The sequence below is a fragment of the Marmota monax genome, unplaced genomic scaffold (assembly GCF_021218885.2).
Source record: "Marmota monax isolate L192 unplaced genomic scaffold, Marmota_monax_Labrador192_F-V1.1 WCK01_AAM20220418_F8-fsc00231, whole genome shotgun sequence".
NCBI classification, from domain to species: domain Eukaryota; kingdom Metazoa; phylum Chordata; class Mammalia; order Rodentia; family Sciuridae; genus Marmota; species Marmota monax.
In genome coordinates, this window is record NW_026693458.1 from 421533 (window position 1) to 543428 (window position 121896).

The window sequence follows — 121896 nt, forward strand, 5'->3', positions numbered from 1 at the left end:
GGGCCACCTCTACTCCCAGCAGCCTCCCAGCTCCAAAGGCAGCAGGAATTGACAGGGGCATCAGTCAGGGAAACCAAGGCCCGGAGAGGAGCTGGATCCAATCATTGAAGCAACTGGCCCACGAGATGTGGAGCAGTGGCCTTGACATGCAGAGGGCATTGGGAACACTATTTTCTCTCTTGGGAACCCTTCTGGGGTAAGTGATCTATAGGGCTTTCATGAAGAAATAATGATGATAATTCTAATAATAAGCACTCCTGTACCCTGATTCTGTTCTGTTTCCAATACCCTGTGATGCCCTCCTCCAGGCTGGGCATAGCTGTTTGGCACATGGTAGACACTTAATAATCAGGAGAACATCTCCTTTTCCCCCTGCGGTGATCATTGGCTCGGAACTGCTTCCCAACCACCAGCCCAGCCTCACCCATTCTGTGATGTCTTTCAGGAGGCTGTTGCCCAAATAAGAGTGGTCCTTGTCACTGCTCCAAATCTCCTGGTGTCCTTAAAGCACAGTCGGGACCGTCACCACACACTTTCCTCTTTGGAACCCAGGTAGGTCCATCAGAAAGCTGGTACCAGTACAAAGAACATGACTTTAGGAACAGGTATGTGTTTTTTAAATATGCCCACAAACTATCTAATATTGCACAACTGAGAGCCCCCTTTGAGTCTGGGTGGGCTGTACTTACTTTGACCAATGAGAAGGAGAAATGACACTATAAATTATAAAGGTCCCAGAAGATAGTGCAGCTTTCACACTGCTCACTGGAAAACACACTTGGAGCTCTGGCTCTATGTAAAAAGTTCCACTGGTCTGGGGCCACCATGATGTAAGGAAGCCCAGTCCATTCTGAGAGGCATCAGTAGACACTCCAATCAATAGTTACCACCAGCCTTTCCCTTGGCCACCCCAGCCCTGCTGACAGAGTCAAAATGCCACTTTAAAGTAGACCTGCTTGCTTAGCAATTCCAGCTCCCAACTGTTGGGGTCACACACAATCCTTTGGTGTAGAATAAACATAAGCTGTCTCTATTGTGCCCTTTCCAATTTCTTATACACAGACTCTATGAGAAAAATTAAATTATTGTTATTTTAAGCTTCTAAGTTTGGGTGTTGTTTGCTATGCAGCAATAGATAATCACAATATAGGATCAGTGGGTGTTGAATTCTGGTTCCAAGACCCAACTCTCTGGTGGACCGGTTTTATGAATCTCTCTGAGTTTTGATTTTCTTACATTTAAAGATCAAAGGTGGTCCTAGAACTTGGATGTGTGTGTGTGTCAAATGAGAAAGAAATTCCTGAAAATAGAGCAAATCACTATCAAAATATTAACTGAATATGAACTAAAGGAACAGAGGCTTAAGTGATCACACATGACAAGGAATAGTCTTAACTATTTGGAAAAACATCAAAACAAAAATTCGATAGCCATCAACAATAAAAGCAAAACAAAACAGGAAACACTGGGAAAGAAAGAGAATATTATTTCCAAAATTATCATTATAGTAGTAAAATGCCCATTTTTCAAAACAAAAACCAAAAAAAATCACAAAATATGCAAAGAAACAGGAAATATGGCCCAGTTAAAGGAAAAAATTAAGCCAATAGAAACCAAATATAATTTGAGCTCAGAAGTTAGACTTACTAGGTGAAGACTTTAAAACAATTGTTTTAAATATGCATCAATAGCTAAAGAAAAGCAGGGAAAAAAATGACTAGAGGAAATCAGGAACAGACAGATGAATAAAATAAGAAAATAAATAAAGAGAAATTATAAAAGGGAACTAAACAGAAACCCTATAAAAATAATAACCAAAATTTGAAAAATCCACTAGAGGGTTCAATGGCAAATTTGAACATGCAAAACAAAGAATTAGTGAGCTTGAATATAGAGCAACTGAAATTATTGAATATGAGGAACAGAAAGAAAAACAATGAAGAAAATAAACAGACCCTGAGTAACATGTGAGATACTATCAAGCAGATCAACAGTTTCATTGTAAGGATTCCAAACAGGAAAACTCAAAGGAACCCACACCAAGACTCATTATAATTAAAGCATCAAAACCCAAAGACAAAGAATCTTCAAAGCAGGAAGAGAGAACAACATGTCAAATGTTATAAGGAATTCATAATATGATTATAAATCAACTTCTCACCATACAGCTTAGAGACCAGAACACAATGGAATGCTTATATTTAAGTGCTGGATAAAAACCACTGTCAACCAAGAATTCTATAATCAGAAAAACGGTTCTTCAAAATTAGACAATTAAAAAAAAAACAGGTAGAGAGAGTCTGTTATCACTAGACCTTGTGTAAGAAATGCTAAAGGGAGTCCTCAGGCTGAAATAAAAAGATCCAGTGACCTAACTTCTTCCCACTAGACTCCTCCTAAAGGTTCTACAACCTCCCAATAGCATTGCAGGCTGGGAGCCAAGCCTTTAGCATATGAACCTTTGAGGACAATTATCCAAACTATAGCAATGTACAAATATCAATAACTTAAAAGGGTAGACAAAGCGGTATAGAAGCACAGAGTGGTATACTATGGAAATTAAATTCGCATCAAATTGAATTATATTGTTACAATGTTAGGATGTTAAAGATAAACCCCATGTAGAGTAATCGCAAAGTAAATATCTATAGAATATACTAAAAACAAACAGGGAATTAAAATATTTCACTGTAAAAGAAAAAAAGTTACCTAAACACAAAATAAAGTAGGAATGACGGCATGAGAAACACAAAGCTGTAAGCTGTACAGAAAACAGAAAACAAAATGGCAAGAGCAAGTCCTTCCTCATCAGTAATTACTTAGACATAAGTGGATTAAATTCTCTAATCAAAAGGAAGATTGAAACTGGGCCCACTGGCACACACCTGTAATCCCAGTTACTTCGGCAACTGAGGCAAAAGGATCACAAGTTCACAGCCAACCTAGGCAATATAGTGAGACCTGTCTCCAAAAAAAAGGCAGATTGACAGAATGAATAAAAATGATTCAACTATATACTGTCTATAGGAGTCTCACTTTAGATCTAAAGAGATAAATAGATCAAAATAGATCCTATGAAAAAAATACTCCATGCAAATAGTGAGAAAAGGATAGCTATGTTTGACCTTATCTTTTTTGTAATCAGTTGACATTTCACTAGCTGTCCATACTGACCTTATTTTACATACAAATATTAACTCAAAATGAATCAAAGGCCTCAACTTAAGAGCTAAAACTGTAAAACTCTTAGAAAGGAAACAAGGAATAATCTTCATGACATTGGATTTAATGATGCTTTTTATAACATCAAAAGCCCAGGCAACAAAAATAAAAATAGAAACATTTGTAGTATACAAAACTTTTAAAAACTTTGTGTATGAACCAGCATTATCAAAAGAATGAAAAGACAACACACATAATGGAAGAAAATATTTGTAAATCATATATCTAATAAAGAATTAACATCCAAAATACATTAAAAATCTACTTGCACTTAAGAACACAAAATCAAACAAGTCAATTAAAAAATGAGCAAAGGGTTGAATAGATATTTTGTCCAAAGAATATACATAAATGGTCAATGAACACAAGAAAAGATGCCCCAACTGTTAATCATTAAGGAAATGTAAATCAAAACTACAATGAGATGCCACTTCACATCTATTAGGACAGATATTATTTTAAAACATGGGAAATAACAAGTGTTGGCCAAGATGGAGAGAAATTGAATACTCTGTGCATTGCTGTTAGAAATATAAACAGGAAAGCTGGTAAAGAATACAGCAGGTGGTTCCTCAAAAAGTTAAAGGCTGAATTACCATCTGACCCCGCAAATCCACTTCTGGTCCTATCCCCCAAAGATTTGAAAACAGAAATTTGAAGAGATCTTTCATAGCAACATTATTCTTAAGAGTCAAGAAGTAGAAGCAAACCCAAGAATCCACACACACTTAAGTAAATGGATCGATTAAACATGGTATTACGGTTTAGATATGAGGTGTCCTTCAAAGGCTTATGTGTGAGACAAGGCAAGAATTTTCAGAGGAGAGGTGATTAGGTTAATGAGAGTCATAACCTAGTCAGTGGATCAATCCATTGATACGGATTAACTGGGTGGTAAGTAGACAGCTAGGGTATGGCTGGGGGAAGTGGGTCACAGAGGACATGCCTTTGGGGTTTATATTTTGTCCCTTGTGAGTGTAGAGAGTAGAGGTTCATTCATATTCTCTCTCTCTCTCTCTCTCTCTCTCTCCCTCCCTCTCTCTCCCCCTCTCCCCCTCCCTCTCCCTCTCCCTCTCCCCCTCCCCCTCTCCACACCTCCCCCTCCCTCCCTCTCTCTCTCCCTCTCTCTCTCTCTCTCTCTCTCTCTCTCTCTCTCTCTATCTCTCTCTCTCCATCCTGATTGCCATGTTCTGAGCTGCTTTCCTCCACCATGCCGTCCTGCCATGATGTTCTGCCCCACCTCAGACTGATCCTCTGAAACTATGAGAGAAAATAAACTTCTCCTCCTCTACATATTCTTTTCAAGTATTTTGGTCACAGTGATAAAAAGCTATCTAAAACATGGTATAGATATAGAATGTAATATTATTCAGCATAAAAAGGAAGGAAATTCTGACACCTGCTACCACAGGGATGAACTTTGAAGGCATTAAGCTAAGTGAAACAAGCCAGGCACAAAAGGCCCAATCCCAAAGGCACGGCCCTCTGTGACCTACCTCCTCTAGTCACACACTACCTGCCTACAGTCACCACCCAGTTAATCCATATCAGTGGATTAATCCACTGATTCGGTTACGACTCTCACAACCTAAATGTCTCATCTGAAAATCCTTACCTGGTCTCACACACGAGCTTTTGGGGGACACTCCATATGTATGCTATAGGATTTTAGTTATATGAAGTAGCTTAAGTAGATGAATTCACAGACAGAGAGGAGAGTGGTGGTTACCAGGGACTGGGGAGTAGTTTCAGTTTGGGACAGTGAAAAAGTTCTGGGGATGGAGGGTGGCAGTGGTCACACACAACATTGTGAAGTGCTTCATGGCACTGGCCTATGCACTTAAAAATGGTTAAGATGGTAAATTCTGTCATGCATATTTGGACACACACACACACACACACACACACAGGGGACAGAGGGACAAACTAAAGAAAGAAATGAGAGAAGAAGAGGAAGCGCGGGCCAGGCCAGCCTGACAGCCGACCAGTGCCAGGTGACTGGGTTTTTGCCTTTCCGGACACAGGTTCCACACAAATGGTGCTCTCAGACCAGGCATTTATTCACTTCCAAAGTAAACAGAAGGATATTTTAATTCCCGAAGAAGGAAAAGGCAGAGGGGAAAGTTTCTTCAATTCTCACCATCTTAATTCTTCAAGTGCATGGAAAACCCTCTTTCTGCTTCCGGATGGGAATCCTAGGGTTTCACCCAGGGAAAACCCACTCTGAGTCGAGTAGCTCCAGGAATCACCTGGGTGGTGAGTGGGTAGCACAACCAACCTTCTCTGCATGAGCCTCACACAGTCTTAATTAACTAGCTCCCAGGCACCGTGAGAGGGGTGCGCTTGCCCCACATCACCAAGAACCCACGTTCTGGGACACCTGGACTTGCTCATGATTACAAGACAAGGCACAGTCTAGCGCGGAATCCAGATCTGCCTGAGGATTCCCTACCGACTTTCAGGCACAGCAAAGAAGCTTCTCCAGGCACAGAAATACTGGATTTGGAAGCAGAAGGTTTGCTCCAACCTTTGCCCCAGCTCACAGCTCACCTTAGACCCAGTCGTCCTTCTCAGCCTGGTTTTCCTCATTGGTAAAAGGAAGGTCCAGCTCTTCTCACAGACCATGTCACTGACTCTGCTCCAGGCACTTCTTTTGAGGTGAGTACCCTGAGAGAGGTCACTTCTCTTGGTCTGTGTTTTCCCTCCAAAAATGTGTGACGGAAGTGTAATGAAGGGGCCTCCCGCCCCCACTCTGACCCAAGGTGAAGTGACCACCCTATGGAAAGTGTGACACCAGCAGCCAGCCGGTGGCAGTGTACAGAGGAGATTGCTCTTCTCGAAAGGGGTCAGATTGATTATCCTTTGAAAACCTTAGAAAGTCTGATGACCTTCAAGGGGAGCAAGAGAAGCAGGAGCACTTTGAGGTGCCCCGGGGAACCCACATGAAGGAGACCCCCGTGAGCATTTGCTTTGGGCCTGTCACATTCTTCTCTTCCCTAGCTATGTGACCGCCTCCTGTCTCTGGGTCTCACTGTCCTTTTACTCCAAAAGCCTGCTACCTTCTCCTGAATACTTAGAATAAAATCTTCCTGATCTGAAAGACGTGGAGTACACGGCTGTGAGTGTAGTCAGACCTCTCCACCCACCACCGTGGCTAGGAATTCCACTCTTGGAGTGTTTTTCTTCAGTGTAAGGGTTTGTCATGCACAAGTGTTTTTGCACACCTCCGATGCCCCAAGCTCATCCCTAAGCATTGGACACAAACATCCTGAGGACATAACAGTATTCAGGCACCAGGAGTCCCGTATATATCAGGGTGACTGAGTTTGGGCATAGGAGTTCTCAGGAGTGAGATGACTCGGAGTGGCATAGCCCTGGGGGAAGCCAAACAAGGACAGTAATGTGCCAACTTTGCTGGAGTGGTAGCTGAGTGAGTGAATGAGCCAGATGGAGGTTGAGGCAAAGTGGAGACACCTTGCCCCCAAATTAAGCTGTTACTCAGCTCAGACACTTATCGTCATGTGGAACATGGGCTTTTTTCCTACAAAATCCAGAGATCGAAACACTTATGTCCAATGTCCATATCAGTCAGTATCATCTTGGTTCTGCTGCATTAACAAACAACCCCTATGTGGCTTAAAACAACAGAGACTTTTTTGTGTGCTCTGGGTAGGCTGTAGAAACTTCTGACCACCATAATCATTTGCCAAATTTATGTCCTGTGTGATTCGTTTTGGAGGAGGGAAGTTTGGAGGTCTGACCTAGTTCAACTCTGGCTGGAAGAGTGGCCCCCATCTCAAATGCCTTCACATCAAAGTGGGGATTTTCCCCTCGCTGTCAAAAGTTCCATCCCCAAAGGGACACAACACTCTTTCCCACCTTGCCCATTGGTCAGAAAAACAATAACTTACAGTGTCTGTTTGAGTCTCTGCCTTGAATTCTTTGGCTTATATGCCCAGAAGTGGAATTAGTAGATCACATGGTAATTATACACTTATGCTTCTGAGAAACAGAAATATTTTTAAATCAACTTTTTAGTAATTTATATTCATTGCAGAAAAGTGGAAAAACATGATCAAGAAAAAAAATGATTATTTTCTCAACTTCCGGGAAGAAAACCTCTATTAACACGTGTCGAGTTCCCTCCTAAGGCATCCTACAGTCCCCCCACCCCTCAGGCTCCAGGGCCACCTGTGTTCTATTGGATCTGGTGCTGGACTCACCCTGTGCACCCTGGAGGGGCACCCCTGGCTGCAGGGTGCCACACTAGTGACTTGCATGGATGTCACTAGTGTCCCCAGCTCTCTCCATCCACCACCCCAGGCCTGCCTTGCAGCAGCTCCTGAGTCTACTGCAGCATGGACTTGGGCTGTCGTGGGGAGTTGAGTTTCTTTTGGCAAACGCTAGAGACTGACAAAAATATTCACGTCAAAACATTTCTAGTGCAAAATTTATGAAAGCATTTGAATTTGGCCTGGGCATTTTTTCCCTTTTTTCCCTCTCCCCGCCCCCTCCCTGTCCTGACTTGGGGGTGGGGAGAAGAGATAGAGTCCAGATGTTGGTGGGAATTATTCCCTTCTCCCCCTCCCCCCACCCCTCTGGCCAGAAGGGCCTTGGAATCAATGGCCGCTGTGTGCCACTCAGCACAAAGGCCCTGTCCAGAGCCCTGGGCCACTCCGGCCGGTGAGCTCCGAGGAAGTGTGCCTGCCTGCAGCCTGCCCCCTAACCCCAGGGTCTGGGGTAATTGTGTGCAGAGGCGGCCTGAGGCCGGGCAGGCCATAATGATTTAGGCAGGATCGATTTCACTTCAAGCCTTTTCTACTCCGAAGAGGCCTAATCGAAAGTAATCTGAAAATTAGGGAAAATAAAAACCATGCCCACCGTTACATAAATACCCATTTCCTCGCATCGGCTGCTCGAAATCACCTCATTCCAGAGCAGCGTGATGTTTCCCTCATGGGCAAGGCTGGGCCCTGGGGGGGCCGTTTGATCTGCCGCCTGCTGCTCCCTGACAGCGACCAGTGACCAAGGAGGAGAGGGTACAGAGGGAGGGGGAGGCCATGAGACTGGCCTTGGCACTGGCTGGCCCAGCCTGGTCCCTGTGGGAGCCAGGCCCTCCTGGAAGACCTCAGTTTGTGGCCTGGGGGGGAGGGGAGGGGAGAGAACTAGATTTGAGGTGGCTTCCATGAGTCCTTCATGAGTCCTTCTCATGTCCTCTCAAGACCCCCAGGGCCCACAGAACGGCTCCAGGTGTCCTGTCTTCTAACCTAGCCCTGACCTCCTACGTCCTTGCTTTGACTCTCAGACACTCCCACCTCAGTGGATCCCAGGGCCTTTGCACATTCCATGCCCACTGCCTCATAGGCCCCTCCCGAGGTCTGGGGTAGCAACATCCAACTCACAGGCATGGGGGGGAGGGGAGGGGCTCTGGCCCTGTGCCAGCTCCTGAATGGCCGTTGTCATTACTGCTCTTTCTGTTGGTGTGAAATTTGAATGTGGAAGCAGGCTTAATGTCCATCCCCTGGGCCTTGCCTGGGCTTGTGATGGCCCATTCCAGACTTGGAGGAAGCAGCTCCGTGTCTTCCTCCCCAGGCAACAGAAGGAAATTCGCTTTCTCTAGGTTCACTGGAAATGCTCCCGTGGAGCCCCAAGCCTCCTTATAAAAGTCCCACTACCCAGCAGCCACCATGCTGTGGGCAAGCCCAACCCACAGAGAGTCATCTCAGCCCCCAGCCAGACATGTGAGCCAAGAAGCTTCTGGAAGATTCCAGAAGTCCCCAGCTGTCTGCATCCTCCAAGTCTGTTCCCAGCTAAAACATTTGGACTGCCTCTCTGGAAGTGTGATGAGGAACAGATCCCGGGGCTCACCAGGGCCAGCCTGCCACCGTGGCAGAGTTCAGAGGTGAGCTAGGGGATAGTTCAGATGGGGCTGCCAGCACCTGGCCGGCTGTCCTTCCCTTGCCTTTCAAGGTAGACAGAAGGACGCCTTCCCCAAGCCTGATCTAAGGGACGAGATCTTTGGTAGGCAGGGGCTGTGAGCTCAGGGGTATTTCTGGGACCTACCATTGCTATTTTGTGGAGTCTGCAGTGCTAGGGTCAGACCAGGGCCTCGCACAAGCTCGCCAGAGCGCCACCACCGAGCTACCTAGAACCAATGACTCCAGCACTAACTGGTGTGCGTCACATCCCCAGCAGGAGCTGAGTCTCACACCTGTCACCATGCCCACCCCCACTGCAGCCCTGCAGGTTCAAGCACTGTGCCCCCATGAGAAGACGGAGCATAACGAGGTCGAGTGATGGCCAAGGGTCAGCCTCTGGTGGAGTCCGGTTTCAGGCCTCCGTGACTGACCAGAGCTCAGCATCCCACTTCCCCAGCCACTCAGACCTCCCTGAGATGAGGCTTCCCTCCTCTAAGCAGTCTGCTCCATTTCCCCTGCAGCTTGCTGGGACCCCAGAGGAATGTGACATGTAGCAAAGATGCTCGACAGTCCCCAGCCTGGCAGCCCTGACCCACCCCTGGTGTCTCATGAGGACCCCTGGCATCTCTGTGCACAGGATGATGTCTCCCTAGTGAGAGCTCAGCCAGGATGGAGGAGACACTGGGAGGGTTGAGGGCCTGTGGCCAGAGGGTGGCAGAGGAGGCACCCCTGGGCAGAAGGACAGCACCTAGGCTTGGGCCAACCCAGGGCTAGGGCCCTCAAGCCCTCCAAACCCCAGGTTCTATGGGCCTGTGTGCTACAGGGAGGTGGGGTAGATTTAGAGGCCTCCCCCAGCCCCACGCAGCACCACAATCCTGACCATTGTCACAGCCAGTCCTTTGTGTGATGGTTAGGGTCATCAGTGTCCATCCCAGCAGCGTCACCTGGTCCCCTTGCCACTCCCCAGGTCTCAGCCACATGGAAACCTGGGCCAGGGTTCCTCTGGGTGCCACAGCTGACTTCTTTGAGCAGTGCCTGTGCTGGGAACTTTGAAGCATCCATTGCCACGTCCAGTTGTCCAGGCCAGTGCTGCCCAGGCACATGCTCTGGGCCTGACCAACCCTGAGCACTTGGGGATGGAGCAGTTGGGTGTAGGTGGGACCTGGAGAAGATTCAAGAAAGCCCAAAAGCAAGAAAAAGTTCTCCCTGCGGGAGATGTGGGTTGTGGCAGGAGCCTGAGTTCCAAGTTGGAATGCACGTGTCGATTCCCACACAAACTCTCCCCAGGAGAGAGGACGGGAAGGGTTTAAGATGGTGGATGTCCCGGGAGCAGAGGGCCCACGTCAAAGGAGCCAAGAACAGCAGATGTGGCCCAGAAGGAGCAGCCAGGGCCAGCTGGGCAGGAAGAAGTGGGCCAGAGATCAAAAGAGTGGAAGCCACTCAGCCAGAAGCTGGGGTAGGGAGGCTACCTGAGGACCTGGCTTGGAAGACCATAGCAGAAGGGTGACCAGGGGACTCACCATGAAAGACAGGACCCCAAAGACCAGAGGCCTGAGGAAGCTGCGAGTTCCCGTTCCACCAGAGAAAGTCCCTTCCAGAAGGCCTGGCCTCTGTCTGGGGTGGGGGCTCAACTGGCACATTTTAGGCCTTGAAGCTTGGGTACATATTCCATGGGGGCTCCCAAGGCCAAGGCAGCTGTGGCCGCAGTAGTCCGGGCGGGGGTGCCATGCAGAGGCTCCCCAGGCGGAGCTAGTGTTCTGTTGCAATTACCCGTAAGCCTGGTGTTTACACGGGGTTTACAGGGAATTCAAAGCATATCTTCCTGTTGCTTTGGCAATGAAGGCATATCAAGTGAGTGTTCAAAAGGGCTGAGCCGCATTCACAAAAATAAAAACCAAATGGCTGAGTAATTTCCACCAGAGAAGAACTTATTCTCGCAATTGCACGGTCTATTTAGCATGCTTTCATAAAACCTTTTAACGAATCAGCCCTGAACCCCCGACAGCAGGGCCCACCCCACCTGTCAGGCTTGGATTTCCAAACACAGGTATGGCCCTCGCTCGGAAGATTGGATGCAGGTTTCCTTTCCCGCACGGAGCAGAGCAGAGCAGGAACCCCAGTGGGCCGGGCCTCAAGGCTCTGGGCTGGAGATGGAGATCCCTGTCCTGGAGGAAACCCCAGCAAGAGCCAAGTCAGGCTTTCTAGAACCACGAAACACCAGGTCAGCACTGTGACACCCAGGGACTCGAAGGACACACGGGAGGCCCTGCTCAGCCTGGGGAATCCAGGAAAACTTCCTGGAGGGGGAAGTGCCTGGCACAGAAAGGGACGAGGCAGAACCAGAGCACAGGGAAGGGCCTCTGGGTGGACAGCAGCCAACGGCGGGCGGCCAAGGCTCTGCCCAAAGGAGACACAAGGGAGAATGCTTTCATGTCGGATTTTGTTCTGGAAGAGAACGGCCCAGACCATGCCCCCACGCACAGCCATTGCTGCTGATTAACAGACTGAGCTGCAGGCGTGCTAATGAATGCGCAGTGAGTCGGATCTCATCAGGGCTTCAATTTGCATTTCCCCTGATGAATGACCCTAAACACCTCTGCATGTGCAGACTGGCCATTTCCATGTCTTCTTGAAAGGGCTTTCAGATGTTTTATTGGATTTTATTGTATGTCTTCTTGTTGAGTTCTGAGGGTTCCTTTTATATTCTGAGTCTATACATCCTGTTTAGTTTTGTTTTCCTCCCAAATATGGATTGCCTTTAAAAAAAAATTTTTTTTTGAATACTGATAGAGTCAAAGCAATTTGCAAAAACAAAATGTCCAGGAGGTCCAACATCACCCTTCATGTTGCATAATGATGGTAAGATATTAAAATGAGAAGATTGGCATTGGTCGATGTATCCAGTTAAACATGTATTCATTTGTGCATGTGTGTGTGTGTGTGTGTGTATGCACACACAGCTCTATGCAGTGTTACCATGGATAGATCAACATCACCACCCCTGGAATCAAAATCCTTAACTGTACCATCTCCAAAGACCACCTCGTGCTCTCCTTTTCTTAGCCATTCCTAACCCCACCTCTAACCCCCAGCAACCTTGAATCTGTTCTCCATCTCTGTAATTATATAACTTGATAAATGTTATATGACAGGAATCCCACAGGACATGTCCTATAGAAACTGGCTTTTGTCATTAGCATAGTTCCCTGGGTTCCTGCACATTTTGGGGTGTGTCAATACTCATTCCTTTTTATCTCTGAGTAGCATCCATGCTGAGAGTATACCACAGTGCATTTTGACATTCACTTGTTGAAGGTCACCTGGATCGTTTCCAGACTATGATTATTACAAAGAAAGTTGATAAAATATTCCTGCACAATTTTGGGGGGATGTGTTCTGGAGATTGAACTCAAGGCCTCAGGCAGGACAAACCAGTGCTTGACTACTGAGCTATTATCTGTAGCCCTTCCTACACAAATTTTGACATGCAAATAAATGTTCATTTCCCTGTGATAAATGCCCAGGAGCTCGATCTCTGGATCTCCTGATGATTCCATTCTTAGGTTTAAATGGAACTGCCAAAATTTTTCCCAGAGTAGCAATATCACTATACACTCCTGCCTGTGAGTGGCCCAGTTTCTCTGCATCCTCACAGTATTTAATGTGGTTGCTATTTCTCATTCTAGCTGTTCTGACAGGTGTGTAGTAGTGTTACTGTATTAATCAGGGTTCTCTAGAGGAACAGAATCAACAGGACACGTGATTATAAAAAAGGAATTTATTAGACTGGCCTATGCGACCAGAAGCTGGATAGTCCACAGTGGCCGTCTGCAGGCTGGAGAGCTGGAGGAACCAGCAGCCCCGCAGTCCAAGAGGCTGAAGCCCCAGAACAAGAGGGATTAGCGGTGCTACCCTAGTCCAAGACAGAAGACTTCTGGAAACTCCCTGGAGAATCAATGGCAGAGTCCACTTTGGAAGAATGAAGAAGCAAGAGTCCCATATCCTCAGATGATCACAGCAGCAATCAAACATCCAATCAAGAATCTAGCTTGCATCTGCGGCTGCTTCCTTGTCCTTCCAACTTTTATTCCATCCAAACCACCATCCAATTGGATGGTGCTGCCCACACTTAGGGAGGGTCTCCACTTCAGGTGGCTATCCCACATGCCAATCATTCCTAGACACACCCTCATTAACACACCCAGAAGCCTCTTAGTCTTAGGCATCTCTTAATCCAGTCAAGAAGTTGACAATTCAAATTAACCATTACAGTCACAGTCTGGGCTTTATTTGCATTTCTCCAATGGCAGGGATGCTGGACACTCTATCATATGGTTATCGGCCATTTGCTTATCATCTTCAGCAAAGCGTCTGTTCATGGATGGGAGTGTTGCTCCGTGGTAGAGTCCTTGCCTCACATTTCTGGGGTGGCCCTGGGTTCTATTTCCCACACACACACCTAACACACAAGCACAGTTCGTGCATGAATTTTGCCTGTTTTCTAATGGAACTGGTTTTTACTGCTGGACTTTAAGAGGTCATGATATATTCTCGATACTTGTCCTTCATCAGCTCTTTGCAAACTGTCTCCCAGGCTGTAGATTGTTTTTCATCCTTTTAATACCATCTTTCACAGAGAAGCAAAAGTATTTATTTTTGATCAATTTTCATTTTATGGATCCTTCTTTTGACACCAAGTGTAAGAACTCTTTGACTACTCTAAAACCTGAAGATTTCCATCTGCATCTTTTTTCCTGAAAGTAATTGTTGATTTTTGTGTGAGGTTTGGATTGAGTTCATTGGTTTGCAGAGGAACAACATCAATTGTTGAAATAACCTACCCTTCCTCCATTGAACTGCTTTTGCATTTTTTTCCCCCAAAACCAGTTGGCCATACTTGTGTGGGTCTCTTTTTTGGGTTCTCTATTGTAACATCCCTAAAGCAAAATGAGACAGTAAAATACCCTGAACACCCCCTTTCTCTTCCCAGAAACATGGTTAAGGGCACGATGAGAGCAAGCCTGGGTGGGAGCATCCAGATGCTACCTTACAGGACGCTGGCTCTCTCTTATGCACACTGGGAACCAGGGCAAGTTGGTGGCACCTTTGAAAAGCTTCTCTCTTGCATGTACACCTGGACAGGTGCTCCTTGGGATCCTGGTCAGAAAAGCAAATTAAGTAAGCAAATGCTGAGGATGTCACTGTCTCTGTAGTCTCACTATGAAACCCCTCTCTGAATAGGGACAAGTGTGGGATTGAAGGCACCGGGGAAAGGCTGCTTGTCACTCATCCAGCCAGCCACCCCCAGACAAAGCACCATGTGGAAGAGGAGGCGCTGTCTGCCTGTCACCTCTGAACTCTTCTTGGAGCAGTCACTGGTCTCGCCCATAAACCATACATCTTCCATGTCGTCTCTGGGCATTCTCTTTGGCCTGTCTGCAACCCACCCCAGTGCCCTGGCACTAGTGGGCTGGATGAGTCCTGTGTTCTGTGCTATCCATCTGAGTGTCCATGCCCCCAGCAGGACCTCCTGTCTTTTCCTCACAGTAGCTGTGGAATGAACTTGCATATGGAGTCCAGTGACTCCCCCCACAATGTTCTTCTTTTTCAAAATTGTTTTAACTAATTGTATTAGTTTTCTAGGACCACCATCACAAAGCACCTCAATCACGGTGACTTAAAAGACCGAGATTTTTGTCTCCCAGTTCTGCAGACTAAGTTCTAAGTCAAGGTGTGGGCAGGGTTCCTTCTGAGGGCTGTGAGGGAGGGATCCGTTCCAGGCCTCTCTCCCTGGTGTATAGATGGCAGCCTTCACGTTCACAAGGTATTCTCCCTGTGCCTATGTACCTTTCCCCTTTTTATAAGGATATTGGTCATACTGGATGAGGATCCTCCCCAATCACCTCTTTTTAACTTGATTACCTCTGTAAAGACCATACTTCCTAATAAGTTTCCATTCCAAGGTCACTGGGGGTTAAGATGTCAACATATGAATTTGACACAATTCTGCCCATAACACTAACTGAAGCCATGTTCTTTTCCACGGACACTTCATAGTGTGCTTTTCTACACCTACTAAAAACCTTGGGATGTTGATAGAAATTGCATTACACCTATAGATCTATTTGGGGAGAACGACATCTTTACTATATTGGATCTTCTAGTTCATGAACATGGTATGGCTCTCCATTTATTCAGGTCTTCTTTGATTTCTTTCATCAATGTTTTATAATTGTCAATATCCTGTACAAGTTTTCTTACACTTAGCACTAAATATTAGTGTTTCATTTTCTTTGGAGTGAGTGTAAGTAATAGTGTTCTTTTAGTTTCAATTTTCAAACGTTTATTTTTAGTTATGTAGAAATCCAATCAAACAGTAGTGTGTTAATCTGCTATCCTTCAACCTTGCTGAACCCACTAATTCCTTTGGATGCAATCATGTCATCTGCAAATGGGACACTTTCATTTTTCCTTTATAAACTGTGTGACTTTTTCCCTTTGTCTCATCACAACAGCTAGACTATCTAGTACTGTGTAGAAATAACCCTGATGCAAACATCTTCTCCTTATTCCCAAACTCAAAGGGAAAGCAAAAGCTGTGGGCTTCTTGTCCACGTTCTTTAGCAAATCAAAGGAATTCCCCCTCCAATCCAAGTTTGCAGAATATTTTTCATGAATGCTTTTTGAATATTGTCAAAATATTTTTCTTTATTGATTGATATAATCATATGTTTTTTTTCACTGACCTATTGATATAGTGGATTGTATTGCTTGACTTTAAAATATTGGTTTGGCCTTGCATTCCTAGAATAAATCCCAGTTGGTCAGTGTATATACTTTTTGTTGTTTAATAACCAACTTTTTGTTGGTTCACATTTTGTTGAGGAATGTAGGATCTAAGTTCATAAGTGATTTTGACCTATAGTTGTACATTGAACTACATTGAACTAATTTTGTCTGGCCTTGGAATCAGGGTAACAAGTCCCCATGAAATGAGTATGAAAATGTTCCTTCTCTTCTGTTTCCTGAAAGAGATTGTGTAGCAATGATGCTAATTCTTTATTAATTGTTTGGTGCATTTTTCCAGTGAAGTTATTTTGGCCTGAGATTTTTTTTAAGAGATGTAAGTGACCAATTCATTTTATTTGGTGGTTATAGGATTGTTCTATTGTCTCATTCATCTTGGTTGAATTTCAGTCACTTGTAGTATTTGAGGAATTAGACCATTATTTTCAGTTGTCAAATTTGTTAACACAAATTTGTTCTGTAGGATAACCTTACTAATTTGAAATGGCTATAGAATCACTCTTGACATTGGTGCTTTGGATCTTCTCTCTTAATTTTGTTAGAAGATTTAGTGATTTTTTTTCATTACTTTTCTAATCTGATTTTTCTCTTCTCAATTTCATAGATTCCTTCCTTCAAATTATTTTGGAGATATTTTGCACTTCTTTTGCTGATTTCTAAAGGTATAAACATTGTCTTAATGTGAAAGGGTTGCTATAACAAAAAAATACCATAGACTGAAATTTATTTCTCAAAGTTCTGGAAGTCCAAGGTCAAGGTGGATTTGTTGTCTAGTGAGGGTTCATTCCCTGATTCTTAGACTGTTGACTTATTATATCTTCTCATGATGCAAAGAGGTGAGACTCCCTGCAGTCTCTTTCATAAGGACTTAGTTCCATTAATGCAGTGTCCACCATTATGACCCAATCACCTCCTATTGTGATTTGGATATGTGGTGTCCCCCCAAAGCTCATGCATGAAACAATGCAAGAATTGCTCAGAGGTGACGTGATTAGATTGTGAGAGTTGTAACTTAATCCATGAATTAACCGGGTGGTAATTTGGTTATGGCTGGAGGAGGTAGGTCACTAGGGGCGTGCCTTTGGGGTTTATATTTTGTCCCTGGTGAGCAGAAGAGTTCTGTCTCTGCTTCCTGATTGCCATGTCCCGAGCTGCTTTCCTCCTCCAGGCCCTTCTGCCATGAAGTTCTGCCTCACTTCGAGTCCATTCTATGAAGTCAGCTGATCAGGGACTGAACCTCTGAAACTACGAAACAAAATGAACTTTTCCTCTTCTCATTGTTCTTGTAGGTCTTTTGTCACAACAATGCAAAACCTGACTAAAACACCTCCCAACCCACCTCCAAATGCATCATATTAGAGTTCAGGATTACAACATACGAATCTGGGAAGAACAGCATTCAGTCCATGACATAGGTATATTATTGACTTAAAAACTAGTCCCACTTCTAATGCAAACGTTTAATGCTATATATTTCCCTCTGAGTGTGGTTTTCACTGAGCCCTAATATTTTGACATGCCACGTTTTAATTTCTACTGTTCTGCTTATTATTTAACTTTCTTTGAGACCTACTTTTTGTTCCATGGATTACATATAAATGTGTTGTTTACTTTCCAAGTGTTTAGGGATGTTCCTTTTGACTTTACATTGTTAATTCCTAAGTTACATCAATATGGTCAGAGGACATTCTTTTCATAATTTCAATTTTTAGAAAATTTGCTAAAATTTGTTAAATGGCCCATGCCTTCTTGAAAAGAATGTGTGTTCTGTTGCTATTCAGTGAAGTGGCTAATGTCCTCTCAGTTGCTGAGAGTCAGGTGTTGAAGTGCCATTCATAACTGTGGATTTGTGTCTTCATTCAACTTGATCAGTCTTTGCTTCATGGACTTGGAAGCTATGATGTTCATTACACTAACACCTAGGGTTGCTATGTTTTTCTGATGGATTTATGCTTCTGTTATTATCTTATGACCCTTTTTGTCCCTAGTAATTTTCTTCACTCTTAATTCATTTTTTAAAATTTTATTTATTTTTTAGGTGTAGATGGACAAAACACAATGCCTTTATTTTTATGTGGTGCTGAGGATCGAACCTGGGTCCCACCCGTGCTAGGCGAGCGCTCTACCGCTGAGCCACAATCCAAGCCCCTTCACTCTTAATTCTACTTTATGTTATATTGACATAGCCACTTATTCTTTTTTAATTAATGCTTGCCACGCATATATCTCTTTGTCCTTTGACTTTCAACCTATCTTTGTCATTGTGTTTGAAATACATTCTTGAGAATCGCATATAGTGGGAAGAACTTTATCCAGACTCTCAATCTTTGTCTATTAATTGATATATTCATGTTATGTACATTTAAAGCAATTATTGACATGTTAGAGCATAAATCTGACATTTTGTTATTTTGTACTGTACTTTTTTTCCTCGTTTCGTTTTTGTTGCCTTGCTTTGGTTACTTAAAATTTTTTGATGGTTTTATTCTTATTTATTATAATTGTATTTATTTTTTATAGTAGCTCTGAATAGTTTGCTTTGTGGTTGCTCTAGGTTATTAGCATGCCCACTTGTTACTTATCCCAGCCTGGTGGTGTGGATGTTTTTCTAGTATGAGTGGTTTAGAGAAACCGTACTTCCACTTAGACTTCCTTCCCAGTCCTAGCTTTCAAATATAATGTTGTTGATTATTTCTTCTATATAACATTGGACACCATATCTGAGGGTGCCATTACTTTCGTTTCAATAACAAACAAAAAAAAAATGATTCTGTTGAGAGCCACAACTGAGTCGGGATGGCGCCTAGCATTTTGCCAGAAGGAGTGGTTGAGAGGTGACGCCATTAAGATGATGATAATTAAGTTAAGCTGTGTATAATTGCTGTGACTGGATGATGCTGGATTGAAACCGGCTGTGTATTCAGTTGTATATAGACCCCTGCTATCTGACAATAGGGCGGCTCCTGCTGCCTCGGGCGCCTACTACTTTGGAGTTCTCTTGGAGTTCCAGTTGAGTTCTCGAGGAGCCAGGTGGAGGGTGGGAGAGTTCCCGGGGAGTGTGAGTGGAGTGCCGGTGGAGTTAGGGCAATAAAGGGGTTCCTGTTTGAACCTACAAGTGCTTCATGGCGGCTTGGTTATTTTGTGCCCAGCCAGACTGCGTGGCATGATTCAACTTTCATGATGGAGAGTTTACTTTTATTTTGACCTATTCCATTTACTCCTATTTTTATCAATTCTATTGTTCTTATTTCTTTTCTGAAGGTCCCTGTCTTCTTATGCTATCATTTTCTTTCTGTCAGAGAGTCTCCTGCAGCTGTTAGATAGGTGTGCTGACAATGAATTCTGTGTTCAGTCATCTGAGAGGGTCTTTATTCCTCCTTCAGTGGTGAAGGATAGTTTCAGTAAATATAGGATTGGGGGATTGACAGTTCTTTTCTTTCAGCACTTGAAAATTGTTGTACCACTTCCTTTTGAACTCCATGGTTTCAGATGAGGAATCTGCTGTCATTTAATTGATCCTTCTTCATAGGTAATGTGCTATCTAGCTCTGACTTCTGAAGATCTTCTCTTTGTCTTTAGCTTTCCAAAGTTTAACTCTGGTGTTTCTTAGTTTTGAACTTTTGGTTATTATCCTATTTGGAATTCATTTAGCTTCCTCAGTCTACAGATTTATGACTTTTGTGTGACTTGTTTTTTTGTTTGTTTTATTTTCTTACTAAAAGCTTACAGGTGTTTTTGTGTGTGTGAATTTTAATGTGTCAATTTTTTTATTTTATATTTTGTTATTTTTATGTTTTGCCTACACAAGTTCATAAATATTTTCTTCTATGTTTTATTCTAGAAAATGTACTGTTTTAACATTTTGTTTAGGTCTCTGATCCACTGGCCTTAATTATTGCATATGAAATGAATTAAGGGTCAAAGTTAACTCCACCCCCTCCCCAAATAGATATCTAGTTCTTCCAGGATCATTTGTTGAAAAGACTTGCCTTTTCTGTATCAAATTGCCTTGTAACTTTGAGAAAATGAATTGACCATAATGGATTAATTCTACATAATTCATTCAGGTCCATTTTTTCTATATCTACTTGTCTTTTTACTTAGCTAACAAGCCTTTATAACTTCATATCAAATCTTGAAATCAACCATTGTAGTTCTTCACTTTTGTTCTTTTTTAAAAAAAATTTTGGATGTTCTAGATCCTTTACATTTCCATGTCAATTTCTACCAAATATATTGCTAAGAATGGAATTTTAATAAATGTAGAGATTGGCTTGGGGAAAATTTACATCTTAAAATATCAACTCTGCTAGGCATGGTGGTGCATGCCTGTAATCCTAACAGCTCAGGAGGCTGAGGCAAGAGGATTGCAAGTTCAAAGCCATCCTCAGCAACTTAGCAAGGCACTAAGCAACTTAATGAGACCCTGTCTCTAAATAAAATACAAAAAAAGGTCTGGGGATATGGCTCCATGGTTAAGTGTGCCTCTATTCAATCACCGTTACAAAAAAAAAAAAAAAAAAAAAAAAAAGATCAACTCTTCCAGTAAATTAATACACTTCTCTTCATTTACTTGAGTCTTCATTAATTTCTCTCACCATTTTTGTTAGTTTTTAGTGTATAGGTCTTGCAAATATTTTTTGTTAAATTTATCCTGAAGTATTTCATGCTTTTTTAAATATAGTTTTTAGTTGTAGATGGACACAATACCTTTATTTCTTTGTTTATTTTTATGTGGTGCTGGGGACCAAACCCAGTGCCTCATACATGCTAGGCAAGCGCTCTACCACTGAGCCACAACCCCAGCCCCAAGTATTTCATGCTTTTTAAGCTACAGCAAAAAGTATTGCTTTACAATTTTATTTTCAAGTTGTTCACTATTATCCTATAGAAATCTAATTAATTTTTGGTACTAATCTTGCATCCTGTACCCTTGATAAACTGACATTTGCTAATCCCTCTGGTCTTCACACTTTTCCCTCCTTATCTCTTCCTTAGGAGATAAAATAACAACAACAACTTGAATTGTGCTCTAGATTTTTGCTCAAAGCAGTTCCAATAACTCTTTTGAAGATTCCCTAGGAATTTCTATGAATGCAATGCCAACTGTGAATGTCATCTAATCCATATGCCTTTTATTTTTTCTTGCTTTAGTGCACTGGCTAAATACAGCATTGAACAGAAGTGCAAGACTATATATTCTTATCTCAGTTCTGCTCTCAAGAACTTTCTCACCAAAAGTATGCATAGATGCCCTTTATCAGGTTGAGCACATTACCTTCTATTCCTAAGTTCCTGAGAATTTTATCTTGAGTAGATGCTCAATTTTGTTAAGAGGTTCTCTTCTTTATTCTCTTAGTGTGGTAAATTACATTGATAGATTTGAGAATGTTAGGCCAACTTTGCCTTCCTGACATCAATTTCACTAAAACATCATGTGTTGTCCTTTTTATATGTTGTTGGATTTTATTTGCTAATATTCTCTGAAGAATCTGTGTCTGTGTACATGAGGAATTTTTCTTGTGGTTGTCTCTGTAACACATCTAATTTTAATGGAAGGGTAATTCTAGCCTTGTAAAATGAGATAAGTATTGCATAATCCTCTATCTTCTGGAAAAGTTTATGTATTAAATCATCATAAAATGTTTGCTAGAGTCCACCAGTGAAGGCATCTGGGTCTGGGAGCCCTCCTAATTATGAACTCAAAAATGTTTACATATGAGGGCTAATCAGATTTTCTCTTCTTCTTGTGTCAGTTTTAGTTATTTGTGTTTTTTTTTAATGAATTTGTTCATAACACTTCAGTTGTCAAACTTATTTGGGTGATTTTGATCATTTTTATTCTTTTGAAGCCTGCTGCAGCTACAGTAATGATCCCAACACTCTTCTCTTTGTGATATTTGTAATTCGCATCTTCTCCAATTTTCCGTATCCCATCTTGCTAAAGGTTTATCAATATTATTGATCTTCTCAAAGTATTGCCTTTTAGTTTCACAGATTTTTCTCTATTGTTTTTCTATCTTCTGTTTCCCTGGATTTTTGGATGGGTATTTGAATTTTAAAATGAAGTAATTAAAATTAAGTAAAATTTAAAATTCAGAACTCAGTCACATTAGCCACATTTCTCATTGTCAACTGAACTGAAGGAACATCTCCATCATTGCCCCCGTGCTATTGGATTGGCCTTACTCTGGGGAGTGGGGGGTCTTTCTTCAGTTTTTCTCTTAGCTAGGCATTTTCTCTAAGCTTCCTGGGGTTCCTAGGAGGACCAGGCAGCTCTCAAATCTTGTCCTTTCCGTGACCCTGGCTTTGGCCCACTCCCCTTCTTCCTGGTCCCTCAAATCATACCATCAGTTCCCACGTCTGCTTCCCGGGGAGCTTCTCCCTCAGCAGCCCACACGCACCTGCTTGACTCTCAATACCCCTGTTAACCGGCTGCCAAAGTTTCCCACAAGCCCCGGCTCTCCCACAAGCCTGAGGCACAGTGGCTTCGAGGTGGGCCAGGAGCACCCACATCACTGGTGATCACTTCCCTGTCAAGCGGGAGGGACCAGGGACAAAAACCAATGGCCCCAGAGCTTCCCTTGGGCCTGGTTTATACCTGAGCCCCAAACTGGCCCAAGGCCCAGGAGGGAGCTTCTCTCCAGGTCCACGTCCAGAGTCACGCAGCAAGACAGGTTCTAGCTCACTGAGTCCAGCCAAGTCCAGGGTGAGGCAGAGTGTCCAGGAGGTCGGGAGCCAGCCCTCAGGGCAGTGTGGGGTGGAAGCCAATGGCCAGGTGCCTGGAATGGGCTGGGGCTGGGGATGTCTGGTTTGCCTGCAGGGCGGCCCAGCCCACCAGGGTGAAAACAGCCTGGACCGCCTCCCTGCTAGCCAGGCCTAGCCGCTGACCACTGGGTCATGGCTCACCCAGGCTTCACAGGAGAAAACAGTGACAACCCCGGTCCCCCTAAGGGCCACCGGGGCCTCTCTGTCCTAATCACCCTGCAACTCCAGCCTCTCACAGCCTGCCCCTGCCTGCCCCAGGGCCCTGTGCAGCTGCGTGTCCTGTCCCTGGCTCCTGCACTCATCCTGGCCAACCCAATCCCTGTCCCTCCATATCTCCACTCCTGCCCTCGGCCGGGGAACCCATGGATCACTCTGCTTGACGCCCCCTCCTCTCAGGTCCTTCCCCACTCAGGCCATGGTCACTTCTTGAAAAAGCTACTTAGGTAGCTCCTCTCTGAAGGTTCCCTCCACTCCCTTCTTTTCCAGGGTCCTGGTCACTCGGGCCCCGTGAACAGGGGTTGAAAGGGAAGGACCGCCGCTGGCTCATTTCCCTGGCCCCGACACCAGCCCGTGAACAGTCAAGTACAGAGACAGGGGCAAAAGGGGTCACGAGGAGCTCCACTTGACCACCCAGAGGAGGCCCTGTCCGCTGGGGTGTGGAAGTTGAGGTAGGAGAGAAGGAAGGGCCCAGAATGCCGGGGTCCTTAGGGCAGTTAATAGGGAGCCACAGAAGGTGGTTGAGCAGGAAAGCAGCCAGACAGGGTGATGTTTCAAAGCTGCATCTGGGGGCAGCCGGGGAGGGAAGCAGACAGACAGGCCTGGGCTGGTGTCGGGGTCCCCGGGAGAGTGTGCAGCGCCCTTCCTGTCTGAGGAGGAAGGGTGGCTGCAATCCCAGGCCCATCAACAGCCTTCACAGCCGCTTTGCACACTCACCACACTTCAGTCCAGAACAAGCAGCAGCTGAGGGATTGCAAACACCTTCACTCAGCCGTGAAAACTTCCGCAGGTGCTGAGTTCAGGGCAGAGCGAGTCCAGGTCAGCACCCAAGGGCAGAAGTCCCCAGAATTCCTCACCTGACTCTTCCTCAAGTCCTCGACTCCCCCTCCTCCTCCCAGAAGCCACCCACGGCCCCCCAGCTCCCCAGCTCCGCGCTGCTCCTGGGCCCCCCAGACATTGATGTTTGACACCAGTGATCACCCACCCGCAGGGACACCGAGTCTAGTGTGAGATTTGTGTGCCACGAACACCTGGATGAGGATGCGGGATAAACTCACACTTGGCCATGATCACAACACAGCCCGGGAAGCCGAGTGAGGCTGGCTGGAGATTCAAAGGTGACGTCGACGGCTTTTTGGAGCAACGATAATGACCCCAGTAAACACTGCGTGGGCCCTTCTGTGAGCTGGCACCCAGCTAATGCGGTCGATCTCTGTAATCCTAGTGGCGCCCGAGGGTAACGTGACTGTCCCCACGTTAAAACCCCATGAGGTCCTCCCCCACTTGAGGGATCAGAGTAGCTGTGACCCCTGGTGCCCCCTGGAGGCAAAGGCATGCAATTTCCTAAGCTGCTAAAGAAAGGGGCCAGAGAAGGAAGCCAGGAAGGAAATAGGGATGCCCTTCCTGGGCCTGCAGCTCACCACAGCGGATTCCGTCACCTACGGGGACTCGGGACGTCTATTTACATAAGATCCCCTTTGACACAGAGGGAAAAGGCATTATTGGCCAACACAGGCTCCATTGGACAACAGTCCTATTAAACTCCCTCTTCTGCATAAAAAGACACACACTTCAAGGTCAAGGTGGCCTTATGCACTTATTAAATTAACTGAAATAAGGGGAATTGAAGAATCAGAGCTGGTCATACAGCCTCCCACGGCGTGTGCAGGATGACACTAGCTCTGAACCCTGAGTCCTCGCTCAGGTAGCCCAAGAGAACTGTCCCAAAGGACACAGCAGGGGGCCGGCAGTGCTCACACCTGGCAGGTATAATCCCCGCAGCCCACGAGGCGCTTGCTGTCCCTCTCAACCAGCTCAGGAGGCCAGGGTTGCCGCCCCAATTTTACAGGGAGGAAGTTGAGTTCCAAGGTCACCCTGTTGGAAGGCACCCCAACACCAGCACCAGAGGCAGGCGCAGGCTCTGCTGGTGCTCCTCCTACCAGCCCCGCCACATCCGCTGTTTGGTAAATACAGTTTGCAGGAGGCAGGGAGGGATTTTGATTTTGAAATTGCACTGGCTGGATCTGGGGGCCCGGGGTCTGAGCAGGCCAGGAGGACGACAATTAATGACTAGGATCCTGCTTCGAGGCCGGGCGAGGGCCCAGCTGGGGCCGGGTGTTTACACGCGTGCTTGTCTGTTTGGGGCCTGCAAATCCGTGTCAGATGTTAATGGAACAGCGTCATTTTTCTGCAGAGGTGGCATCCCCGGGTTGTTTGGATGAGGCGACCGGCTGGACTCAGACTGGGCGGTGGGCGGATCACCAGGGAGGCCAGGGCTTTACTGAAGGCCATTTGTCAGGCCAAAGACAGCCGCCCCGGCTCCCCTCCTGCAGCCCAGCCCCTCCACCCTGCGTCCCCCGCCCCAAGCCTCCCCTCTTCACTGGCTCTGAGGATGAAAGTCTGTGAATTGTGAAAACATCAAAAGGATTCACTCCAAAATAGCAGGAAACTGAAACTGGAAATGAGTAAATGCATAAGGAAGCGCCAGGAGGGGTCCTCTGCCGGGGTTGGGGCCCGCACCCTGGAGACCTGGGGCGCAGCCTCCACCTGCTCCTCACACCTGCTGGGGACACATGCACCACAGAAGCTCCCCGGGGGCCTGGCCGCCTGAGGCAGGCCCGCGTCCTGCACCCTGGACTCCTGTGCAGACAGTTCCCTGGGCCATCAGGACGTAAGAGCTGCAAGGTCAAAGGGAGGGCAGGATGAGGACGCCCTTCCCTCCCGCCCAGGGGCAGAGGTTCCCGCCTCTGGGGCAGGTACAGAGGAGCTGGGCCTGGAGCATCCCTCTGTCAGGTCAAGGCCATCATCCTACTCTTCACAAGAGGAAGTTGAGGCTGCCACTCAGACCACACAGCCAGGCCAGGTGAGGGCCTGTCAAGGGCTCCAGAGGACCAGGCCTCTCACTCTGACCCCACCAGCTCTCAACCCACATTCTACACTCCCACTGCCTCCTGTTACTCCTCAGCAAGCTCGTTCCTGCCCCAGGGCCTTTGCGCAGGCTGTTCCTCCTACCAAACACTCTTCCCTCTAGGGTCTCAGGGTTCTCTCTGCTCAAAGACCACCTCCTGAGACAGTCCTCCCGGTCCAGACAGGCGGACACATGCCCAGCCCCTGTCTCCTCTGTGGATCTGAGTTTGGGGAGCACAGTAAGTGGTCGGAGAGCCATGTGAAAGCTTGTAGTGCCCTTCCCAGGACCCAGTAGGGCTCAGGAATGCGACCGCTGGGACCACAGAAACAGGACACTCAAGAGTCTTTACCGCTGGCGCCCAGGGCTTCACTCTGAACGCTTGTCCCCTCAGGTCCATGGGAATTGGGAGGAAGGAGACTTTGTGCAGGACGGAGGGCACACGGCTGGGATTTGAGAATCAGCACTGTGTCTTCCCTAAGCCTGGGCCGTGAGTGCTCTGTCTCCCTCCCTCACTCCTAGGCAGCCTCCTCTTCTCGGGGACAAGGAGGGCAGAGGCCCCCAGCTGCTGTGAATCCCAGCTGAGCTCTGCCTCAGTGTCTCCATCTGCAATCAGGCTCCTCCTCAGAACTGTGCAGCACCCGGGGCGGGCACCCTGCAGCCTTCCCCAGAGGGCCACGCTTGTCCCCGGATCTGGGTGTCTGCCCTCCTGGCTACCACCTATGGCAGGGTCTCTCTCAAAAGCTGATCCATGTGTACTTAAATCCTGCTCCACCAGCTGTGAGACCCCGTGCCTCAGTTTCCCTGGCAGTAAGCAGAGGTACTCCTGGGCCCTCCCTCAGAGGGCCTGCACGCGAGGCCATACTGGTGCTTAAAAGTTGGTGACTAAACCCAGATGAATTTTGCCGTCTGCTTCCCAGCACTCACGGCATGCTTGTAATTCTGTTTCCTGAGTTACAGTCCCCTGGCTCCCACAAGCCCCCTGAGCCCCGTGGGGCCCCCAGCCCCAGGCACTAAGTAACCTAGGGCCCCGCTCCTCCTGTTCCCGGCCCTGCCCTGCCCCCTGGTGTTCATTCTGGGCATTGCCCCTGACTCCTGCTTTGGACCCTTCCCTCCCCACAGCAGGTTCAGGGACAGGCCCTGGGTCCAGCAGGGACAGGCCCTGGGTCCAGCAGGGCCCACAGACCTGAGCACTGGGACAGGCAGGACGGTGCAGACACACTGAGCTCCCCACGAGGCATGGAGAAGATGGACATATGGCAAATGGACAGGGGAGCCCCTTGCAGTGCCCACCTGCCACTCCATCTTCTCACAAATCGTGGGGTCCCCAGGGCCACTGTACATGTGGGCCCATGGGCCTGCTCTAAGTGGGCTCCAGACCCTCCCTCGATTCCTCCTGTGGGGCTGTCTGACCAACCTGGGGCCTGGCACCTGCCTCGGAGAGCATCTTCACATCCCCCTGGTCTGCTCGGGAGCCTTCCCTGCGGTCCCTTCCTACCCTGCCTGGCCACGCACTCTGCATGGGACAGGGACCAGGGACAGCATAGGTCCAGCTCTGCTCAGGGTAGCTGGCGCCTGCTCTGAGCCTCGGTGGACTCCTCAGCAAAAATGTGCTAGTGAAACCCCTCCCTCCCTGCCCAGTGGACCTGGAGGACCCAGCCGTGCACCCTGTGGCCCCCAACCCAACAGGATGGTCAGAGCCAGCTGCTAGGCCACCCACCATGAAGGGCCTGAGAAATGATGACAATCAGGGTCACTTCCAGAGCACCACAATCCTGCCCGCAGAGGGGCTCCCCGCGTCTCCCTAGTATGCTGTGCTGGGAGGCCTGAGGACAGGCGGGCCGGCTGCGAGGATGGGGGTCTCGGTTCTCTTGCTCAGTGTGCTGTGAACACTCCCTGCTTGAAGACACAGCTCGGGTTTGGATCCTCTGGCCTTGAGGGGCCGTTGCCATCCTGAGCTGTGCCCACTGAGGGCAGGGGGGCAGTCCCCGAGGCAGAACTGGGGCTCCTCATTGTGGCTCATGGAAGCAAATGAGGAGAGTGAGTGAAGGTCTCCTCTGGGGGGTCCCCATCCTCCCCTGTGGAGAGAGGGGCCTGGCTACGGGGTTCCATGTATCCGTCCACCTGTGCCTTGAACCCCCAGCCTTACTGTCAGGGGCCTGTTGTCACCAACCCGGAGGTTGGGGGAGGAGCATCAGGTTCAGGAGGGCCTGTGTCCCCTGCTGCAGGCACAGGCTCAGAGACCCTCCTCCAGGGTCCACGAACACACAGGGCGCCTGGCACAGAGCGAGGGCCAACACATGGCCCAGGCCTCCCAACAGGCCAGGGTAGTGCAAGATGGCACCGGGTCCCCGGGAGATGCTGGGTGGCCTCTGGAAGCTCCTCCCGAGGCCCAGGATCGCCAGATCTCTGACAATCCTGACGGCATTTAGGGTGGTGGTCGGCCAGCACCCAGGCATCTCAGCTGCAAGAACACGGGGCTGGGCCCCAGGTTGGGGGCGTTCAGAACCCCACCTGGAGGAGACGCACAGAGCAGCCCAGGGCTGGGCACTGTCCCCAAGAGCATGGGCACTGCTGAGAGAGCTCCAGGCCAGCCCCTGGCTGGGGTGCGAGGCCACCTCCATCTCATTGGGGGCCAGGCCATTAGCATCCATGAGGATCCCAGGTGCTGGCGGCTCAGCACGGCCCAGGGCACCACCTTGTGACAGCCCAGCCCCTGCCCCACCCTGCAGCCCAGAGGGCCCAAAGACACCCCTGGGGGCTCAGCTCAGGATGGGTCATCTTCCCGGAGCTTCCAGCAGGGACTCACGCCAGGCTGTGGGTTACAGCCGCCAGCCACCTCCTGGGTATGGTTGGGGTCCGCCACAGCAAGACTGTCTGCTGGGGTCTCCCTTGGGGACATCTGCTGTATGTTTGCTTAGGGTGTTAGTAAATAGGGCTCATCTTTGTTCAGTGACCTACAACCTGGTGGCCTTGGGCGACCTTGGCCAATTTCGCGCATCTCCAGCTGCTTATCTGAGGTTGGTGCCTCCCGTCACCGGAGACCCCCGGTGCCCATGTGGCTGGGGCCTGCACAAGGGCTTGCTAGTGGGGCAAGGCTACTCCTCAGCTGTCCCCGGGACCCTTGGGACTGTCTCACCCGTCGTCTTCGGCATGGTCATCGGCCCCCACCCAGGAAACTCGCCCTAAACCAAGCATCACCTACCCCCCGGCAGCCCTGCCCGCCAGTGCCATGGACGGACACCTAGTGCGCATGATGGGCACCCTCCTGTCCTGTCCTGTCAGCAAGCCTGTCACGGACAGGGCCTTTCCGCTGGTTTCTTGTGAATGAGGCCTACTGAGGTGGGTCCTTGCCCCTGTGCTGACCATCTCACACACCCCAGAACCCAGGTGGCACGCGAGGTCCTCCAAGCCCTCAGATTTCAAAGGCCGCCACCCCAGGGTCCTCTAGGATCTCTCCTGTCCTTTCCTGCCAGCGAGCTTGGGGCGCTGTGGCTTGGTGGAACCGTCCAAGGCCTTCCCCGGGGACCACGGACAGCCTCAGGTGGGGCAGTCACTGGAGGACGGGGGGGGGGGGGCGCACGAGGCAGTAATGACACAGACGTGGTTCTGTACAAAACCTGAAATATTTTTACTTTTTTAAAACTTTGGTCTAAGTTGCCTTAGACCTCATGGACTCGATACAAGAGTAATATGAATCGGGAAATAAAACACTTTAATAGCCACGATAAACTTTGTTAGAAATGTACATGTTGCCAAAATAATAATAAAATTAAAAAGAGAGAGAGAGAGAGAGGGAGAGAAGGAGAGAAGGAAAGAGAGAGGAGAGAGAGAGAGAGAGAGAGAGAGAACACAGCTTGATGCCCGGGTTAGATTATATAAATGTTCAACAAGGACAGGGAAAGGAAACTTTAAAAACGCCAGTTCTGAGTAAGCCTGGGGCCCTGTGAGACTTCCCCTCTCCCAGCCTCGGGCCCTGGGGACGGCGTCCCTCGGCGTCCCTCCTAACAGGACAGTGGGGGTGGATAAGGCCTCCGCCAAGCTGCTTCTCCCCGTGGACGAGACATCCAGGTAATGGGTATATAAACAAAGCTCATAAGAAATGTACAAATATAAAAAGCTACAAACATTAATAAATTACAGCGTCACAAAACACAGAAAACACTTCACAAGGTGCTAGTAAAATAACTGTCCCCCGACCCCCTCGTCATACAAGAAGGAAAACAAAGAGCTGGTATGAGAGCTGAGGAGTCGTCTTCAGAATGTGTCTGAAGTCCATCTTTTGTGTACTGTTTGCTTCTGTGAAGACAGAGTGTAAGGCTGCACAGACAGACTTGTTTTTCAGGCAATACCTTAGTTCCTAAAAGAAAAAAGAAGAAGGAGGAGGAGGAGAACAAAAGGAAAGAAGGAAAAAGAATCAAAAAAAAAAAGAAAAAGAAAAAAAGAAAGCACTGGAACCCAACTGTCCATCAGAGTCGGCAAAAAACTCGTATAAAGGTTAATGAAGGACTCTATAGAAAGAAATTCCTAAAGATACTTTTGCTCTTGTAAAAAAGAAGTCGTTTAAAAAGCTATTTACACGCTACATTCTATGAAAAATATGCTTCAGGAAATACATCTAAAATTAAAATACAGGATTGCCTGAGAAACAAATCCAGACCCTCTGCGACGCGGGGCAGCCAGCCATCCGGGGACGGCCGTGCCCGCGACACCCCACGCCAGCCAGCCCGGGAGAACAGAGAAGTGCCATCCCGCGGCCCCCAGCCACCTGGCCGCCCTCCAGCCCGCCAGTCTCGGGGCAGGGGCCTCGGCCGAGAAGTGCTTCTCCCGGGTGCAGCCGGCAGAGTCGGTGGGGCCCCTCCACCAGGCTTAGCCTGGGCCCCCCGGGGCCCCGAGACGTGGGAGACGTGGCCGGGCCCTCGCCCTCCCCTGGGGATCCCACGGTGGCTCCCCCACCCGCTCACACACCAACCCAGCTGCTGGTCCTAGTCGCCCCAGAGAAACGCCCCTGGGCATTTCGGGCGCAACACCCACTATCTAGACTGCCACCTGCCAGCTGGGGCAGACCTCTCCTTGCCGGCCGAGCGCTCTCTGGACTTGTCTGAGAAATCGCTCGGGAAGAGAAGCGAAGGGGGCACGTAAACATCCCGTCTGCTCCTCCTCATTCTCTCTGTGTTCTTTGCCTTTTTTTAAGCCTCTGGAGGCTACCAGCCTGTGGCCAGCTCAGACTCTGGGGCTGGTGAGCATTGGCTCACTCTACCTTCCTCGAAGGACTCGTGCTCCCAGCAGAGCTGCGGAGGCCCCCGCAATCACACCCATGCTCCGGGTGCCTGGAGGCTGTCCTGAAATTGGAATGATCCTCAAACTGGCAGGGCCGCTTTTCAGGAACTGGTCACTCTAAGCAACTTGAGAAAGGATGTCCGGATTCAAAACGAGGGACGGCCATGCTTGGCTCGCTCCGCCTGCTCAAGGGACAGACGCTCGTTTGGGGGTGTGGTGGCTGGGAGGAAGCGAGGCCCTCCCTGGGTGAGGCAGCTCGACCACCCTCCCGGGGGGCGGATGTTCTGGCGGGGCTCCGGGGTCCTGAGCAGAGCAGAAGGATCCTGGCTTCCGAGCTTTAAAGGAGCAACTTGCCGTTCCGATGGATCTTCAGGATCTTTCCGAGCCGCTGCTTGGCGGTGGCCATACCCTTTTTAGTACGTTTTCCTAAGAGGGTGGGGGAGGGGACACAAAACACAAGGGTGAGATGGCAAAGGGGGCGGCGAGCCGGGGCACGGGGCCCCCCGACACTGGGTCAGCTTGCAGCCCCTGAGCCCCCACCTTTCTCTGCAAAAATGGGCCTCTGTGGCCACAGCTCTGAGCTCCGAGTCCAGCCAAGTTACAGCACCCAGCTCAGAGGCCGCTGCGTCCACAGGGGCCATGGTGAGTGGGTGGACTCAGGCTCGGGGACTCGAGGTCACCCTGGGCCTGGTACCATACACACCCAGGTCCCCATAGCCAGCGGGTCCGTGACCAGGGGGCAGCTAGGGAGGCCCGGCAGGAGCAGGAGATGAAGACACAGGGGGTGGCAGGGGACCTGGCTGACACGATGTCCAGCCCACACAGAGGGGCTGGTGACCCTGCAAGCAGCCCGGTGCGTACCAGGTCAGTCCCAGCCCCACCCTTGGCAAATGGCTGACCACACCCCAGCTCTGTCGGACCCCAGAGCTTCAGACTTGAGCCTTATCCACAGGCCCAGAGGCAGTCCTGGCCCCCATCTGATGAGCAGCCCTCTCCCCTGGTCTCCACGGAGGCCAGCTCTTCCCCACATCAATACTGAGCAGGCTGGCTGCAAACTTTTGTGTGCCTTGCCACGGGGGCATGCAGATGCCCAGACGGGAACTAGCTCAGACCCCAGTGTCTGCCGTCCTGAGGCCAGAACCTGCCCTGGCCATGTAGCGTCCTCTATCGAGGGACAGGGGCTGCAAGTCTGGGGCTGCCCCGGGGCCCAGCAGGGGCAGGCAGGACGGGGCTACCTTTGGCAGCAGTGTTGTTGTTGGGGGACGACGCAGAGGGCCGCCTCTGTGTGAGAAAGACTCCAGGGGCCATGGGCTGGGAGGCGCGGCCAGCCGGGGCCCCCGCGAAGGCGCCGGCCGCTGTGTACTCGTGGTCAGCCAGGCTACTGCTGTGTGACTCAGGCGGGGGCTCAGGTGAGCTGCCCTCCTGAGAGGCCTGGCTGCTGGCCGTGCTGGTGGAGGCCGGGGTAGTGGAGGCCGGGGTAGTGGAGGCTGGGGTGGTGGAGGCCGGCGTGGTGGAGGCCGAGGTGGTGCCGGCCGAGGCAGAGGCGGAGGGAGAGGCGGTGCTGGGGGTCAGTTTCCTTTTAGTGCTCTTTTTCTTCCTGCTTTTCTGCTCCTCCTTTGAACAAAATATGCAGGTGTGTTACCCGCAGGGCAGCTTCGGACACACGTCCCGTCAGAACCCAGGGGGCCGGGCCCCGAACATCAGTGCTGGGCCTGGGGAGGGGCCACCACACTCGCCACAGCGTGCTGAGCAGGAAGGGCTCCGGTCCTGAGCCTGGCCCAGCTGGGACATGCGGCCACTGCGGGCCCCCCACACGGTGTGCACTCCCCTGGTGGGTGGGCACAGGGGCCGGGCACTCTGAGCTGCCACGGGCCCCTCAGTTCTGAAGGGACATTCACTTTGATCCTACTGACTTCTGTGGGTGGTACCCGGATGGAGTCAGGCCTGGTGGACTGGGTACCTGGGCTCCAGGACCCTGTCTGGGCTGGGAGAGCAGAGCCCGAGTGGACAGGCCACCATCCGTCTCCACGTGGACAGCTGGAAAAGGCAGGACCCCAGGGGAGCGGAAGGGCCAGGGCCCCAGGGGAGGGGAAGGGCCCCTCCCAGGGGCGCCAAGGGTGAGAGCCATGGAGGTCCCTCCGGGGCACCCCCTGCACCAGAACAGCCCAGCCTCAGCCAGAGGCACCCATCCAGGGCGAGGGGCCCAGGGCGAGGGGCCGAGGCCTTCAACGCTGGCTCCCCCGTCTCCCCCCAGGATCTGGGCTCGGACGGAATGGGCCACCCTGTAAGTAAACGTCCCCAAGCCTGAAACCCCCCAGCCCAGGTGGTCTGTGTGTGGGGACGGAGGATGGGGACATCTGGGGTCGGGGTGTTGGGCCCAGCCTCAGGGAGTCTCCTCTCCCCCAGCCCCTCCTCACCTGCTGGGATAGCTTGGCCGCAGCCGCCGCCAGCCCGGTCTCAATAGAGGCCACTCTCGTCCCCTCCCGCACAGGCCTGTCCTGTCTTGGCACCGATGGGCCGACCCTGGCTGTGGAAGACAAGGGCCGGCCCCTGAGCTTTCAGCCACAGTCCATCCACCCCTCACCCCGGCCCATCCCCGAGTCCACAGGACCCCGAGCACCGGGCCTTGCCAGGGAGGAGACAGAGCACTGGCCTGTCCACAGTGGGCACCACATCAGGTTTCCCGGGCCAAGCCTGTGAGTCAGGCAGGCCAGCGGGGGCCACCTGGGAGGTGGGCAGGGCTGCGCCCACCAGCCACCTCGGCAGGCGTCCCTCCATGAGCAGGCCCCTCACGTGGAAAGAGGGCCCACCCCAGGGGCTTCCCAGTACCTGGCCTGGGGCCTGGGACCCAAAGCAGAGCCCCAGTCATGCTCTTGCAGGCAGCTGACCAGTCCCTCAGGACAGGCCACCCAACCATGGGACAGGACTAGCACAGAGCAAAGCCCACATTCCCAGTGGCCAGAGGGACGGCAGACGAGGACACAGCCGTCCACGTCAGTGTCGCGTGGCCCCCCTCGGCACTACCTGTGGGGCTGTAGGGAGCGTCGTCCGAGCCTTTCCTCTTCTTCGACCGGGACTTGAAGACAGGGTTGTCTTCGTCAGACTCCAGTGAGGGGTAAACTGAGGGAGGCGAAAGGAGGATGGGCCCCTGAGCAGCTGGACGCAGCTGGGCTGCGGCGCAATAGACCTCCCTGACTGGTGCCCCGGAGCCCAGCCCCAGGCCTGCCACACAGTGACCACCCCACGCGTGGGCACAGACGAGAAGGCGCCTGCATCCGCCTGACCAGCCACGTCTGCCCCACCCGGCCTCCTGCTCTCGGGACCGCCGTCCACACAGCTGTCCACAGAGCCCGGGACCTCGGGAGGCCCCACCTTGAGGCTAGCTGTGGCAGAGGTGGGAAGACCAGGGAGGGACGGGCCCCCAGCAGGGCACCCGGCTCTGGGGACAGAATTCTGGGTCTCCAGCTTCCTTGTGAACCGTCCACCATCCAAGGCCAGGAGCTGGGTGGGCTCTGCAGTGAATCTCAGAGGAGGGGCCGTGCATAGCAGTACAGTGGCCTGGGACCCAAAGCAGAGCCACTGGTGGACTGGGTACCTGGGCTCCTGGACTGTGACTTGCCGGGGACCCTTGCACTGTGGGTCATGGTCCCTCAGCCTCCAAGGCCTGCAGAGGAACCCCAGGGCCTGTGACTCGGGAGGCAGCAGCAGGAGCCCACACTCCACACCCCGAAGGAGTGCAGAAAACAGGAGTCGGCCGAGCTGTCAGTCTGCCTGTCAACAGGGCGGGCCCCGCTGCAGGCCCAGATCTGTCCACCAGATGTGGGGCTCGGCCAGCCTGGTGTGTGGGAGCTCTCCAACTCACGGCGGCCCAGCTTGGCAAGGCCCCAGCCTCTGGCCAGTAGTACGCATGTTGGGAGAAAGTTCTGGACTAAGCAAGGCATGTCCGGCCCTGGGAACAGTGGGCCTGCCCCAGCACCCCACACCCAGAACCTTCTCCGAGGCACGCGGACAGGCTCCTTGCTCTCTGGCCCTCTGGACGGGGCTGGAGACAGCGCTATGCAGCCTGACCACGTGTCTGGTGGGAGACGGAGGCTCTGTCACGGCAGGGAGCCAGAGCTACAGCCCATTTCTAACTACCTGCCACACCTCCGATGTGGCCACAGTGCCACCTGGGGTCTCACACAGAGGCAGGGTGGACACAATGATCTCAAAGTCCTGCCACTACAAAATGGTAGAGTTGCATGGGAAGCCCTTGGGCAGGTCCTAGAGAGCTGAGCACAGTGACCTACGACCCCGCCCGCCCTCCTAGGAACGAGGGTAGGGGGCAGGGCGGAGCATGCACAGGCACGTGCAGGAGCCACACAAGGGTCCCCGGATGGACAGACAAACGTGGGCTACATCTGGAGGAAGAGTCAGCCTCAAAGAGGGAAGGAACCCTGGCACAGGCCCCGGCAATAGGGGGATCTTCAGGACACAAAGGTGACGTGCAGGATCCAGGTGTGTGACGAGTCCAGAGCAGGTGGGCCACAGAGCCCCAGAGCACATCAGGGGCTGCCCAGGGCAGGGAAGTGGGAAGGGCGACTGTTAGAAGTCAGGGTTTTCTCCGGGAGATGTGATGAAGGTGGCTGTGGACGCACACACCTCTGAGGACAACAAAGCCCACTGAACTGCCAACCTTTAAGGGTGGCTTTTATGACGTGTAAGTGACATCTCAAAATCAAAAAGGGCTCAGCTCCAGGAAGAGCTCCCGGTGGGCACAGCCCCGGATGCGAGGTTCCTGCCCACCACGGGCACCGGCCCCATCCCTGGCAGCACCACACACCGTAGTCCGAGTCCTTGAAGCAGGCGTCCAGATGGTCCTGCTCCTCCTCGTAGTCGTCCAGGTCCACGCTGTTCTTGGCCGACCTCTTGAGCAGCCGCTTGCCTGAGCTCTTGCTGCCACCTCCGTTTTTCCGGCCACCATGGGCTGCCAGTGAGCTGCCCTTGGCCTGGCCAGCGCCCCACGTGGTCTGCAGGCAGGAGTCAGAGGCCTGCAGGTTGGCCATGGACAGCATTCCCTGAATGGCTTCCTGTGTGCTGGGGGACGCCGGCGGCTGGCTGGGGACACAGAGAGACAGGGACTCAGCCACAGCCCCAGGTCCACAGCCCAGAGCATCAGCCCACAGCTCACTGTACACAGTGGTCCTCAGCCCAGGACACGACCGAGCCTGCAGCCTGCAGCCTGCAGCCCAGGACGCTTGGACTTCCAACAGCCCACAGCCCAGGGGCCACACAGTCACTGGCCTGGGTGACAAGCAGAGGGCATGGGGCGGAGAGGTGGTGTGGCTGATGACTTCCCGTGGACAGAGGTCAGGAAGCCCCTCTGCTCACCCAGCCCCACTCTGGGGAGGGCTGGAGGCCTTGGGTCAGAAATGGGTCACAGAAGGGAGACACACAGGGGGACGGGGTAGGGCCAGGTCCTGCATGATCATGCCCCAGGCTTTGCCACCTCAAGGCTGGCCAGCAGGAGCAGCCCTCCCCCTCCTGCACTCCTGCCAGCCCTGTGCACCCCTCAGGGCACCCTGGGCTGCTCTCCCCACCACAGAGCCCCAACCTCAGCCTCACTGAGGACATTCCTTCCTGGCACCTCCCACTCAGCACGGTACCCGGAAAGAACAGCACTCCCCTCTCAGGCATAGACTCTCCCCACACCTACACCTACATATCTGCTTGCATGTGCACCTGCATCCACACCTGCATCCACACCTGTCCCCCCATCTGTACCTACGCCCACACCTGCATCCACACCTGTCCCCACATCTGCACCTATGCCCACACCTGCATCCATACCTGTCCCCCCATCTGCACCTACGCCCACACCTGCATCCACACCTGTCCCCCCATCTGCACCTACGCCCACACCTGCATCCACACCTGTCCCCACATCTGCACCTATGCCCACACCTGCATCCACACCCCCACCTGCACCTACGCCCACACCTGCATCCACACCCCCACCTGCACCTACGCCCACACCTGCATCCACACCCCCACCTGCACCTTTGCCCATACCTGCATCCACACCTATGCCCACACCTGCATCCACACCCACACCTGCATCAGACATGCTCCTGTTCCTGTGCCCACCTGGAGAGGCACAGCTGCACCTCTGTCCAACCCACACTCCCCGTCTCTGGTAGCTTCCACGCAGACTCCCAGGCTTTCTGGGGGCCCCTTGCTCCCCAGTCCTCTGCTGCCCTCTAGCTCCAGGCCTCGCCGCCCACAGCAGCCAGCTGGCATTCTGGCCAGCTCCTCGTCCCCTGCCCATTCCTGTGCCTGTGCCTTCTTGGCTGCACTGGTGTCCCTCCTTCCAGATGCAGCTTCCAAAGCCAGGCTCAGGGAAAGGTGGGACGGGATGACCATGGTCACTCTGCAGAGCTGGGGCTGGAAGCTGCTGGACGGCAAGGCCCCTTGAGGCCAAGTTCTGGGATTCGTGGGGAGCCTCCCACCATCCGCACCATGGAGCCCAGCCCCAGTGTCCTTGTGGGGCCTTGCCCTGCCCAGGCCACGCCCTGCCCCAACAAGAACCCCCACCTGTGTGCCTCAGAAATGCCTGAGCAGCTTAAAAATGCCAGCGCCCGGCCCCTTCTGGAGACGGTGAGTCAGGCTCAGGCTCCAGACACCACAGGTGGCCGGGACGGAGAGCCTGCATTTCCCCGCAGCTCTATGCGGCCCTCCTGTCCACTGCCCTGCACTCCTCCAACCCAGGGCGGGATGGCCCACTCTAGCCTGCAGAGTAGTCCTGCCACCAGTGGGGGTCCGCCCCGCCCCGACCAGAGGCACACAGTACCCTGCCCCCCTCCCTCCCGAGCCCGCTGCTAAGGAGGCTTGTTCTGCGACAGCATCGTCACTCCAGCCCCGGCCTCCCCTTTCCCCCAGCCCCTGAGATGTGAAGGCAGGACAAGCTGCTGAGAGGGGGGTGAGCAGGGCGCGGAAGGGGTGTCAGGCCCAGGACAGGACTCCTGCGTGGGGGAGAGAGGCTCGTGCACCTCCAGCCCCTCACAGGAGGCAGAGCCCACATGAGAGGAGAGGGGCCAGGGCAGTGGAGGGCCTGCTGCCCAGACACAGGCTGAAGCACCCAGGGACCTGGAGACGTCGCTGCTCAGAAGCAAGTGAGTCCCCAAGAACGGGGTCTGACAGAGGGTGGCGGAGCGATCTGGCCACACCCGCAAAGGCAAACCTGGCAAACCTGCAGGAGACCCCCCTTTAAGGGACGTGTGGGAGGCCCAGGCCCACAGCCCTCTGGGGGTCCTTTCCCTGAGCCACCAGTCTCCACAGCCCTCCATGAGAGCTGCCTCACAGGCCCCCACCACGGCCGTGACACATCAAGTAAGGACGACGGTGCTGAGCTCCCTGGGAGGTGCGCCGGGAGCTGCCCCTCCACTGCCCCCCAGGGCTGCGCTGTCACGCTGCCTGGCTGCGGTGCCAAGGCCAGCAGCTGCCCGTGCTCTGTCACCACTGTACCATCCTCACTGACCTCTCTGAGCAGGGACAGGCCACCACTAGGAGCTATTTGCTCTTGAACCCTCTGCACCAGGCCCTCTCCTGTCCCCGACCTGGGCCACAGGGGGATGCCGAGACACCCACCATGAGGTTCCCCAACACAGGGGGAGGGGCCCCCACTGGAGCCCGTGCAGAAGTGATCTGTCCACCCAGGCCATCTGGGCGACCCCAGAGGGTGGGGACCTCACGCCCAGCCTGTCCGTCCACAGTCACTGGTGAATCAATGAGCAAAGTTTAACCAGTCAGCATGGAAAATAATACTTTAATCCTCCAATTATCATACCCGAATCCTCTCCTTTCTTCCACAGCGATAAACACTAAGCAAACCATCCACAGAAATTAACATATTTTCCTCCAGTTTTCTTTAGCCGTTTTTTTTTTTTTTTCCAAACAGCTAGTACTTACAGCAGAGCAAATGGACCATCAAAAACTGACCTACACTCCAAATGGGGGACTGCAGGAGAGGAACTGCCTGCAGCAGGCTGTGGGGGCCAGCTGGCCCTGGAGGCCCCCGTGGGCACGTGTGCTTGTGCATGCACATGCAGGAGGTCACATGCGGTGTCTTCAGGGCCCATCCCCTAAAGGCACAGGGGCTGGGGCAGCTCTGGGTGCCTCCTTAGCAGATGGGCCTCCCGTCCTGGGCTCAGACACAGAACCTCCCCATCTCTGTCCCCACTCTGCCCTTGAGAGTCCCCTCTATACAGCATCCACAGCAAGGTACCTGGTGACCCAGGCCAAGGCTCTCAGCTCCATCTGACCACACCCTGGGAGACCTCAGTCTCACCCCAGCCCCTGGCCTTTAGTCCTCTCAATGGAGGCCATGGGGGCTCCAGGGTGTCCCCAGGGTCAGTCACGGAGGCTCAGCCAGCACGTACCTCCTCCTGGAAGGCAAGCAGCCCCTGCCAGGCTGCGGGGAGCCCCGCGCAGGGCTGCAGCCTCCACTGGGGAGGGCCAGGCGGCCAGCCTTCACCTCCTGGCTACAATCATCTCTGCAGTAAGGACAGAACAGAAATGACCTCATGCTAAGCAGGAAATCTGTCCCCCAAGGTGCTGTGGACCCCTCTAGTCATGCTTCACTCCCGCTGAAAGACAGGGCCTGCAGCTGGAGGGGTGAATGTGATACTGCACGCAAACAGCCACTTATGAAACAAAACCCAGCCGACTGATTTAGCCAAACCTTCTCAATCAAGCTCTTAATCCGCCTTTCCAGAGCCCCTCCGCCATCTAAGAGCAGGCGGGGCCTTCAGCGTCCACCTGCCCTGGAGCAGCCCCAAGGGCCATGCTGAGCTGTCAGTAGTTTCATCTAAGTGGTCACCTCCAGAAACCAGAGACTAAAACGCAGATCTGGGAAATGGAGCGAGCGCCCAACAGGTCGCAAGGGCCCTGCCTTCCTCAGGCCAAAGTGTGACAAGGGACCAGGGCTCACTCCAGGACAACAGAGCCCAGTACCAGACAATACTTCAGGAACCCCCAAAGCTCTGGTTCTCGAATCAAGCAGACGTGACCCTAGGCCTGTCTGCTACCTTGGAGCTGTAGTCAGGCAAGAGGGTTGAGCTCGCTGAGCCTCCGTTTCCCCAACTGTGAGGGACTCTGCGCTGTCCTGAGACTAGGTACAGCCCAGTTCCCAGAGTCTCTACCCCGTGGCACGCCTCGCTGCCCGAGCCTAGGGTCTGGCCGTGCGCCCGCGAGCGACCGCTGCCCGGATGCTGCAGGACGTGGCCGGGGCCCACCTGTTGGGGTTGTACTCGAGCGCCCCGACCTCCTCACTAGCCTGCAGCAGGTCCAGGATGCCAGCTGCCGAGCCACTCTCCTTCTTGACTTTGGCGTTGCGTCCAGGCTTGGTGTCCGTGTCAATGTGCAGAGAGCCCTCATCCGAGGAGTCGTCACTGTGCTACATGGGGACAAAGGTGCTGGTCAGCACAGGGGCGTGGCAGGAGGGGGGGGGATCACTTTTTCCCTTCAGGGAGAAACATAAGAAAGTTCTTATAGAGCCCTCTCTTTCTAATGAACATTGCCAGGGTCTGCCCAAGGCCCCCGAGCTGAGGGAGGAGCCAGCCAGACACGCGGGGCTGGCAAGGGTGCCGGGCTGTCTCCAGGACCCCAGGGCCACCTACACCATTTCTACAGCAAAGGTCTCACATGAGAGAGCCCAGTGTGAGGCTGCCACGGCAGGAGGAGCAGGGCATGGGGGAGAACCTGCAGTCCCCCAGAGCTCCAGGCCCTGGGCAGCAGCCTCAGCTCCAGATCAGCCCCCGGGCAAGTGGCTCCTGGGGCAGAGACCCCAGATCCTCAGAGAGGGCCTCTGCATGGTGGTCTTGGAGGTCATCTGAGTACAAACCCCCTCCTGACCACAGACCCCTCCCGCACACTTCCACGCCGGGGCATCTTATTGCACCTATCTCCCCAGTGGTGGCTCTGGCTGGGGCGAGGGGGGTGGCTCTTCAGGTGGCCAAGGGCTCAGGCAGGCACTTGTGCCTCCTGTGCCAACCCCACATCTGAGCCCAACCCACAGCCTCTCTGTAAGAGAGGAAAGGGCCGGAGGCCCCTGGTCGCCTCAAGCAGAGACACAAGGACCATCCCACTGAGCCCCCGAGCTGGCCCCAGAAGGGGGCTCACCTTGTACACTGCCGACTCCAGCTTTGGCTTCATGACAGGCGTGGGAAGAACCTCCTTCTTGTCCAACAAGACTGAAAGCAGAGCAGATGTGAGTCCTCCTGCATGGAGCTGGCCAGGTACTGACCTCTCGCCCGGCCAGGATGGGCCGCCCGAGCCCCCGCCCACGCCCACGCTGCACTCACAGGACAAGTCCCTTTTCGGGGCGTTCTTCTTCCTCCTGATGGGAAACTCATCGATCTTAAGCTCCCCGTCATCTGACACGTACTCATACTCATCCCGCACGGGCTTGGCCTTGTCCTCCTTGAAGTTCTGCAGGGCCCCAAACACACCAGGGCTCGTCGGGGGCCTGAGGGCCTTGGAGCTAGGGGGCAGAAGGACGCAGGTCAGCAGGCTATGAGGATCTCCCCTGAAACCCTGGTTCCAGCATCCCTTGGAAGCAGTTGGTGGCAGAAGACAAGACTGCATTGTAGGAGGTCACCTGTCCACAGAGAGGAGATACTCCCCAAGCCCACGGCCACCTCCTCAATGCCCTGTGGCCTGGCGTGTGGTCCTGATATGCAGCTCATGTGGTACAGAGAAAGTCCTTCTGAGAACAGGGCCCCCAAATACACACACAGGCCCTCTGCCAGCCTGCTAGACAATCCCGACACACACTGAATCCGGTCCTAGATGGGCAACTAGCCAACCCTCCTGTCTTTTTCTGCAAGCTGTTTTGGAAAGACACCTTCAGGGCCACAGTGTACGCTCCCTGGCCTAAGAAATATGTGACTCATCTCTGCTGGGGCCAGGAAGGCTGTTCCGGGCAAGACGCACCCACGTGCTCAGCCCTCGCAGCTCCAGACTGGGCCCCGGGGCCTGAGGACTCGACCAATGGCGGGGACAGCAGGGAGAAGCAGAAATGCCTGGAACTTCAAACAGGCACAGCTGAGTTCTAAGTGAAGGGGAGGCTGGTGCGCGGACAGTGCGTGGGGCAGCCGCCGCTTCCAGTGCTCTCGGAGAAGGGCAGCATCCAGACTGCGGCCTTAGAGGGGCGCATCCAACACGCGCTTGCGCACAGGGGCACGCGTAGCCAGAGCCACGCCCACCTTTCTCATCCCATCTCTAAACTCTAGGTGCAATCAAGGAACCAATCCCACTGAAAAGCCTCCCGAGACCTGCAGGCAGTGCACATAAGGGGCAAGCCCGGGGCCATCGGGTCAGGGCACCAAGACCAGACCATGCAAGCTACCACCTGCTGAGCAAGTGTGGGCTCACCCAGGAAAGGACGCTGCCTCTCACCAGGCTCAGCCCTGGCACCTGCCTGTTTCTTCACCACCCCAGGGGGCCTCCTCCCATCTCCTGGGTGAGGAACCTGAGATCCAACCATGTCACTCAGTGGCCACTGCAGAAAAGTGGCCACCACTCCCACCAGGACCTGTCTGATTCAGCAGGCAATGGGGACACCTCGGGGACATGTCTGTGCCCAGGACAGGCAGACCCTGCAGCCGGAGCTTGGAAGTCTACAGCCTGATTCACACCACAGCACCCCTGGCTCCCATCTGAGCTCCGAGGCTGGTGCCCTCCGCCTTCTCTGGAAAGCCCTCCTGGCTCCCACGGAGGACAGGCCTCCACACCTAGGGGCCCGCAAACCCTTCCCCGTGGTGCCCCTCACAGTCACGATTTCAGGTGCACTTAGGAGACTGCCGGGTTCACACTGCCCCATCCCACTGGCCACTGGGCTCCCCCGCTCACCACCTCAGTGCCTTCATGACAGCCAGGCAGTCAACTGGGGCTCCCTCCCTGCCCGCTGCAGGATCCCTCCTCCCAGCTGCCCCACGGGCCCAGCTTGCTGGAAGCAGAGGCTCAGCTTTCCTGAGGCCTGGCCCTGACCAAGGCCTGGCCCTGGCCCTGACCAAGGCCTGGCCCTGGCCCTGACCAAGGCGCGCTATGCACAGAGCTGCAGTGCATAAGGTCAGCAGCTTGGAGGCAGAAGAGCCCAGCTGAGGGTGCATCGGTCAAAGGCTGTGAGTGTGTGTGTGCGTGTGTGCGTGTGGTGTGAAATGCACGTGTGGCGTGTATGTGTACGTGGGTGTGGGTGGGGTTATGATGCAGTGTACACGTGTTGGTAGAGAGTGGGGTCTGTCTGTGCGGGGAGCTGTGTGCACGTGCTGGCCAGGGAGTGTCCACTGGGTTTCCCCAGGTGTGACGGACGTGCTGCAGTGTGCAGAAGTGTGCTGCGTGTGCCTGTGTAGGGTGTGTGAAGCACAGGATGTCTGCACAGCATCTGCACGTGCGTGACGCGGTCCCTGTGTGGCATGTGCGGTGTGTGTGGTGCGGCCTGTGGGGTCACCCCCCGACCTGAGCCCCCTCACATACCCCAGGAGTTTCTTGTTGGAGAAAGAAAAGGAAAACTTGTCCTTGTTCCCAGCCAGGGGCGACTTCTCCAGCTTCTGCTCCTCCTCCATCTTCAGTAGGGAGTCGGGTTTGCTGTTCTGAAAGCAAGAGCGGGGCCGTTGCTGAGCCCCGGGGCGGGGGCAGAGGCACAGGCCTGGAAAGTCACTCACGGCTCCGACGGCTGCTCAGCCCCCAGCCTGCAGGGCCCTCCTGGCTCCCAGGGAGCAGCGACACACACCAGGGCACTGATGGCGAAGACAGTGAAACTCCACCCACCCAGCGTGGCACGTGGGCTCTGCATCCATGCTGCCCCACAGCAGGTGACTCTCAGGGGGGGTTGTGCGCCCTCCAGACCTGCAGAGGTGCCTCAGGGCACCGCCTGTCCGGTACCTCACCACCCTCACGCATGCAGGGAGTCATGGACCGACCTCAGCTCACACTCACTCACACACACACAACCGCACCTTGTACTTCCACTTGGCCTCGGACTTGCTCTTGGTCTGCTCGCGGATCTCTAGCCGCTCCACGTCATTCTGTGTGTGGACCATGTCCTTGTTGGGAACACTCAGGACACTCTTTGGAGCCTAGAAAGCAGGGCATTCATGACTCAGAGGCAGACGTGGAGGATGAGCAGGGCTCCCTTAGTTTATACCATTGAAGCCTGGCCCCCAAGCCCTGGCCTCCCGGCCCCCAAGCCTTGGCCTCCTGGCCCTCAAGCCCTGGCCTCCTGGCTCCACAAGGCCCCGCCTCCTGCTGCCCGCATGTGGCTCAGCCAGCCTCTCCTCCACCTATCTGTCCATCATTCATCTGTTCATCCCTCCATCATCCATTCAACCCTCCTTCATCCATCCATCCATCCCTCCATCCATCCATCCCTCCATCCATCCGTTCATCCACGCTTATCCTGAGAAAGAAACTACCAGTGTGTCCCACTGTGACCCTGGAGGAGGGCCCCCAAGAAGCCGGTGACAGCCTCCCCCTGGAGGTCATTCACCCTCAGTGGTGCCTGGTCTCAGGGCGCAGGTTCCTGAAGCCCAGACCTAAGACCCTGGAGTCAGAGTGGGTGCCCCAGCTGGGTCTGTCCCTCTCCGGGCTCCAGTGCTGTCCACGCTGCTTATGCATGGACGCTTCACGGTCTCAGCCCCAGGAACAGCTCCTCGATTCCCAGCTGGGCCACCCTCCCGGAAGACCACCCCTCTCCCTGTGCTGCTTGGCCCTCCTGAGCGCAGCCCCTGCCCGACACCAACAGTGCCACCTCCCTCTGTGCCACTGCTGGCCGGGGCACCGTCTGGGCCTGACACACAGTCCGAGTGTCAGCAGGAAGACTGCCACAGCATGACCCTGGCACGCTCTGGGACACCACCTCATGGCTGCCCCCTCCCTGCACAGGCACAAGCCCCTGGAGGGCAAGGACACCGCGGCCCCAGCCGGCCCGCCGGCCCGGCACCCAGCAGGCCCACCTTGCCCTTCTTGGGCGGCTCCATCTTGGTCAGCGCCTCCTTGGTGTGGGCCTCGAGCAGGTCCAGGTTGGGGATGGTGGGCGAGGATGACTCCCGGCACTTCTTCCCTTTCTTCTTGCTTCCATCCTTGAGCTTCAGAGTTTTGGGGGGCTTCGGGGGCTTGGGGGGCTTCGGGGGCTTGGGGATTTTGGATGGCTTGGGCATCTTCACAGTCTTGGGAGTCTTTTTTTTGGACACTTTCTCCAAGAGGGACCGAGGTGGGGTGGCCTCGAGGGGAGATGGGGGCTCCTCCTTCTCCTTGTCCCCGTCACAGACCTCATCAGAGGAGGCGACAACATTCACTTCTGGTCGGACGGTTTTGGAGGCATTCTGGGATGGGAAAAAGGACAGGGTCACGCAGGTCCCTAGACCATGGCCAGGAGGGTCCCCACAGGACTCAGGAGAGGCAGAGAGAGGCCCACCCATCCCACACCACCCTATGATCTGCTCATAACACTCCATGCCAACACGTGACAGCCGCCCACCCCACACCACCCTGTGATGAGCTCCACTGTCCTGGGCCATCAAGACACTCAGCCCCCCCACATCCTTCATCGCCATCGGCACCAGATCCTCACCCACTCGGGCTCCTCAGTCCTCCCTGAGCAGGGAGGCTGCCAGGCTCTGCCAGGCTCTGCCAGGCTCACAGGGGCGGGCATCAAGAGGCTGGACGCAGGGGGTTCCCCTGCTGGACGCCCCGCCATGTGGGAGCTGCGAGGCCCCATCCACCTCTCACTCCCTGGGTGCCACCACCAGAGCCCAGCCCAGCTCCAGGCCTGGGAGTGGACCCTCAGGCAGGGGAGCCACCTGGAGGGGCAGCTCCGGTCTAGCTGGCTCACCGACCCGGAGGAGAGGTCAGCCCACCCTCATCCCAGGGGCCAGCGCAGAGCCCCAGGCACGTCCTCACCTCACTGAGCCGGATCTCTCTGGCCAGGTCCTTGATGAGCTGGGAGGGCCTGACGTGCTCAGGGAGCTCATCCTCGTGCTCCGCCAGGGCCTGTGGGACCCGGGGTCAGCGCCAGCTCTGCCGTCTGCGGCTCCTCGCCCCCTGCCCCGTCCCTCCGATCTACTCCCTTCCTTCCCACCCAGACAGGACCAGGACCACCCAACTGTCCTGGGGTGAGAGGCTGCCATGGAGCACTGGGTCCTGGAACCTGCCTGTGCGCCCCACTCCAGAGGCGCTGCACAGGGCCAGGACCCCACCTGAGGCTCCTGTGAGCAGCCGGTGGGGCAGCTGTGGACCTGAGCCTTCTGCCTGGCCAGGCGGCTGGAGTGAGGTGCAGGGGCCCCCGGACTACCCCAGTCATAAGGCCCAAAAGAGATGGTGGCCCCAGGACGGCCCCGGGAGGACACCAGCTGCGCTCTCCCCACTTGCCTCACCCATGAGCAAGTCAGCTGCACTGGGCTCCCTGCGTGGACTCCACCTTGTGAAAGTCCCTGTGGACTTGCTGGCAACCCCAGCCCTGGGAGGCAGCCCTCCTCCCTCAGGCTGCAGATGGCCAGGTAGCTCTGCACAATGACAGCCCCAGGAGGAGACAAGGTTCCAAGGGGGCCCAAGGCTGAGCCGGACCCGCCCCCTTCTCTGTAGCCACAACCCAGGCAATGAGAATGCAAACGGGAAGCGGGGTCCTCTGGGCCCTGTTTGAGAAACAGTGTCCGCTGCTCCAGGGGGCCAGCACCATGGGGTCATGGGGAAGGCACAGCTGGTGCAGAGCCCAGGCCACTGCAAGTTGGTTAGGTGCCTGCACCAGGTAGTGTGGCTCCTAAGTAGGAGGGTCCAACAGTGTCCCTAGCACTCCCTGTCCAGATCCAGATGCCTGGTCATTGGGCCAGCTGCTCCCAGGTCCTCCTGTCCCCTCCAGGATCATGGTGCTGTCCCCACCATAGCCCCAGATGGGGGGGCACTCTCAATCTTCCTATGTCTTACCCCCTCAGGAGTCCCAGATGGTTCCATCAGTGGGCAGGAGACAGCTGTCTGTGAGTGATGTAAAAGTACTCCCTGGGCCAGACTGGGCCACCCACCTGTCACCCACTGAGTAGGACATACCTGGGTGTTGCCCCTGCCTGTCACCCACTCCCCTGTCCAAGAACACAAGTGGCCTGCTACCTACCTGCTTCTTTGTCCATGACCTGAAAGCACCATTGAGAATTTTAGCTCCTTGGACTAAATGAGGGGGCAGCTGTTTCCCAGACTTGTGAGAACCTGGAGAGGAGACAGCTCATTAGCTTGGGTGGGCACCCAGCCCAGCAGCAGGCTGGAGGGCGCCCAGGGCCCTGCCTTCCAGAGGCCTCCGCCCACAGCCACCTGCCCAACTGCCAACGGTTCCTCTTGGAACCTGGGGTGCCCACCCACCTGGTGGCCTTTCCTGCAAGGGGAAGGGTCGGCCCTCCACAGCCTCCTGCTACCTTACCCGCGGCTCGCCCACCAGGCTCCTGAAACAGGCCAGCTGGCTTGCCCTCTCCATCCAGTATCCCAGCCCTGCCCCAGCAAAGGACTGTGGGAGTGCCAGGAGATAGGCCATGGGTTGTCCCCACGGTCCTGCACCAAGCAGCCCCAAGCGCCTTCTTATTCCCAAGGGGCTGTGATCAAGCTACACAAAAGCAGTACCCAGACCCGGACAGAGAGCCCCATCCCAGGTCTGTCCACCCCACAGCCAGAGGCACGGCTCAGTGCCTGCCCTGGGACAGCCGGTACCTTTGAAAGCCTCCAGCAGGTGCTTCCCCATGTACCAGCAGGCAGTTTCAAAGTTGGGAAACTGAGTCAGGCTGCCCAATTTCAACCTCCTTTCCACCTCATATGCCCTGGAAGCCACAGCAAAAAAACATTTGGTGCAAGGAATAACAAGTTACCACACTAGAGGGCGAATACAGGCCACGGCCACGCTATCCAAGCCACGCCACAGCCACAATGACCCAGAGGAACACACTGGGAGGACCGACCACATCAGGAGGATGCAGTGGGCTGCAGTTCCTGGGACCTCAGCCAAAGCCCGGGAGAGGTGGCAGCAGCTTTTAATGACCTCAAACCATCACTAACCTGCCCACCCCCAGCCCCTCAGGGACTGTGAGACCATGGAGCTCCTGTGCCCTCCCGCCAGCCCAGCAAGGCCAACAGTGGTGCCCAGAACCATCCACAGGTTGGGCCCAGCCGGCTCGGGCCAAGATGTCCGTCACACCAACCCAGCTGGGGGAACCCCGCCGAGGGCAGATGGCACTGCTGGCACTACCTCATCTGCATCTCCACACTCAGGCTGTGGAGAAAGTGTCCCGCGAAGGCCAGGCAGTCCACAGGCGTGAGCGTGGCGTAAATCCAGCCTGCGAGAGACAGACGGGGCTCCACCTTGCTCTGTGCACTCAGCAGCTGCCTGTCCAGGCTGCAGACCGGTGCTGGCCTCCCCTGCCCAGGTCCTATCAGCCCATCCTGGCTGCTTACCCCCTCTGAGGGGACTGGGGACAGAACGTGACTGAGCCAGCCCAGGCGGCTGGATTGAGCCTTGCACCACACAGAGCATGAGCTAGGTCCCAGGCCTCCATATGCAGGGGCAGGAGAAACCTGAACTTGGCTTCTGCTCTCCCTGAGAGCCGGCATCTGTCCCCAGGTTATCCTTGGGGATGGAGCCAGGGCCAAACCCCGGGAAATCCGCAGCTCTTCCTAAAATAACTGTGACTGTGAGGAAGACGGGGAGGGAAAGAGGGGCCCTGGAGAGTACAAAGATTCAGAGGCTTGGAAACCAGTCAAACTCAGAGGACATCTGGATCCTGAATTTAAATGGAAAAAGAAATATCACCGCTAGAAAATCTGAACACTCTGGCTACTTGATGATACCGTGAACTTGTGATTAATTGTTCACTTTTAAAGACAGGACACCAGGATTATAACTGTGTTACCTTAAAGGGAATGAAGTCTTTCAGATAGCGGACTACTTATGGGTGAGACCATGGAGCTAAAAGGTCTGGAATTTACTCTCACAGAAGAATCTGGGGGACACTCAGCTGCTCGGGACCTGCTTTCTCCTGCACTCGGTCAACACATCCCTTAACAAACATCCAAATCGGCAGCTACCTGCCCTCCTTCCTCAGCACTGGTCTCGGTGTCTTTGATGCGTAGCTGCTTCTGCCACCTTCTGAGCCAGGTCTCCCAGGCTGGTGGCTCAGCCACAGGGAGTCGAGCCACACAGCCCAGAGGCAGTCCCAGTGTTGACCAAACGGGATTGGCACCCAGGCCCCCGGCTACCACAGAGCCTGCTGCTCTTCCTCTCTAAGGACTGGGTGGAACAGGCAGCCAGTGGCTGGGACACAGCACAGGGGACAGAGCAGCGACCAGGAGAAGGGCTGGCAAGCCCAAGCTCCGTGTTCCCGGAGCCAGCGTGCTCACCTGAGGGGATGAAGAGAGTCTGGCCCTGCTTGACGGTGCACCGGTAGCACTTGTCCACCTGGTCGGCAAAGAACATCTCGCTGTGGTTGGAGGCCGACCGCCAGCGCTCATACAGGGAGATGTTGGCCGAGGCCGGCCTGATGAGATAGAAGATCTTCTCCCCCTGTCAAGAGAGCCCGTTGGCAGACCCACAATACCAGGGGCAGGGGGCAGCTCCCACCCGGGGCTGAGGATGCTGTGGGACGGGCAGAGCCTGCCTGGTGTTGGGGACACTGAAACACAGGGTTGCAGAGCCCTCCCGGTGCTGGGTACAATGGGAGACAAAGGGACAGAGCCCCCTGGAGCTGGAGATGACAGAACATGGGGAAGCAGTGTCCACCCAGTGCTGGGGACACTGGGGGACCGGAGAGCAAAGATGTCCTGGTGCTGCTGTGACGAGTCCTGACTTGGAAAGCACCCTGACAGGCGCGTCATTCCTACCCGCAGGACAGCCACCAGGCAGGGCTCTGCACAGAGCAGTGAGACCCGAGACTTTGTGTACTGGGTCAAAGATAGGCCAGAGGACACTGTGGCAACTGGCTCAAGGCCATCACCCCCAACCCAAGCCCCGGGTGATCTGGAAAAACTAAGCTTAGGGACTCTGCTGTCACTGGCATCTGGCTTTTCTTCTGGCTTCCTCTAGTGAGAGGCTCCTGCTGGGCTGGCTGCCATGGGAGTCCGGGCTGTGGCTAATTCCCTTCCGGGAAGGCTCCCCAACACCTCTACCTTCTCTGCACATGGGACCCCCCAGTGGTCTCACCCAACTGTCAGTGAGCCTCAGTCCCATAGGAAGAGGAGACACAAACATGTCACCAGTCTCAGTGCACCCCTGCCCCTCTACCCAGATATATCTCCACAGCCTCCTGTCCCAGGGCCCGAGAGTCCAGGGTCCCTCTTGTGGGGTAACTTCTGGGGGAACTGCATGGACCAGGGTGCATGCAGGCAAGGCGTGCCCTGAGTGGGGCGGGGCGGGGCTCACCTTGAGCACGTGGTACCAGGCAGAGGCTCCCCCAGAGTCGATGTGGAAGTCTGTGTAGCTGTCCTTCACACAGATCAGGCAGTACTTGGTCACTTTGGGCTTGGCCAGCAGAGCGTCATCAGGCCAATAGTTTTCTACCCAGGACAGTTTCTTCACAATGTCAGGCGGCTCCACGAAGCTGGACATTCTGGGGGCAGGAGAAGAGAGTCAGTGGTGATGGGAACCAGTGCTTCTGTTTTTTTTTAAGCTTGGGGCAGGCAAGGAGCATGTCACCCACTGTTTCACCAGCCCATGGGCCACGTGGCATTGCTCCCATTTCACGGACAGGCAAACTGAAGATGGCAGAGGGTGAATTGAGCCCACTGGCTGTGGCCACGCAGGCCAAGAATGCTGTTCTCCACATGCAGAAGAGGGGGAGGAGAAGGCCTGGGAACCCACCACCCCAGGAGGAGAACCCCTTCCCAGAGGAACTGGAAAGCCGGCCACTACTCCACGTCAGCCCACATCCATGTTCCTAAAAGGGCCTGAGGGTCCAGGTTTCTCACCAGCAACCCTCCCTGCACACCAGGGCACAGTCAGATCCCGCTTACTCATACCCATGGGGTGTGGGGGAAGGTGAAGAGAGCCTTGATTCCATTGAATGTCAATGTCTTGCATAAACTGCATAATACTGCGTCAAAATGTCAAGGCCAGCAGCAACTGGATGGTGACATTTTGGCCACCCTGGAGAACCAGGTCTTGGAGCTTTTTAACTGCCTCAGGCTATACAGGGTTCTCCTGTCCCCTTTGCTCCATCTGAAGTTCCTTCCCAGCCCCCCACATCCCCATCTCCACCTCAGTGTGAAGCCACGCGCACTCTGATGACATCCTCTTTAAACAAAGGCTGGACTTTCCCACACCACAAGTCGCACTCAGTCACCCCTCACAGTCTCCATTCCCAGCCTCCTCCCACTTCCTCAATGTGGTTGGTCTAGATGTCTGCCTGGTGACCACCTCCCCATGGGAGAGTGGCATACAACACGCTTGACTGGCCCTGGTGGCCTCTCTACTGGTCTGGACTATGCACGTCTGCTACCACGATCACCTCTTGGTGACAGTGTGACTCTGTGGAGCCCAGGCCTGCCTGCTGGAAGCCACCAACTCCAACTCCACACAGGAAGCTGGCTGGAATTAGACCTGGACCCCTAAGGTCACTGGCTCTTGCCCCCTCTCTCCCCTCCAGTGCTCCCTGACCTCCATGTGTGACTCTTCTAAGCAGATGCTATAGCCCCGGGACCGAGAAGAAATAAAATCTTTATTTTCATCTGTGTTTCTCCTAATCAGTGGAAGGGAGTTCTCTTTTTTCTTTTTCTTTTCTTTTTTTTTTCCTACCAGGGATTGAGCCCAGGGGCATTTTACCACTGAGCCACATCCCGTTGCTTAGGGTCTCACTTTCGCGGAGGCTGGCTTTGAACTCACGATCCTCCTGCCTCAGTCTCCTGAGTTTCTGGGATTACGGGTGTGTACCATCGCACCCAGCAAGTTCTCTATCTTAAAGACCCTAAATCAAAACACTGCCACAATCCCAAGCCTGGTCCTGCCACCCTGGCCTCAACAGTTTCAGCCACAGACCCTCACCCTTAAATCTCCAGCAACCTTCTCATGACCACCCCCCATGAGAGTTCTCAGGTCCCCAGTCCGTGCCCTGAGCATACTGCTGCACTCAGGAGGGGGTCCCTGGCCTGTAAGAGGGTTCCCTGCCCCCAGTGAAAGGTGCTGCCTGCAGGAAAGGGTCCCTGCTTCGGCAACCTGGGTCTTCCTCATTAGGATCTGGCTTGGCCTTTCGCACAGGGCACACTGGAAGTGCCTGCTGACTCCACGTCCTGACACAGCCCAGAAGTCCTCTCTTTGGCTTGGCCCCTCGGGTATCCAGTCGGCCCTTCCTCTGAGCTGGAGAGGATCCCAGCGCTCCTGTGGGCCCCCGAGGCTGCCGTGGTGTGAGGCATGCGCTTAGAGGACAGGCAGCTGGCCCACGGCACTCAACCCACTGCACCATGGGCATCTGGAGGGGTGGTGCACACTGGTCACCGCAGGCCCTGAGGGCTGCCCCAGATGCCCGTGGGCTTGGGCCTCATCTTGGTGGCCTGGCCAACCTCTGGAGGATGACTGGCCAGCCAGACATGGCACACTGCTGCCCTCCCAGTCTTGCCGCAGCCCTGGCCCACACCAGGAGAACACTCAGGTGCACAAGTGCTCGATAAGAGCCTCAGACTGCGCCTGGGGACACAGGTGGCAAAACACGTCCCTGAGAGGCCCAAGAAGAAGCTGCAGGCCAAAGCACCATCTAGTTCTGTCTGTTACCAGGTGTCTCTGGGGAAGGACCCCAAGAGCAGGCTGGAGAAATGACTCAGTGTGTCCCAGGGACCAACGCAACACACGCTCCGAGTGCAGCCTTGGGAAGAGTCTCATACAGGCAGCTGCCCTCTCTGTGACCAAAGGCCACCCCTTTGTGCCTTTGCTGTCAGGAGGCTCAAACCAAACCCAGTGTCCAGTCCCCTTCCTTCTGTGGCCCTGGGTCCAGGCCTGTATTCTTCCTTGGTGTGGTTTTCTTTGATTTTTCCCCACGTCCTATATGCACATGGGTCACCTCAGGTGCTTTTTGGAAGCAGACATGGTGGGAATGATGCAAGAATAAAATCCCTCCTAGCCACTCCTGCCCATGGTGACGGGTGTTCCAGGTCTTTCCCAAGGGGCCAGCTGGAGGGCAGTGGAACTGAGGGTGGGGGGTGGGCAGGGCAGGCTCTGAACACGGCCAAGTACACAGTCCTGGAGGCGAGCAGGGTCCTAAGGAGAGGACGGAGGCCGCATGTGACCAGCTCAGTGGCTCTGGGCTGGGGACTGCGTGGCCCGAGGACTGTGTGCAGCTCCTGCCCAGCAAGGAGGCCCTGGGTTCCAGCCCCAGCGTCTCCAACAAAACCAAAACCACTACCTGGAACTCTGGAACCGTGGGACCTCATCATCTAAGCAGCGAGGGGAGCCAGGCCTGGGGAGGCAGGGTGCAGGGTAGGTGAGCAGTGGGACTTCCTGTGAATGCAAGTGTCTGCGTATGTATTTGAAGGTGTAAGTGTGCCAGGGATGCGTAGTGGGTGTGTCAATGGGTGAGTGTGACAGTGATTCAGCATCTCAGTGACATACGGGTAGACATGTGGTGAGCGTGCCTGTGGTTGTGTGTGTGTCATGAGTGTGTTGGTGAGCGTGTCATACATTGGCGTGTCAGGAGTGTGTCACTGTGTTCATCCTGGAAGAGACCACTCCACACCTCACCAAGGGTCCCTGGCCGGGGAGGGGCCTCCTCTGCTTGCTCTCTCATCCACACTTGAAAAGAGAAACAGGAAGAACCAGCATGTGCCGCGGCCAGCACGTCACACTCCCGTGACGTTTGCCCCGCAGCAGGGGTCGGAACCCAAGGCAGGCCCCTCTAGCCCCCACTTCCAGGGTGGCCCGGTCACCTGGTGTCAGAGAACTCGAGGTTGGTGACGTTGAGGACCCGCTTGCGGTTGGTGCTGTAGTAATAGTCCACGAACTCCTTCAGCTTCATCTTGCAGTCCTTCTGCTTGGTGACGTCGGTCACGTCCACGCTCCGCTCTGGCCCTGGGAAGCCGCAGGAGGACATGAGAACACCAAGGAAGTGATGTGGCCTCCCTTGAACTCAGGGTGGACACACACCCTCGGTGCCTCGCATGTGGCGTGGGTGGGCCTGGCCCTGAGGCTCTGGGTGCTGAACACTCCTGCCTGCCATTCCCCTGGATTCAAAGTGCCCAGCGCTCCCTTCCCCCTGTCACAGGACCCAGAGACGCTGTGAGGTGGTGAACGTTGGGCCTCAGGCAGGGCAGCCAGGTCCCCTGGTGAGCATGCAGATGCCGAGTCAACTTGCATCTCAGACCGACAGTGCGTTTCAGTGTAAGCACACCCTGAACGCCACTCGGGGCACGTTAGTTCTGGACTTTAAGGACTAAGAAGTCAAAACCCTTCAGTTGGAGGGCCATGCCAAGGTTTGGATAAGTGTCCCCCAAGGCCCATGAGGTTTGGTCCTCAGCCTGTGGTGCCACTGGGAGATGGCAGAACCTCTAAAAGAAGGAGCCTTGTGAGAGGTCCTTAGGTCATGCCCTTGAAGAGGACTATGGGACTCTGGTCCTTCCTTCTTCCTCTTTTCCTGCTTGTTCTACCCACCGTGACCTGGCACACTCATCAGAGGTCCAAAGCTATGGGACCAAACCAAAATAAACTGTTAGGGTTAGATGTGGTGTCCCCAAAAGCTCACGTGAGAGGCCACACAAGAAGGTTCAGAGGAAAAACGATTGGGTTGTAAGAGTCTTAACCTGATAGGAATTAACTGAGTGGTAACTGAAGTGGTGGGGTGTGGCTGGGGGAGGTGGGAATTGGGGAGTGGCTGGAGGAGGTGGGAATGGGGTGTGGCTGGAGGAGGTGGGAATTGGGAGGTGGCTGGAGGAGGTGGGAATGGGGTGTGGCTGGAGGAGGTGGGAATGGGGTGTGGCTGGAGGAGGTGGGAATTGGGGGATGGCTGGAGGAGGTGGGAATTTGGGGTGGCTGCAGGAGGTGGGAATTGGGGGGTGGCTGCAGGAGGTGGGAATGGGGTGTGGCTGGAGGAGGTGGGAATTGGGGGGTGGCTGGAGGAGGTGGGAATTTGGGGTGGCTGCAGGAGGTGGGAATTGGGGGGTGGCTGCAGGAGGTGGGAATTGGGGGGTGGCTGCAGGAGGTGGGAATTGGGAGGTGGCTGCAGGAGGTGGGAATTGGGAGGTGGCTGCAGGAGGTGGGAATTGGGAGGTGGCTGCAGGAGGTGGGAATTGGGGGGTGGCTGCAGGAGGTGGGAATGGGGTGTGGCTGGAGGAGGTGGGAATTGGGGGGTGGCTGGAGGAGGTGGGAATTTGGGGTGGCTGCAGGAGGTGGGAATTGGGGGGTGGCTGCAGGAGGTGGGAATTGGGGGGTGGCTGCAGGAGGTGGGAATTGGGAGGTGGCTGGAGGAGGTGGGAATTGGGAGGTGGCTGCAGGAGGTGGGAATTGGGAGGTGGCTGCAGGAGGTGGGAATTGGGGGGTGGCTTTGGGGATATATTTGCATCTGCCAGTGGAGTTTCTCTCTCTGCTTTCTGATCACCATGAAAGCCACTCCCCTCTGCCACACTCTTCCGCCATGTTGTTCCTGCCTCACCTGGGGCCCTGAAGAATGGAGCCAGCTGTCGATGGATTGAGACCTCCGAAAGTGTGGGCCCTCAAATAAACTCTTCCTCCTCTACAGTTGTGCAGGCAAGGTCATTTAGTCACAGCTGCCAAAAAGCTGACTAAAACATAAACCTTTTTCCTTTTTAAGTTATTGCTCAGGCATTTTGTTCTAGTGACAGCTGACTAATATAGGTACTTCACTATTCTAAAAATCAATCAATTGAAAAATTAGGGGAAAAACATTGATCCTGCCTTTTCTGAGGTTGTGATGGAGTTTCTATCTTTTAAAGGTTCCACCATCTCCCAACAGTGCCACAGGCTGGGGACCAAGTCTTTAATACATGAGCCTTTGGGGGACATTGATATAAACCATAGCAGTGTTCCCAGAGTGCAGGATTCCTGACTTTCTAATTTCTAAAGTGTAGGTGTGTGCCATGTCTTCTCCAGGATTACCAGATAACTGAAGAGGAAAAGTTCTTTATGGAAGATCCATGATCAAGAGAGGGAGGAAAACAGAAGGAACTAGCAAGCTGGCCCCTTGCCAGGGCACAGTGGATAGTTGGAAGCGAGCTGAAGGCCACTGGGGGGACCTCCAGGGTAGCATCACCAGAGGTGTACGGCAGGTTACAGGTGTCCTCACAGATGGCGGCACACCCATCCAGAAGGAGATGTGCCCAGCCTGAGCTCCATCTCCACAGGACCCTGAGCCTGAGTTTACAGGAAGCACCAGGGACAGAGAGACCCAGTGAGCCACGCCACAGGGACACTGACCACCAACTCCCAGATGTGAGAAGTTCTGCCGACCCACAACCCCTTTCTCCAATAAACCAAAACAATGGGAGCGGGTAGGAGCCATCAGAGAGGAGAAGAGACTTCGAGGGCACAAAAATGCAAGGCACCGTGTGGATGTTGTTTGAATTCGGATGCCAACAGCCAAACGGAAGGAGGCTCTTTGGAGGGAACTGGGGAGAACTAACGTGGGTCTTCAATGCTATTGAGGAATTATCATTAGCACTACGGAGTGTGAGGATGAAATTGTGATTACACATTTTTAAAAACCTGTTACAGCCACGCACTGAAGTTTTTATGGGCAAAAAGATGTATGTGGAGATTTGCTTTAAAACCCTCCAGTGATGAGGAGAGTGGGGTTGGCAGAAAATGAACAGAAATCTGGGGGCTCGTGGCCAGTGCCAGGTGCACAGGGCTCGCTGTCACTTTGGATGTGTTTTTAAAAAATTCCACAATTTTTTTTTTTTAATTAAGGGGAAAAGAAAGACTGTAGGAAGCAATAAATACCACTAAGGACCACTTCTTCCTGCCCCCGCAGGGACACCCATGGAGGGGCCAGGGCCCTTGTGGGTCCACACTTCTCAGGGCTGCCAGCAGGATGAAAGCTGCTCCTACGTGGGAGGAGCCTGGACAGGGCCTGGTGCTGGACAGTGCGCACTGGATACTGGCGCTCCCACTGCGCTCCATGCCTAGCAGGACAGCCAGGCCTGGTGTTAGAAAGAGGAAGGCGGCCCTGACAGGCAGACTGGCCTCCTGTGCCTGGTAGGACAAATACGCCCAGAGACGGCCAAGACGAGGCCACTCTCCAGCCTGGTGGAGCAAGGCGGCTGTGAACTGCCAATGTCCCTGTCTATGCATGGCTGCGTACACAGTGACCCAGTGGCCCGCTGTCTGCCCTCCCTCTTGAGGAGGACTGCACAGAATAAGCCTCTTCCACAGACCCCAAAACCGCCAACCGGCAGCCAGGGAGGAGGCCTCCCTGACCCCTCTCTGAGACTCCCCTGCGGCTCCCTCGGGGCCTGTTCTTCTCCCTGCGTGAATCTGAGGGCCCGTCCTGGGAAGCCCCAGTGTGCACATGGGGCCCCTGTCCACTGCCAAAATGGAACGTGGCAGCTTCCTGGGGGTGCTTCCGTGTGCCTGGTGGCTTTCACAGATGATCTCACTTTAGCCCCCAACACCCCTGACCGTGGGCTTCACAGACGTCAAGGTCAGAGCGAAGGAACTGCTGGGCTGCAGGGCCTCGCCCACACCCACACCCTTTCCCATGCTGGGTGCTGTGTTTCCAGGATTTCTCCTCCTTCCCCACCAGCCATTCCCAGGACCCCCCTCCCATGAACACCTGAGTCCAGCAACCGAGGAGCCCATCCTGCCAGAGTCACCCCAGGTGTGCTGCCTCATGTCTGCCACACAGACACCCTCCTCCACCTGCACATGCCCTGACAGAGTGTCACAAGCTGCAGCTATATATGGACACGCAAGGCAGCTGCCACCCGCATCAGCAGGAACTAGCAGCATCCAGGAGAGGTAGGTGGCCCTGGCACTGGGGAAGCAGGTCATGGCGTAGGGAAAGCAGGCCTGGACCCAGCTGGCAGCCAGGGCAGGGAGGGACCCAAGTTCCCACCACCTGATACCCAGCAACAGTGGGATTCAAGACTGGGAGAATCAGGGGGCCCCCGACCAGCCCCATTTTGTAGCCAGGGTCATGCGGAAGGAACTGGGCCTGCCAGGCTCCTCTGTCCAAGATGTGTCCACGGTGCTGGGGAGGTCAGGCAGTGGATGACCCCAATGCCTCACAACTTTAGACCCCCATGAGATGGGAAGGGGACAGCACTTACCCACATAGTTCTCAACGTCACTGACATAGAACGTGGGGGCGGGGACAGCCAGGCCCAGCCCATCTTTCTTAGGGACAAGGATGGGTTCAGTGAAGCCATGTTCCTCCATGTAACCCAGGGTGAGCTGGCTGCCGGGCACACGGGACACCACATCTTCAGCACTGCAGGGGAAGGGCAGGTCAGAGGCCCTGTCACAGCTGCCAGCACCAGACAGGTCTGGACAGGGCCCCGGCAGGAGAGGCCAAGCACCTCTCTGGGGCCACCAGCGCAGTCACAGGCAGACACGGTGCCAGCTCTTGTACCCCCACCACCAGGTACCCTGCTCCCATCATTGAGATCAGGGCCCATGGTGACAAGGGACACTGAGGCTGCCACATCCCTGCATACCACTGCCCTTCCTGTTATCCCCACAGCCTGGGGGGTCCCCCTCTGACTGCCCAGCTCCAGCCCAAAGGGTGAGGACAAGAGCAGGTTCTCCCACGGCCTCTGGGTGGCCTGGGCCAGGAGGCCCCAACAGGATGAGCCACACAGGAGTAGTGTCCAGGGAGAGCTCCATCAAGCAGGACTAGTGAGCCCCGGCCTGAAGCCCATTCCCACCTCCCACCATAGCCCTGGGACAAGGTGTGATAACACAATGCTTTGGGACCACCACCTCCTCGCCCTGGTCTGGGACCCCTCACCAGAGCCTGGGAGCTGCCCAGTGGGGCCACACAGAAGGCACTCGCAGCCTCTCCCTCACCCGCCTTGGGACCTGGTTTCCCCATCACCTTGACAGGACTTGCCCAGCTCCAGGCAGCCGGACTCAACCCAGCTAAAATAGTGGCCACCAGGGTCAGCACTGACAAGGGAAGGAGCCACCAAAACGGTGGACAGAGTCCGTGACCCCAGAAGGGACCCAGAAGAGGCTCCATGGCTGGGAGGGCCTTGAACAAAGCCCCACAGGGAGGCGGCTGTAAAAATCAGGCCTCTTCCACCTCCTACACTGCCCAGCCCCATCTGCCCCACACTCCTGGCCCAGAAAAGGTGGCAAGGCCAGGACCAGGCATCCACCCGGATGGCCACTGTGACCTTCACAAGGGTATCCAATCCTGGCCTGCCCCCTACTGGACACTGCTGCCACCACACGGCCAGAGGCATGAGGAGATCCACAGGCAGAGGGGTCCAATGACAGTCTCAGAGCCTGGACAGGCCCTGACAATCTTCCAGGGGAAGCGGGAGCCCAAAGAGCATGTGGGTTCCTCGGCCACCACACCGTGGATGCCTTCCCCACCCCACCCCTGTGTGTGGGCACTGTCCTGGGTCCAGGCTGTGCTGGAGGAGCCCCTGTTGGAGATCCTGAGAACAGGCTCCATCGGAGACAGCAGCAATCAGGCAGAGGCCTGAAGGGGCCTAAGGAGTGGGGACAGAAGTTGCATCATCAAGGCCTCGGGGCGTAGAGGAGAGGGCAGGTGTGAGGAAAGACAGGGGGCTGGGGACTGGAGGGCCCGTCCACCTGGCCAGGGCTCGTGTTGCAGGCACAGAGCGTGGACAAGTTTCAGCAGGGTGGTGACAGCCTGCGGTTCTGTACACTGCTGGGGGGACAGGGGACTACAGCAGAACCAAGACAGGAGCAGGAGGAGGCTCAGGACCTCAGCGGGCGCCTGGATAGTGAGCAGGCGGGAACGAGGGGGCTCAGGAGATGCCAACGACCACTGCTCCATCACACAGGGGTGAGGGAAGAGGACGCGGCCAAGTGGGTGGCAGGGGACTGGTGGGAGAGGAGGGACCATGGAGAAGGGCCGGAGTGGGGAGCAAGGAGCAGACCTTGCTGAGCTGGGGACATGTTTGGTCTGAGGTGTGTGTCGGATCCTGCAGTGGAGCTACAGGTCAAGAGCTCAGAACAGCTAGAAGACGGAGACAGGTGTGGAGCCTCAGGGCGGGGCCAGGAACAGAGCCCCTGGCAGGTGATGCCACAGGGAGGGGAGTCAGCAGGAGAGAAAGCAGGTGGGGGAGGAAGACCCAAGAAAGCACAGGGCTCCAGTGAGAAGGGGGCGGCAGCCTCCAGTGTTGGGGGGTTGGTTGGTTGGTTGGTTTGTCTGGGTACTGGGGATTGATCCCAGGGGTGCTTAACCACTGAGTTACATCTGCAGCCTTTTTAATTTTTTGAGACAAGGTCTTGCTAAATTGTTTGGGGCCTCACTAAGTTGCAGAGGCTGGCTTTGAACTTGTGATCCTCCTGCCTCAGCCTCCCAAGTCACTGGAATTGCAGGTGTGTGCCACTGCTCCCGGCCCAGTTTTGCCCAGAAGTCAGTTAAGGTCAGGATGAAAGAGGGCCCACTGGCTGGACCACATGGTAACAGTGCTAAAGATAAACCAGCAGGAGTAAGAGGAAGGTGAGAAAGACGAAAATGTACGGAGACTGCTGTGGGGCGGCTGGGGAACACCAAGGTCACTCAAGGAAGCTTTGGAAGCCAAGAGAAATGTCTCCTCTACAGGGTCATAGGTGGAAAGCTGCCCTTGATAATCTAAACCTCTTTTATCACTGGGGAGAATTCCAAATTCACATTAATCCACAGAGCAGGAAGCCCAAATGGGATCTGGAGCTATGAAGTTCACGGGGTCACAGTAAACGGCACTTACAAAACCAAGTAGCAGCTTGGGACATGCCAGCGACCCTGGAAAACCACCCCTATGAAGATCCAAGCCCCACAGAAGCAAGTGAACACCAGGAGGGAGTCCACAGAGACACCAGGCAAGAGGAAATCCCAGGAACTGAGGGAAACAGAACGGCTAAAAAAGAAATTTTAAAACACATCCAACACATTACAAGTAGGAAAACGAAAGGATCTGGTAAAGAACAGGGAGTGTGAAAAAAGAACAGAAAAGGACACTGAAAAGGAACTTCATAGAAATTCTAAAAATAGAAATATGACTGAAATTTTCCAAGCCCAATGGATGCATTCAATGGCAATTTGCTGAACAGAAGAAAGTGAATTTGAAGAAAGATTTGAAAAATGACAAAGGTCATGTTGGAGAAATGCTACTGAAAGAGAAAATAGAATACTTTTCAGAATTCAGACATGACTTCTCAGATTAAAAATGTGTACAGAGTTCCAATCAGGATAAACAACAACAACAACAAAAAAAACCCGCAAACATAGAGTTGTCAGCGCCCACTACGGTACATCAAAGACCAGACTATCTTCAGTGTTTTCAAAGGAGCGGGGAAATACCACATTATTTACCAGGAAAAAAACAAAAACCCCAGCAATGAGACTGACAGCAGACATCATGAGCAACAAGAGATGTCAAAAGATCATAAAATAGTATCTTCAAGGACTAAAAGGAAAATAACTTTAACTCTAGAACTAGAGATCAATTTCAGGGTATTAGAATCATTCAAGAATAAGGATGAAATGAAAACACTATCAGACAGAAAGAGTCTATTTTTCATAGGCTTTTGCTAAAAGAAGTAGTAAAGGCTATTATTCAACAAGAGGGAAATCAAAACTAGAAGGAAGGAGTAGGATTCAAGAAACAATGGAGCCAGGCATTAGGAGCTTCTTAGGAGGCGGAGGCAGGAGGATCACAAGTTTGAGGCCAGCTTGGGCAACCTTGTGTGAACTTTTCTCAAAAGAAAAATAAAAGGGTGGGCATGTAGTTTAGTGGTAGAGTGTCCCTGGGTTCAATCCCCAGTGCTTGAGAGAGAGAGAGAGAGAGAGAGAGAGAGAGAGAGAGAGAGAGAGAAAGAAAATTTAAAAAAAAAAAAGAAGAAAGAAAAAACAAATGATGGAATGTTGATCTGCAGTCCATACAATTCCTACCAAAACGTGGAATGCTGAACGGAATGCAAGGCACCCGCAGGACACCTCGCAACTTCTAAATTCACTTCAAAGCTTATGACAATCAAGACCAGACAGCCCAAGCATAAGCAGAGACATGCAGAGCAATGGAACACAACAGAGAGTCCAGAAGTCAACCCTCACATCCATGGTGAAGTGCTTTTCCACCACAGTGCCAAGACAGACCAATGGGGAGAGGGCAGCCTTCTCAGTGAGAGGTGCTGGGACACTGGAGATCTACCTGCTGAAGAATGGCAGAGCCCCCACCTCAAAACATATACAAATTAAAGCAAAATGAGTCAAAGACCTAAGTAAAAAGCTGAGACTACAAAAACTGTAGAAGAGCAAAGCATAAATGCTCAAGATCTTGTATTAGGTGATGCTTTCACAGAAGTGGCACTAAAAGCACAAACCATAGAAAAATTGGACTTCACCAAAATCAAAACTTTAGTGCTTCAAAGGATACTATCAAGAAATCAAAAAGAGAACCTGTAGGATGGGGGAGAAAATCTGAAAAGGAATGAGTATCTGGAATATGTAAAGAGATTTTCCCCCCTTTGGGCCAGGAATTGAACCCATGGGCGCTCAGCCACTGAATCATATCCCCATCCCTTTTTTATTTTTGAGACAGGGTCTTGCTGAGTTGCTTAGGGGCTCCAAAGTTGCTGGGGCTGGCTTTCAATTCGAAATCCTGCCTCAGCCTCTGGAGCTGCTGGGATTACAGGCGTGTGCCACCACGCCCTGCTGGAATATGTAAAGAACTCCTACAACTTAATTATGAAAAGATAAATAACCCAATTAACGTGAGGTGCTTGGAACAGTGTGGAACTTGACTTCTGGTTTCAACTCCAACACACAAAGAGCTTGAAAGCTGACACTCCCATCCTCACAATAAAAAAGCCAGATAAACCAATGATCAACAACTTTTCTCAGATTCATCAGGGAACTGGGGTTACAGGACAAACAACCATCACCAAATCTGAGGAAACAGGAAAATAAAGAAAATCACAGGCAAGACTTGCCTCACTTGGAGCAGAAGCTGATGGGAATTTTAAATGGTAACCTTTTTGGACAAACAGCTGGAAGTTGAGTATAGACCAGCTTATGAGTTAAAAAGTCCCCACCCAGGGTGGTGGTGTGGGGGTGGGGGGGCATACTTTCATCAATTCAGAAACCACCAAGTACTCAAGGTCAAGATCCCTCTTAGCAGGGCACAGTGGCACTTGCCTGTAATCCCAGCAGCTTGGGAGGCTGAGAGTGGAGGATCTCAAATTCAAAGCCAGCCTAAGCAATTTAGCAAGGCCCTAAGAAACATAGTGAGACCCTCTCTAAATAAAAAATTTTAGAAAGGGGCTGGTGATGTGGTTCAGTGGTTAAGTGCACATGGGTTCAATCCCTGGTAACAAAAACAAAACAGAAAACAAAGATCCCTCTTGACCCAGGCTGGGGAAAGGGAAAATAAATCATTTTTAAATACACCTAGAATGTTCTCCATAACCAAGGTCTACCATCCAGGGGAAATCACTTTACCAGACCTTTCTATGACAGGAAGAAGGGAAATAAGCCAAGTCCAGCCCCCTCCAGCCATGCCGTCTCAGGTCTCAGGTAAGGGAAATGCTTCCAAAGGTCACGGCCCAGAAACTCAGGCCAACTAAAGCACTGAGAATTAACCATGAAATCCCAGAACACTCCCTTCCCCACAGCCTGACCACCTGGTAAAATAGAAGTCCAAAAGGCTTAGAATAGACTCCTCTCTTGGCCTTAGAGATGCACTGATAGGGGCGGGATTCCTGCCACAAGAGAGGTCAGGAACTGAATCCACTAGAAAGAAAAATTTCCCAGAACCTAGCAACACCTCGCTTGCAAGGTTTGAGAAATACCAGAGTGACCAGACTTTGCCCCTGACCTGGGCATTCCAGTGGACAACAAGGTGCACGAGCACCTGAGGTGGTGGTTTCCACCCGCTGCGTGGTCCTGGGTCCAGCTGACCTCCTCCAACCCCAAGTTGCATGTGCCACTTCTCCTTGTTATAAAAGCCCAGACCAACTTTCCCTCGGAGGAATGACAGCGTGATCAAACGGAACTTCTTCTATTCTCTGATTTGCAAATCTATTCTGCATCTGAATAAAAACACCTTGGTCATGATTTCTTAGTCGACAGACCACAACGGTGGCCACTCCTTTGGGAGATGTCCCTCCGCAGAGTCCCTTCTCTTCCCTGTGCTGAGCATTCTAAATTCTAAAGAGGAGCAGCACCTAACTTTACAGTTATGGTGAACACAGAGTGACACAACTGTAACTTTAGGGTTACAGTGAACTATAACTGTAACTACATTTACAGAACCCAGAACATCTATCGACTTTCAGATAAGACTTTCAGATAAGATCTACATGTGTAACAGGGCCCTCCTTATTCTTTAATTCTGTGCATCACTAACACAGTCAATTGTATGTTCAACTTGTAGAAAATATGGTTGTAACTAGACCTCGGTAGTCAAGGTCAATTGCAACTTTTCAGTGGGGGAGGGGGGCGTCGGCCAGGAGACATGTAACCTGATGAAGACCCTGCTCAGCATGTGACCTCTCTGCCCACTGTCCCAGCGCACATCCTTCCACTCCTCCATAAAAGTCATTCTGAGTACTTGAGGTCCCCAAGACAGAGTGCCAAGAGGGATAGCCCCCTCTATCTTCTCAGGCCTGGTCCTTGAATAAACCTGACTTCCTCTTTTCCAACTTTCCTCTCAACTACTGGCTTTTGAGTAAAGAGCAAACACACCTGCATCCAGTGACAAAGAGCACATTAGGATAACAAGTTGGTTATAACAGCTGCAAGACATAGACTCTATTTAATCAGGAAATCGAAGAAAATGGGGGGAGGTAATTAAACAGTGAAACTAGAAGAAGTGAAGTCTCTGGCACCTAGAGCTATAGCAAATTTAACATGGCCCCGTCCTAGCCAGATTAACCTAACGCCACACGGAAAGCCAGTCACCTCAGTTCCTCTTACACAACACATCACGCCCAGCTTTCAACCCCAAATTACAAAGTATACTCTATGCAAAAGCATGGCATATGCACAATGGGGATATCAGAAGGAAAAGAGACAAAGAAGCAGAAAAATATTTAAAGGAGTAAAGGCTCCACTGTCGTGTATATAAAAAAATAAAATCAATTATAAAAAAAGGAGTAAAGGCTGGAAATTTTACTAAATTGCAGACAAGACAGCCCATATCCAGAGAGCCCAGAAGACATCTACGCCAAGGCATATCACATTCCAACTGCAGAAAACCAAAGACAAAGGTAATGTTTTGAAAGAATCCAGACGAGAGAAATTCCTAGCATGAGAGTGGAACTGGGGGAAATTATTTACAAAGCAATTCTTCAAAGCCGGTTCATTCACGAATGAAGAAAATCTATAAAAATCATTCAGAAAGGCTGTGATACTTCAATACAGAGCATTCTCTCACTCCACCTCCCACAGCTCAGCAGGATGCAGACTCCACTCTAGACACCTACAGCCAAGAACATAGGCTCCATTGCCTGTTCCCACTCCAGGGCTTCTTTCTGAAACCCTGACTGTCCCAGTCTCTGTGGCTGAGGCTAAGCCCTGGGTAAGTACTGCCAGGAAGTGGAGGCTGCCTTCTTGCAGGGGGGCCACATGTGGAACTGAAGCTCCCCCCTCAAGTGGCATGCTCACAGCACTGGGTGGAGCCCTGATCACCGCTGCCCTGCCCCTTCTACTCAGCATCATAGGGAGGTTCTAAAGCCAAAGCAATTAGGCAAGAAAAAGAAATACCAGTCATCCAGACAGAAAAGTAAAGAAAGAAGTAAAACCATCTCTATTTTCAAGTCACATGATCTTTTATAGAGAAAATCCTAAGGGATTCATTAAAAATTAGAGCTAACACACTAGTCTGTAGGTTGCAGGACACAAGACTGATATACAAAAACCAAATATATGTCTATGCACTGAACAATCTGAAAATAAAATGAATGATTCCATTTACAGGAGCATCAAAAAGAATAAAACACAAATAAATTCAACCAAAGCAGTCCAAAACTCAGAAAATTATAAATCGTTGTTGAAAGAAATTTTAAAAGATCCAAATAAGTGGAAAAACATCCCAAGTTCATGCACCAGAAGACTTAACGTGGTTAAGATGGAAAAACTCTATCATAATCTTTAGATCAAAAACATTCAGAATTCGAGATGACTTCTTTGTAGAAATCGACAAGTTGATCTTAGTAAAATGCAAGGAACAGGTAAGGACCCAGAAGAACCAAAATAATCTTGAAAAAGAAAAGCAAAGTTAGACTTTGCTTCACACCTCTTGATTTTAAAACTTACTATGACTTCAGTAATCGATATGGGGGTGGAGGAAGGGAGGAGGGAAGGGGGAAGAGGGATAATGAAATTGATCAAATTATGTTTTTATGTATATGAAATATGTCACAATGGCATGTACCAATAAAAAATAATCAGAAGAAGAAGAAAAAAAAAAGACTGTGTGGTATTGGCATAAGGACAACAATAGACCAGTGAAATTGAATTAGCATCCAGAAATAAACATGTACATCTATGGCAAACTGATTTTGATACAGGCTCCAAGACCACTTAGTAGTAAAAGAATAGGCTCAGTGGTGGAGTGCTCGCCTGGCATGCACTATGTTTGATCCTCAGCAACACATAAAAATAAACAGTAAAAGAATAATCTTTTCAACAAAAGATACTGGGACAAATGGATAGCCACATGTAAAAAAAAAAAATAAAGTTAGATCTTTGCCTCCCACCATATACAAAAAAATTAATTAAGATATAATAAAGAATAAACTGTAAATGCTACAAGGACAAAACTCTTAGAAAGTTCCATAATCACAGAAAAAGATTCTCAACATCTTTGGTCATTTGGTCATGCAAATCAAAATACAATGACATACCAGATCACATCCACTAGGATAGTCAGGATCAAAATGTTAAATAATAACAAGACCCCAGTGAGGAGGATGTAGAAAAATGAGAAGCCTCATATACTGCTTGCAGGAATGTAAAATGGTACAGCTGCTTTGGGAAATGGTCTAGCAATTTCTCAAACAATTAAACACGGAGTTACCATACAACCTAGCAATTCCATTCTTAAAAAAATGAAAACATGACCTCACAAAAACTTGTACATGCAGAAACAACCCAAATGCCCCTCCCCGGTGAATGCATAAACAGAATGTGGTTTAGGCACCAGTGGAATATTATCCAATCATTAAAAAGAAAAAAGCACTGACCCTCGATACAACGTGGTGAACCTCGAAGGCGTGACACAGGACACAAGCAGCCAGTCATATACTGTACAATTCTATTGATATAAAATGTCCATAGTAAGCAAATATATGAATAAAAGAAAGTGACAGTAGTTGCTTAGGGCTGAGGGCGGGGGATAGAAGATAAGGGTGACAATAAACATGTGGGATTTCTTTTTGGGGGGATGAAAATGTTCTAAAACTGACTGGTGAAGGTGCACATGTCTGTGAACACACCACAAACCACTGAACTGTGCACTTTAAGTGGATGAATTTTGGTCTGTGAATTACCCCTCACTCAACAAGGGGGGGAAAAAGAAAAAAAGAAAGAAGTCTGAAGAGAAAAGCACTTCCACAGAGGGGAGTAAGGATAAGGTGACATTCTATTTCTCATCAGAAATCCCAGAAGCAAGAAAGAAGTTGGCGAAAATACGTAAAGTGTCAAAAGAAAAATCCACAACGTAAAACTCTTTTTTCCAGTGAAATCATCCTTCCAAAATAAAGAAGAAGGAAAAAGATCTTGTCAGACAAACAGAAAGGAGCTCTCAGCCACGGGTAGCTCAGGGGGGCCTCTGGTGAATGCCCTTTCTCACCAGGGGCCATTCCATGCCACCTCCTCAAGGTGCTGGCCTCTTGGCCATGTGGGAGGCAAGAGGACTCCCAGGAGGGCTGAGGAAACCAGGGAGCCAGGCTCCATGGCGCACACCTCTCTCCCAGCGACTCAGGAGGCTGAGGCCCCCTGCAATTTAGCGAAACCCTGTCTCAAAAGAAAATACAAGAAGGGCTGGGATGTAGCTCCATGCTAAAGCACCCTGGGTTCCATCCCTACACCAAAAAGAGAAAGAAAGGAACCCACAGGAACGACATAAAGGTGAGGCACTTGGCAGGAAGGGTGCCCTCCACCCAGGGGAACAGGGGTTGTGCTCGACCCCTGGCCATCACCCTGGGGCTGCAGTGGGGGCTCTGTGACCTCCAGCACAGCATGACCACTCCCCCTCTCCTGGAAGAGGGAGCCCATGGGGGCAGAGCACATGGCCACTGGCTGCAGGGGGTGAAAGATGAAGGGAGAGGGCAGGGCCACAGGGTGAGGACCAGACTCTGCGGGGCCCCCCACCCCTTCCTGGCCCCACCTGGGGAAGGTCCGGCTCCGCAACTCCTTGATGAAGAGCTGGCTGCCATTCTGCACGGGCTTCACGTCGGGCGTCTGCCCCGGGCCGTGCTTGTGCCACGTCCGCTTCTTCTTCACTGCAGGGGGGCGGGGGGGGGGGACAGGAGGTGGGGGACAGGAGGTGGGGAATGTCATCAAGTGCAACCCCTCCTCCGGGGCCCTCATACCTGCTGCCCTGCATGGGGACCCAGCAAGGCCTTCGAAGGGTGGGAAGAATCTGGGGAGCCTGTGAGTACTCAGACCTCCTGAAACCCCAACCCTCACACCCAGCACCTCCTCACCCTTACCACACACACACACACACACACACACACACAGAGGAACTCGGACCCCACCCTTCCTCCCCAGCCTCTGGTGTCACCAACTAAAGTGTCATCACCGTCCAACACTCTGACGCAGAACCTGGGGTCTCCCAGGACTCCTCTTCCTTCAGGCACCAAATCTGCCAAGATCACCAGAGTCACCTCCTGCAAGGTCCCTAGCCACGGGAACCACCATCCCAGAGCTGGATGACGCCTTCCGCCTGCCCTCCATATCAAGACCCTGACACCTCCCTGCTGGGACCTTTGGCACCTGATAGCCACCACCACAGGTGGCCCTCTTCTCTCCACCTCCTTCCCCGAAACACCCCTGAAGATGGCTTGGGGCATGGGGTGCAGGTGTCCCCCAGGCCCAGCACGGAGCCCGCTGCACCGCTCTGAGCAGGGGAGGATGGAGCCTGGACAAGCAGGCTCTCACCCCAGTCCTCAGAACCTGACGGTGACAGAGAAGGGAAAGTAACTCTGACCATTTAGTGACTGTGCTTGTCACAGAGCTGCTGCTTCCTGCTTCTCCTGTGCCTTTGTCACACAGGACACCTTGCCAAGATTCAGTCTAGGAACCTGAGGCCTACACCTGCCCTATGTTGGTCAGATAAACTGTGGGGCCCATGGTTCAAAATCAGTCCAAGGAACATATCAGGACAGGGGACAGCTAGGGGAAGGGCCCTGCAATCCCACCGCTGTGGCCTCCATAAAGAGAAGGTGACGCTTGGCCACAGGCATGGGTCCCTCTTGTCCTCGCCATGTCCATTGAAAGCCCCAGTCCAGGCCAGAACAGCAAGGGCAGGAAGGCAGGAGGCAGGCCTGGGGCCTCCAGAGGGCTCCACAGGCCACAGGCTGCACCAGGAACAGGACCCTCACCAGACACAGGATCTGCCAGAGCCTGTTTCTTGAACTTCCCAGTCTCCAGAGTGGTGGGAAATAAATTTGATGTCATTTAAGCCATCCAGTCTCTGGTATTTTGTTACAGCAGCTCAAATGGACTAATACACCCCCACACACACACACACAAACAAATGCACACATGCACACGTGTGCACACACACACACACACACACACACATTGCTCCCTAGGGGCTGGGCTATAGGAGATGGGATGGGGAACTTGCATGTGAGCTCTTAGCTGATGGCCAAACCTTGGCCCAAACTCTCCCCAAGCACAGGGGTGGGGCCTGGGTGGGGTGGGTACACATGCATCCCACAGCACGTGGGTTGTCACACTGAGTGTTTCAGAGGACATCCGGGGGCACTAAAGACATCAACACCATGTGCTCGTCAATGTGGGTAACCTGTTCAGCTACGCACCCCCCACCCCACCCCAGCCAGACTCACAAGAGTCCCCAGGCAAAGACACCTGGAACACGTGCTGACTGTCAAAGCAGGAGCTGCAGCCTGTGCTTTCCAAGACCTCTAAGTCTAGAACCTCTTCTCAGGTGACACTCATGTGCACCTGTGGCATAAACCACACAGAGCAGTGCTGCCCCCAAAATCCTCTGACCAGCGGCCCCTGAGGGAAAGGTGGATCCTCCACCCCAAGGAAACACTTCTTGGGACCTCCTTACGCCAGCCCTGCTCTGCCCTGGCCACCTCCCAGGTCCCATGGTGCAGCCCTGGATCCGCCCAGAAGCTCTGCCTCATTTGCCTGGGTCCTGTTGCAAAGATAAGGAGGCCCTGAGATCTCCAGGTGTGCTCGGCGAGGTATCTGGACCCAGGAGAAATTCTTCCTCCCCTAATTCTGATTTGAAGCAGTCACCAGAATGTAGGGTCATCGTTTGTCCCCAGGGCTGCCAATGGCTGGGGAGGGGCTAGGAAGGTAACTTCCCCCAGGCACAGCCTTAGCCTAGAAAGCTCAGAAAGCACCACCAGACTTCTCATCTTCACCCACCCACATATTTGGTGGCATTTGACGGGGCTGAGGATGTGCTAGGGAGCAAGGGACAAAATCTGGAACAAGTGCAGCCCCCACCTTCAGAGCAATGGACACAGGCAGTTAACGGTTTGGATCTGGAATGTGCCCCAAAGCTCACGTCTTGAAGACTAGGTTTCCAATGTAGCAATGTCCAGAGTTGGGATTTTGGGGAGGTGCTTGGATCAGAAGGACGACTGTGACCTCAACGGTTAGTCCACTGAAGGCTGAATAGATTATTGGGAGCAGGTGGAAACTGCAGGCAGGTGGGGCATGGTTGGACACCTGGTCACTGGGTTTGCCCATGGGAGTATATCTTGGCCCTGGCCCCTTACCCTCCCCCACCTCGGCTTCCTGGCTGCCAAGAGCTGAGCAGTGCCCCTCTGTCACTCCTTCCATCATGATGCTCTGTCTCACCTGGGGCCCAGAGCAGTGGACTGAAACTATGAGCCCAAATCAACTTTTCCTTCTTTAAGTTGTTTATCTCAGGTATTTTGGTGACAGAAGCAAAAAGCTGACTAACACACAGGCCAAGCCCTAGAGAGGCCGAGAGACAGCAGTGAGGTCCCCAGAGTAGGGAGACCTCACTCTACAGAGGCAGCTTCACCAAGCACCAGGCCAGCCAAAGCTCCCCTGGATCAGGCTGGACTCCGAGAACAAGAGCGCTGGGGCTTCTCCCACCTCTGCCTCCTCCCTCCAATCCCACTGTGTCTACAGGGCTCTGCCCACGGAGCCTGAGGGTCTGGCCCCCTGGCTTGCAACAGGGACCTGGAGGGAACTCTCTTGAAGGAGACTGACGCCCCAGCCCTATCCCAGGGTACCATCCCACTCAGCCCAGCCAGCCCAGGGCCAGGAATGGGAGTGTGATCAGCCAGCCAGCCAAGGCTACGATCAGCCTCAGTTTCTGTGAGTACAAACCCAGGCAGGAGCCCGGAGGCCACACTTGCACACTTGTGACACCGGTCCAGTCTCCAGGCCACTTCTCTCCTGAGGTCTCTGCCGAACATGGCTCTGACCCCCACCTGCTACCCAGGCTTGGCCTTGGAGCTGAAAACCTACTTGGGTGAACCTGCCAAGCATGACTGAGCCTGTGCCTTGGGAGCCCCCCAGGACCCACTGAACCTGAGAGGGACCAGAGGAAAGGGGAGGCCTCAGCACACACAAACAGCAAGCTCTGAGAGACACAGGCCCTCTGAGATTCCCTGGGAAGGGGGGTGCTATTGCTGGAGGAGCATGCAGAGCCCACCCACAAACACATACGGACGACCTGGGCCCACCTGTGGCAATGGACAGTGCAGCAGGGATAGGCTGAGCTAGGGGCCCTGATGCACCGTCATCGCCATTTACCTGAATTCCCAAGTCTGCACCCCAGACTCAGGCTATTGTGGCCACTACCAGAGTTAATTATGCAGCCCTGGGCCTTAAATCTAGTGGGGTTTTTGCATAGCTCTTGAGGGCAGGAGCCAATCAGAAGGGGCAGGTGAGGCCTGAGGGGTTCCCAGCTTTGGAGTCCTGAGGCTGTGACACTGCCATTTGGTGCTACCCAGGGCATTTCAGCCCTAGCATCTTGGGGCCGAGGTTCAGGCCTAGCAGAGCCCCGGCCCTCCCTGCAGCCAAGGCGAGTATTGGCCACTCCAGATGGCAAGAGGCGGCCTTCTGGGTACTTACGGGTAGACTTCCCGTGGGTTTTCTCGCAGTTTGGGCAGTGGTAGATGTCAATGTCTGGCGCCTCCTCCTCTTCCACCCCAACACAGCTGAAACAGGAGGAAACAGATCGTTACCTTCTCATTGGAGCCCCCTCAGGTGACTTTCATCCACCAACTCTGAGGTAGGGTCCCAGCTCACCACTGGAGGACTGAGGCCAGATGGAGTAGAGTTGCACAGGGACAGGGTCCTTGGAGGGCAGGGGGGCTGCAGGGCTGCCCTCCTAGAGTGGATCTGCAGCCCAGACGCAGACAGTGTTGGACATGACCACCATGTGGACCCACTGGATGGGCTGGGCCTCACATCCAGCAGGCCTGTCTCCACAAGGCCACCTCCACCCTGTCCCCCAGGGTTCAGAGAAGATGAGGGGGGATCTCAGAGCCAGGTCACCCCCAGGTCTTTCCCTGGAGCAGCCCGTGAGGACAGAACATACCAGCAACAGCCAGGAGCACCCCATGCAGGACATACCACGGCCACCTGCCCAGCTCAACCCCAGAGGGCTCAGGATGACACCTGGGTCACAGGAATCATGACCTCTCCAACCTCCCTCCCTGAGTTCCTGCTGAGAACTCAGCCCAGGAGAGAGCTGCCCGCTGAGCAGACACTGGCCTGGTCACAGGCCAAAACCACTTAGGGAATGAGGACAGTGAGCACCAAAGGCTACGACCCAAAACATCAAAAGCTTCTAGAGTATCGAACCCAGCAAGATGGAAAGACATGGCTCCATTCCGATGGCTTCTACTTTTTTGGTTAAAAGTGACAGAAAAGTGGCCATCTGTACCATGCAATAAATGGGAATCGAGCTGATGAAGGGCGGGACGTGGGGAAATCTACCCCCACAAGGAAAAGCAGTTGATGGGCTGGGAACACGCTTCAGCGTTTCCTTCTCGTGAGCCAAGAAGTGTAAAGAAAACTGACCAGACATTTTTTAAAAATGACCTTTTCCCCAGGGGCACATCCAGAATTTCTGTGTAGGAGGAGTTCAGAGGAACAAGCTATCCAGAAGCCACCGATGTCCACCAAGCAGATGGTTTTGATGGAGGGCAGGCACTCCCAAACAATTATAGCCAAGTTTCCTAAACCATTTTCAGTCACATTTAGAATGACCTTTTAAATGTTTTCTTTTGTTTAATTTTTTATTTGGGGGCCGATAGAGATTCATAGCTATCAAAATTAGTAGGAATCTTTTAAAACACTAAAACGTAAAGGTGATGAGACTGGGAAATAGGGACACGACGGCTCCTGTGGGCAGGGCATACTGGCGAAGCCCTGGGCAGGACATACACCCCAACAGGTGGACATGGGAACATCCTGAGAGGAAAGCACTGTATGCACTGCGACGCTTGTTCAGCATTCTGTGTTAGAAGAAGATTAGAAACAGCTTAAATTTTCTCTTTAGAGACAAACTTTGCCATCTAGTGTCCCTCCCCCTAATGGAATCATCAGTGACCATTAAGAGTGATGAATGACAAGACCATGTGGGGACAGGTGAGTTACCACTGGGAGTTGACAGGCTACGTCAGGGTGGGAGAGGGTGACAGTTCCCCTTGCAGACTGCCTACGCTTCAACCACAGGGAAAGCAGCATATTTCAGTGCAGATGCTGGGCCTGGTCTCACACCTGGCTCTGAGCTTGTCATTCTTCTCCTACACCTGCTAAGGACACAGGCTGCATTCCCCAGCCCACTCAGTCACCTTGGCAATGCCAGGAGGGCTGCTGGAGCCACAGGGCACATGGGTCCCTGGAGAGAGAAGCTCAGGGCAGCTGGACTCACCTCCAGGGGAACCCGTGCTCTTCTGGGTCTGAACCACTGGATACTTTTCCTGACGTCTTATAGCCCTGAGCTTTCTTTGATGATGGAACATCATATCTATCTCTGAACTTGTTTTCTCCCCTGAATGGGGGGCCCTCCAATGTTAAGTGTTGGGAGGGGAATGTAGTAACCTATGTAAAAATGAACTCAGCGACTTTAGAAGAGGATCAACCAAACCAAAAGCTGGTTCTTTGACAAGTCTTTAGATAGACCGACCAAAAAAGAAGAAGAGGAGACTCAAATTACTAAAACCAGAAATTACTACTGACCTTAAGGAAACCAAAAAGGATTCTGAAAGAATAATATGAAAAAGCACAGGCCAATAAATTATACAACCGAGGTGAAATGGACAGATTCCTAGGAACACACAAACTTACGAAATTTTTTTAAAAAATAGAAACTTTAAACATATCCATAAGAAATAAAGAGATGGAATCAGTCATTGAAAAACCTTCCTAAAAACAAAATTCCAAATCACCACTAGTGGATTCTATCAAATATTTAAAGATGAATAATACCAAGCCTGGGCTGAGCCAAAAATAATTCAGCACCACCAATTCTCTCAAACTGTGCAGAAAGTTAGAAGTGGAAGGAATATTTCCTAGTCCATTATAAAAATTCAGCATCATCCTGACTCTAAAGTCAGGCAAACGCTACAAGAAAACTACCCACCAACAACCCTTATGAACACTGGTATAAAATCCTCAGCAAAATACTAGCAAATAAAACCCAGCAGCACCTTAAGGGGACCACATACCACAAACAAGTGAGATTATCACAGGAATGCAAGGGTCATTCCACACGGGAAATGAGCCAATGCTGCAATCCCCGAGGCATCACCGCTGCCTGCTAGGAAGGCAAGTGTCCCTGAGCCCTCCCTGGAGGCTGGGACAGCAGATTTCTGCTTCTCTTTCCCCCACTCAAGAAGACAGAGGTCTGACGGGGGAGTGTGGCTCACCTGGCCCTTTCTCTGGGGCGGCACAGCCTCTGCCTCGCCCTCTGCTCCCTCTCTCCCAGTCCTCTCCTGGTCTCCTTCCTTCCACACCACACCCCACATTAACGTAATGAAGAAAACCACACGCCACTTCTGTGGCTCTAGACTGATACAGAGAAAGCCACTTGACATAATCCAACACCCTTCGTGATTAAAAAACAGCAACAACAACAACTCCACAAACTCTAAATAGAAGGGAACGTCTTCAGATGATAAAGGCCATACGTGAAAACCCACGGCTAACATCATACACAAGGGTGACATTATACACATCGATAAAAGGCTGAAAGTGTTCCCTAGAAGATCAGGCAGGGGACAGGATGTCTGCTGTTGCCACTTCTATTCAACACAGTGCTAGAAGTCCTATTCAGAGAAAGGAAATGAAATTAAAAGCATCCAAATTGGAAAGGAAGATGTAAAATGATCTTTATTTGAATGACATAATCCTACAAAAATTCCTAAAGAATCCACACACACACACACACACACAAAAAAAAAAAATGCTAGAGCTAATAAATTCAGAAGTTGTGGAATGCAACATCAACACACAAAAACTAGCTGTATTTCCATACACTAGAAAGGAATAATCCAAAAATAAAATCAAGAAAGCAATTATGATCACATAAAAGGAATAAAATATTTAGAACCAGGCATAGTGGTTCATGCCTGTAATCCCAAGCCACTTGGGAAGCGGAGGTAGGAGGATCCCAAGTTTAAGGCCAGCCTCAGCAACTTAGCAAGATACTGTCTCACAATAAAATAGAAAGGGCTGGGGTTGAGCTGGGGATGTGGCTCAGCAGTAGAGCACTCGCCTAGCACGTGGGAGGCCCTGGGTTCATTCGATCCTTAGCACCACATAAAAATAAATAAAATAAAGATATTGTGTCCAACTACAACTAAAAAATAAGTATTAAAAAAAAAAAAGGGCTGGGGTTGAAGCTCAGTGGTAGAGCACTTTCCTAACACACATAAGGCACTGGGTTCAAGCCCTACTTCTGGAAAAAAATAAATAAATAAAATATTTAGAAATAAACTTAACCTAAGCTATGCAACACTGAAATTTTAAAAGGCAGAAATACATGAAAATACATCCCATGTTCACAGGTCAGAAGACTTAATGTCAAGATAGCAATAATATCGAAAGTGATGAGAGATCCAATGCCATCCCTACAAAATCCCAACACCTTTGTTCTCAGAAATGGAAAAGCTTATCCTTAAATTCGTATGGAATAATAAAGAACCCCAAAGGGCCAAAACAACCTCCAAAAAGAAAAATAAAGAGGACTTACACTTCCCAATTTCAAAACTTAACACTTAAACATAAAAAAGTCATTTTTGACAAGGGTTACCAGACCATTCGATGGCGGAAAGGATAATCTCTTCAACAAAAGACAGCCTCATGCAAAAGAACGGACTTGGATGCCTACCTTGCTCCTATACAAAAATTAACTGAAAATAAAAACAGCCTAAATGTAAGATGTAAAATTGTAAAACTCTTAGAAGAAAAAAAAATGGAGAAAAATCTTTGTGGCTTTGTATTTGTCAACGGATTCCTAGATATGACACCAAAACCATGAGCAACAAGAGAAAAAATAGATAAACTGGCCTCATGGAAATTAAATGTTCTTTGTGCATCAAAGAACACCGTGAGGATGGCTGGCGCCTGTCATCTCAGGGACTCAGGAGGCTGAGGAAGGAGGATCACAAGTTGGGGGATAGCCTTAGCAACTCAGCAAGACCCAGTCTCAAGTAAAAAACAAAAAGACTGGGGACACAGCTGAATGGTAGAGTGCCCTTGGGTTCAATTCCCAGTACTAAAAAAAAAAAAAAAGGAGTTGGAGGAGGAGAAACAGCACTGAGAGAATGAAAGGAAATATTTGCCAATCATATACCAGCTAAGGAGCAGGCGTCCATATGAAGAACGCTTACAGCTCAACAATGAAGACAAATAATCCAATTTAAAAATGGACAAATGGTTTAAACACTTTTCCAAAGATTGGTAAATGGCTGACAAGCACATGAAAAAATGTTCACCATTGTTATTAAAGTGCAAATCAAAACTAAATGACGTATCACTTCGTACCCACTAGAATGGCTATAAATTCGCTTTTATAATTTTTTTTTAGAAAAGTAAGTATTTACAAGGGTATGGGATAATTGTAACCCTCTTCCAATTCCTCAATGGAGGGAATATAAAATGGCACAGGCACCTTGGGGAAAAAGTTTGATGTTTCCTCAGAAAATACACATAAAATTACAATGTGTCCCAGCAATTACTACTCATGGGTATATACCCAAGAGAACTGAATATAGGCTTAAAAAAAAAAAAAAAACTTTGAATACAAGTAATAAGGGTATTCACAAAAACGACAAGGTGAAAATAACCCAAACAGCCAATGACAAAGAACAGATAAACAATACGTGGTCCTACATACAGTGGAATATCATTGAGCCCTAAAAAAGGAATGAAGTTTGAGTATGTCCGAGAATGTGGATGAATGTCAAAACTATGTCAGTGGAAAATGCCACACACACCTGCACTGACACCGTGTGATTCTACTGATAAGAAATGTCCATAACAGGTCCATCTAGAGAGACACAGAGTGGTGCGTAGGCCGGGAGCAAGTCGAGGGAATGGGAGGCTACCATGTAGTGGCTGTGGAGCTTCCTTTGGGATCTGTTCTGGAACCAGATACAGGCAATGGTTACACGGACTGAATGTACGAAGTGCTGCTGACTTGTTCACGTTAAAACAGTTGATTTTAAGTTATATGAATTTTAGCTCAATAAAAAAGAGAGAAAAAAAATAAAGACCTGACTCTGCCTGAGTGACATCACCACCAGCATGATCTCCCTCATCACCATCACCTTCATCCCCACCATCCTCATCCCCACCATCATCATCATCACCATCATCCCCACCACCATCATCACTATCTCCACCGTCATCATCACCTTCTTCACCATCATCTCCACCACCATCATCATCATCACCTTCTTCACTACCAGAACCCCACCACTGCCAAGAACCCTAAATGCGATTGTGAAGCAGTGCTTCAATGATGGGGATATTATTTCATCAGCCCTACTTATCAGAACAGACAAACTGGGCCCACGGGGTTAAACGTGGTTCTTGTTGGTTCATGGGGTCAGTATTGCCCTTGCCTTTGGGGCATTTGCAGGTGCAGATCCAGGAGGCAAACGGACGGATGGGCCTGACCCGGGGTGAGTGCTCCATAGATGGAGTGGTCACTGCCACTGCCCAAGGTACCCGACCAACCCTCCCAGGCACCAGGGCCTTGTCCCTGTGCAGGTGGCTCTGCCAGAGCTGTCACGGCCGTGAGTCTGAGCGAGAGAGCCCAAAGCCCAGAAAGAGACCTTGGAAACGTTTAGACATACAGCGTTCCTCTATCTCAGACCGAAACCGAAGTGCAGTCCAGGTAGCCTAAAAAATCCAGCAAAAGACAAAACCAGCTAGAGCAGAGTGAGGGACCTTCGTCTGCTCCCAGGAAGGCAAGTGGCTGGGTAAACAAACAGAAGTTGGGAGGACGCGGAGAGAACGCCCAGGATTAACACAGTGCTCCCAATCCTCAAAACAGAAAACGAGCCTGCGGAGGACGTTTCCCACGCAATGTCAGGATCGCCCTGAGGCCACTAGACTCGGGGATCGACACAGGAGGGCGGGGACAGAAATGTCGCCAGCAGGTGGAGCCGGGAGGTGGAGGTGCAGCATGACACCCGGTGGCACTCTGCATACCTCCCCTTCACAGTGACCCTGGGCCTCAGCAGGCCCAAAGGCTTTTGTGGGACCAGACAGGGAGCAGGCTCGGAACAGCACCTTTGTCATGACTGCCATGATTCATAATGACGAAACAAGCCAAGTCACCTGGCAGGGGAACGGGCTGCATCCTGCTGGTTTCAGAGCTGGGACCACCTTGGTCTGTGGAAAGCCCCTAGACGCCCCAGAGAGCAGGCGATGCCCCAGCAAGCAACATGTCTGCCTCAGCCCAGGAGCAGCTGCGCCCCGGGAGCAGTGGAGGGGGTTTCCACAGGCGAATCTAAGCGCGTGGGGAATCCACCCTGTCGCAAAGCCACAGTGGAGCTTGGGCTGCAGGCCCATCCTCAAGGACGGAAACCAACAGGTTCTTCAAATTCACCTCCCACTAAAGCACCGGAGGACCAGCACGGGGCCTGGGAGCACCCACCATGCCTGTCCTGGCTCTGCCAGCAGATCCCTGGCTCCTCATCCTGATGCCAAGGGAGCAGACAGCGTGAGCCCAGCTCACAGGCGAGGAAGCCGAGGCCAAGGGCACACCCCCGTGGCAGCCAGCACCCCGACTGGGAGCACTGTCCAGGGAGTCAGTGCATGACCAGGTTCCAAGCACCTCAGGGCATAAAGGGCAGGGGGGTTGACGCTCACCGGGCCACAACCTCTGGGTCCTCCACACAGTGCCCCTGTGCTCTGCACTGCGGGTGAGCACCAGCCACAGAAGGATCCACAGGAGGGTCCACCCACACAACGGGGCATCCAGGCCTGCCACCCCACGCCACGCAGCCAGGAAATGAACTGACGGCACAGTGACGGGGGCAGCCTGTCCTCGGCCAGAATGGCCACCCTGAGCTCCAGGGAAAGAGGTTAGCAGGTCTGAGTTTGCCTGGATGAACCTGACCACCATGTATAACCATGAAGCTCTAATTGAGAGAGAGAGAGAGAGAGAGAGAGGGAGGGAGAGAGAGGTGGTTTGCGCAGGTTGGTCTCTCTGCTTCTGCTCCAAATAAGCTCACAGAACTGAGGGCCTTGGTGCCCTCTCAACCTGAGCCAGCCAGGGCCTGGGCCAGAGGTGGGCACAGAACGTGCAGGGCTGGCCCAGGGGTGACCACAGGGGCCTCCCTGTCACCTGCCACACTGAAGGAGCAGACCTGCTAAGGGAACCCGGGTGGGCTCCCTACAGGCCCTAACCTCGAGTCACTACGCCAGGCCCTACTGCCCGGGCCTCCAACCCTGACCACAGCCACCTAGGGGTAAAATCCAAGCTACCTAAACCAGGCTCAGGAGCAGAGGGCCACGGAAGAACCCAGGGACCTGCTGTGAGCCAGGTCCCACTGTGGCCACCACCATCCTCACAGGCAGGCTAGGTGCCGACACTGGTCACTTTATTTTATTATCCCAAAGTTAAAGCTTTCCAAGTGCCCCTAAGAAATCATGAAGAACAATAGCCACGGCACAGAGGGAAAGAGTGTCCTAAGCCAGGAGCAAATGACGCTGGCATTCTGAAGGGGGCCTGGTGGCTTTAGGGTTCCATAGTCCCTGCACTCCTGGTGTGAGTTTAACACCATTCACTGAGTCACAGGAAATGTCACTCAGCGGTACTGCTCTGTGGACACTCCTAGTGGCCCTCGCCCACCGTGCCCTCCAAAAGACACCCCTTGTAGGCCGCCTGACGTTTCAACGGCCAGATTTAGCTAATTTTAATGCCACCCCCTTGGGGAAAAGCTGGCTCAGGTGAAGAATGAGCCCCCAACAGGACCTCACAGGAGGCGCATGGCTCCGAGCACAGGGTCCTCGGGCCTCGGCTGCCCTCCCCTCTGACAAGCCAAGGCAGATGAGCTGTAGTCCCTGGGAAAGAGCAGAGACGCGGAGCCTCAGGGGTGGCCCCGGGCCTGATGGCCTCCTTCAGCTGAGAGCCCTCTGCCTCTCCAGACCTGGGGGGAGGGGAGAGACCTGGAGCTGGGAGAGGCAGGATCTGACCCCAGGGGAGTCAGAGACCTCGGAGGCAGGGAGGGCCCAGGACACGGGCTCCACAAGAGAACACACTGCCGCTGTGCAAACCCGCCGGACAGCCGCAGCGGTTCTCCCCTCTCGGGCCTGGAGGAGAGCCACAGAGCAGGCTTGGTTACGGGGAGAGCCCAGAGCACAGGCCACTGGGGCCACCTAAGAACTGATCCTGCTGGGACTCTCCCCCCCAGCCACTGCCACATCCACAACTCCATCCTTCGAAAACTAGGAATGACCAGCCCCATACTTGGGTGATGCCAGCACATGCTGCTCCCGGGCACCAGCTCAGACCAGTCAAAACTTCCTTCCCTGCCCTGGGAGCATCTGAGCAGCTCAGTCCCCAGGGAGAGGCACAAGCGGAGGAATGAGGTTTGCCCAGGCCCCGAGTCTGGGTCTCAGGTGTGGGGCTCCAAGGGGCTGGGAGATGGCTCCGCAGGGGTGTCCACACCTGTGATGGCTGAGGGGCATGGGACAAGGACCAAACAAAGACTCAGACCTCAGAGCTGTGGGGAGAAAACAGAACACCTGCCCTGCAGTCAACGAGATGGGGAGGGTCCACCGGGGCCCTGAGAAAGGAGAAGCCAATGGGGCACAGGGTGAGGAGGGGTGGGTGTGGGCACAGGGCACAGGGAGCCAGTTCTGCAGGTCCCAGCAAAGTACCACAGTGATGACAGGAGAGGCAGCTCCCAAAATGTCACCACAGAAGGACGCTGAGGCCCACATGGCCACGAATAGGCATCCAAGCACCAATCCATGATGTGGCTTCACACTCACACTGGCACACGCCCCACACAGACACACACTGTACACACAGACAGACACACATACAGGCAGACAAGCAGGCCACAGTGCTGCTAAACTAATTTACAACAAAAAGAATGAAATCACTTTTCCATGCTGATGAGAGTGCCACAATACAGTAAGTGCAAAGATGCGGGTTAGAGGAGAAAAGCGGCCCGATCCCTTTTAAAATGAGGATATGCCACGCGTGTGTGAGAATCCGTGTATATCTACGTGCTATGTGTGGCCATGTGCGTGCATGAGTGCCTGGTGTGGGCATGAGTGCCTTGTGCGTACCTTGCGTCTGTGTGTGCGTGTGCCCAGGGATGAGTGTGTGCCTGGGAATGCGGGCAGATGTGCTGGCTTGTGTGTGCATGCACACGTGTCCAGTTCTGGGTGTACGCATGCCGGTGCACACGTGTACCCATACTCATGTCATATGTGGGATTCGGTCCATCACACTCACCTTGGCCCTGAGGAGGGCCCTGTGGAGAGGACAGGGTGGAGGCAGCCGCGTTCCAGTGGCACGGGTGTGATCGTACCACTAGGGAGGCCGACCGGTCTCACCTGAGCCAACTGTGACCCCAGCACTACAAACTGAGTGGACTCCAAAGAAAACTAAAGCAAATTTAGGGCCAGAAGCTCAGTAACCAGAAAGATGGTAGAATTTCCAAATCCAGAGATGGATGGGGTGGGGGAGGCGACCCAAGAGAAAATGGCCAAGATCAGGGAAACTGAACGGGGATGAGGCAGGAGGGCTGGATTCGGTGACTTGCAGGGACCATGAAACCCCCATTCAGATGGCTCACGAAGCTTGTCAGTTCCCAGGAAGCCTTCACGCAGTTCCTTGGGTGAACACCAGACTCTGCCACTCGGCACGGCTCTAAGACCCTCTCCATAGGACAAGCAAGGGGGGCCCCAGAGAGGAAGTGATTTTTGAGAGAGTGTCCCATTGTCCTGCAGGAATCCCTGCTCTGCAGATGGTGCAGCGGCTTTCTTGAGGGTGACATGGAATCCCAGCTTCAAGTGTGTCAGGGTACAACACTGAGCAATGACAGGTGCCAAGGCCACGGTCAGCAGTAAACCACAGGGCAGAGACCCCTGGAGGGCTTCACGTTGTCTTGGGCTCCCTCCAAGCAGAGTCAAGGGTCCAGCACAGTAGCCCAGGGAGGGAAGACTGGGTCCCGATCCTGGCCCACAGCAGGGCACCCGTCACCATGTCGCATTCCTTAATGCTTTAAAGCCCAGAATGGAATTAGTTTGTGAGCAACACAACTGGACAGCAGCCGAGCCTTTTCTCCTGCTGTTAAAAGCACTGACTTCCGTTAACCTCAGTTCTTGTAACCTTGCTCTGACAGTTTTTTGTTTTGTTTTGTTTTGTTTTAATTATAGGAAGAATCTCAGATCCTCTTTTAATCCCCAAGGCGGGGGGGGGGGGGGGGGGGGGGGGGAGAGGCCGAGCTCTCACTGACCTTTGGCCCTTCCGCAGCATCGCTGGCAGGACCACAGAAGCTCCCCGGGTGGCAGGTGTGCATTAAGGCAGCGACCACCACCGGGAATGGCCCTTGGCAAAGTTCATCTTTAAAAACACCAACTCGTGACCCAAGTGGGAGCGCAGGGTGGGTGCTCTGGTCCTCCCAGGCAGGGTGGTAAATTGGCAAGGAGCCTCCTAAACTCCAGCCACATGTGGCAAGAGTTGTAATAGATTTGTGTCTTTTAGGTCAGTAACTCCACATCTACAGACCTTAGGCAAAGAGTAGACATGCACACAAAGACTCGTGCTTATTTCAAAATCACAAAAGTTGGGGATAATGTACATCTCCAGCCAGCAACCGTCAGGTAACCAGGTCACACTGTGCTCAAACGACACAGTAGTTAAGACAACAGGTCTTGGGTGGAGGTGTGGATCAGTGGTAGAGAGCTTGCCTAGCAGGCATAAGTCCCAGGCTTTGATCCCCAGCACTGTCAATACATAAATAAAACTGTGGTCCTCTGAGTGTCTGAGTTGAGAAGTTTAAGTTTCAATGCAACACACTAAACATGACAGCATACCCCCTACACTTTACTAAATCACCAAAAATACCGGGTTTTTATATCTAGCAAAAGAAACCCTGCTTAAGGACAGCCATCTTCCTAGTCATCTCCTCCCTCTTTCCTGTGCTCTGTGCCCTCATAGAACACCTCCTGAGCCATCCAGCCTGCAGTGAGGCTGGGGACCTGTCTCAGGACGAATTGTGGTATAGACAGGTTCCTATTGCTCAAGATGCCCTGGGTATCAAAAGGATCCCAGTGGTGATGGGGCAGAAGTAGGCATGAAGAGGCTACCAAGATGTCAGGAGGTCCAGTGGTCTGGCCCCTAGCACAGCACCTGGGGTATCTCAGATCCAGTGACACCCAGAGCATGTAGAAACCCTGGGCTGTGATTGCCACCACCAACTTGGTGACCACCAGACGTATTGAGCCACAGTGAGTCTCAGATTCTTTACCACAAAGAATAGACCATCAGATCTTAATAGAGTTGATGAGAGAATTACAGGAGGGATTGTATGTACCACACCAACCACAGTGCCTAGCACACAGCAGGTGCCTGAAAAGATAGTTCACTACTTGTCATAGTCATCACCATCACCACCATCATCACCATCACATCACCATTAGGATCACCACCGCCAGCACCTCCATTATCATCACCACCATCAGCACCATCACCATCACCACCATCATCACCATCACATCACCATTAGGATCATCACCATTAGGATCACCACTGTCAGCACCTCCATTATCATCACCACCATTAGCACCATCACCATCACCACCATCATCACCATCACATCACCATTAGGATCACCACCGCCAGCACGTCCATTATCATCACCACCATCAGCACCATCACCATCACCACCATCACATCACCATTAGGATCATCACCATTAGGATCACCACCGGCAGCACCTCCATTATCATCACCACCATCAGCACCACCATCACCACCATCACCATCACTACCATCACCATCACCACCATCATTACCAACACATCACCATTAGGATCATCACCATTAGGATCACCACCTCCATTATCATCACCACCATCAGTACCACCACCATCATCATTACCACCACCACCACCATCATTACCACCACCACCACCATCACCACCATCACCATCAGGATCACTACTACTAGTATCCATACAAACCAAGCACCACCATCATCCCCATCATCCCCATCACTCTCATCGCCATCATTTTCTCCTGCTGGGCTGACAGAACATCACAATAACTTTCATTTCTGGTAGTGAGTGGCTAAAAAAGGGCAAAACTCCACAGGGAAACAGAATCTGGGTGGGAAGAATGCCAACATCTCTTCCCTGTTACCAGGTGTGCCAAGTGCACTCTTCCAGAACCCTGAGTTGATGGAGCCCAGCCCAGCCTCTTTCTCACTCCTAGGAGAAGATGGAGGGGTAGGGCAACAGCTGCTTCCTGGCCATGCTGACTTCACGTGAACTCTGCAGTGCTTCTCTTCAGCAGGACAGGGTGGCCGGGGGAACAGAAGCCACAGGCAGGGAAGAAGGGAGAAAATCCCTGTGGAAAGTGAAGAAGCTGGGCCCAGGGAGCCTGTGTGCATCTTCAAGTTCTCACGGTGTCACAACCAAGCGAAGCACGTTTTGCATGTTGAGCAGCACTCGGGTCCACGCACGAGAGACGCCAACACCCAGGGACACGCCCCGGGAGGCTGCTCTTCTCTTCTAGGTCAGTGGGTACACATGCTGGGTGACGGCCCTGTGAGCCAACGTCCTCTCTCCTTAGTGGACACGACCTGGCACTGGAGGGCATGATCTGACCCCTGTGCCTCTTCTGCTGGCAGCCCTGGGGCAGGTGACTTGGCTCCTTCACCTGGAAAGGGGCCACAGCACCACCTACTCCAAAGTGGCTGTGAGGACTAAATCATGAGAAGAGGACCTGGTAGGTCTTCAGATTTTCCCAGGGGTCCCCACAGTGGTCAGTGCAGACATCTGTGCATTTGCTCAGATCACATGCAGTACTCAGCCTCCAGGTCTCCAAGCTCCTTAAACTGACAGGTTCTTGTCCTTCACAGCCTGGCCTCCTGAGGGCCCTGGGCTGGTGGTCTCCTGCAGAGACCACTGTCTGGGTTTCTCTGGTGTTTCTAGCACTGAGGTATCAAGCCTGCCTGGCAGCCACTGGACAGGCCGCTGCAAGACAGTGTGAGCAGCGTGGAGTGGCCCTGGGTGTGGGGTGGACAGTGCCCCTCATTCTCTCAGGTCAGATGCCAGGCAAGAAGTCACCCGACCCCGGTACCATTCCCCAAGTCCTCCTGACAGCCCAGGACAGTTCCCCCTTGTATGGAAGGTGCGGCACACAAGGTTGGCAGCAGGCAGGGATGGACCCCAACTCCCCCAGACTCTCCCTTAGGTGTGGACAAGTAGAAGCCACATGGGGTCAGGCAGGACCTGGGCCCTGATCTGGCACTGGTGAAGTGTGAGGCAGAGGAGGAGGTGGCCACGGACAGACGGGTGACAGTTCTCTGTGTCAATGGCCTCCAAGAGGACTCTTTGTTCCACTTTTTATTTTGAAACTTTAAAATATACAGAAATGTAGAAAGATTAGTATGAGGAATACTCATCATTTCCCTCAGATGCTAACATTCAGCTTTATTTGCTTTCTCTCTGATTTTGGTTTTGCTTTATTTTGGTTTGTTTCTTCCTGCATTGGGGATCAAGCCCAGAGGGACTTTCACCACTGAGCTGCACCCCAGTCATTTTTTTTCTTTTTTTTTTAAAGGGCCCCACTAAGTTGCTGAGGCTGGCCTCAAACTTGTCACTCAGTCTCCTGAGGTGCTGGGTCTTTCACTGATTAGGGGACCATCCCCCTAATTGACCAGCTGGTAGCCTCCTAAGCACAAGGACACTGTCCACCCCAACCACAATACAACATCAGACAAAGTGACACCCTGGGATGAGCTCCCTCCTCTAGATATCTACGTCTTCAGATTTTCCCAGGGGTCCCCACAGTGGTCAGTGTAGACATCGGTGCATTTGCTCCAAGATCACATGCAGTACTCAGCCTCCAGGTCTCCGAGCTCCTTAAACTGGGGCAGGTTTTTGTCCTTCACAGTCTGGCCTCCTGAGGGCCCTGGGCTGCTGGTCTGATGCAGAGACCACTGTCTGGGTTTCTCTGGTGTTTCCACGTGATTGTGCCAAGCTGTGCATTTCTAGAGCAGGCGCTGCGTGGTGCTGCATATGCCAACTGCAGGCACAGGCCAGGCTGCCCCGGATGGGGACAGGATTGGGGTCTCTTGGTTGAGGTGAGCCTCCCAATCCCTCTACTGTCAGGATGTGAAGAAGCTCTGATTTGGGGGCTCAGGGTGGTCCTGCTAGACCCACGGTAGCCTCAGGGGCTTTGCACTTGGCAATGGGTCCTGGAAGTCATTCCACACCAGGTCACAGAGACATCTGGGAAGGGTTAAGAAATCTGGACACCAACTTCCACCCTGCCCCCAGGTCCTGCTGGGTCAGAGCCTGTCCCTAAAGTCACACCAGGCCTCCTCGATGAATTTCTCATGCGCCATTGGGACTAGCCCAGACACGTGCCGACCCACATGCCACCCTTGCTTTCCCTCTGGCATCGTTGCACCCAGCCATGCAGCCCGTGCCAAGGTGCTGGCTTTGGCTGGCTTATCTGGGAATTCCCTTCTTAGCCACATTTCTAGAATGGTTTGCTTAAAGAAAACCCCAAGCATGACTGGTGGAAATCAGGCCAGAGCAGACCTCCCCTAAACTCCAGAGGTGCATTACTTAGTGTGACAAGGCCCAGTTACCGAGCTCTAAAGCCGAGGGCTTTGCTGGGCTCATCTCAGAAGTCCCTGTGACAGCTAATGTTCCATGACCAAGAAACCTGAAAAACCTGCCCCAGGCTTGAGCACTCCCAGAGGAAGCAGGGAAGTGCTCAGGTTCCATCAGGAGATATCCCCAAGTCCAGAGGCAAACAGGAACCAGGAAGGGCAGGCCAGAGTGGCCAAGGCACAAAGGCCCAAGTCGCTCTAGGTAACTCAGCTGAAATACGACATTCTGGGGCAGCCTGTTGAAAGTGAGACCTCTAGGGCATTTAAAAGTGCAAAAACACCACTGTAGGTTTATTTAAAATAAATATACGTGGGAGAGACATCAGCGGGGCACACTGGCCTATTGCTCTAATTGAAGCCACATCAGGGATGGCTGTAGAGTGTATGTGCAGGTGAACTAGACCTTCTTGCACCTCCATAGTGATGGGGGTGGGGGGGCTCCTCTCCTGAGACCCTCGGAGCTCCACCACATTGTGGATGCAAAAATCAAGATAATCCAGGACAAGGGAACAGCTGCCCATTACTCTGAAAAATATCAAGGACCAACATCAATGACTGCTCGCAAATGAGTTTCATGCACCTAAGGCAGGCCTCAGCCTAGAGCTGATGCATGTTAAGGATGGAGCAAACAGTAAGAAGAACCTCTTCTGTAGGAAAATTGCATAATGGAATATCTGCCTGACTAGTGATTTTTTGCTGCACTGTAGTTGTACATGACAGTAGGATTCCTTTTGACATTCATAAATGCACATAACAGTTTTCTCCACTTCAGGCCCTAGTACTGTCTTCCCTTCCCCCTCCCTCCCTGATCCCCTTCCTCTCCCCTACTTGTCTTCCTTCCCTCTATTTATTTTTAATTGGTGCATTATAATTATATATAAAGTGGCATAATCTGGTCAACTTTATTACCCAGTTCTTCCCCTTTGCCTTCCCTCCACCCTCACCCTGGTCCCCTGCTTCTACTTAGCGAATCTCCCTTCTATTGTCACAAGATCCCCTTTTTTATGTATTTTTTTCTCTCTAGCTTTCATATATGAAAGAAAACATTCAACCCTTGACTTTCTGAGTCTGGCTTCTTCTGCTTAGCATGATGTTCCCCAGTTCCATCCATTTACCAGCAAATGACATCATTTCATTCTTCTTTATGGCTCAGTAAAACTCCATTATGTATCTACACCACATTTTCTTGATCCATTTGGCTACAGATGGGCACCTGGGCTGGTTCCAAGACTTGGTTAATGTAAATTGTGCTGCTATAAGCATTGTTTTGCATGTGTCGTTATAGTACGTTGATTTTAGTTCTTTGGGATATATATCAAGGTGTGGGATGGCTGGGTCATATAGTGGTTCCATTCCTTGTCTTTTGAGGAATGTCCACAGTGCTTTCCAGAGTGGTTGTACTAATTTGCAGTCCTACCAGCAGCAACCTATGAGAGTACCTTTTTCCCCAGCAATGGTCTTTATTTGTACTCTTGAAGGCTGCCATTCTAAGGTGAGATGAAATCTCAGTGTACCTTTGATTTTTCATTTCCCTGATTGCTAAAAATGTTGAACATTTTTTTCATGTAGTTTTTGGCCATTTGTAGTTCTTCTTTTGAGACATCTGACTGTTGATTGAAGCTGTGACCTAAATAGCTTACAGAAAAGGACATACAAATGGCTATTTAACATATGAAAAGATGTGCAACATCACTGGTAGGAAGAAATGCCCCCTGGAACCACAGTGAGATTCCTCACCATGGGGCTGGTAAAGGTCAACAATTTCAGAGGGTGCTTGGTGGTACTGCTTGTGTCGGCAGCTTTTCATCACTATGACAAAACACCTGAGATAATCAACTTACAAAAAGGAAAGGTTTATTTGGGCTCAGTTTCAAAGCTTTGAATCAGTGGCTACTCGGCCCTGTTGCTTTGGGCCTGTGGCAGCATGGTACATCATGGTGGGAGCACACAGCAGATGAAGCCCCGTTTGCCCCCATGGCAGCCAAAAAGCAAAGAAAGAGGGAGCAGAGGGGCCAGGGTCCCAATATTTCATTCCAGGGCACATCACCAATGACCTAAAACCTCCCACTAGGTCCCATCTCCAAAAGATTCCACCACCTCTCAATAGTGCCACAGGCTGAAGATGGTGCCTTCAACACCTGGGCCTTTGGGATACATTCCAGACCCGAACTCTGAGACTGATGCTACAGACCAACAAGCATCCTCATTGATTCCTGGCAGGAACCCGCATTAGTGTGAGCTCTTAGGTGGGAGCAGCCAACATCTGAAACACAGACACCTGTTCTATGTCCTCTTCTGAGACTCTACCTGTGGACATGTGGCACACCTGAGCACAGGGTATCTATTGCAGCAGCCAAAGTTAGAACCAGCATAAGCGCCCCCCCCCCCATGGGAAACAGGTAAATATACTGGAGTATGAAGAACTACAAACTCCACACTTGCTAATCTGGACAATCTCTAGGAGGTTCAGTTCAGCAAAGAACATAAGTTGCAGAAGAGTGTAAAACCACAGCCAGTTTTTTGTGTGTGTTGGGGGGGAACTGAAGGAAATCCAAAAACATGCTTCTCTGTGATCACAATGTTCTGGAAAGATACATCTCTGGAGAGGTCTGGTAGCTGCAGTCTGTAGCAAGGAGGGACAGACTCTTCATAGCAAAGTTTTAACTGTAGCATTTTTTTCCTGTGTGTATCTATTGCTATCCACCCCGTGAAGATGTTAAAGTGTTTTTTGTTTGTTTGTTTCTTTGGCTTTTTGCCTCCAGGACTAGGGATCACTTAGGACCTTGCACATATTAGACAAGTACTCCACCAATGAGCTACGTCCTCAGTCCCTAAAAAAATATTTTTAATCATAATAAATTGATTTGGTTTCAATCAGAGTTATTTGAATTTAAAAGTATATAGAAACTTACTTTAAAAAAATAAATACTTTCTAATCCTAAAAGATCGATCTGTATAGAATGCAAGTCAAAAGCAAGGACTGGTTCAGAACTGTTCAGAACCTTCAGGTTAAGTAGCTAACGGCAAGTCAAAACTTGAGGCTCTCGAGCACAAAAAAGAAATGATCAAGAATCTTCTCATCCTGTCTCTCCCTCTGGTTTGTGAGGCAAGGGCACAAAAGTCAAGAGTGGAGACTTCTCATGACAATTTCACCTTCAACCAGGCACCACTCAGCACTGTGAGAAGAGGCCCCATGCACAAGGAGAAGCCTTCTCAGATACCACTCCAAAGAAACACAGAGACTAAAGCATCGGAGACCCCACAATCACAGGGCTCCAAATGGGAAACAGCGATTCCACATGATCTCAACATCCACAGGGAAGACTAAAAGTATGAGGCAAACACATACAGATATCTTACAGGTGACCTCCCTCTGGATGGCAATGGACAGGGGGTTAGACTTCTTGTTTTTAATATTGTTGCAACGAAAATCACAAAGCTCACTAAAAACAAAAGCAAACAAAAGAACCGAGAGTCTGAAGACACAAAGCAAGTGTAAAGAACCAGACCCAGACACGGCTGGGAAGTTGGAATTAGAACAGGAATATAAAACAACTAAGATTCATTTGCTAAGGAAATTAGCAGACAAACTGTAAGATCAGATTCAATGTAAAGAAAGAGATGGAAACTCTAAGAAAGAACCAAAAGGGGGCTGGGGTTGTGGCTCAGAGCGCTTGCCTAGCACATGTGACACACTGGGTTTGATCCTCAGCACTACATTGAAAAAATAAATAAATGAAATAAAGTTATATATAAAAGAACCAAAAGGAAATGCTAGAAATAAAAAATGCTATAACAGAAATGGAGAATGCCTTTGAGGGGCTCATCAGTAAACGGAACGTGGCCATAGAAGAAACAAGGAACTTGAACATCTGTCCACAGAAACTTCCAAGGCCATAAAGCTCAGAGGACATTAAATGGGATAAATGCCAAGAGTGTTTACATTGACCCAGCTACTACTTGGAAGGTTGAGGCAAGAGGATTTTAAATTCAAGGCCAGCCTGAGCAATTAGCAAGACCATGTCTCCAAAATATCTTTTTTTAAAGGTCCTGAGTTCAGTGGTACAGTACTTGATCTTTAGAATTGACATGAGACCAACGCCTGCCAGTTACTTTGTGGAGATTAACAAACTGACTCTAAAGTTTATGTGTGGCCAAGCGAAAGGCCCAGAATAGCCAGCACAGTATTAAAGGGGAACAAAGTCAGAGGGGGTAACACCACCTGGCTCTAAAACTTACTATAAAACAGCCATGATCAAAATAGTAGGGTAAAAACAGGGCATGGTGGCGCATGCCTGTAATCCCAGTCACTGGGGAGGCTGAGGTAGGAGGATCAGAAGTTGGAGGCCAGCCTTAGCAACGTAGCAAGACCCTGTCACAAAATATAAAACAAAAAAGGACTAGGGAGGGTTAGCCCATCCCTTAGTAAAGTATCCCTGGGTTCAATTCCCAGTATCAAAAAAGGGGTGTGTGTGTGTGTGTCGATGAACTAACAGTAAAAGAGGTCAACAGAGCAGGAAGAACCCAGAAGTGGACCCACACAAATATAATTAACTGATTTTTGACAGAGGAGCCAAGACAATACAAGGGAGAAAATCGTCTTTTCAACAAATGATGCTGAAACAACCAGACTTCTCCTACGAAAAGGAATGAGGTGGAGGAGGGACAAAGAGGAGGAAGAGGTGGAAAAGAAGAAGAATCTAGACACAGAACTTATAAATTTCCCAAAAATTAACTTTCCATAATAGACCTAAATATAAAATGTGAAACTACTAACTCCTAGAAGGTGACACAGAACACGTAGACAGCCTCGGGTTTGCTGAAGACTTTTTAGATGCAACGCCACCATGGGCATGACTCATGAAAGAATTGACAAGTTGGACGTAATTAAAATTTAAAATTCCTGCTCTGCAAAAGACACTGGAGAGAGAGAGAGAGAGAGAGAGAGAGAGAGAGAGAGAGGGAGAGAGAGAGAGAGAGAGACAAGCCACAGACTGGGAGAAAATATTTGAAAACATTTTTGTTAAAGGACTGGTATCCATCCAAGATTTGCAAAGAACTCTTCAAATTCAACAATAAGAAAACAAACAATCTAACTTAAAAATGGGCCACAGACCTTGACAGACACTTCACCAAAGAAGATATCCAGATGGCAATTACAGAAGCATATGAAAAGATGGCAGCGTTGTATGTCACCAGGGAAATGCAAATTGAAACAACAAGGACCTCCCACTGCACATCTATTAGATGGGATACTGACAACAGGAAATGCTATGAAGCTGTGGAGCCACGGGAACTCTCCTTCCTTGCTGGCAGAAATGCAAAATGGCACTGCCTCTTTTTTTGCAGTTTCTTACAAAACTGAACATGCTCTTAGCGTATGATTCAGCAGTTGCTCCCCTGGGTATTTACCCAAAGGAACTGAAAACTTATGTCACCGCAAAAACCTGCACATGTGTGTTTATAGCAGCTTTATTCATAAATGCCAAAGTGTGGAAGCAACCAAGATGTTCTCTGGTAGATGAACAGATAAATAAACTGTGGCAGATCCAGACAAGGGAATATTATTCAGCACTAAAAAGAAATGAGCTATCAAACCACGAAAAGACACAGAGGAAACTTGAGCGCCTATCACTACAGGAAAGAAGCCAGTTTGAAAAGGCTACGCGCTGGATGATCCCAACTATGTGACATCCTGCAAAACTATGGAGACAATCAAAAGATCTATCGTTGCTGGGAATTCGGGGAAGAGGGGAGAGACGAGCAGGTGGAGCACGGAGGACTTTAGGAGAATCTATTCTGTATGACCCTGCAATGGTGCATCCATGACATTAGAGTTCAAAGCCATAAGTGGTCTAACACAATGAGTGGATTTTAATGCAGACTAAAGACCATAACAAAGGTACCATCACAACAAATGTACCACCCAATGCAAAATGTAAATCATGGGGAAACTTAGTGAAGGGAAGAGGGGTGTGTTCTTCTCACTCCATCTTTCTGTAAATCTAAAAGTGGTCTAACAGTTAAGTCTGTCAAAAAATAATCACAATGCACATAATTCCTAACTGAAAACCCCCAGAGAAACACGCAGCGCCATCAGTAGTCACGGTGGGAATGCCGGGAGATGTGGGCAAAGCTACCCAGATGGGAAAAATCTCATGAAGGTGACGCTAAGTAAACACTCAGAATGCAACCATTCTATCTCATGATTCATTCATTATTCATTATTTATCACTTAAAATAGCGAAGAGTGAGCAAGCAAAGGGACAAAGATGAGAAGGTAAGGGATACTGATTTATCGGCTCAGGAGACCCTGGAGTCTGCTGCTAGGTAGCCTACACTCCTACACAAACGCACGGAATGCTCAACTCGCTCAACTAAACGGCAAAGCCTCCTGCCCCTGCCAGAGCCCACCCCCCTGTCCAGGGCTCCTGGACATGCAGAAGCAGAGTGGAGAGGTGCAGCCCTGCCCTGTGTGACCTGTCCACAGGCCAGAGCCACACGTCTCTTCCCTACCGACTCGATGACCTGTCCTTCCCACGTAGACTGGGCCTCTTCACCTCAGGTCCCCTGGGTGCCTCCTCCCAGGGTCACCTCATCTGCTTCCAGGGTCAAGCCCAGGTTGCTGTCTGACTCAGCAGAAATGCCCCTCAGCTGGCCAGAGGGGCACACAGGCCACTTCTGACCTGGGGCCTATGCTGCTGAGACCACAGCTGGCCTCAGGTGGGTGATCAGGAGAAAGCCAACAGCCCCTGGGTGCTCAGACCAACAGTGGCCACGAGGGCGAGTGCTGGGCCAGGGTCCACAGAACCTTATGTGGAGGGCACAGGGGAGAGAACACTGGCCCCATCTGACGGCTTCTCCAAGGAGGCCCTGCGCTGGGCTGGTCCCGAGGGCTGGGTGAGGCCTCCTCAGGCAAGTGCACAGGTAAGGAGCCCAGTGGACCAAGCAGGGGTACACCTGGAGGTGCCACCTATGGTCCCTGCTGGGGACGGCCTGGCAGGATAGAGGGCTGCATCCAGCACGTGCGGACCCCAGGCATGGGGGTCCCTGCTGGACTCTGCAGACAGCGGAGTGTCTGTCAGCCCCACAGGGATCTGCACTATGTAATGGCAGACCCCAGCTGTGGTGGAGGGTTACAGGGAGGGCTGGCCAATTGGTGGCTGGTCCCTAATCCCCCTGTCCAACACCAGCAGTTCTTTGGAAGACCCAGGAGCACCTGAAAAAACAACACAAGGACACAGACTGTGTCCTCACTTGAGGGCACCGAGGGTACTCCAGTTGCGGCTAAGAAGACCAGGCCGAGCTCGGAGCCCACAGTGCTTCTCCGCCGTGGACACGCAGGACAGCCGTGCACAGGGCACCCACGGGGTCCAGGAGACTCACTGCACCCATGTGACCATCCAGCCCAGCTGCCTCAGCAGCCCTGGGCCCCCACAGGGGAGGGCAGAGCTGCACAGCCAGCCCGTCTCCCAGCCCCCCACCCCTGCAGCCCCTGGTCCGCAGTCCAGCGCCCTCTAGCTCCACGCCTCTCACCTCTGCCCTGCTGTCTTCTAAGACTCCCAGGCAGAGCCCCAGCCCCAGGCTTGGGGAAAACTAGAGGATTCCACCCCAGGTGGGCCTCACCAGCCTGGCTCAAGGTGGTCCTTCGAGGGTCAACATCACAACAAGTGAGCCATCAGACAAGACTGTTCCTCTGTCCAGGTAACATAGCTGCTGAGAACCTGCCCCAAAGAGTGATTCCAACCAACATTTTTAAATGCTCCTGGCAGTTTATAGCACTCCAGGGCCCCAGGGCGAGAAGGCAGGAGGCTGGGATTGAGAGGAAGCACAACCCTGCCCCGCCCTGGGGGAAATCTGAGGCTCCCTTGTTGACAGTCTGAGAACTAAAGCCTCCTGTCTGGTGCAGGGAAATGTTCCGGGGCTCCTCTCCTCCTAGGTGATGGCACTGTGGTGTCCTGACTGTCGATGCCTCTTTTCACAATCCTGCCACTGCTCAGCCCCTAACGCCCAGGCTCCAAGGGGCCTCGTCAGAAAAGCAGGTCCACGAGGGCCAGAGGGAAGGTCGAGGGAAGAGCAGCGAGCAGGAGCCCCGACATCTGGGGGCAGGTTTGCGCAGGGCCTCACCCAGACCTGGGTGGGCACCAGGTGTAACGCCACGAGCCTGAGAGCCAGGCCTTGCCTCATAAAGCTTGGCGCGGGCAGCAGAGGATCCCAAAGTGGCGTCTGCCAGGCTGCTCTACAGGAATGGCTCTCTCCTGCCAGCTGTGGGCTCAAACCGCACAGTCCAGGGGGACACAGGTGGGGTATGGCAAACACCCCCTGAAATACCCAGCCAATCCTCAGTAAAGACGGGAGGTTCCTGCAGGGTGCCCTGGAGCACCCATGCGATCTCAGCAACGCGGGAGGCTGAGGCAGGAGGATCACAGGCTCAAGGCCAGCCTCAGCAACTTAGCAAGGCCCTATCTCAAAATCACAAATAAAAAGGGCTGGGGACGGAATGTAGCTCAGTGGCAAAGAAGCAACGGGGCTGCGGAGAGGAGCTCTGGGGTCCATGGTGGGCGGGAGGGGAGTCTCGGAGCCAAAATCTCAGGTATTGAGATCGATGTGAGTCAGAAGAACAGCAATATGATCCCCACACCCACACCTGTGGGAGGCCAGGCCCGTCAGAGCACCATGCCCTCGGGGAAAGTCCCACTGCAGATGGCAGAGATGGCCTCCGTCCAAGCAGGAGCTCTGGCTGCAGAAACAGGGGGCTCCTTGGGCAGCCATGGGCCACACCCACTTTCCAGGAGGCAGGGCGCCCATCAGCACCACCCTGTCGGCCCAGGCGAGAAATCAGCCCCAAACACAGCACCACCAAAAGTCTTCATGTATAACTAAAAAGACTTAAAAAGTCTTCCTGCGCAGACAGCCACGGTGCGGAGCCCCGCAGACACCCCGCCTTGCTGCAGGGCCACACTCTCCGTGGGGTAGCGCCGAACCCCGAAGACAGGATGGGCCCAAGGAGTGTCAGCAGACGCGTCACCTGACAGACAGTGGAACATGGTGTGTTAAATGACTGGGAGAAAAGATCATTGGAGGCCAAGATGGGAGGCCAGGCAGCGCGCACTCTCACACACAAGGGAACGACCGTCAAACTGGGAAAACAAGGCCCTCCGGATGTAAAGGGGCTTTACGATGCAAAACTCGTGGCCACTTTAAACAACAGCTTGGACACTTTTGCTCCTGACTTCCAACACTTCCAGGGTCTGGTGAGCCGGAAGAGAGCTCTGAAGACATCACCCAGGCGTGAGGCCGGGAGGAGGCCGTGGGAAGGTGCAAATGCCCAGCCGCGAGCTGGAGCAGAAACAGGAGGGGCCGTCGCAGGCAGAGGGAGCCCGGAAGCTACGAGCAGCCGGGGCGAGGCCCAGGCTTTCACGGGTCACAGAGACACCCCTGACGGCGGTGGCAGAGCTTGGCATGCACACAGGAAACACCTCTAAAGCCACCCGGGTCCTCGGCCTTTTATGTCCACACTGGCTAACTCCTCGTCTTCCTCGGACAGACACTGAGACGAGAGAGGCTGACCCAGGCTGCCTCCACCGGCCCACGGCCACCTGCAAACACAGCACCACCGTGCTGTCCACGGTTTGCTCCCGAGCCCAAGCAACAGTGACTATTTCCTGAGGTGGGGCTACTCGGTCACTGGGGGCCTCGCGAGCGCCCCACCTGGACTCAGCCACCCACCAAACCCGGAGGTCCAGCCAGACCACAGCTCCAGCGGAGGGAAAGACAGTCCCATAAACACTGGGATGGGACCGTTCAGGGGAAGTAGGGACCATCCACCTTCTCTTTCCCCCAAGGCCCGTGAGGGTCCACGGGACAAAGCTATTGGCACCAGTAAAACTGACCCCAGGAAACCCCTCCCACCAGTGTGTGGCCGGCTTGTCAGTTAGGACAGGAGCAGCGACTCCGCACAATGTCACCCTGTCTATCAGGTGACTCCGGGATCTCTCTTCACACTCACAGATTCCCAGGAATACCAGGTCACACATTAACTGTCCCCCAACGCGCTGGACAGACGCCCATGTCAGAGGCGTGGAGTCCGGGAGCCCGCAGTCTGGCTGGGTTGGGGCCTGGGCATGGCTCCTAGGGCTGAGTCCCTCTGGGCCATCGGGAGGACTGAGAGCTCGGCAGGGGGACGGCGTGAGCACAGGTCTCCCCCCACCCTGCCCTGGGCACCGCCGGAGCCTCAGTTCCCCAGACACCGCCCGCGGCCAGTCACTGTCACAGCACACCTGGGGTGGGGGCTCTCTCAGGCCCCTCCTGCGGGGCAGCTTAGGAAAGGGTCACCTGTGCTCACACCAGCACCACGGTGGGTACACGAGGTGGCAGCCGGGTCCTCACAGGTGAGTGCACTCCAGATGGAGAGCACGGGGTGCAGCTCTGCCAGGCTCCCGTCCACCCCTCTAGGCACCGTCCTCCCCTCCAGAGAAATGTGTAGCTCCAGCGCCTGCAGGTGACACCTGCCTCCCCCAGATTCTCAGAGAGCGAGACAAAGGTGACAAGAGGCCCACTGTGCCATCGCCAGGCACAGCCACACCACACACACGCCACACACACGCCACACACACGCCACACCACACCCACCGTACACCACGAGCAGACACACACCGTGCACAACACCACGCACACGACATACACACCACATCCCGACATGTACTACAGGCACAAAGACCCCCCCCCACACACACACACACACCCCAGGGCGCTCCTCTGACGGGGCCAGGCGTCTGCTGCCTGCTTGGGGCAGGGGAGTCCCCAGGGCTGAATCTTCGCGAACGGCTCAGGGCTCTCCAAGTGTCCCCTTTCCCCGGCGTCAATGTCATCACGGGCAAAGCTAAAGAGCTGGTCAGCACTCGGGGACCAGACTTGGCAAAAAAATACAGGACCCCAGTTAAAGCTGAGCGTCACCAGAGCTGGACCAGTGTGGCACTGTGGCTTAGTGAGGTCCAACACAGGGGTCCCCCAGGTGCCTAGCGACTCCCCAGCCGGCAGGCGACCCTGAGTCTGAAGCACTGAGGGTCACCGGCTGTGGACCTCTTCCCTCAGACTTGTAAAGTCATGGCTTCTGCCCTCCACACCCTGTCCCCGGCCCACCCCTGCCACGGCTCGTCTGGAATTCTCTAGAACTTCTGCCTGCGTCTCACTGGGTCCCCCCCCCCCCCGTTAAACGTGCCAGAGCAACAGGTTGCTAGGGGCAGGGGTGTGGGCAGTGTGGAGTGTGGTGGGACGCTTCTGTCGCGCACACCACCCTCCTGCCCAGCCGATGCCACCTCGTCCCTGGTCCTCATTGCCCCTCGAAGATAAACATGGTGTTGGCAGTGAACGTACGCAAAGAGCCAGCCCAAGAGAGCTGACCTCCCTTGATGGTGGACACACACGGAGAGGCCACAGCTCGCCTGGGGGAGCCCCTGCAGGTGCACAGAGGACCACCCGGAGCTGCCCTGCTGCCCTGCAGCGGATCCCCAGGGACACCACTAGACGGAGGGGCCATGAGACTTGCGCAGAGCGTAAGAAACAGGCTCCAGGAGAAGCAGCCCAGCGCAGAACGACTCTCACCAGCCCACGCCAAAATGGGGCCGTGGGAAGTCCCTGAGGTGCAGGGAGCAGGACCAGCCAACGGGAAGGGGCGCACGGAATGTGGCTGCAGGTTTTCTAGGTAAATGGATGGATTCTCACTGACTTGCAGTGATTTAAAATTAAATCTAAAAAGAGGAAAGGCCCTCACTCCAGGGCCTGTGCCAAAGGTCAGGGAGGGGAGCCAAGCCCAGGGTCCAAGTGGCCTCCAGCCCATCCCAGCTCAGGGCTCTCTGGACATTCCCTCCTTGGCAGGGCCGGCTAAGGCCTCCCCAGCCAGCGGGAGCCCCTCCCAACACTCACCACCGCCCTTCTGGGGACTTCTTCCTGCCCCCTCTGACAAGGTGCCCAGAGGCCAGGGCCAGCATGGGCTTGACCCACTTCAGCACACTGGGGCTGGTGGCTTTATTTTCTTGTAACTGCCATTCTGGAAGCATATGCCCAGCCCTGACTACCCTGCAGACCGCCTGCCCCCTCCTGACCACTGTCTCCAGGAGGGTGGGAGCCATGGCCGCCGGCCCAGAGTATCATCACTAAATGAGAAGTCTGACTTTCACTTGCCAAAAATGAATGGTCCCTGGGTTGGGGGGGCTGGGGCTCAGTGGAAGAGCGCTTGCCTAGCATGCATGAGGCACTGGGTTCGATCCTCAGCACCACATAAATGTAAAATAAAGGTAATGTGTCCACCCAAAACTAAAAAAATAAATATTTTCTTCAAAAATGGTCCCTGAGGCGCTGTGGGGCACACCTCTAATCCCGGGAACTTAGGAGGCTGAGGCAGGAGGATCCCAAGTAAGAGGCCAGTTTTAGCAACTTAGCAAGATGCTGTCTCAAAAAAAATTTACCAAGGGCTGGGGTGTAGTTTAGTGGTAGAGTGCCCCAGGTTCATTCCCAGTGCAAGGGGGGAAAGAGGGAAGAGGGCTGGGGTTGTGGCTCAGTGGAAGGTGCTCGCCTAGCATGAGTGAGGCACTGGGTTCGATCCTCAGCACCACATAAAGTAAAATAAAGACATTGAATCCACCTGTCACTAAAAAATCAATATTAAAAAAAAAGAGGGGAGAGAGGCAGGAGGGGAGGAGGAGGAGGAGGGGAAATAGAAGAAGAAGAGGAAAAATGGCCACTCCCTGTGCAGTGTGCACATGGAGCCCCTCCCAGACGGCCTCTCTCCCTGAGGCTCGGCAAAGTTGTCACCCTGGGCTACAGTCAGCTTTTGGGACATCACCTGCTCAACCTGGCCTGTCCAACACCCCCAACCCAACACACAGGAGGAGAAGCCGCCTCTCACACACAGAAGGGCCAGGTGTGGTGGAGCCCAAGGGCCTCACGCAAGCGAGCAATTGGCTGCTGGGGACAGGAGAATTCACACTAAGACCAGTCACCAGATCTGAACTCGGCATCCCCCAGGCCGGGAGCCAAGAGCGAAGCTGACATGACCCCAACCCGCGTGAGTCAGTGAGCCTGCTCGGCTGAAGCAGAGAAAGGGGACTTTGGTTTCATGAGACCAGCTCAGGAAATGCAGCTGTGCATCCTCAGGGAACTGCCACTGCGACCAAGGCATCTCTGGATAGGAGCACATTTAGCAGCAAACCAGCTGCGCACACACACATATTTATAGAGGCCACCGTCAACCCGCCGTCAGCCTCAGTCAGCACCTCTCGGGCTGTGCACGGTACGTCTGGCACACTCGGAATGGACCCGGGCACAACACCCGGGCAGATGTGTTCACAGGCATTTCAGAACGGAGCTTTGTGTCCACAAATGGTCACACAATGAATGGGACCAGCAAATGTTTTCTGTGACGCCAAGTCTTAAATTACTAACATTGCATTTTCAGAGATTCATTACTGTTGTTCCAAAAGGAGAGAGATCCTATTCAAAGTGGCTCCTGGTATTTTGGCCTTGCGTTACCTTACTTTCTACTTCCAGGGGGAGTATCTGTACGTGACCACCTAGCAACTGTAAGTGTTCGAATATCTGTAAGCAATTGTTTAGTATCTGCGTGACCTGAACATCAACAGTGGGTTAATACCTATAGGTACCCTGGTACCTATAAAGTAACTTCCCAACATCTGTGAGTACCCATGTGCCTACAAAGAAGCATTAAAAAAAAACTTGAAAAACAAATTCAGTATCTGCAAGTGCCCCTGTGTTCAGGTAATCATTCAGCATCTGAAGGTGTTCGAGTACCTGTAAGTAGTCATTTAGTATTTACAAGTACCTGAGCATCTGTAATGGTTCAGCGTACGTGAGCACCTAAAGAGCTGTAATCGTTTGGTACCTGTAACCCCCAACTATGTTACAAGTCACCTCGCGTCTGTAAGCACCCGGGGAACGGTAAACATTACTGGGAAGCCCCATGCAGGAGGGATCCACGTGTTTAATGTCTGCAGAGCAGAACTGATCTACGCTGGTCTGTGCCCTCGGCCAGTGTGGTGAGGCTGGTGCTTGTTGGGCTGCCCCCAGGCCCTCACTGGGCTCGCCCCGTGCACCCTGAAATCCACGTGTGCAGCACAAGGTCCCAACTTGCCCCCGTGTCGTCAAAGGAGCAGTAACGGGAGCTCAGCTGCCCACACACAGGAGGGGAACCCGCCAGAAGGGGCTTGGTCATGCAGGCCCACGGTGGCCTCTGCAGCTGGCCATGCACTTGAGTCCCCACTTAGAGTGGACCCCCAGGGTGAGAGAGCACAGCCGCTGACAGGGTGGCCCTGCTGCTCCGGGCTGTGGGAGGACACTGCTGGCCCTCTGGGACTAGGACACCTCGCAGCACAGTTCAAAGGAGGTGAGGGGCTGGCTGGGGAGGCTCTTCTGAACTAAAGGCTTCACCTGCAGCCCCCTGGGGCCAAAGGAATCCACAGGCTCATGTGCATAATGGGGTGGGGGGCTCACAGCAGAAGAGGGGGCACGTGGTGCAGGAAAGGGGGGACACCCCAGTCCCAGCCTTCAGTATCAAGAGGCCTAGGGTGAGCAGCTCTGGGACAGGGAGTTTCTCAAACCCCAGAGTCGTCCATAAAATCTGTAAAGGGAGGCCAGGTGACCTGACCTCTAAACCCTGACATCCTTACTTCCTTGCCTGCTTTATTTCTGATTATAAAAGTGATATAATGGGCCTGGGAAGCAGTTGGAAAGTGTAGGGAAGTGTAAAAGTGGTAGGAAAAAAGCAGTCTCTTAAGCTCTAAATACTTCAGTTTTTCAGGCTGAGGATGTAGCTCAGGGATAGAGCACTCGCTCTGCCTGCTTAAGGCCCTCGGTTTCACCCCCAGCACCTCAAAAATATTTGAAAATTAATCTTTCAGTCTATTTTTTACCTCGACTGATTAAAGCCCGCTATCGTTTCACTTATTACATCATAAATAGTCCCCCAGGTCAACCTGCTGTAAACACCACTATTGATGACGGCATGATTTCCTGTTGTATGCATACACTGTCATTTACTTTAACCTTCAACCATGTAGGATTCTTGGTATATTAAATGAAGATTCAAACTGCCTCCATATGTACTTTAAAACTTATCCTACGAATCTTTACCAGCTATTCTCAATAAAGGGCAGGGTCTCTTTGAAAATCATTAGCAGGTATTCTGAACATCCACTCCAGCGGTTTCTAAGGAAACCAGTTGTATGCAGATTTAGAGCAAATATCTCTTCTAGGAAGCTCTGGGATCTGGATAAAATCCTCAGAGACAAGACAAATCTGACTACAGATTTGTATACAAATGTGGTCCAGAGTCTTATTAACAGAGATAGGGACTCCAGACCAAGGGAGGTGAGACCCCTGTCCTCAGTTCTGTGGTGGGGTTAGGGGAAGAGGGGGGGTATCTCTGCACTGTTGCTCTCCAGGCAACATTAGAATATGAGGTGAGAATTAGGAGACCCTCCTGATAACTCTGGGACCTAGAGGTCCCCCACGGCTATGCACCTGACTACGGCCCATCCTGTCTGAAGAGTCAGGCATCCGTTCTTGGGCCTTTTCGTTGTAGCTGTTGTTGTTGTGCAGTCATAAAGGACAAGGCAGACTAGGAAACAGAAATGTGGATGCAGACAAGCAGTTTGGGCCCCTCTTCCTGGGGCCTCCGGATAGACCCTGCCCCTGACCCCATGAGGATCTGGCTGCAGGACCTGGGCCTGGAGCAGGGGCAGAGCCACGGTCCTCCAGGATGAGGCCAGTACCTCCTGAAGGGCGCCCTTCCATGAGAGGGGACAGCACCAGGTGGGGCCAGCACCTTTGTGCTTCTCTAGAGCTACAGCAAGGAGACCAGGCAGACGGAGAGGCCCAGAGCTCCCACCAGCTGGCTCGCCACCGTGGGCCACACCTGCTGGGGCTCTCCAGCTGCCCGCAGCCTCGGAGTCCTCCCAGGACAGGCAGCACGCAGCAGACCAGCCTGGACACCCAGCCACGCCTCAGGGAACCGGCACTGACACACAAGGGATGGACAGACAGCAGCATAGCTCTGCTTGGGAAAGACCCTGAACAACCGGCGGAGAATCTCCCCAGGCAGCTGCGAGAACCAGGTCTTGTCCCTAAGCCCAGCCATCCCCCCCGGGTGGGATGGCAGCCCACCCAGACGCTGCCAGGGCCTGGGGACTTCTCGGGATGGCAGCTGGTTCTGTTACAGTGATTTCCTTCAGAGAAGAAAAGGCACCAAGGCCCAGAGAGAAGGCGGAGCGTGGTCCCTGCCCACCCCAGACGTGACGGTAGCGCATTTCCCATTTGCAGAAGGAGGAGGTGAGACCCAATGTTCCCTGGGCCTGTTCAGCTCGCACACCCTGTTCAGAAGAAGCCCAGAGAGGGAGACAGCCCTGGAAGCAACCCAGCAAACCTTCTGCCTAAGGAGGGCCTGGTCCAATCCAAACCCTTCTAGAGTCCTAACAGATGAGATTCGGAAGACCCAGGTAATGGATTCTCTCCTTTCCAAAGAGTAGTTTGAAATTTAACAAAATGATGCATTTGAAATCTAGAAGACACCACGAACAGGAAAGAGCATTCATGGTCATCAGGGCCACGGTCAGGACAGGAAGACACTGGCATGGAGGGCAGCCACAGGGACCCGCGTTCCAGCAGACCGTGAGAGCACACGCCATGAGACCACCACATCTGGTCACCACACACATCTGCCAACTGGCACCAGCTCCCTCTCAGGGCCACAGCAGTCTGCCACCTGGAGAGCCACCTGGAGGTGTGCTGGAGTATCTGGGGACAGGCAGCCCCTCGACAGAGCACCAGCCATAAAGGGATACTCTGGTCTGACCCGTGCTGCCTGGCCAACACAGGGAGTCCAGGAAGTCGTCCCAGAACCCAAAGGGGCCTTCAGGGTGGGTCTTGGCACAGGGAGGACCTGCAGCAAGGGCTGTGGCCCCAAGCAAGCCCACGGCCTCATGGATGGCGACGGACACTGTCGCCTACTGTGGCGACAAGATGTGAGTATCCCGGGAAACTGGGCCAGGGCTGTGCAGAGATGCTCCGCACCAGATTTGCAACTTTTCTGTAAAATAATTCTAAGCTGAAAAGTGTATGAGGGAGGAAAACCAGTGAGTTTGGACCTCACAGCAGGATTCAAACCAGGAAGGGGAACAGTCAGCACTCAGGTAGGAGACAGACGGCCACCCAGCCCTGGGGGAGCTCTGCAGAGGGAGAACAGAGCAGAAGGGTCGTCCCCAACCCAGGGGAGGACGGCTCCTGTGCCCTCTGGCTTCGCAGGTTGGACCTGTTCCTTCTGTCCACAGCAGACAGAATGCACAGCTCCGGGGAAGAGGAAGTTAAATGTGAGCGAGCTCAAGAGTTAAACAACTGCAAACCACTGAGAAGACTGTTTTTCTAGGTTAATGACAAAGGTTGAAGGAGGCTGCCCGCGTGTACAGAAATCAGAACAACCTCTCGGGCAACTGAAACACCTGAACGCCGTCCCCTCCAACCCCGCCACTTGCTTCTTGAAACACAGGCACAACCTGCGCTGGGCAGGGTGGGGGCTCACGATGGGAAAGAGCTGAGAGCCCAGTGCATCTTGCTGCAGCCCAGGGGGTAGGGGAGAGGGGACCCTGCATCACCTGCAGGGCCACATTCACAGCGCCCCTCGCCTCTCATAGTGTGAAGGGGAGGCTGTCACCACCAGGGACCTCTGAAGGGGGAATGGAGTCGGTTCCAGGGGTGGGGGGCGGGGACAGGGGATGGTAGCTGAGGCACTGCGATTCTTTTTTTAAATTTTTTTTCTTAGTGGTAGTTGGACACAATACCTTAATTTTATTTATTTTTTTGTTTTTTTTTTAATATTTTTGTTTATTTAGTTGTAGTGGGACACAATACCTTTATTTTTTATTTTTCTGTGTTGCTGAGGCTCGAACCCGGGGCCTCACACGGACTCGGAGAGCGCTCCACCGCTGGGCCACAACCCCAGCCCCAAATGCAGCTGATCTCTTAGGTAAGTGAATAAATGTAAGCAAAGCCCGGTGCCACTGAGCTTTTCTTTTTTCTTTTTTTCTTTTAGTTGTCAATGGACCTTTGCTTTATTTATTGTATGTGGTGCTGAGGATTTGAACCCAGGGCCTCACACATGGCAGGCAAGCGCTCTGCCACTGAGCCACAACCCCGGCCCCTGAGCTTGATTTTCCATCAGATAAAACAGTATATTCGGCAGAGGTGAGTCTCTTCTTGCCTCAGCTGGGCCTCACCGTGTCTCCCGTGGGACATTTGGCAATATCTAGAGATATTAGTTGTCACAGCTGGGATGTTGGGGGCTGTTTCTGGCATCTGGGGGGTGGAGACCAGGATTAACCATCCTGCAGTACACAAGACAGCCCTGCCACCAAGAATCTCCAGCCCAGGGTGTCCACAGCACTGAGACCGAGAAGACTTGGTCTCCCGTACACCTCATTTCTCTAGACAGTGTCCCCTTGGGGGCCAGTTTCAATTACTAGAAAGCTTCTCAAAGTGCCTACTGACCATCTTCCTTCTCCTCCCCTGGTTCCTCCCCGGCTCTGTGAACGGGGTGCCCGCTCAGCAGAAGGAACTAGAGAAAGGAAGGGCATCTAGGCGTGGCGGGGCGGTCCTAGACCCAGGTCCCCAGACCTCAAGCTGTCCCTCCTTCACACCATCACCCACAGGCAGTCAGAGGGTCACTCCCGGCTTTGCCACACACAGACACTTCAGAAGGACTTTATGGGACCTGGGGGAAGAACTCGGGGGAAGTCAGCAAGGCTTGGCTTGGCTTTGTTGTGACATGCAGAGCAAGTTATTCTCATCACTTCTCTAACTTTGTGCCTAACTCTAAGAGGTTGTATCTGGTCTGGGCGTGTCGCATGGCCCTCAGGCTAGAATGGAGCCCGCAGCACCCAGGCTGGCACCAAGTTCACCTGCTGCTGTCCATCTCCACCCCCCGCCCCCTGGTCCCCATCACATGATGCTGGACACAAAGGCAGAGCCTCCCCAATCCCAGTGTTACACCCACAAGAGCAAGGGATCTGCCCTAGTCACATGTGCAGGACACAGGCTGCCCAAGGCGCCCTCCTGAGAGGGCCCTGGTCAGGAAGGGAGCATCTGTAGCAGCACCTGGAAATGGGAACTCAGGTACATGGGTCCTCAGAGCTCCAGGCCACCACAGCTGCAGCCTGACGCAGGGGAGCAGCCCCCAGGCTCACAAACTCGTGACTGCCTCAGGCACCCGGGTGACTCATGTAGGTGACCACCAAGGAGACAATGAGCACCAATGGCTACCACGGGCTCCACACCCAGGGCCCAGGAGCAACTCAGATGGCACAAGGCCACCGCAGGGGGACAGGACAGAGAGGCCAATGAGCACACAGGGGCAGATCAGAGGGTCAGCCACACAGATAAGGACTGCACTGTGCAAACCTCAAGGCCAAGGGCAGCTGTCTTGGGACTGGGGGTGGGGTGGATGGTAAAGCGCCTGTTAGCACCCAGGAGCCTGTGTTAGCTCCCCAGCACGGCAACGGCAAGGGCAGCTAGTCTCTGTCCTCTAGTGGAGTGGACACTGGTGGAGCCCAGAGCAGGAGCAGACTCAGACCTTCCATGGGGCAGGCAACCTTCGCCCAGCCCCAGCTCCTGCGCCCTGGACCCGGGGGTTCTCTCAGCCAGGGCTCCTCCACTCCCCGTCCCAGGGTCACTCCAGGGCCACCCCAGGGCCCCGTGAGCTCTCACCCCAGGGATCTTCCGCTCCTCCCCTGACACTGTCAGCTTCTAACCGGCCTCTGGTCTCTCTCCATCTTTTTTTTTTTTTTTTAGTTGTAGATGGACACAATGACTTTATTTTATTTATTTATTTTTATGCGGTGCTGAGGATCGAACCCAGGATCTCACACGTGCTAGGCGAGCGCTCTGCCACTGAGCCCCAGCCCCAGCCCCTCTCCATCTTGTCTACAATCCTGGCAACCCTCTGAGAGACCTTTGTAAAAACGCCAACTAGAGAATGTTGGGCCCCTGTCCTGGTCCTACCTTTTTTTGCATTGGAAATTAAATGCAAACTCCCACCCATGGCTTACAGGCTCACCCACAGCCTGTCCCCTCTCTTGGGGCCAGCTATCCCCTCAGGGGATTCCCTAGCACAGACTTCTGGGTGGCTGGCAACAAGAGATGTGCCCGCCTGATGTGCATTCCCAGCCATGGTCCCTCAATGGAGTCTACTATTGGTGTGTGCCACCCATAAACATAGGGACCTTGCTGCCTTCCTCATGCCACATCCCAGTGGCTAATAGACCCCCCCCCCCAGGGAGTTCAGCAAATGTGGCCAGCTGGATGGACAGACAGATGAGGACCCACGTCCAGTCACCCGCACACCTCCTGCCTCCCAGTGCAGTCTGTGCAGGATGCTTGGGCCCTGAGACCAAGGTATGCCTGGTGTGGGATATGCAGTCACCAGGCACAGCCAGGAGTGGCACAAAGCCTCCCTGTCCCTATCCAGCCCGGGTGTGAGCTGGAATGGAAGGAGTAAGGGCCTCATGATTGGCCGGGTACCTGGCTGGCAGCTGGGCCTCCCCATATCGGGTCTCTACAGAGCAGCCTCAGGTCGGGGGCCCACTGCAGAGCTGCTTCAAGGCCCAGGGTGGCATTGGAGGGGCCTGATGGTTGTGTACAAACTGCAGGCAAGGAAGCCCCTCCCTGTGTGTGGCTCTACAACCCCCGACTACAGGCAGCAGCTCCAAAACCACCAGACAGAGGTCAGTCACAGAGCCACACGCCGATCTTCTGTCCAGCCCACTGGTCTATGACAGTCCTCCAGGAACTTGGAACGGTCAGCAGCAGTGGTAGCGGGCCGGGGTCCAGTTCTGTGCTCAAGTCTGGCTGTCCAGGGTCTGGGTGTGTCAGTCCTCATCCCAAACCCTGGGCCCATAACACTCCCCAAGGCCAATCAGACCCTTGCCCTTGTCCCAGCCCACAGCCTTCGGGGACCAGATGAAGGAGGAGGGCTGGGGTGTAGCTCGGTGGTAGAGTGCTTCCCTGGCATCCGGAAAGCCCTGGGTTTGGTTAGTAGACCACACACACAAAAATGGGAGCTTTATACAGTCTCAGGGCTGCTGCTGGCCACCAAGCATTCTGTGTGGATCAGAAAGCGGTGCTCCCACTTTGGAGGAGTCAGCCTTACCACGCACAGCCAGAGACTCCTAAGACACAGCCTGCTCAGCACACGGCTCCTCCAAAGGCCTGAGCCACTGTCCTTGGTGGCTCCCTCTGGCCTCCCTCCTGGCCCCATGAGGCAGGGAGGCCTATATCTCAGCAGGCTCTCTTTCTGCTGGCCCTGTCACGCCTTCGTGACCTTTGCTCTCATTTGCTGGCCCTCCAGCGCCTGCAGGCCATGTGACCTCTGACAGCCTGCTTGGGTCTGGCTGCAAGGACCTAGTCAGGTACCTCCCCTCCCTGACCATTACTGTGGTCTTTGGATGGACATTACAAGGAGCGGGAGAGGACGCAGGTCCCTCCCCAACCCAAGGCTTTGCATGGCCTCAGCATTCCCTCCTGGCCTCCCTGCAAGTTTCTTGGGTCCCTGGACCCAAAGGAGCATACCCTACCCATGCCAGGCTAGGGTCCTCTGCCACCTCCTAGCCAATCTGCCCCTCCTGACCCACCCAGCTTTAGCTCCAGGTATCCCTGACCCCAGGACACTCCAGGTGTCCTCTTCCTAGCCTGTTGGGCTCCCCTGGCTAGTCTTGGAGCTTCCTGACACTTTTACCAATGAAGAAGTACTACTGGGGTAGCCTACTGCACATCCGACCTGCCACTTTGTCGTATTGACTCTGGCAGCTGAGCCCTCTGAGCGCTGGTTGGCATGGGAATAACCCGCCAAGCTCTCAATGCCGCATCGAGATCCACGAGGCCGTGTGCTGCCACCTGGAACACCAGCACCGCTCCAAGATCGCTCACTGTCTTCACCCCAAGCTCTGGAGGCCAAGGACTGGCACCACCAAATCTCCAACCACAAAGGCAGGGCTCAGGGAGGATGGCAGTCAGGGGAAGGAGATGGAGACTGTACAAGAGGACCCTCAAGCACAGTTCAAAAGGGATCCCACATGCATGCAGAAATGCCTGCATCTGGCAGAGAGGGTTGACAAATGCTTATGGTCAAAAAGGAAGATAGCATCAGGCATGGTGGCACATGCCTATAATCCCAGCAACTCAAGAGGCTGAGGCAGAAGGATCACAAGTTCAAGACCAGCATCGGCATCTTAGTGAGATCCTTTCTCAAAATAAAACGTAAAGGGGCTAGGGATGTAGTTCAATGGTAAAGTTCCCGAGTTCAATCCACAGTTAAAAAAAAAAAAAGACAGCACACAGACATGCAGGAGGCACATGGCATCTTAAATATACACACACAGCATGTGCATAAACACCCTGCACAAGTGTGGTTCTGGAAACCCAGTTATTACATGTTGAAAAGTGATTACAAATAAGGATAAAAACACCAGCAATGAGACTGGGGTATGGCTCAGTGGTAGAGTTCTTGTCTAGCATGCACAAGGTTCTGGGTTTGATTCCCAGCATGTCCCTGCCCGGGGGGGGGGGGGGGGGGGGGGTGCGGAGTACTAGCAATGAATAAAAAAAAAAAATTAACCATTTCTGCTTACAATGCATCCACAAACACCAAAAAAAAAAAAAAAAAAAACCACCTAGGAGGTGAAGGACATGAACACTGAAAAGTACAAAATGTCCAGTGGCTTGGGAGGCCAAGACAAAAGGATCACAAGTTCAAGGCCAGCCTCAACAAATTAGCAAGACTCTGCCTCAAAATAAAAAATAAAGGGGCTCGGGTCATGGCTCAGCAGTAGAGCGCTCACCTAGCAAGTGAGGGCCCTGGATTCTATCCTCAGCACCACATAAAAATAAATAAATGAAGGTATTGTTGTCCAACTACAACTAAAAAATAAAAAGGGGTGCTGATGTAGCTCAGTGATAAAGAGCCCTTGAGTTAAATCACTGGTACCCACCCCCAAACAAAGTACAAAATTTTGCTGAAAGAAATTAGAGAAGACACACATAAATGGAGAGACATTTCCACGTTCATGGGTTGTCTGAAGACTTAATGCTGTTGAGATGACAATATCACCCAAAGCAATCTACAGATGCAATGTGATCCTTACCAAAAATTCCAACAGCCTTCTTAGAACTGCAGTAGCCAATCCTAAAACACAGGGCATTGCAAGAGGCCACAAACAGCCAAAGGAATCTTAGACAAGAACAAAGCTGAAGGACTCATGCTTCCTGATATCCAACTTACTACAGGGCTAGGGGTGTAGCTCAGTGGTACAGAACTTGCCTAGTGTGGATGGGGCCCTGAGCTGCCCCAGAACTCCCCCTACTCACACACACAAATCTACTGCAATGATCAAAACAGTGTGGTACGGACATAAGGATAGCGTACAGACTAATGGAACAAAATTCAAGTTCAAAAATAAACCCTTGTGTATATGGCCAAATAATTTTCAACAAGGGCACCAAAAGCATTCAGTGGAGAAAGGATATTCTTCAACAAATGGTCCTGGGACAACTGGATATCCACATGCAAAAGAATGGACCTGGATCCCACCTCCTACCACTATAAAAATAGGCTGAAAATGGCTGAAAAACTTATATAAAAGCTAAAACCATAAAACTGTTAGAAGACATCACAAGTATAAATCCTCATAATCCTGGATTTGGCAACAGATTCTTAGATAGATAGGACACCAAAAGCCTGAGCAACAAAAGAAAGAGTACATACACTGAACATCATCAAAGTTAAAAACTTTTGGGGCTGGGGATGTGGCTCAAGTGGTAGCGCGCTCGCCTGGCATGCGTGCGGCCTGGGTTCGATCCTCAACACCACATACAAACAAAGATGTTGTGTCTGCCGAAAAACTGAAAAATAAATATTAAAAATTCTCTCTCTCCCTCTCTCTCTCTCTCTCTCTCTCTCTCTCTCTCTCTTAAAAAAAAAAAGTTAAAAACTTTGTATATCAATGGACATTTTCAAGAAAGTGAGAAGACAGCCCAGGTTCTCAGGGGAAAAAAAAAACCCTGCAGATTGTGTAGCTGATAAAGTTATAGTCTGTAGCATATATAAAGAACCGTTAAATCTCAGCAATAAAAAAACAACAATCCAATTTAAAAATGGGCCAAGGGGGTTGGCTAGCATGTATCACGGTTCAATCTCCAGTACCTCAGCACCCCCCCCCCCAAAAAAAGGACTTGAGTAGATATTTCTCCAAAGAAAAATCACCAACAAGCACATAAAAAGATACTTCACATCATTAATCATTATGGAAATGCAAGCAAAAACCGCAATGAAATGCCACTTCACACCCACCAGGATGACTTATGATAGAAAAAAAAAAGGAGAATAACAAGTGTTGGTGAGGATGTGGAGAAGAACACTGCCCCTATGGAAAATAATTTGTTGGTTACTCGAAAAGTTAAATATAGGGCTGGGGGTGTAGCTCAGCAGCCGTATGCCCACGTGGTTAGTATGCAGCAAAGAACTGAAAACAGGTGTTCAACCGAACATTTGTGCACACATGTTCACAACATCACTATTTACAACGGCCATAGGTGGAAAGGATCCAAATGTCCATCAGCTGATAAATGGATAAACTTTGGCCTCATACAGCGGAATAATGTTCAGCCCTTAAAAATCAATGAATACTGACCCAGGCTGCGATGAGGAGGAGCCTCAAAAACATCACTCTCAGTAAAAAGAGGCCAGATTCGAAAGGTTGCATATTGTATGAGTCTATTTATATGAAATAACAAAGTACCCAGAATAGATAAACCCAGAGAGCCAGAGAGCAGACGGGTGGTCGTCCAGGGTTGAAGGGACGGAAGGGAACAGGGAATGGCAGCTTACAGGATGGGGATCCACTTTGGCATCATGAAAATATTTGGGGACTAGAGATGATGGCTGCAAAACAATATGTATGCACCGAATGCCACTAACATGTACTTTAAAATGGTTCATTTTATGTTATCTAAATTCTACCTCAGGGGCTGGGGATGTGGCTCAAGCGGTAGCGCGCTCGCCTGGCATGTGTGCGGCCCGGGTTCGATCCTCAGCACCACATACAAACAAAGATGTTGTGTCTGCCGAAAACTAAAAAATAAATATTAAAAAAAAAAAATTCTCTCTCTCTCTCTCTCCCCCCCCCCACTCTTTCTTTAAAAAAATAAATAAATAAATAAATTCTACCTCAACTTAAAAAAAGAAAGAAAGAAAGAAGACTGATTTCTCCATTAGCCTGGACAGACAGCACAGAGACCTTCCATTCCCAGGCCTGAGATGAAAGCCGTCCTGGCTAGAATTCTGTTTTCCCCAGCACTTGGGTGGCCAGGTGGAGGCACAGTGAGAGTCCTCTACCACCACCAAGCCACAGAGCTGGGACTCCAGGTAGCAGAAGTTAGGGTGGACAATGAACAGGCAGAGAAGGGACACAGAGAGGGAGGCGCTGCAATGAGAGGGCCCCTCAGAGACTGAGACCAGGATGGAGCTGCTTGGAGGGAACGCGTCCCTTACCTAGCCCAGTTTGCAACTCTCCTCTGTGACAGTTCCATTTGGTGCTTTGTCACAACTGTGGACATGAACAGTTACCAGAACCTGGTATTTGTTCAGGTCCTTGAGCCAGAGGAGCATAAGCCAGATGCCACCTCCTTACCTGCACGCTCTCAGGGAGTGTGCATCTGCCTGCTGCAGGTCAGAGGACGCCTCCTGAAGTCTGGAAACCTGCATGTCACTGAGCTATGTGACATCTCCTCCGGCTGCCTCTGGCTTAGTGCTGAGAATGTGGATCATGGTGTGACCTGCCCCGTCTACCACTCAGATTCAATATGAGAACAAAATAAGATGATGAATGTACAATTGCCCCTAAGGCAGGGAACACTGCCCAGAGGTCAGCCCCTACAGCAATGACCATCCCCATCCATAACTCCACAAACCAACTGGTGGACTTTGTCTTACCCTTACCATGAATTTTAGGAGTTAGATTCTTCTAGTAAACTCCATCAGGGAACATCATATGATGGCCCACGTTTATTCCCAACAACAAATCCTGCCATTCTTTTAAAATAGGACCTGGCAACACTAGCAGGTCACGATGCACACCTATAATCCCAGCTACTCAGGAGGCTGAGGCAGGAGGATCACAAGTTTGAGGCCAACCTCCACAATTTGGTGAGATTCTGTCTCAAAATAAAATCACAAAAAGGGCTGGGGATATAGGTCAGTGGTACGGAATCCCTGGACTCAGTCCCCTGAACCAGGTGGGGGTAAAAAATCAATCTGGCAAGTAGCAAGGTACTATGAGGAGATGGCCACAGAGAAGAAGGTACCCAGAGGTGGCAGGGTTGACACCAAGCATACCAAATCTCAGCCCAGATCTTAGGCTATTTGTGGCCACACCTGATGCCCACATGGCTCCAAACAAATGTGGGCTGCAGTTCTGAGGCTCACATCAAACATTCTGGCAATTAGGATGAGGCTTATGTCAAGTTGCTCCCTTCGAGACACCTCTTTTGAACAAAAACAGGGAGGTCTGCTTTCCCCTCTAGAAATCGGCCAAACGTTCTTCCCACCTCCCCCAGAAGTTCAGAAACACACAGGGAGAAGTCCTTGTCTTAAACTGATGAATCATTCTTCCTAAACACTCCATGACACTGCCCCCGTGGGGAGGACCCTTCCCCTAGCATTCAGCTTCTGGGGTCCTGGTCACCCAGAGTTCAGTGTTCACATCTGACCACGGCAGGGCCTCCTCCCCTCCCACACACTCCACTGGCAACACCACAGCCAGCCCACTGGGCACAACCACAAGCCTGCTCCCCGTCCCCAGGTACCCAGACACAGCTCTGCCACAAGGAGGGGACATACTGACATCCCATAGTCCATCTCACTCCTAAGGAAGATGGACACAAAGAAAGAGCCCCCAGCAAGGAGGGCAAACAGAGCCCAGAGCGAAAGACAGAATACAGGGTCAGAGGGGCCATGCCAGGCGAGCCTCCAGCAATGCACTTCCAGGCATTTCCAGAATCTGACCATCTCCCCACACCCTACAGGAGCCCTGTCTTCTCCCACCTGGATGGTAGCCCTTGCCTCTGACTGGCTCACTGCCCCCAACTGCTGGCTACCAGGTTGGACCCTGTCAAAACTCCTGCCCCTTCTTTGTTCAGAACCCCCAGTGTGGCTTCCAATCTCAGAGAAGCCGACTTCCCGGCTACACCTACGGGTATCCCTGATGGCCTCCTCCTCTCCCAACCCTATTCTCTACGCTCAGAGCACTCACTCACCCCCTCTGTGACAAGACTCACCAGCCTGAGATGGGACTCCATCTGCAAGTGTGATTTCCCTACAAGAAACCCTGTAAGAGAGGAGAGACCTGTCTGGCTGACCCCAGAGCTCTCCTGGCCAACTTCAAGCCCCTCGTAGAATTCACACCAACAAATATTTACTGAAAAATAAATGAAATTTTTTGTCACCAAAGTCACCTGCGCAGCCTTCAAGCTCTTTCAAGCCAATTTAACAGACGATGTTTCCCAAAACCCTTCAAATGCAATAGGACAAGCAGCTGAAAGAGGAGCAGAGAGCTATGGTTGAAGGACGTTGGGTGCTTTAACAGAATCATTCTTCCCAGAGATTCAAATGCTCCAATCAAATTAGCAACCAGGTGAGAAGCCAGGTCGTCGAGATATGGCTGAGGCAGGGGTGGAGGGCATGGGGTCTGGTCTCATCTTCCAGATGGAAGGCACAGGCACAAAGAGAGACAACAGCCCATGACCCAAGGAGTCTGTCGGAAAGTAAGACCTCTGAAAGGAGAGGATAGGTTCCCTACACCGGGGCAAGGCACCACATCCCCACCAAACAGAGTGCACAAGACAGTCAGGTGGCAACTGGCCTCCAGCTACCTCCTACCAGGTCCTGCCCCCAAATCCATCCCTGTTTAGTAAAAGCCTGAATTCCCAGGCCGTACTGCATGGAGGTCAGCAAAGACCAGCTGGCTGATGAGGTACCCAGTGCCACGAGCACCAGCCAAGGTCAAGGTGAGAGTGGAGGAAGAATCTTGCAACGATTTGGGAAAGAGGTAACTCAGGTATGACACTCACATCCCAGGGGCTGAAAAGAGGGTCTCCTTCCCCATCTGCTCCCACCCCCACACTGCCTCTTCCAGGGTATGCAGGGTACCCCGGGGATGGCACCCATGCCCAGCCCAGCAGGGCTGTGCCCCCTTCTCTGCCCTCAAGGTGTGCTATGGGGCTTGGTGTCCCTGCAGCCATGAATTAGAAGCAAGATGGGGCCCTAGAAAGAAGCTGCCCCCAGTCGAATCCTCAGCCCCAGATGCTGCCACTGTGAGGTGGGAGACCCTCTCTCCAACTCTCCCCAAAGCAAGGTTCACTGAAGGAACATAATGTGACCTAAGGTAGGACAAACAGAGGCTTTTGACTTCAACAGTTACTGTATTTATTTTTACAGTCACTGTGTATGGCTAGTTACACTAATGTTCTATTTCAGGCAATGATACGAAGTTTCCTTTTAAAAGAAGTATTCACCAGAGCAAGGAGACCCAGGGAACTAAATGTGATGTGAGATCCTGGAACAGGAAAAGGACATCCAGGAGGGAAACCTGGTTAAGCTGATCTGAATAAAGCCTGCCGTTCAGTCAACAGCGGTGTGCCACGGCTCTCTCCTTGGTTTCGACACTGGCGCCGTGGTTACCATGTGAGATGTTAACTTTAGGGGAAGTGGAACGGAGGGGACAAGTAAGGAAACTGCCGCTTTTTAAGCCCTTCTGCAAGTCTAAAGTTCCCGCAGAACACAAAGTGTAAAAACATGCAAACTTTTAAAAAGTGAGTTGAAATGTGAACTGTGAAGTGAACAATAGGCAGGTGGTCTGCAGGGCCAGGAAGAGGTCTGGCTGTCCAAGAACACCTGGAGGTTGAGAAGCCCGCAGGGCTGCCCCACGCCTTCACTTTACATACAAGCAGTGATGCCAAGGGAGGCCCAGGGATCTGCCAGGGCTGTGGGAGCCACAGCGCACTGCCTGGCCCACCAGGCCCAACTCCAACCTTCCCCCCACCGCAGCTCCAGCCCCAAGCCAACCAGGGATCCAGACCCACAACGGGGCTTTCCCTGCTCAGGGTTCACTTGGGCAAGGGACCCTTGATTAGAGGAATGAGAAAATATGTCCCATGGCTGACCCCCTTTCAGAACTCAGGGCCACCCCAAATAGGTGGCAGCTGATCAACTGCCTTTACTGAATCAAATTGCAAACCTCAGATAAGGAACAGGAGATAAGGTCCCCCCCAAAATCTTCCTTCAAGCGTCTATCTCCTCTGCCTCTGCCTCTGTCTGGACCAAAGCAGCAAAAACACCAACCCCTCAGGCCAGCTCCCAGTCCCTCTCCCCGGCTTGCCCTTTACTCCTGGGTTTTCCCCTGGCCTGGAAGTCCAGCTCAGAACTAGCCTTGCCTTCCCAGAGGGTCGCCCTGGGCACATGACAAAGATCAAGCCCTCTTGCCTGCCCCAGTCTGGGCACTGAGTATAGACAGCAACAGGGAGCTGACAGGTACCCAGCTGGTCCTGGGTGGGGACAGGGGAGAAGGAAGGGACCCCACCACTTTCAGGGACATTCAGAGCCAGCTTCCCAGCATATTGAGATCTGAGTACTACAGGCTCTCAGCCACTGTGGTGTGTCCACAAATCCCTCTGAGATGGATGGCAATTGGTGGGTGTTTGTGGTGGCCCTGTTTGGGCAGAGCCACACCTGGTCTCCCCTGTTCTGATAGCCTGGGGCATCTCAGGAGGGCCACCCAGGAGGCTCAAAAGATTTCAGTGAGCCAAAGAGCCCCACACCCTCCTGAGGGATATCCCTATGACAGGCATGGAGATAGGATGCAGGCCCAGGGCTGACAAATGTAACCAGGCCAGGTCACATCCTGACCACCCAGCTCCCCACATGTTCAGGAGCCAGGCTGGACCAGAGGCCTCAGCTCACTTTTAAAAGCCACTGACCAATCACAGTTGAGAATAAGCAGGAGGGTCTCCTCTCTGGACAGAGGATCAGGGACCACCTACCGCCATACCCCCTGCCCTCCCTCCAGCCTGCTCCTGGGCATTGAAGACTGGAACCCCAGAGGGCACACAGCCCTATCCAGCCCCAGGCCAGCCCCCACCCCCACCAGGCCCAAACACATCCCACAGGCAAAGTCAGACTCAAGAGAACCTGTTGGAGCAGTTTAGGCAGGAGGGCCACCTCTTCCTCCTCCTCTTTTTACTTCTGGGTGGGAAGGGACCTCATCTCTTGAAAACTAGGCACACGGCCAGGTCGTGGAAATGGGCAAGGGCCAAGAGAGCGAGTTTCAGTATCTGGGCTCACCTCCTTCCCGGCTCCCCGTTTTCCTTAGAGAGCATAAGGTCATGTCAAAACTGGGGTGTCCCTGCCTGGGACAGAGAGGAGGGAAATGGGGAACCGCGAAGGCCAGAGAGGAGGCGGCAAAGCCACAACCCCCACCCCCCACACACAGAGACACCGTTCTGCCACCGCACTCCCGCCCAGGCCCGCAGGCCGGCCGGGACTAGGAGCTGCGCGGAGACCGGGGAGGGGTCCTGCCCGCCAGGACAAGGTCCGAGGGAGCTCCCTTGCCCCGGCGGAGGGTGGGGGCCCTGGCCGCCACCTCGCCCGAGTCCCCTCGGCCGCCCCAGCCCTGCCAGCTCCGGAGCCCGCCACTCGCTCCTCTCCGGGGACCCGCGCCCGGCTGCGCGCCTGCCTCTCCCGGCCCGGCCGCCCCGAGCCCGCGCGGGGAAAGTTCCTGCAACTTCGCAGGGGGAGGCGGCGGGGGCGCCGGGCCTGGGCCTCCCTCCGGTGCCCGGCCTCCACGGCCGCCGCGGCCCCGCTGTCAGCCGGCCCGGCCCGGGCCCGGAGCCCCAACTTCCCGGCGCCGCGAGCCCACCTCCCGGCCCGCGGGCCTCGCTTTGTGCGCGGCGGCCGGGGGCGCCCGGCGCGGGCCCAGCGCCCAGCGCCCCCGCCCTGGGCACAAAAGGGCGCGCGGCCCGGCCCGGCCAGACCCGGGCGCCCGGAATGCGGCGGCGGCCGGTCCCCGAGCCGGGCCTGAGGCGCGCAGCCGGAGGCGCGGGGCTTGGCCGGGCGGGAGCCGGGCCCGGCCAGGCGGGGGCCACGGCGCGCTCACCTGCCGTGGAACCAGTCCTTGCAGGCGTCGCACTCGATCATGAAGCGGGTAACGTCGTAGGGGAGCCGGCAGACGCAGTACACGGGCACCGTCGCCATGTTGCCGCGCCGCGCCGCCGCTCGCCCCGCCGCTGCGCTGCCCGGGTCGGGCCGGGCCGGGCCGGGGGCCGGGCCGCGCGGGGGCGGCGGAGGCGGCGGGGCGCAGGCGGCGCCGCGGCCGGGAGGGGACGGGGACGGGGGCGCACGACAGCCCCCGCGCGCGCTCCCGGCCGGGCGCGTCCACACAATGCCGGCGCGCTGGCTGGAGGGGCCGCGCCGGGAGCCGCCCGCCGGCCCGCGGGGCGCAGGGCGCGAGTGTGCGCGGGGCCGGGCCGCGCGCGGGACACAAAAGGGAATGGACGCGCGGGGGCGGCGGGCGGGGAGCCGCGGCCCCACCGAAGGGACCCCCGGCCGCCAAGCGGCCTCTACGTCAGCGCCCCGGGTGGCGCCGCCTCCGCCCGCCGGCCTGGGCCCCGCTCCCGCCGCCGGGAAGGCGGGCCGGGGGAGAAGGTGGGCCGGAGGGTCCCGGGGGAGAAGGGGCGCTGCGGGGACCCCTTGGGAGAAAGTGGGCCGGGGAAATTCCGAGGGAAGAAGATGGGCTGGGGGGACCCTGGAGGGAGACGGTGGACCCGGGGCGCCGAGGAAAGGCAGGCTGGGGAGCCCTCCCTGTCCCTGGGTACAGGAGGAGAGCCCGCAGGATGTCCTTCCTCTCCAGAAAGCCAAGAAGCAACTCCTTCGCCCTAACTTTTTTCTGACCCCAGAGTGAGGCGGAGAGGGGACTGTTCCTCTCTTTTCTTGGGCCTTGCCGCCTCTCTCCCTTCCCGAGTTCCGAGAGAGTTTCTGGCTCGGCCACAGCTTCCCCTTCCCCTCCTCCCTGGCTGGGGGCTGCTCCACTCCCTCCCTCGAGCCCATGGACTGCCCTCATGCTCAGCCCCCCGGACGAGGAGGACAAAAATCAGGGGACGTGCGAGCGCGCTGGCATGGGTCAGCTCTGTAAGGAGACAGCTTACCTGACGTTTGTGCTGCCAGAAACCTCAGTTCGAGCCCCCAGACGTAGGGTCTGGGAGGACAGCCTAGCCACCGCATCTGTGCAGCAGAAATGGGGAGGCAGAGCCCAAGGGCTAGGTTGTGGCTGTCGCCCCTGCAGCCTGTGCCCCGAACTGGATCTCTGGCCTCACCTGCTGTGTTCAGGGGCATTGGTGTGGGGGGGAGAGAAAAGGAGTCCTCTGGGGGACGGAGTCCCTTGACCCCTCCCTAGCTGTGGCATCCTTTGGGCACCCCTGCTGGGTAAGAAATCTGCCTGCCTCCCTCACCGTCTTCTTTCCCTTTCCCCCTGTGGCACAATTTACATAAAATGGGGAAATGCTGATGGCTGCAAGTGAATCCCAAGTCCTCAGGCCTCCGCTCCCTCACAGCACCTGGAGGAGGCACAGCCCAGCATCATTGCCCAGCCGGCACCTGCCAAGGGGCTTTGCATCCCAGGGAGCTCCGTGAAGGTCCTCCCTCCCACTGAGTCACAGTCTGCCCTCAGAGTCCACCACCCTCCCCAAACAGGTGGCCCCTTAACCAGTGAAAGGGCCTTAGCTCCAGGACTAGCATGAGGAAAGTGAAGGGTGGGAAAAAGAACCTGGGAATAAGGGTAGGGGCACCCCCACACACGCACACCCGAAACCTCTGAGCTGCCCGGGATGAACATAACCCTCCCTGCCTCAATTCCAATGTCACCTTTGGTTTCCTTCCTCAAGGGTGGTTTTTTTTTTACTTACTTCGGCTCTGGTAAAGGAATAACTATTAAGCCATTGTCCAGCATTAGCACCTTGGTGTGAATTCCTGCAGAAAAGGGGAGTCTGAAAGGAGGCCCAGAGGGAGCCCTGCTGGGGAGGGTGCTGCCCAATTACCTAATGGACACACTTCCTTTCCTGTGACAGCAGTGCCAAAGCAGTAGTAGAGCACAGTGGCCAAAACCCTGAGTTGTCTAGTCACCAAAGCTAGAAACTTCTGGAGGCCCCTGTGTGCAAGGAACAGCAACTGTGAGCAGTCCTCCCTTTTGAACTCTTCCATTTTCTTGTTCACAGATGATGATTGTAGTCATCAACACTTACCAAATGCCTCCTAGACACTACGCTCCGGTTCTTCACCAGGGTTACTAGTCCTAAGCCATACTGCCTGGGTCATGGTGTCGGTGCCATTTTACAGAAGTGAAAACTGAGGCCCAAAGCAATTAAATGCCTAGCCCAAAGAGGAGCTGCCTGGTAAGAGGTAGGAGGAAGTAAGCAAGCAAGGCGCCCACACTTCCCCAATCTGACCCTGTGGCCCCTGAGCCACTCAAGCTTCAGCCTGCCTCCTTCCAGAATGTGCCTGGAAAAGCCCTCCCTCTGCAAGTTTCTCAGGCACTGATCACTGAGATGCTGCCTCTGTCCATCCTCCCTGCCCACAGGATGGTCCCCTCTCTGCAGCTGACCATGACCAAAACACCTGCTCTATGCATGTCCACCTGACACTTTCCTGGTACTCAAAAATTTTCCAGGCCGGCTGCCATCTGCAGCACCAAACAGGCCTTCTCTGATACCTTCCCTGTTTTCTCCTTTCTCTCCATCTTCTGCAAATGCGCCTTTCCTCCCTTCTCCCAACACCCCCCTATTTAGATATTTATTGAGCACCTACTGTAGACATTGAAGGCTTAGCAGAGTCTCAGCTTTGTTAGAATCCTCCCTGGAGTGAAGGGAGCCAGTGGGTGTGTTTTTACATTTGTAAATGCAGGGAACAAATGGGGAAAAGG

At 52.9% G+C, this 121896-nt stretch overlaps 1 protein-coding gene across 1 annotated transcript; it reads right to left on the bottom strand.

The window, feature by feature from the left end:
* Nucleotides 1-29443: 29443 nt before the first annotated feature.
* Phf2 (PHD finger protein 2) lies at nt 29444-119234 on the bottom strand. Its single transcript, XM_046457709.2, has 22 exons — nt 119080-119234; nt 72555-72640; nt 68623-68737; nt 58381-58541; nt 54028-54169; nt 50540-50726; nt 49522-49684; nt 48374-48461; nt 47842-47948; nt 47258-47349; nt 46054-46143; nt 45108-45476; nt 44112-44231; nt 43630-43745; nt 41457-41635; nt 41275-41345; nt 40389-40549; nt 35939-36213; nt 34141-34236; nt 33534-33643; nt 32352-32730; nt 29444-31542 (listed from the first exon to the last, which is right to left on the bottom strand). Exons 1-22 carry the CDS (start codon nt 119175-119177, stop codon nt 31454-31456), a joined length of 3294 nt encoding a protein of 1097 aa, XP_046313665.1. The 5' UTR covers nt 119178-119234; the 3' UTR covers nt 29444-31453.
* Between the last annotated feature and the right edge of the window lie 2662 nt (nt 119235-121896).

What these genes read in the sequence shown, in the direction of transcription:
- Phf2 (XM_046457709.2), bottom strand. Translation starts at nt 119,177, where the DNA reads ATGGCGACGGTGCCCGTGTACTGCGTCTGCCGGCTCCCCTACGACGTT. An exon ending in GAGAGATCCGGCTCAGTGAG is followed by an intron (nt 45,477 to 46,053) that starts GTGAGGACGTGC and finishes TTCCCATCCCAG; the next exon opens with AATGCCTCCAAAACCGTCCG. An exon ending in TGGAGTCGGCAGTGTACAAG is followed by an intron (nt 40,550 to 41,274) that starts GTGAGCCCCCTT and finishes GTCCCCATGTAG; the next exon opens with CACAGTGACGACTCCTCGGA.